We start from the raw sequence: 104,683 nt of genomic DNA, 5'->3' as shown, positions 1-104,683 counted from the left end.
ATCATGGTAATGCTAATTGTTTTGGCGAATACATGACCAAAATCAGGTTTCTGTTTGACACAACCACCTTGAATATTTTATTTTGGACAACTCAGCTCTATCTTGGCAATCCTACCACTTGTATATTTGAAAATAAGCTGACTATGAGGGCACGTCCTATTAAATTTCAATCAACAAAAAGAGAACTCTGTACGTTGGATATTCCTGAATTCTTTCTTCTGTAGATTAGATAGTTTGGTTTTGGTCTGGATTTCTTTATATTCCTGAAGTCTCCTTGTGGACTTTTTCAATTTAGGCCAGTGTCTGGACCAAAGTAACAATGGACCTTACCTTTTCAAGGCACCAAAGCCATAAATAATAAAAAGAGTGCCCTTGTAGAACTCTCAAAGCAGTTAATTTCTACTTCTTTAGACAGTCATGTATATCCACACAAATGAGATAGCATTTATCTTTTGGTGTAAAAAGAGGTTTAGTAAAATACTTTGTGTAGAGCATTTAGCACAGTACTATTATATGTAGGAGACAGAATAACCAATACCCAGAATATGACCTTATACAAGCAGCACTTAGAAGGATATGCATCCAGATATTAGCAGTGATTTGCTCTGCTTGGTCATATTTTGGGTGCTATTTCTTTTTCCTATCTGACTTCTCTGTTTATAGAAAGCATGTACAGCTTTGTAACAAGATTCATAGGTGATGTTTAGTTTTTAAGATAATATTTTAAATTCAGCGCAAGTGTTTATTTATTCATCTCTTTTTACAGCTGAAATTCCCCTGTTAATCGCATAGTCCAAACTACCCATTTGCACAATGGGCCGTATTTCCCCATTAAGAATTTCATGTGTTTAGGGGTACCTGGGTAGCTCAGTTGCTTAAGCATCTGACTTTGGCTCAGGTTGTGATCTCACGGTTCGTGAGTTCGAGCTCTGTGTTGGGCTCTGTGCTGACAGATCAGAACTTGTAGCCTGCTTCAAATTCTGTGTCTCCCTCTCTCTCTGTCCCTCCCTCCCCTACTCTCTCTCTCAAAAATAAGTAAACGTTTAAAAAATTAAAAAAAAAGAGTTTCATATGTTCAAATTTTTGTTAGTAACATAAATTATAAGGCATAAATGAAAGGAAATTTTTCTTGCCTAAAAAAGTGGTCACCCTCTTTGGCTTCAACATGCTAAATTTGGAGGAAAATATTAATGGCAGATAACATGATAATCATAACAGCATTTTCCATGAAGATCACTGCCTGGAAGTTTGAGGAACCAGATGTGCTCCCATTCCCCTCCTGTGCCGACTCTGAAGCCAAACTCAGCTTTTTGCCACATCTCCCAAATAAATCCAACACTACAATGCATTCATAAGTAATAGCCAATTTTACTGATGCTTTCTCGGGGGACGTGAGGAAAAGAAATCACATCACATATCACCCAGAAAAACTTAATGAAAGTTGATCTTCACTGTTTGTCCCCACATTCCCGTCTCTCATCAAAAAACAAAAAACAAACAAACAAGCAAGCAAACAAAATCTTTCTATTATATTTACATTCAAATCCAGGCTTTGACTTGAGTTCCTCAGTTATCAAAAAGAAACCCAGGCAGGTGACCGGCAATGCCGTCCACAGACAGCCATCATCACTACCACAGTGAAAAAACCAGATCAGTTGATATTTAGTGTTAGTTAAGTCTGGCCCATGGGTGTTTCATGCTTCATCTCAAGCAGTTTATCAAAGTATTCACCCACCAAAGCAGGTATATGCGTTGGTGGCGGGAGTGAAATTCTGCAGCTAAGAGAGTATTATTTTCGCCAGATAGACAAATATGCAATATTGTCATATATCTGTATATGTATAGATAAATATACACGTATTTATACACGTATAGATAAATATACAACAGGAAAATGACAAGGACTCTTTGACTTTAAGTCCCCTGTATGTGGGAGCCATCTATATGCCCTCTCAGAAAGCACAGAGCAGTGGCTTCTGAGGACACATGGAACCTCCCAGTACAAGTAGTTTTTCAATAATTTTTTTTCAAATGTTTATTTTGGGAGACAGACTGACAGAGTGGGGGAAGGGCAGAGAAAAAGGGAGACACAGAATCCGACGCAGGCTCTAGGCTCCTAGCCTGTCAGCACAGAGCCTGGCACAGGGCTCAAACCCATGAAGCACAGGATCATGACCTGGGCTGAAGTCGGTCGCTCAACCGACTGAGCCACCCACATGCCCCCTCCCCCACCCAGTGCAAGCAGTTTTTAAGAAAACTTAAAAAAAAATTTTTTCTCTATACTTTTATATAACACACTTGACTGATCAAGATGAGTTTTAATTGGAAATACCAAGCAAACCTCTACTTTGCTTCAATAGTCAAGGGTCTTGTTGGTATATAAAGTTATCTATAACATAAGAATAAGAAATCTTACCTTGATAGCTGTCACGAATCCACATTCAAGCGTTTTTCCAACTATTGACGCCATCACTCAGCAACCAGTTAGTAATTGCCTAGTTACTGTTTCCAAGTATGTAGGCTCTGGCTTGTAAAGTCGGAGTGGGAAAAAAGGAAAACCCAGCCTACAAAGTTTCCATCAAATAAGTCTGAACTCCAGACATGTCTTGAGTCACTCTGAGTCTACTTGGTTATTGAAATTCTATGGAAACTTTTTCTACTCATTGGCACCGCTAAAACCTCCAGACAACTGGTTTCCAGCCTTATGGAGTGCTGTGCTGTCTTTCCCTAATTGCCTCTTGAAACGTAAGAGAGTCTAACTCTTCCATTCTCTTCTTTGCTGTTTTGAGGTTTCAAAATTTATGTTTGTGTGTTATCCAGGTCATTCTTATTTTGAAATAAAGATAATTGCCACTTTAGATTTTAATATTGCACTTCTTCATTTGGTATTGCTCCTCAAAACCAAAGTCATCCGCTTGTCTAAAGTGGCTACATTCCATGGTTGTCCCAGACGTACCTGATGAATACGGAATACGGCTTTCCGGCAGCAAGCGTGAAGGAGGATTTATTTGCCCTGGGTTGCCCCAAGCTCTCCTTTTGTGGATCCTTTCTCATTATCAGCATCTATCCTCCAAGTTTCACCCAGAGCTCTCAGGCAACTATCATCTCTAGATATCTTTAATAATAATAATAATAATAATAAAATAATAATAAAGAATTGAGTGAGTTAATCTCTTAGGGATACATACAACTCAAAATAAGGCACACATCATATTTAGGATGAATTTAGCAAATCTCTGGTGGGAATAGTTAAAACTACAAAGGAAAACATGTCAGGACATACTTTTGGGGGGGGGGGGCATCACACTGGGATAGGAACAGTACTCTAAATTTTCTGACCCTCATTTGCTGCATCTCTAACCTACTCTCAGGATTGTGTAGAAAATGAGATTGTGTAAAAAGAAATAAACAATATTGTGTAAAACATGTAAAGAGTGGTGAGGTCTGAATAAGGCCAATAGTCTAGTTAACAGTATTATACAATGGCATTTCCCGGTTTTGATATTTCACCGTAGGCACGTAAGATGTTACCACCGGGGGAGGCTGGGGGAAGGGTATACTGACTTTGTACTGTTTTTTCAACTTCCTGTGAGTCTATATTATTTCAAAAATACTTTTTAAAAAGATGAGAAAGGATTTTAGAGTCTTCCTAGAAAGGTAGACTGAAGAAATAATATTAAAATCTTATGTCTCATTTCCAATTATCTTCTGTGTCCTGAAGAGCAACGTTATCCCCTCAGTATAACTCATAAACAAGAAGCATCTTCAGTTCTCAAAAAAAAATTGTTTTTGAAAAGCATTATTGTAATTTTTCTCTTGTGCCTATTTTGAGCACAGTGATTCATCCTGACTTGCCCAAAGGTGGATAAGGGTGAAGTAGGGAAAATTAATATGTTTTTCATTCTTTAGCAAATATCAAATAAAAAACACTGGTGTTCTGATAGTCAAAATAGGACTTTGCCCAGAGACATTAACCTTTCACCATAGATTATTATTTGGGGAAATGATTACGTGAATTCCTTGGTCTCCTCTTCAATATATTCAGAAACGGACTTGACTGCCAAAACACAGAGCTTTCAGTGCAGCAGATCCAGAAGGAGAAGAGGCTGCTCCTTTTTGGCCTCGTTGGACTGTGGAAAGAAGGAGAAAAAAGAAAATGGCAGCAATTAGTTGTCCCTGTCAGTTTTTACATCCCTGGGCTGCAGACCAAATGTGGTAGGTTTGTGAGGAAATAACTTATGAGGATACAGGGGAGGTGGCCCTGCATTGTGGACTTTGGGAGCAAGCTGCCTGGAACCAACGCAGGGAGACGGGGCACGGTCATGGAGGCATGGAGCAGATGAGGCCCCTGAAGCTCATTTTCTAAAGTTACTGTTTCCCTGTGGCATGGATCCTGGTTTGGAGCCAGCTTGTGTGAGAAGAAATCCCACATTTGGGGATAGGATTGGAGTTCGAGGCCAGCTGGATAGAAAAGATGATGCTGAGGGGCCTTAGCCAAATAGATGGACCTTGAGTTCAGACTGGTAGATTTCAATGCTGGAGACCAATAGGGCACTTCCATGGCAAGGCAGAGGGGAATTTACCTCTAAGCACAGAAGACTTGAACCCAAGTCTAGTCCTGTTTAAAGCCTACTGTGGCCTTATAATGTAAAGAATTGTTTTGGGTAGTATTCAGACACTCTAGGATGAGAGATTCTTTTAGTCTGCTGTGTATGTGTGTTATAAGTTACGGGCACTCTACAGTGTATCTGGGAAGCTAAAGAAAAGAAAAAAGATTAAAATTGAGCAGAGTTTATACTCACTTAGATTTGAATATACGTCAGGACAAATCATGTTACTGCATCGTCACGAGTAAAGTCTCTCTGAGCATAGTTTAGTATAGCTGAAGCTCTTAGCACTTTTCTAATGCAAGTTTAAATGGGCGCAGATAGATTTACTTATATTTTCTGAACTGCTTCCCGATCAGACACCCTGGTGGTTGCTGGGACAAAGATGAATGAGATAAGATTTCTACTCACAAAGTGCTCACAAGCATATAAATAAATAATTATGATATAATGAATATATGCACTAAAATTACTTTCAAGAGTAATGGTATCAGCAGAAGTTCTGAAGTTATGGAGGAAACAAAGATCCATCAGCCAGCTTTTCGCTAAGACTCTATCCAGCAATGTCATTGAATCAATAATGTGTCTAGTAATAGTACCATCTATAGTGGTTCAAAGGATCATATTTTAAAATTTGTAGATTGTTTTATATTTTCCAAAAAAATGCATTATTTTCCTGCAATCCAACTTTTTTTTATAAATTTTTTTTTCAACGTTTATTTATTTTTTTGGGACAGAGAGAGACAGAGCATGAACGGGGGAGGGGCAGAGAGAGAAGGAGACACAGAATCGGAAACAGGCTCCAGGCTCTGAGCCATCAGCCCAGAGCCTGACGCGGGGCTCGAACTCACGGACCGCAAGATCGTGACCTGGCTGAAGTCAGATGCTTAACCGACTGCGCCACCCAGGTGCCCCGCAATCCAACTTTTAAGACTAAATTCTTCCACATTGGAATCTATAATCCCAAGGTTAATTCTCAGGGCAAGTAGATTATAATAACAGCAATTTTCACTTTTCAGAGCATGTGTCCTGTGTTAACTCACTTAATCTTTACAACAGGTACTGAACTGTCCACATAGAGTTCATGCAGTATGATACAAGAGCCCCACCTTTTAACCATTGTGCTGTACTTACGGTTCCCTGTGCTTTCCCTAAAGCACTTGGCAGGCCCTTCCATGTAGTACTAGGCTTACAAATTGGCTCCACTGCTCCATATTTACAAGTATATTCCTCAGAACACTAGCACTATATGCACAGCTTACCGGTCCCTTTTGTTTTTAGTTACAAAGCTTTTTTCTTTTTTAACTGAAAAAAGTCCTTGGAGCCTTTGATATATGAATGTGCACTGTATATACTTCTGAAGGACACAACAGAGTTTAATGCTTCCCAACATATAGACTACTGGGTAATTGAGCATTCCAGGTTTGTTAGGTTTCTCTAAAGAAACAGAACTAATTAGATATGCACACATACACACACACACACACACACACACATACATATATATACACATACATCTATATAAATAATAAGATTTATTTTAATAATAAATCGACTTACACAGTAATGGAGGCCAGAGAATTCAAAATCTACAGGGTGCTCCAGAATGCTGGAAACCTGGGGAGGAGCCAATTTGCAGTTCAACTCCAAAGAGATAATGCTGCAGATGAAGTCTGAAGATAGTCTTCTGGAGAATCCCCTCTTGTTTGAAGTCAAACTTTCAGATAATTGGATGAGGCCACCCACATTATGGAGGGCAGTGCACTTTTCTCAAAGTCCACCTATGTAATTCAAATTTTATCCAAAAACATTTTCTCAGAAACATCCAGAATATATCCATCCAAGTTAACACACACAATGAGACATTATACCTGAAGATCAGGATTCCAAAGATATCATCTTAGAAAACACTGCCTTGGTTGAATTGTTAGCTCCTTGAAGGCAAGACCTGAGGTTTGAGATTCTTGTATCCTTCAATATTATCATTGATTGATAGTAATAGACTGTAATTGTGGTAAAATGGAATGAGCACTGAACTTGGAGTTAAAAAAACCTGGAGACCAATCCTGGCTTAACGTTCCAGGAACTTTGAGGTCTTGAGTAAGTAATTCAAACTCCATTCTTATCAGGTTTGTTATATGTGAAATGGGAACAATAATAACTGTGTCAAAAGATTGTGGAATTAAATGTGGAGATATGTGAAAGTGTGTGGTGCATTTTATGAATTGAAATGTTTCATAAAGCAAACAATGATAACTCCATGACAAAAGACTATGTCAAAATATGGCAATGTCAAAGTACATCTCTGAAAATCAAAATGCTTCATTTTATTTCAATGTCACCAAAACATGGTATCGGTTAAACAATAGGAAATTGTCAATGTTTAGCATATTTGTAGTTTCATACAACTTTTTTTGATACTATAACATGAATAGAGCATAAAATGCAGAGTTATAATACTTGAGGTTATTGCTAACAGACTTGTTATTGCAAACTAGAACTTGATATACCCTATTCATTATTGTCTTTGCCCACAAAGAGATTTTAGTCTGGAACAGGGTGACTCAGAGTACCTATTAAACACAACAAAAAGGAAAAAAAAAACGATCACTTTCCTGAGTTGGTTGCAACTTTGAAAATAATCTCCCTTATCTATTTTGTACGGTGGATCCCAGGAAATGGTTATAAGTCTGAGAAGACAAGAAATTTTTTCTAACAGCCATTCTGGCTTTCTACAGCTCCCTGAACATACAGTCATGTGCCTTTATAGCTTCCCCCACGAATCTGCCTGGTTAATACCTCATCTTCTAGTCTGCTCATATCTCGCCTTCTCAAGGAAGGCTACCCTGACCACTCTATTTTATATGTTCAGCAAACTGCCCTCACAACCCATTTTCCTGATGCTTTCTACCATTTCTTTCTTTCTTTCTCTTTCGATAGCACCTATCACTTTCTCACACATATAATTTAATTTTCTTATCTGTTGTATTTATTATTTATTGCTTGTCTGCCTTGCTAGACTATAAGCTTCTCAAGGGCAAGGATCTTTGTCAAGTTTGTTCATTGATTAGCCTAAGCTCCTGGAACAGTGCCTGGGATATAGGAACTCAATAAACATTGGTTGAATAAATAGATTTAATGAAAAGATCTTGAATAGGCAAGATATGTTGCTGAATGGCTAGGAAAAGGTAGTTGGTTCCAGATTCAAAGGGAGAGCAAGAGAAGAAGGTATTTAGTATCAAAATAATTTTTAAAAAGATCATTGGATTAATTAAGATTATTATTAAGATTTGATTCTAAATTTCTTATTTTCATTTAAAAAAATTGCTTAAATGCTTTAAGAGGCCAAAGTTGGAATCTGAAGTGATACTTGGTGAAATCTCTGCAGAATAAGCTTATTTTCTGAGATGAGATCCACACAAATCTGGAAGAAACTCATGAAACTACTGCCAAGGCCAGTTGATCTGAGCCACTGTGGTCAATCCATTTCCGTTTTTTTTTTTCTTCTTTCTTTCCAATATCCCAGAGTAACAGGATTAACCATGCTATAATTCCTTTTCCCCCTCCCCCCGCACCCTTAAATTGCTTATGTGGCCATAACTTATAAAATATTCTTGGACCTAACTAATGGATAAGGATTGTAATAGAGTCAGGCCAAATTTAAAGATCGGGGCAACCACAAACCATGATGGAGGATGCTATTAATGTGACTAACTCGTCCTGGCAGGAAATATAGGAGTCAAACCTACAAATCACAGGACAAAGATCAACTTGACACAATCCACAAATCTGAGTCACTAAGACTGTGCCTAAACCCAAGTGAAGCAGTAGCAATTGCCTGGTTAGCTCAAAATGAGTGCTTTCTATATTCCTTAGGAGACTATCATAAACAAATCTCATAAGTATCACATTAAATAGACAAGATACTATTGTAATCATTAAGAAAATTTCTTAATTTCAAGAAATAGGAGAACATTTTTAGATCTTTGTTCATCTCTTAGAGATATAGAACATTATTCCTTAATTGATTAGCCTTAAGAGAGAGACTAGATGGCCTCTCCAGATTTCTTCTAGACCTATGAGTCTTTAACTTACACATTAACAAACATAGTATCATAGGAGAATGGAAATAGTATAGTTCTAAGTGCCAATCCTGCTTTACTAGTCATCAATCAACCATCTCGATACTGTGGATTTGGGAGTCAAAACTGCATGAATTCTCTGTCACTGGAAGACTGAGGTTTGTTCCTGTCTGGAAGTTTGTTCAAGCGTGAGTCCACTGATTGAGGGAGTGATTGTGGTCTGCCAAGGGTGCTGTGTAAAAAGGAAGTTGTTTCTCCCAACAGCCTTGTTTGTGTTTTCAAAAACTGTTTCAGTTTATGTTCTGTTTCCATTCCCATGCCCAGCCCTCCCAAAGTAAACAGATGACAAGTAGTGGTGGTGGGATAGCGGTGATGCAGGGGTGGGGATGGAGGTGGAGGAAGGAAAGAGATGTCCCCAGGGCAAGAGGATTTTCAAAGAACCCAAATGTAATTTGGAAATGAACTCAAGTGCCAAACCAGATGGGATTTATACCAACAAGATCAGCCCAATCTATAAGCATAAAAACAGACTCCTAGAAGTTCCATTTACTTATTTGAAAATGACCAAACACTGATGGGCACTCTTATACTAAACTCCAGCTAAATTAGTGGCTAAAGATGAATCTTTGGCACATCAGAAGGTATACCCCTTTCTTCCATTCAACCCACTTCCAGAAAACTCATTTATTTCTCAGAATTTCTAGAAGAATGGACCCTGAATTCTCTTAATTCCAACTATGGCACTAAAAACTCTGAAAGGTTAAAAAAAGAAAAAAAGTAGAAAAGAGAAGGAAAAAGAAACAAATGCACTGAGAAAATAAACTTCCAGAATTTTAACTAAATCTGGAAAATAAGTCAACATTTAGAATTTTCCTTCTTTCCAAGTCTACTCCCAAGACCTTAGGTGACCTCAGTTGGATTAGAAAGTTCTCTTTCTACAAACAAAATTAACTATAATCCTTGATTCAGTAATATCGGAACTCATAAAATCTTCCTTTTATATGCCTGTCTACCAAAATACATATAACTTAAAATAGTAGTGCTATGTGGTTCTTCTATTTAAAGGCAAGTAATTCTATTGTATTAAATTATAATTTATATAAAAAGCACTTGTCAAAATTTAGTTGATCACATATTCCTATGTTAGCAGAATAAAAGAAAAGATAATCACATCACCTGAGATGACACAGTTCTCTTGTTCAAAAGTAAAAAATAGCTACATCTATCTATCTATCTATCTATCTATCTATAAAATAACAACATATATATATACATATATATATATACATATATACATATATATATATATATATATATAGTTTGTGTAGTGTTACAGTGAGTATGTGTTACTTTTATGATTCAGAAAGCATAAATTATTTCCATTTTTGGTGGGGAAGAACTTTATTTCATTAAATTCAGATTTTGAATACACCAATTTAAAAATTAAAGTTGTATCAATATAGTACTTATAGTTTTAGAAAATAAAACCACCATATATATGTTTGCCCACTTCTAGGAATATTGACAAGAGATATTCTTCCAACAAAACTGCATATGCATATGGTTATACACTGGTGTATATTTGTAACTATAAAATATTGGAAAATCTAACTGCCCTTACATAGAAAATTGACTTAATAAACTACGGTAGCCCACAGGTTTGATAACCTCGATGAAACAGACCAAGTCTTTGAAAGACATAATCTATCACAAGAAGGAATAGATTATTTGAATAGACCTATATCTTTTTAAAAATTGACTCAATCATTAATGAACTTCTAAAACATAAAAAAACCAGGCCTAGAGAGTTCACTGGTAAATTCTACTTAAAGAAGAAATTATACCAATTCTCTACAATCTTTTTCAGATGATAGGAGTGGATGGCATACTTCCTACCTCATTTCATGAGGTTAACATCACCTTAATACCAAAACCAGAGAAAGACATTATAAGAAAAGAAAGCTAAAGACCAATATCTCACGTGGACATAAATTCAAAAATCCTCAACAAAATATTAGCAAATTGAATTCAATAATGTATGAAACTAATTGTACTACATGACCAAGTGGGATTTATCTAGGTATGCAAGGCTAGTTAAACATTTGAAAAGCAATTAATATAATCCATCACACCAAAAGGCTAAAAAAGGAAATGTTAATAGTCTTATCAATAGAGAGATATAAATAGAAAAAAGACTAGAATAGAATAGACAAGAACATTTAACAAAATCCAGGTCCAATTCATGATAAATAAGTCTCAGTAAACTAGGAATAGAGAACTTCCTAAACTTGATAAAGAATATCTACCAAAAAACTACCACTAACATCATACATAATGATAAGAGACTCAAAACTTTCCCACTAAGGTCAAGCACAAGGCAAGGATGTTCCCTCTTACCTCTCCTTTTCAACATCATGCTGGAGGTTCTAGCTGATGTAATTAGACAGGAAAAAGATACAAAAGGTATACACATTGGGAAGGAAGAAATAAAACTGTCTTGTTTCTCAGATGATATGATTGTCTATGTAGAACATCCAAAAAAATCAACAATAAAAACAACAAAAACTCTTGGAACTAATAAGTGACTTTAGTAAAGTTTTAAGATACAAGAAAAATTTATAAAAAGTCAATCATTTTGCTTTATGCTTGCAATGAACAAGTGAAATTTGAAATTAAAAACACAATACCATTTATATTAGCAGCTCCCCAAATGACATACTTAGGCATAAATCTAACAAAATACGTATAAGATCTAAATGAAGAAAACTATAAAAGTGGTAAACAAAACAAATAACTAAATAAATGGAGATATATCCCATGTTCATGGATAGGAGGATTCACTATTGTCAGGATGTTAGTTCTTTACTTGATCTATAGATTCAATGCAATTTCAATCCACATTCCAGTAAATTATTTTATGGATCTCAACAAACTTGTTCCAAGTTTATAAAGAGGTAAAAGGCCCAGAAGAGCTATCATGATATTGAAAGAGAAGAACAGAGTTGGAGGACTGATGCTAGTTGACTTCAAGACTTACTATGAAGCTAGACTAATCAAGAGAGTAGTATTGGTGAAAAAACAGACAAAAAGATCAATGGAATAAAATAGAGAGCACAGAAATAGACCCAAATAAATATAGTCAAGTGATCTTTGACAAAGGAGCAAAGGCAATACAATGGAGCAAAGATAGTCTTTTCAATAAACAGTCCTGAAGCAAGTGGAGAAAATCCACATGCAGAAAAATGAAACTAGACACAGATCTTACACCCTTAAAAAAGTAACTCAAAATGGACATATATGTAAAATGCAAAACTATAAAACTCTTAGAAGATAACTTAGAAAATCTAGATGTTCTTAAATTTGGTGATGACTTTTTAGATATAACACCAAATGCATAATCCATAGAAGAAATAATAAGCTGCATTTCATTAAAATTATGAACTTTTTCTCTGCAAAAAGACAATATTAGAAAACAAGCCACAGACTAGGAGAAAATATTTGCAAAATATACACTTGATAAAGGACTGTTATTCAAAGTATACAAAGAACTCTTAAAACTCAACAATAAGAAAACAATCTGATTAAAAAATGGGCTGTAGACCTTAACAGACACGAAACCAAAGAACATAACAAATAAACATATGAAGCTTCTCCATATCATATATCATCAGAAAAATGGAAATTAAGACAATAATGAGAGGTGCCTGGGTGGCTTAGTTGGTTAAGCATCTGACTCTTGATTTTGACTCAGGTCATGATCTCTCACAATCGTGAGATGGAGCTTCCTGTCAGGCTCCAAGCTGGGTGTGGAGCTTGCTTAGTATTCTCTCTCTCCTTCTCCCTCTCTCCCTCTGCACTCCCCCACTGGCACACACATGTGCTTTCTCTAATATAGATATAGATATAGATATAGATATAGATATATAGATATACTTATGCACACATATATATACACAATGTATATGCATATATACATATATACATATATACAATACAGTGTGTGTGTGCGTGTATATATATATATATATATACATATATATATATAATGAGATACAACTACACACCACTTGGAATGGCCCAAATCCAGAACACTGACAACACCAAATGCTAGCAAGGATGCGAAGCAAAAGGAACTTTGATTTATTTTTGGTGGGAATGCAAAATGGTAGAGCTGTTTTGAAAGACAACTTGGCAATTTTGCACAAAACAAAATACACCCTTACCATATGCTCCAACAATTTTTCTCCTTGGTATTTACCCAAAGGAACTGAAAACTCATGCCCATACAAAAACCTATACATGAACATTTATAGTACCTTTATTCATGATTGCCAAAACTTAGAAGCAACCAAGATGTTTTTCAGTAGGTGAATGAATAAATAAATGAGTATATCCAGACAATGGACTCATGGTTTTTTGTACACATAGTTATAAATATGAGTAGAGGTACAAATGAAAAGATCCTAGACAAAAAGATGTAGACATCAATTGTACTTTTGTTGATTCAAGTGGAACAGTTTCAATGATACTCCAGAAGTAATGAGGGCACCAGTGCCCACTAAATAGAACCAGGGCTCCTTGGAGAAATAGCTGATTCCAGAGTTAATATAGGGAAAGTATAAGATGAACCTAAACATTTTTTATACCACAAAGTAAGGAGGTGCTCTAAAAATGATAAGGATATGTCAAAGGACACAGAGTCCACTTAAAGGAGCTCCCACAGGCCAAATCTGGAGCGATTTGAGTACCAGAACAAATAATAATAGTGTATTTTATTTCATTAGGATAAAAGAATCCGTGAGTCTATATAAATCATAAACAAATGAACACATAAGAAAGGAAAACTTTTCCTTACAGTGGAATGCTAATAAATGTAGAAGGACTAATGGAATTTTAAAAAATCACCCTTTTGCTAACTATCATAGTAAAAATTTAATCAGGGAAGAATTATTAATGGATACTAAAGACAGTGGATGATTTAATGAAAAACAGGAAGTTTATAGGGTCTCAGGTATACCCCCAAAATATCTTATAAGTTATGAAGGGGGAAATACTACCTTTACAGAAAGGAAGGCAGGTAAATACGGACTTCACCAACTGATCAAATTTGGCATCAGTAATAATGGCACAATTGAACATTTTGTGCTTCCTGATATGAAGTGCTGAGAACACACTATCACTGATGTAGTATTGTTCTTATAAAAATGCAAAACATGGATCCAATTATGAGGAAATGCCAGAAAACACAGTTTGAGGAACAGTCTACAAAATAAATGATCTGGACTCATCAAAAATGTCAACATTATTTGGTAAAGGCTGAGGAACAGTTGTACATTATAAGAGAACAAAGTGGAAAGAAAACTTGATGCAATGAGTGATTCCCTTCTGGATCCCAGAAAAGAAAAATTATAAAGGACATTACTGAAAATATGAGAAAATTTGAATTAGGCCTATAAATTAAATAATAGTATTGTACCAACATTAAACCTCCCACTGCGGTTGTATGAGTTAATGTCCTTGATCCTAGGAAATACACATTGAAGTTTTGGGCATAAATGGGTGTGATGACTACCATGTACTCTCAGAAAGTTCAGGGAAGAAAATAAAGATGTATATAAATTATATCATGAGAATATTAACAATTGGTAAAGTTGGATGAAGGTTATAGAAAATTATAACCTTATTTATTTATTTTTTAAATGTTTATTTATTCTTGAGAGAGTGCAAGTGGGAGAGGGGCAGAGAGAGAGGGATACACAAAATCCAAAGCACTTGTCAAGCTCTGAGCTGTCAGCACGGAGCGCGATGCTGGGCTTGAACTCAAAAACTGTGAGATCATGACCTGAGCCAAAGTTGGACGCTTAACCAACTGAGCAACCCAGGTGCCCCAACCTTATGTATTTTTGAGAGAGAAAGCACAAGTGGGGAAGGGACAGAGAAAGAGGGGGGAACAGAGGGATCGGAAGCGGGCTCTGAGCTGACAGCAGCAAGCCCCATGCAGGGCTCAAACCCATGAACTTTGAGATCCTGACTTGAGCCGAAGTTGGACCCTTAACCAAACTGAACCACCCAAGCACCCCTAAATTCAGGTGATCTTATCTAATTTCCACACTGTGGTGGGCAGAGGAACATGAATTGGAGGAATTCTGACTATATTAATTTTTGCCATGTAGCTGGGAATAGTTTTCAATTTGTGCCTTACATTTTTCACTGCACAATTTTTTAAACTAAATCCTACAAGTGGAGAAAATATGTTTTAGAAAATCCAATGGCATTTAAACTACCATTTCAATTAGTTGTAGTTAATGATCATAGTTCAATTGACCTCCTAATAGAAATAGTTTATTTATTTTTTTGAAGCTCATGTCACAGGATTTTTCATCACTAGCAAAGCCTTTGTCCCCTGAATGAACTGGTCTTTATATCAGAAAATAATCTGGAACATTGCTAGTCTAATAATCCAAAGATCTGACTAATGGCATTGCTCTTCAAATAAGTATGGGATCTCTTTGATTAATAACTATATTTTGAAAAATTAAAGATAAACATATACAAAGTAATTTTTTTAAATTTTAGATAATCCCAAAGGTCACAAAATAAAAATTTTATTTCCCTATTTCTCTTTACTATTAATTCCTACCTCTCCCCACCCCAGCTTTATTATGCAAATCAGGGGTTGACAGAGTATAGCCCATCCAAGGGTTGGGGTTTTTTTTGTTTTGTTTTGTTTTTGTTCTGGCTTTTGTTTTGTTTTGTTTTGTTTTGTTTTTTGCAAATAAAGTTTTCTTGAAGCCAAATCTAGCCCTCCATGGTGTCTTTTGTTTTTGTTTGGTTGTTTGTCTGTTTTTGTAAATAAAGTTTTCTTGGAACACAGCAACTCTCCCCCTTTTTAAAAATATTATCTATGACTACTTCCTTGATGTAATGGCAGAGTTGAGTAGTTGCAAAAGAGACTATATGGCCTAAAAATTTTTATCATCTGGCCCTTTAAAGAAAAAGTTTGCTGACCCCTAAAAAATGATAGAATGCTATTCTACCTTGTTCTTTATTTAACAACAGACATACATTCAATATATAGATCTACTTCTTTCTTCATAGTATTGGAATAGCATTGCACTCATATTGTTTGTATAAACAAATTCCAGAATTTGTTCAACCAGTCTTTTAGGTTGTTTCCTAGTCTTTCCTACAGTAAAACATATACTGGCATGGGTTTTTTTTTATTATTTTTTTTAAATGTTTATTTATTTTCGAGAGAGAGAGAGAGAGAGAGAGAGAGAGAGAGAGAGACAGAGTGCGAATGGAGGAGGGGTAGAGAGAGAGGGAGACACAGAATCTGAAGCAGGCTCCAGGCTCTGAGCTGTCAGCACAGAGCCAATGTGGGGCTCGAACTCAGGAACCGTGAAATCATGACCTGAACCGAAGTTGGACCCTTAACCAACTGAGCCACCCAGGCACCCCTGTTGGCAGGTTTTACAAGTGAAATTACTGAATGAGGTAATGTGCTTCTTTTAATAAATATTGTCTAATTGTCAAATGCAACATTTCTTGTATAACCTTCACCAAAGTGACACTTAACCTGGTCTCCTTTCTCTTTAGATAATGCTGGGCAGAAAATATGGCCAAAGATTATAAATAAGATAATAAATATAATATGGTAGGTATACCACAGCACAATCTCTGTGCAAAAAGAAAAAAAAGAGGAACTTTAAAATAACACACGTTTGTAGAGATGAAAAAGAGAAGGGAATAATGAAAATTCTGTGACATGGCTTTTTAGAAGGGTTAAGGAAAAACAGAACACTTTATTTTGTGATTATTTAACAGAAAAATCATTTACATTCTGCCCCAATTCATTTATATAGTAAGTTAAATAACGGTTTCAAATGTGGGTAAATATGTCTTAAGTTGCAAAATTTCAGAGACAGGCTGTACTTTTTCCTGGTAAAAGTCCAGCCCAGTAAGAAGTTCCACATCGCGGACCCGGGCAATGTGGGCTTTCCATCTCTCTTCAATCCAAACAGCTTCTGGTTTATTTTCCTGTAAAAGCAAAACAAAAGCCTGTTTTTCATAGGGCATTATTTTTCATTAACAGAGGGATCTTCTATTATTTAGAGGTTTTCCTTTTCCCTTAAATCTTAACTTGATACAGCTAAATTTTGTTGTTTACTAAAATAAAAGGAAAACAGAAGTACAAAAAGTATGTTATAACAAATACAGACCACCACAAAGTCATAAAGCTTAGCTATTTTAGTATTTACTTCAGATATAAAAGAAATAAGATATTACAGATGAAGTTAAATCCCCAATGTCCTTCTACTCAGAACTAATAATTAGCACGAGTCCATGTTTTAAAATTTTTACAGCATATCACTCTACAATATATATCATGAGTTATGAGTGTTCCAATTTATATAAGCGGTATTATAAGTGGTATTCTATAATTACTTTCTCAATCAGTATTACATGTGCAGGGGTACCTGGGCGGCTCAGTCAGTTGAGCCTCTGACTTCAGCTTAGGTCATGATCTCACATTTCATGGGTTTGAGCCCCATGTTGGGCTCTATGCTAACAACTCAGAGCTTGGAGCCTGCTTCAGATCCTCTGTCTCCCTGTCTCTTTGCCCCTCCTCTGCTCATGCTCTGTCTCTCTCTCTCTCAAAATAAATGAACATTAAAAAAATTAAAAAAAAAAGAATTATGTGTGCAATCTATCCATAGAGATATATCCAGAGCCAGTTAAATCAGTTGTTTTTAGCTGTGGTTTGTGGTAGCATAGTTTATTTTCTTTTTATTGCCATATTGATAGTATTTTTGGCATTGTAAATAATCCTGTAATGAATAACTTGGCACATGCCTCCCGTATCCAAGAATATGAGTTTCTAGGATACATAAATGGAATTGCTGGATCATAGAGTACATGCAACTTAATTCTCCCAGATATTAAACCTCACGCTCCTCAGGTTATTTATACCAATTTACACTTGCATTGATAGTGGAAGAGAATACCTACTTCCCCACATCCTTGCCAAATCACAGTGTGAAATAGTGTTTTATCTGTTTGATTTTATTACCCTGAGTATCATCAGAGTTGAGTATCTTTTCACATATTTCTTGGCCATCTGACTTTTAATGGGTTTTTTACTATATAAAAATTAGTTCGATCCTTTAGAGCTATGGATTTCTATAAAATTTCTTATTTTTTATATATTAATTTTCTGATATTCATATGCTACTGCTAATTTCCATTTAGATTTTTTTAAAAGTAAGAAAATTTAAAGGTTTGTTTAGATGAATGTGTTTTAATAACTCTCATTTGACTTCAGCATAGTAGTTTACTTGTTTGTTTTTTTTAAATTTTTTGTTTATTCATTTTTTTGAGAGAGACAGAGACAGCATGAATGAGGGAGAGGCGGGGGGGGGGGGGAAGAGAGAGAGAGAGAGAGAGAGAGAGAGAGAGAGAGAGAGAGAATCCCAAACAGGCTCTGCACTGTCAATGCAGAGCCGACATGGGGCTCGAACTCACGAAACCATGAAATCATGACCTGAGCCCAAACCAAGAGTGGGATGCTTAACCGACTGAGCCACCCAGGTGCCCCTGGTTTACTTCTTTTTTTTTTAAATATGCAAGCTTAAAATAGGCAGCTATTATTTGAGCCAGAGGAAGTGTAAGAGGAAACTACTTCTTGTTTCTAACCACTAAAGCATTTCTCTGTGAGATTCACGATGTGCATTAATTTTTTAAGTAAATACGCAGTGTACTAACTTGAGCCTATTTCCAACGAGAATCTAATTGATTCTTTTTTTTTCTGCCCTTATTTCCCATTTCAGCAGCATTCACTATTTTTTATCACTTTTTTCACAAAGTTTTGTCCCACTTGATTTATATTACTCTGCTCCCTCATGGCTTATTTGGTACCCATCCAACTAAATGTTCACTCGACACCTGACTAGGTCTACCCTCTTTTAAAACTGCAATGAAATAAACCTAAAACAGGCCACCTAACTCTATCTAGTCAGGGGTAACACTCAAGTTCTTTAATACCAGGTAGTTCACCTGCACCAAGCAATCTGAACAGAAGCCAGCAATAGACAACTCTTACTGTACTAATGCATCCAACAGAAGAGCAGCCTTGCAAACATAGAGTTATTATGAGCTATATTTAAAAACAACTGACCCTTGAACAACATCGGCTTGAACTGTGAGGATCCACATATATGCAGATTTGTTTCAATAAATACAATACAGAACTGTCATTGTATTTTCTTTTCCTTGTGCTTTTCTTAATAACCTTTTCTTTTCCCTAGCTTACCTTATTGTAAGAATATAGTATACAATACATGTAATAAAATATGTGTTAAATGGGCTACTAATGCTATTGTAAGGCTTCCAGCCAACAGTAGGCTATTAATAGCTAGATTTGGGAGTTAAAAGCTATATGTGGGTTTTCAACTGTGTGGCGGTTGGCACCCTTAACCCCCCATATTGTTCAAGAGTCAACTGTGTATGTGTTCAAATTGTTACACAAACAGAAGTATTACATACCCCTAAAATACAATGCCCTTTGTTGGGTTTTTCAGGCAATATCAGTTTCAGTATTTTTCTACCCTACTTCTTTATCTTCTCCCCTTAACCACATACAGTTTGGTTATTGCTGCTACCACACTAATGAAATTGCTTTGGCAAGGATAACCCAGCTGAGTGGATTTTTGTTTTTTGAACTTTCACTTAGTTGATCACTACAGGCTTCTAAAATTTCCTTTTTTCTTTCATAGCTCTAACTGATGACTTGTTCAGTGAACACTATCTCTTCAACTGATGCTAGTGATTTCCATCCTAGCAGATAGACATTTCCCTCAATTTGAACTTTGGATCTCTTCTTTCCACTTCCTTTCCTTCGGCAACTTTACTTCACTCCCATGATTTAACATCAGATCTATTTCTATAGTTCTGGTTTCTCTTCCAAGTTCCATGCCTGCATTTTCCAATATCTGCTGAGCAAGCTACAATAATGACAGTCACTTGGACTCATGACAACATTCTCTTTTAACTGACAGGGATTTAAGAATACAAAGCTGAGGGGAAAAAAAATAAAAAGGGGAAAAAAAGGCAGAAAATATGGAAAGGACAAGAGACGGAAGAAAATAAATGAGGCAGCATGAATCTAATTCCCTAGACAAAGTGTGGGATGGAATCATGAATCTATCGTTTCTACAAAATGGTGTTAGTTGCCTCAAACCTCTTCCAGTGGTGGAGTGATTGTTTAAAAGTGCAGTTTCCTTACAACATACCCCTGAAAGCAAGACAACTATTTCATTGGGAGCTTAAAGCACTCGTACCTTTTCTAATGCTAGTGGAAATATTGGTTGATTTAGCCATATTAGGATATAGTTTGTATATGTACTGGTACTTATTGGGTGATTTGATATGTAGAAGATTTTGCTTGTATGCAATTTCACTTTATGTTGACTGTAGCTCCAACATAAGATGTGATTTCTTTAAAACTTATCTAATGCTCACAGCAATTTTATTAGGGAAGGTGATTTTTTATACAGTTGAGGAGATGAACATTCAATTATTTACCCAAAGAAGCCATATCAATAACTGAACACAAGATGTCCAACTCCCAAATCCGTGCATTTAAGATCTATCCTATGCTGTTTCTCATGTATCCTCCTAGATAATCAACTAGCCTCTCAATCTGAAGACTAAAAAGAGCGAATTCATCCTTCCCAAAACAACTGATTGTCTTATATGTGTCCTAGTCAGTTATGCCTAAGTTTTCAGTTACATTTGACCCTTTCCATACTGCCTCTCACCTCCCTCATGTCTGACAGCCACATCTTGTTCACAATCTCTCTCATAGTTTGGTTTAAATTTGCTTTACACTCATCATATTATGTCTCATAATTACCTTTATAAATGCCATACCCTTATTAGTATACTTCAAATTCCTTAAAATCTTAGATAATGTTCATTAGTGTTGATGTCTTATTCCATGGAGATGACTCCCTATTAATTCCGAGATCATCTTTACTTGGGATGTCAGAGGCTTTGTAGCATTTGTTCTTTACCTTGAAGCATAGGTAGAATTTTTAGCAGATGGAAAACAAGGGCACTATAGGAGAGAAAAGTAGGAGCAGTGACGCTGAGGTAGGGAAACCCAAGATATGTCAAGTAGTTTCAAGGACTTCAGTTAGCCCACAACTTGGGTTTGCAGGTCTAACCAAAGATAAATTGTGAAGAGTCTTAAGTGCAGGCTAGGAGTTTTTTGTTTGCTTGTTTTCATTTTTTATTCTGGGTAGATAACGTTTTGGGATGAAAAAGTATGTCATAATGAAAACCTAAGGTTTAAGGTAAACTGGTATACTACAGAGGTGAAGGGGAGGAGGACAAGAGACAATGAAGCTACTTAAGATTCATTTTCAAAAGTCCTGATAAAAGGTAATAAGGACCTAGATCAGGGATATCCAATAGTTTCTTCTACCTAGAACCCATTGCAAAGAATTATTTAATTCTGATTCAATGGTAGCCAGCACCATACTGTATTAGTCACCACTGTCTGCCACTGGAAGAGTAAGTGAAGAATGATGGCTTCCCTGTTTTTGGAAACCTTTCCCCACTCTAGGCCTATGAGGGACCCACTGTTTAGCCTCTAACCTATGCCCTCCATCTTTAGTCACTGAAAAACCATTCAAACATTCAAGTTCACATCCTATCTTCAAGACCCAGTTAGAATGTCGCCTTCCCTACCAGGAAATATTTCTCCTTTGAAGTCCTATAACAATTTTATCTGTCCTTCTTTGTGCCACTTTTCTCTTCTTTCTTTTATTTTACTAGGTATCTATGGGCTAGCCTATGAGCACTTTTGATAGAATTCATGTCTATTTCATCTGTGTATCTCCCACAATACACAGTATGATGAAGGCAGTTATGTGTTGAACATCTAAAAGAATAAAGATGAATCCCAGTCTGGCCTAGAACCTATGCTTTTTCCAGTCTCTACTAGCCTATGGGATTTTCCATGTGAACACCTATTTCTACAATGGACATGCCTAAACTTAACTATCTTATCTACCTGCCAAAATAGTTCTCATTCCTAACTTCCCTCTATGTTTTTTTTTTTTTTCTAATTACCTACATTTAAAATCTCTGATTCATCTTCCAGTCTCCTTTTTCCTTTGGCTCTTGCATCCAACCCACTACCAAATCTTTTCTCCACTGAAGGTTCTTCTTAATCCTCTCAATGTGTACAAATTCTGCCCATTCTCAGGGCCCAGCCCTACTCCCTTCTCATTTTACGTAACCTTCCTTTATTGATTATTCCTGCCAAATGTGTTTCAGATTTGAAACACTAAATCCTTATAGCAGTATTTAGCAATTAATAACAACTTTGTGACATCTCTTACTTTTATATTTTTAAAATAATTTTTATATTATCAACTGATAATATTATATTATCTACATGTCCATATTTAATTTATCCTTATTTATATTTCATTTTTATGTCTCATTTACATATCAAAGTTATAGATGTACTCCGTGAGGTCAGAGACTATGTGTTTCTCCTTGGTGCATGCTAAAAAGTTTCTTTCACAGTACTGTACACTGTGAAAATATATTTGTTGAATGACTAGTAAAACCAAATTACAAGAATACATATTTTTTTCTAAAAAAATTCAGGCAAATTTAAGTAACTAGTTACATACAATTTTCCTTGATCCATAAAGATGCTGAAGTAGACTAACACATGATGTTTAAAAAAAGAGTTACTTTAACTCATTGTATGTATGTATATGTAATTAATTTCAGACCTCACGTTTCAAGTTGATGGAGTTTTTTTTACGTATTCCTTCAGGAAACATTAATTTAGTGCCAACTTTGGCACAGCACCTTAAATTTCTATATTAAGAATCAAAATATTAATAAGGTACCAACCCTTCCCTTCTGAGTGTGAATAAAATGTGTATGAATAAAATACGTAAGATACGCATATCTAAAACATGTTCATGTAGGCATATCCATATTTAAATTGATATCTATTACATAAAGATCAATAGTCTAAGGAAAAGCTTAAAAATGTGGTAATTTTTAGTACAACCCTGCCCATGTTGTAGCCAAAGCCACTTTTATAAAAGCCTGGAGGAGATCTGACTAATTATTTTCTCAGGTCCTGAGGACTCTCCAGGAGCATACTCACAGGGCAGCTCTCCACGTTGGTAGGTCGGTGAGGGATAATAAAGGGCAGGACATCCAACCACCCAGGACAGGCGTTGGGGGTGTGGCTCTTATTTTTGCAACTGCTCAGCACCACAAAGTAATGAGTTGGGATGGGAACACTAGTGTTCTTTATATATCTAAAAACACAATGGAAAAGATTGGATGTTGTTATACTTTTGCTTCTAAAATTTATAAATGTCATTATATAAATATTTTAAATGCCAAGGTAAAAATATAGTCCAAGAAAAAAGTACGTGAATAGAAAGTACAAAATCTTATCACATATTTTTAGACTTCCGTGAGCCAGAACAGAAATTTATAGAAGTCCAAACTTGGTCATTGTAGCATACATGAAGAATATTAGAATCCAAAGAAAAGCAGACCATGACATTTTGCCTCCTGTGTTTCCCAGCTTTGTTGACTTTATACTTCACAGAGACCTTTTCCAGGGGAGCAGGGGCTGGGACAAAGAAGCCCCAATTCCAAGCCGAGCCGTGCATTTCCACTAGATATTTGGGCGGGTGCTGATCCTCTAACTTTCTATGACTTAGTAAGTTTCCTCAACTTTAACATGGAGGTGATCCTGTGCTACCTACTTCACAGTGCGGATATGGAAATAAATCCATACAACAGATGACAGTCTTTTAGATAATGAACATTAAAGTATTTAAAAAAAAATTTAAGAGCACGATAAAGGAAAGCTATTATTATGAGCCTGGTTAAAAAAAAATATGAGCTGCTACAAGGAGCGATATTACTGGGATTTTAGGATTTTTACATGAACCAGAGCTAGACTTCTGGGTTTGTATCTGGCTTTGCCACTTAGCAGCTGTGTAACATAGACAAGATACTCAACCTCTCTGTGCCTCAGTTTCCTCCTCTCTAAATGGGGGCTAGAAGAATCTAACCTAAGAATGTTTTGTGGACTAAATGAAGTATATGTGTACAGAAAAATACTTGGCATATAGTAAAGTGCTATCAAAGTGTTTGTTAGAATTATTAACTGGTGAAATATAGGATTAATAAACACTAAAATAAGAACAAGGCAAATGAAAATAGAAAAAGGCCACACACTGAGTCATCAAAAATGTTAATCAGAAGGTATAGGTAGAAATTGTTGTGTTACACAACGTAGGCTTAGACAGCACAATGATTTAGTTTGCCTTTCATACATTTTGATAATAAAGATAAAACTTCTAAAACTCTGTATGTCTGTATACTGCACTCAAAGGTAGTTCTTAGCAACATATTATGACCAGGTTTAGTACAAAACTGTACAGATTACTAGGACTGGTTTTCTAGGGGAAGCCTATACCCTCTCCTGGAAGGTATTTTATGGATCACTCACTATTGGACAACATTGTGAATCGTCACTACTTGACATTTTATTTATTTATTTATTTATTTTTTGCTGGAATGCTTCTATGTTTACTGATATACAGTGAGTCTTCCTTATCTCTTTAACTTTTACAAAATCACATTTTCCCTGTGCCCATTTGTTTAGAAATTTTCCAAATAAAAATTTTGCTGAACTCTTCCTGGACATTTTTTCCTTGCCTATTAGTTTAAATGTTTGCCGTATAAAAGTTTTGCTATATATTTAGACGGTTGAAAATAGTCAATGATAACATCTCTATATAAATATATTGTGTAATATTTCAAATACCAAGCTTTTATTTAGAGTACTGAGGTTTCCCCTCATGATATCCCACTGCTAAATCAAAAAGTCCATTTGTTTTCAAATTACTTACTCTGTAATTTCATTTGGAGCATCAAAATGACCATCATAATTATAATCAAATACTGGCCCACTAACCACATTTACTCCATTTCTTTCCATGGCATGTTTTACAAGAAGAACACTGTGGAAGTAATCCCACATTTCTAAAAATAATAGAATAAGATGTTAAAAATATCAACCCTTATTGCATATGGAAATATTTTCTATTACAGACAGGTACATTTAAATAGCATCAGAGACTGCTTCGGTAATTGTCCATGGTGATTAGGTAATTCTGCAAAACAGTCCATACAACACAATTAAATAAATAGCCACATTGATGATATTTCTTATTGCCAATGTAGTTGCCGTTGTGAAATTACAGTAAAATTTGTTTCCAAATTCCTCCCTAGTGCTGAGTTGCTTTGGGGACAGTGATACTAAATAATGGTCAGAACCTACAGACTGCTGTATTGATTATGATTCTAGGGACAAACCACCTAACATTTACTTACGGTAAGTGTCAGTAAAATTTTGTTTTGTGAACAGCCATTTACAGCTAAATTAGGATTAAAAATAAATTATTGAAGCGCTAGTCACAAGGCACCCAAAGTTGAAGTAAAAAAAAAAAAAAATTATGCCAGAGGTCCTTCCTATTCCTAAATTTAAAGCAGTAGAACATAATAACCCAATATCATGGAGAAATTGCCATAAAAGATGTGTTTAGTTTGTAAATTCACAAAGTCACTTAGGTACTTAAATTAATAATCTAAATGTATACTTACTTTTAAATGCTTTATACATAGGGACCAAGTTACTTGTGATTAAAGCATCATATTGACTATCAGAAGTTCTATTGTTTGCTGCAAAACAAATGAATTTGATTAAATCAAACTAGAAGAGAAAATATATCATACTCCATACTAAGCAAAATACAATTACATACTAATGAAAATTCATTAGCAGTCAAAACATAGGGATACTAAGTACTCTCCCGCAGACATTATCAATAATGCCAGCAGTTTTATGCATTTGATGCCTGTAGGTTGAATGGTGACCCTCAAAAAGATATGTCCAAGTCCTAACCCTGCTGTACCTGTGAATGTGATATACAGGAAAATTGGGTCTTCACAGATAGAACTGAGTTACGGGTCTCAAGATGAGATTATCCTGGATTTAGAGAGGGCTGGTGTTTTTTATAAAAAGAGAGTGCATTGAGAACAGGAGAGAGTCAGGCGAGAAGGCACTGGGAAGATGGAGGCAAAGATTAGGAGTGATGAGCCATGTATCAAATGATGCCCGGAGCCCCCAGAAGCAGGAAGAGGTAAAAAAAGGATTCTCCCCCAGATTCTCTCCTTCAAAGAAGGCCTGGCCCTGCCAACACCTTGATTTAGATTTCTGGTGCCTAGATCTGTGAGAGATACGTTTCTCTTGTTTTAAGCTAGTGGGTTTGTGGTAATCTGTTACAACAGCCCTAGAAAACAAACACTATACCAACGTGAATGCATAGTTATTGAATGTGCACAAAATAATAATGCTATTATAAATAACCATTCTAAAGTCAAATTTTCTTCAGAGAGCTAGTTTTAACTCAATGAAGACTGCTAATGACACCACACAGGATTGGTTCTGAGGACTCATGGATGTGCTGTCTAGCACAGTGAGTGCTGGGCATAGTATGTTCTAGAACCAAGACTACCTCGGTTGGAACCCCAGCTCCATCACCTACCAGCTGAACCACTAGAGCAAAATGCCATGTCCCTCTGCATTTCATTTGTCTCATGGCATCTATGTCATATAAATATCCTGAGGATTAAAAAAGCTGCAAGCCTGTAAATGTTTATTATAATTATAATGCTCTTTGTGTTTAAACATACATTTGGGTGTGTTAACTAATATTTAAATGAAAGGCTAATGAGGGGGCACCAAAAGGCAAGGAAAAACAAGTTGTTGGGTTTTTTCTTTAAAATTTCACGTTATTCACAGTCCTCAGAACCCCTAGAAGCCTTTTCTACTTTTTAAACTAAGCCCTGAAAGTTGGGATAGCCATCAATATAGCATTACCTCCTTTTCAGAGAAAAATAAGATTAACTTACAATGGACTTTTTAACAAACAGAGTAGTGGAGAGTTAGCAGAGTTTCATTTCATCCTTAATATTTTTTGAGACAAGTTGTTTACTTATTAACTTCATCTCTTTGTCAAGGCAAACATTTATATATCAACAAATGCCTTATGGCTCAACAGATACAATATTATATGCCAATTTAAAAATTTTATTAATAAAATGTTGCAACTATGTAAGGTTTATCCTATGGTTTGCATAAGTTTGGGAGCTTTGTCTGAAGATATGTTAATAAGATATATCAGCTTATTTGTCCTAATTCAGCGTTAGGAATTTAAACTGACATGCTACTTGGTTTCATTAAGCCTTTCTTTCCTTACTGTAAGAATCCCTAAATTATAAATCTCTAAACTGACCTCGTAGGTCATGGCTTCCAGAAAAATGAAGCCAAACAGCAGAAGCAAACCCATTCCCAGAAGCTGAAATTGTTGAAAATCTCATGAGTGAGTTAACAAAAATGACATTTCCTGCTGAATAGGGAAAAGATTTGAGTTTAGAAAAATGACATGGGTGGGGCACCTGGGTGGCTCAGTCAGTTGAGCATCTGACTTCAACTCTGGTCATGATCTCACAGTTCATGAGTTCGGCCGCGTCGGGCTCTCTGCTATGGGCTTGGAGCCCTCTTGGGATGCTCTGTTCTACCCCCCCCCCCCGCCCCTCCCCTACTTGTGCTCTCTCTTTCTCTCTCTCAGAAATAAAAAATAAACATTAAAAAAAAAAAGGGAAAATGACACTGGCTTCTGTATGTTCCCAAGAGAAGAGACGTTTTCTAAAACAAACAAATGAAAAACATAAAGTTCATTCAGCTATTTAATCCACGGTGTGAAATTGTCGGACATGAGCTTGCCCCATGTGTGACAGGCCAGAATTCCAGCCTGATTTCTCGCCAAAGACACAGCTGCACTCTCAGTGCAGGCCTTAGCTGGGGTGGCAGCCAGAAAAAATATTTTTTTAGACGCTTTGCATCCATCTCCAAAGAATCTTCCGTTTTAAAATTAAACTTAAACCTGACGAACTCTCTGAACATCTGGGCCAGATTAGAGCTGATGTGTGGTTCCCACTGCAAAATTTATTAGTCTTTATTATAGCTGTTACACTGTATCAGGTCAGCCCACAACCACTGGAAGCCTCTGGGCAGCTAGTTTAGCCCAAGCAGGTAGTTTAGGTGGGGAGCATATGTTTAAGGCACATGCCCACATCCAGCTGATGAGGGCTTTCTAAGTTGTTGCCCTAAAAAAGAGTTATACTAACCAGGAGGATAGAGGAAGCCGTGGGTGATATTCTCGTCTGCTAAATAAAAGGAACAGTTTTGGCTTTCAGAAGGAGCAACCCTAACATCAGCCCGCAGACAGTCTGGGACAGTGGGAGGAAGAGGCGATGTGTCTCCCTGTTGAAAGAGAGAAAAAGAAAAAAAAAAAGTTACACCCACAGTTGTGGCTAACCCATCACCTTATATGGTTTGTAACTTCCCTAGAATGTTTTTCATTTAACCTTTTCCTATTTTCTTAGTGAATCAGGTCTACGCAAGCAATGGAAATGGATGTCTTCAGCAATGTTTTCTTCTGTGGTTCCCTTCTGGTTAGGGACACTGCGAGGGCAAATCAAATACATCTTGGAAAGGAATATTTACAGAATAAAATCCTGAACTGGGAGTAAAAAAGGAATAATGGGAGCTACTGCTAAAAACCAAAATTCTTTTTAGGATCTAACTTTTAGGTGGTGAAATACATTGTACCTGCAAGTAAATTTTGAAAATAAATAACAAACAATTTATTTCAAAAATACACATATGAACTAAGGATGTTGCTATTCTTCAACTGGGCAATCTGAGATTAATTCAAAGAAGCTATGGTTGTCTGATCTTACTTATTTGGGGATTTAAAAAAAATTGTAGCCATGTTTAATTTATCATGAAATATAGGAACAAGTTTTTTATAATTTTCTTTGTAACTCTATTTAAAGACTAATACAATAATTTATCCACTAGCAAGCATCCTATAAATATGCTGCCTAACCCAAGTACTTAAGGTAATACAGTATTAAATCATCATCATATTTCAATTAGGTTGTAACCATGAGTGAGTAAACATTTTGTTATTCATTTTTTTTTTCAGATTTTGATTCATATGCCCACTACTGCCCACAATGTATATATTTCTTAACAAAATTTTTTAAATAATTTATAAAAAATGGTTAAATTAATTTAAGATATCCTTTATTCACTGCATGTGCTAAGAGCAAAAATAAGCTATGATGTCTAAAATGTATATGGCAATCATTTTACAATATACAAATCATGTTGTATACTTTAAACTTATACAGTGTTATGTGTCAATTATATCTCAATGAAGTGGGAGAAAAATAATATGCATAAGCTCAATTCACAAAGAAAAAGGCAAAAAACACTGTGCACTACATTCATAGGCAAGAGAGTACGATGAAGAATAGGTAGGAGAATAGACATTGAATAGACATGGAATAGGTAGGAGATAAAGATGAGGGAAGTCTGGGGAAAGTCACCCAGAGAATGTACCCTCTAACATACTACAACACTTCGGTTGTAAAACACTTATACAGAAATTGAATAGACTTGTCAACTTGATTGAACACATTTATCTCTATTCCCTTCTGAAATCCCTTGAAAAGAACATTAATGACGAAGACACATAATGGATAAGAAATTTTCAGAAGCTGGAAATCCTATTTGTTTACTATTGTAACATGACTTGATAGAGCAGTAAACACTGACAACCAAAAGCCTGTGATTGGGGAAAGCACAAAGAAGCTGATTCCTACTGCCAAACCCCAAGGGTAGAACTTGGGAGTTTCCTAAAGACAGATAATGTACATAGGGCCAGAAAGAAGAGTATAGGTTGAAAGTCTGTAAAAGAGGCTAGATAAAACATCTACTCACTAGAGAGGTTGAACCAGAGGGACGTCCAGACTAAAGGACACCTGCCCAGAGAGCAGGTGCACCATATTGAAAGTAATGGGATTAAATAAAAATCTATATACTGAATGATAAGACTCCTGTCAGTCTCATTGCTACCATGAAGGCTACCAATTATATATGCTGGATCAGATTAAAAGTGTCCCTTTTCAGGGAAACAAAAGCCAGCCTGAAAGGAAACCTAGATGCTTACCATTGGGAATCCCCAACAAAATGGCTGGTTCTCATCCTGATCAACCTATAGCAAAGTCTATCATCTTGCAAGCCCCAGCCACATAGCTTAGTTCCTCTCCCTTAACATATAAAATTACAGCCAAGGATCATCAGGTGTTTTGTCAGGGTGGGGGAGGAACCAAGACAAAAAAGAGACAATCCGGAGAGAGAAGAAAACTCACTCCTTAGAGAGATGAGAGTATGTATGGCATCCATACAGAAAGAAGAGAACACAATAGAAAAGCAGAAAGAGGGGCGCCTGGGTGGCTCAGTTGGTTAAGCATCTGACTTCAGCTCAGGTCATGATCTTGCAGTCTGTGAGCTCCAGCCCCACGTTGGGCTCTGTGCTGACAGTTCAGAGCCTGGAGCCTGCTTCAGAGTCTGTGTCTCCTTCTCTCTGCCCCTCTCTGAGTCATGCTTTGTCTCTGTCTCTCAAAATAAATAAATGCTAAAAAAAAAAAAGGCAGAAAGAGCGCTTGGATATAAAAAGTTATGACAGCAGAAACAAAATATTCAATAAGAGTTATAAGATAAAGTTGCAAATATCTCTCAAAAAGTAGAATTTAACAAAAGATGGAAAAAAAATTAGAGAACATACAAAAACATTAGAGAGTCAGTCCAGGAAGTCTTATTAATTTGAAGAAAAATCACCTCTAAAATCTAAACGTAACCCATCAAGTAAGTGTGTAGATAGAATAAGAATTTGTTAAGATGCACAAAGTCGTTGGGGCGCCTGGGTGGCTTGGTCAGTTAAGCGTCCGACTTCGGCTCAGGTCATGATCTCATGGTCCATGAGCTCGAGCCCCGCGTCAGGCTCTGTGCTGACAGCTCAGAGCCTGAAGCCTGTTTCAGATTCTGTGTCTCCCTCTCTCTCTGCCCCTCCCCTGTTCATGCTCTGTCTCTCTCTGTCTCAAGAATAAATAAACGTTAAAAAAATAAAAAGATGCACAAAGTCTCAAAAATGTACCTTTCTGTCTTCCTTTCTCAGGAAGTTCCTGAGTGATATAATCTACCAAACCAAAAAGTAAACCAAGAAACATGAAGATTTTTGTGTTAGAGGCAATGGATTAGCTCTCACCATTTATTTCACTCTCCTGGTGCAGACACTGGAAAGCTAAAAACATCTGTTTATATTCTTTCCAAAACACACCCTAGCAAACAGTTCTCAATGACCAGGTTTCTCCACTTGACATAAAGGGGCACGTGAAGATGTTGCAAAATGGGAGAACCAACAATATTGACTGTCAGCTGCGTAGACAACCAGACTATTGTGAGTTGATGGTTCCTACCACACATCCCTATCGCTTTTCTCTAAATCTTCACATGCTTTGTAAGCTTTACTTGAAGTGTGCATTACATGAATGTAGCCACGGTCACATTTTCCGTAATGTAAGCAAGGTGAAATGCCTGCATTCAACAGGTAAATAATAAAAATGTTAAGGAGGGAAGTGTATTGTAATTTTTAATGAGACTGAAGCTGTAGAAGTTGTACTCAAATAACGGGCAAAAATATTTGCTATTTTCTCTAAGTAGCATAGACTTTGGGGCACATGGATCAAAATGGGTTTAGTCAGAAAGTACTAAAAAAAAGTTACACTTCTTTTGCGTACTGAAAATCCTGTTTCTTACATACCAAACTTGAACCCCAAATATAAGTGCATCAAGACTAGGAAAGACAGGATGTGGCCTCCTGTATGAACATGAGGTTATGCATTAGGCAGCCCTTTAAGAGGATAGAGGGGAGGTGTGGTCACGTCATTTCTGAGTCCTGGGTTCCTGAGAGAAGATACAGTGAACCATCGCCCCCGACCCCCCCCCCTACCCCGCACCTCCACACACAGAAACAGGTTCAGCCCTGCTAGCTTTTCAGAGTTCCTTAGAGTTTTTTAAGCCAGGGGATAAAAGTCAGGAAAAGAATAAATAGAACTCAGACACTCAGATAAAATCTGAACTCCCTAGCTCTCAAAATTCTTCAAGAGAAGTAGGTGATGAGCACAGACAGGAAAGCAAGATACTTTCATTTCTAGTCTGGCATGGGGTTAAAATAAAACTTGAACAGGAGATAAAAGTATTTTTATTGAAGCTACAGACTCTCTTTACCTGTAGGCTGATCATAAAAGCTAGTTATTTATTTGAAGATTGGATTGTTACCATCTGAACTTATGGTAAGAATACTAACTGTATACTTTTTAAATTATTCTTCTGGGCATGGGCTTTTTTCTATAGGGAAAAATATTTCTTATAGTTAAAAAAATGTTTGCAATACATAATAACGTTCCTAGTTTTTTAAAGAGTCACAAAACATGATTAAGTCATAATTTATAATATTAGCGCTAGGAAACTTTGGAAACAAAACAAGGCTATTTAAAAATCCAGCGAAGGAATGTCTGGGTGGCTTAGTCGGTTGAGTGTCCACTCTTGATTTTGGCTCAGGTCACGATCTCACGGTAGTGAGATTGAGCCCCTCCTCCCCGTCCCCTCCCCACCCCCCCCACCCCCACCCCCCCCCCCCCGCCGGCCAAAATCCAGTGATAAGCGAGGTATGTACGAATATAGATCAAGAGAGAGAGAAGTGCTTTGCAAGTGTGCTAGATTTTCTTCTCTGAAAAAGTTCCTTGATTTATTTTAAATTTATAAGGCATACATTCTAAAACATAATCATAGTTCTTGCTCTTAATTTCAATTTTTCACCTAGCAACAGAAAAAGCCATTCATCTGGCCCTACTGAGCAGGCCCAGAAGCAAAATGCATATACAGTCTAATCAACTCTAATGGTTTTGAAGCAGTTGTTGTTAGGACCATGATTTCAAATCACAGCTACTTCTCCAGAACTCTTCTGAGATAATAACAACAACAAAAATTAGAAAATCCACCAAAACCACAGAAAAACAAAAGCTCCATAAAACTTAAAGGCACAAGCCAATTGGGCCCATGCTCCAAAAAGTGCTTATTTAAAGTCTGATTTTTTTTTTTTTCAAACACAGGGCTGATTTACAACATTTTTATGTGAATCTCAAAACATCCTTGTATGTAATTTTCTTGAACCACAACATACTAACAGAGTAATTTCTGAATTAGAAAGCAGAAAATTGCTAGAATTCCATCCTGTCACATGGAGGGAGAAATATACAAGTAGGTCTGTGGGATCAGTGGAAGGGCAGGAACTTTTGGTAACAATGAAGCCAGTTTTAAAACAATAACAAAAAAGAATTGTACTAAACGCCTGGTCTGAGCCCACTTAAAATCTCTCTGCCTCTGATTTCCGCTAAAGCTCATATAAATTCAGGAATGCAAGACAGCAGGGGAAAGTATTAAAAACATCAACATTCCCCTTAACTCCAAAGAGTCCCTGATAACCTGGACTTTTCAAAATAGAGAACTGAATAATAAGACTGGCCTTAAATATACTGCCCTTCTCAAAAACAAAAACAAATAGAAATTATTTCAAGGAATAAACAACTTCATATTGTTGTTCCACAGTATGTTGAAGAAAATCACAAACACCATGTTGTGTATTAGGAAAGTGATGTTGCCATTAACCATACACATGAACTCAGGTAACTGTTGGTAAAATATTTGCCCACATTGGGAAATATCAGGGCTCTCCTACCACTGACCACAATTAAACCATTGTCAGCAGCAGAGCTGGTGTTCAGAACACACAAAGCTTCAATTAATAGTGGGAAAATATGCTTATTTTTCTCCAGAAATCTTAAATTGGAACAGAAGAAAAGTAAATAAACCAATCACTTCCTTGCCATTAAAAGGGGTGGAATATCTGTACCCTTAGGAAGAACAGTATAGGTTGACGTTTGTCATCAGAATCTTTGGATCTAAGATATCAAGATTTTCTTTACAAAACAGCTTCCTGATTATTTATTTACCCTGCTGGTTGAAAGTACTGCATTGTCCTAAAGCCTTTAAAAATAATGGTTGGGATTAATCTAGCCAACACAGTCATTCAGGAAGCATTGACAGGGCAGCTCTATTGTGCGGATATGTTAAACAGGACCATCCATGCCCTGAAGGGGGGTTTTGACTGGTTTCTGGCAGACTGATTTTTGCTTTCATTTACATTTCCCTGATTGCTAATGAAGTTCAATTGCATGGCTCATAGTCTTTGTCCATTTATTAACTAAGAAGTTTATCATTCTCTTGTTCTCTTGTTTATTGGAAGAAATTTATTACCTATTCTAGATCCTAATTACCATTCTGGATACTACTCATCTCTTGTTTCTTATATGCAATGCAAATATATTGTCTCATCCATAACTTTGTCTTTTTGTCACACATTAATGTTAATCTGGTCAAATTAATAATTTTTTTTTATTCTTGGGTCCTAAGAAATCCTTTTCTATCCCAAGGTCATAAGGATATACACAAAGGAAAACAGATTTGCTGTTCACGTTTAAGTCTATAAATCTACCAGCAATTCAATTTTGTATACGGTGTGAGTTAGAGATCTGACATTTTCTTTATTTTGCTAGCCACATGTCCCAGGGTCACTTACCCAAAAGGTGTTTTCCAGACAGTGAGAAAGGAAGAGAATATAAACAATTGGATTCTCAACTTCAGTCTGGAGAGCTCTATGACAAGGCACATCTATACATGTAAGTCTAGCCTGACTTATTAGAATACTGTATCCTTCAGGGAAGGATTACTTTTTATTCACATCGTGTTCCTTGTGCCTGTCAGAATACACACAGCAGATAGTAAGGTATTTGTTAAATAATCAAATAAATATAAAGCCCTTTATAATCTAGTTACCATCACCTTCCAGGTGCACCCACTGTGTATGTAGGATATACAAAATAAACGGTGTGCCTCTGTATTCCTGTTGCTTCTTTTTGAAATCTTTCCTACCTGCCTTACCAATTGGCCTGTAAGCACCTTCTCATTTCTCCAGGCAAAACTCAGTGTGTTCCTCTTTTGCACCCATACAGCACCTATAAATACCTTTAAACAATATCTGGGCTATTGTCTTACAAGACAAACTCACTTTGGGATCTCTACTGAAAATCAAAATTCAATTCTTAGAATATTAGAGAGCTACAAATGTTTTTTTCCCAGTCTTTGGGGATCAATGGACACAGAAACTTACTGGCTTGAGTACTGTATATGAGCTCCACATGGGCATCCTGATAGCTTTTCCAAATCCACTGACATATTCCCTGTGATAGAGAAGACAGTGCTCCTTGTTCTTCTGCATGACCCTGGGCCTCCCAAATGGCACATTCAGTTTCTCTGTGGCTGTTACTAAAATGACAATAACATAAAAATGGTTGTAAAATTAGCAAATGCTTCTATGCGTAACGCTATCATTCTCAGGGTGCCTGGGTGGCTTAGTTGCTTAAGTGCCTGACTCTTGGTTTCAGCTCCGTTCATGATCTCCGTTCATGTGGGTTCCAGCCCTGCATGGGCGCTCTATGCTGACAGCACAGAGCCTGGTGGGAATTCTCGCTCTCTCCCTCTCTCTCTGCCCCTCCCCCACTTGCTCTCTCTCACTCTCTCAAATAAATAAAAACTTTTAAAAAACCATCATTCTCTGGTGGTTTATTATACGCCAGTTACTCTCATAAATATTTTACATACTTAACCTCTTAATTCTTACAACTCTGATGTGTTATTATCCCACTCTATATATTACAAAACTAGGGCTTAGATAAGTTATTTAGCCAAGCAGCTAACAGCTCATAGGACATATTTGAAGAGGGAAAAACCTCAAAACCGAAAGGACATACTTTGTAACAAAGATGACCTACATTAATAATTATCATAGGAACAATGTTGCAATTTTATAAAGAAAAGTACGTCCTAATGTATTTATTTTTATTTGCCCATTAGTATATTCTAAAACTCCATCAATTATTGATACTTTAAAAACCTGCAAGGTATTCATGCCATGAAATAACACTCAATAGATTATAAAAAGATTATCAACCAACCAAGACATTGACTGAACTTTTACTGTGCGTCAGGCACTATTTTAAGTGCGCACATAGATTAACTCATTTAATCTTCATAAAAACTCTATAAAGACGGTATCCCCATTTTATAAATGATGAAACAAGCCCAATGAGTTTAACACAAGAATACTATAAAGATAACGGATATTAATAATGTCGCTACAGGCCAGGCGCTGTTCTAAATTCTTTCCATGGATTAATTCTTTCAGTCTTTACAACCACATGAGGTGGGTACCATTATTATAGATGAGTAGACAGAGGCACAGAGACGTTAAGTGATTTGGCTCAGGTTACACAGCCAAGAAGCAGTAGAGGTAGGACTCCAACCCAGGCAGTGAACCCTGTTCACATCTAAGAAAGGGAACAGGGGACCGTAGAGAAGGCACAACCATTTCAAGGAATTTGCTGTGTTCCTGGAACCACTATAACTACCCAGGCTTGCAACTGATCTTACCAGATCTAGTTCTGTTTTTTCCCCCTCCTATACATTGGCAATACAATCTTTATGTTCAAAAGCCTCTGTGAGTTTATTTTAAAGAACCCCCCAAAAGGCAATATTGTGTTTTGTTGGGCCTAAACATCAAAGACTTGACATGTTTTCTACTGACTTACTTTCATTTTGGGAGAGATTTAGCATTAGATTCACATGTTCTAAAGCAGCATTCTGTAAAACAATGTGGGGAAGGGAGAAAGTAAGTCAAAGTGATAACACATGTTGTAAAAGGTGATCAGGATTATTTCCTGATCAGGATTGCAGTAATCACATGAATATTTTACTACTCAACAAAGAAGCCAGACTAACTTGAGTTTAAATTCCAATTCTGCCACTTACTCAGAAATACAGAGACACTATTACTCATTAAAAGACTTTGTGTGGGAGTTTGCAAAGATACAATTGATGTTGGGGCAAAGCATTTTGACCACAGCTAGAATCAACTGCTAAACTGAAATAACAACATCCCTGGGCTTCTAGGGCTTTAATAGGAGTGCAACTCACTTGAGGGTCTTGTTAAAATGCAGATTCTGATTAGTAAACCTGAGCTCAGTGGGGCCTGAGATTCTAGATCTCTGAGCAGCTTGCAAGTGAGGCAGATGTTGATCCTGTGACCACACTGAATAGCAAAGGGCATTCTTTACAGAGAAGAATTTGGAAGCTGGCAGTCAGGAGGTAGACCAAACACCCATGACCTGAGACAATTTACCTGACTTCTCTGACCCTTCTTCGTTCCTAAAATGTAGACTAAAACACCCACATTGTGATGTTTATTATTATTACCATTATTTTAAATGGCACTTCCATCAAAGTTGTCTGTAGGTAAGAAACCCGCATCCATACTTTGATCTTGACTGTGGATTTGATTTTTATTGGGAAGCTTGACTGGACTTTTACCCTTTAAAGCCTCTTTTGGTTGGCATCTATCTATATACTTTTTGATCTGTGTGGTGTAATGGTATTTGGAGGATTATAGAAGTCTTTGCTGACTCCTTGTTATAAGGAATAATTCTTGGCGGAGGCAGCAGGTGCTTATTGAACTCTACAACCACATTTTGAACTTGGTGTCAAATGCACGTTGACATTGGTTTTAACTTGATGGATTCCTGATAACTGGGCTCTGATTCCATTCTGAAACCCCAAGCCCCATCCATGTGCTCTAGTTCTCACAAGGAGAACTTGCATTTTGAGCTCCTGTTCTGACTCCTTGCCTTTTTGGGGTGGGGGTGGGGGTTCCTAGCACTGGAATCTCACCTTACTGACAGTCTCCTGGGATCTGAAGTCAAGCTCCTGAACTCAGCCAAGTGCCTGATGCACTAAAAAGACCTGTAAGAGGTCTTGTAGCTGTAAGAGGGATGGTTTACCAAGGAAATAAAAAAGAGCTCCAAGATTCTACTATTTTGAATGGTTAAGGACACTTAGCTCACAAGGGAATTAATAATTTCCAAATAGTGCTTTCCAATTTACAAAGCATAGTCACGTATTTAATTTACAATGCATCTCTCATCCCCAGACAAGGTTCAGAGAAACCACATACATTTACTTAGTAAAGATCCTAACTAGAACACAAACCTGGTTGTCAGCTACCCTGACTATAACCCTGGTTATGGAAATTAGTTTGCCCCTTTATATTCTTACGAATATATGAAGTTATTACTTACGCTTTGTAGCACAGGACATGAACAATGGAGAGTATCTATGGGCAGTGGGACAGTAAAGCCACAAACAGAAAACTTCGACACTTCCTCTGCATGGGATGGCTCATAAAAAGGGACCTTCAGAAGATGGTTTAAACTACCATGGGTGCCATTATTTGGTGCTGGTTGAATGTGTAGAAGGTCTGTTTTTAAAAATAAGTTCAAAGTAGTTTTAAATTAAAAGGCAACAATATCTGTCTAGGAGATGGAAGAAAACAAAATTTCCATTAATAAATTCCGCGGTAAGGGGCACCTGGGTGGCTCAGTCGATTGAGCATCTGATTTCGGCTCAGGTCATGATCTCGTGATTCATGAGTTTGAGCCCCACATCGGGCTCTGTGCTGTCAGGCTGACAGCCCGCTTCAGATCCTCTGTCCCCCTCTGTCTGCCCCTTCCCAGCTTGTGCTCTCCCAAAAAATAATTAATTAATTAATTAATTAATTAATAGATAAATAAATAAATTCTGCCGTAAAACAGTCTTGGACTGCATGTGCCATTGGGTTTACTGACTCTTGCCCCATGGTTTCACCACCTCCTCTTTCTAGAGAATGGGGACCGTTGCTGTAAGAGCTATAGGAATTTTCAGGAACTGTGTCTGCTCCTCTAGAGAAAAGTATTATTGCTTAAAGGATCACTTTGTTCTTTAAGCATATCATGGTCTTTCTAGCATAAAAAGCTATAGTTTTATCAAAAAACAATTTTGAAGAAGTTAAATAATTTACAATCTTATTGGTAGTATATTTACTTAGTTATATGAAACTTCTCTAAGGACAGATATCTGTCTCTAAGGACAGATAAACAGTTTAAAAAGTTAAACTCATAGATTTTGCTTAATATTTAGATAACCTTTTCTATTTTGTTCTATAACAATACAATATACAAATATATTATGAACATAGCCTTTTAAGTGGCCCCTGCTGAATACCGCCTAATAGATCTCTTCCAGAACTTAAATCCTATCTGGTTCCTTCTAAGCTTCCCCACAAAGGGCCAGCATCTCTGACCACACATCCAGCTGGGGAACCAAGAATCGAAGTTGTTAAGACTACAACACAGTATTTTCAAATGGATACTCTTTGGTTTCTAAGTCATATTCAATCACCACACGCCTTTGGCAAGATTAAGAGTGACAATGGTGAGGATATTTATGTCAGAATTCTAAAGCTCAAGGTGAAATTGCAACTTACCCATTACCTTGCCTAAACGATTTGTTAATACAATGGTCTGAAGTAAGCATGTAGGCATAAAGGTAGGGGAAATCCCCTAAAACTCTAATTATTTAAGGGTTTTTTTAACACTGAGTATAATAATAAGCACCTATACAAATAGGATTTCTATCATCCTTTTATGCCAGAAGCTTTTTCTCTGTAATTACAAGAAAATACTTGTGTTTTAGAGGTTCTTTTCCTACTCTGAAAAGTTGGAAATGTGATTTTACTCACCTAAGTTTTATTAAGTTTTCAAGTAGTAACTAACTGATAGAAAGGCTCATCTCCTGAGATCTAATCTTTGTCATTACCAGCAATCAGAAACAATAATTTCATAAACTACTATGGCTGAATAATTCAGAATGGTGATTCGTTCTTATCTCTTCTACTTTCTGTCTTCTTAGTGCAGAGCAGCCCCCTCTGGGATTCAATTTATTACCAATTTCAAAATATGTATTTTAAAAACTACATCCACATTTTGATGTTAAATTTATATAGATATACTCACCACATATTAGGTTATAGACTTCGATATTTTCGAATGGTTCAATTTCAGTCTTCTCTTTAAAACTGGGTCCATGTGCCAAAAAGATAGCCTAGGTGATGACAGTCCTACTGTTACTAGATGCCATCTAAACTCAAAAACAAATGGTGGAAGAGACACAATTGCCTTCTGTCACAGCCCTCCTAGCTGTGTCTCCTGCTATTATAAGGATTTCTTTTCAGATTTGAAAATGACTTGTATGTCACTTCCACCCGTGACTGGGATTCCACAAATCCCAATCAAATATAATGCATATTGTATTTATTTTTTTCTAAATGTACCTGATTCCACAGCACCTTGCGTGTCAACAGACGAGGAGAAAACAAGCAACAATGGACAATCAATGTCAGCACAATTCTATAATATCTGGACAGTATAAATTACAAATTCATAATATAACATCAGGAATTCTTTTGGTTGTCTTTTCATATCATTGTTCAAATATGTTAATACATGACCAAAACATGCTGAAGTTTCTAAACACTAAAGTTTTTTCACAGCTTAGACTAACCCACCGATTTCTCAAATATCTCCCCTTTACCTTTTGGATGTACCTCCCCTCAAACATCTCCCCTTTACCTTTCGGATGAAGAATTCTAAATACTTTTTATTTATATTTAAATAATTAATGTTAAGTTAATTATGTTATTCATAACAATCTAATTCTTTCAGATTGCAAATAACTAGAATAAAAGTGTCAAACATAATTACTTTTTGGTAATAGGACTATATAATATGTATATATCCTTTTTTTCCAAGATAGCAAATAAATGGAGACATAGGTTTTCTTTCTAGCAATTAACTTAATAATCAAATAGTACTCTATTTGATAGAGAGGCACTCTGTCTCTAGAGACTTTTCAAATGTTTACAAGGGGATATAATGCATCACAGCAATATTAAAAGGCAGTATATTCATAATGAGCTCAACACATTTTCTTTATTTGAGAAGGGATGTGTGTGTGTGTTTGTGTGTGTGTTATTAATAGAAATAGGAAAGACAATGAGGTTGCCTGTTAGAATGGCTAAAATTAACAATTCAGGAAATAACAGATGTTGGCGAAGATGTGGAGAAAGGGGAACACTTGCACCGCTAATGGGAATACAAGCTGGTGCAGGCACGCTGAAGAACAGTATTGAGGTTCCTCAAAAAATTAAAAATAGAGCTACCCTACAACCCAGCAATTGTACTAGTAGCTGTTTATCCAAAGGATACAAAAATGCCGATTTGAAGGGGCACACGCACCCCAATGTTTATAGCAGCACTATCAACGATAGCCAAAGTATGGAAAGAATCCAAATGTCCACTGACTGACAAATGGATAAAGAAGATGTGGAATAAGACTCCTTGGCGATGAAAAAGAATGAAATCTTGCCATTTGCAACAGTGTGGATGGAACTAGAGGGAATTATGCTAAGTGAAATAAGTCAGTCAGACAAAGACAAATAACATGACTTCACTCACCTGAATTTAAGAAGCATACTAAGATGAACATAGGGGAAGAGAAGGAAAACATAAGATAAAAACAGAGAGAGGGGCAAACATAAGAGACTATTAAATACAGAGAACAAACCGAGGGTTGCTGGAGGAGAGGTGGGTAGAGGGATGGGCTAAATGGGTGATGGGTATTAAGGAGGCACTTGCTGGGATGAGCACTGGCTGTTGTATGTAAGAGATGGATCGCTGGGTTCTACTCCTGAAGCCAAGACTCCACTGTGTGTTAGCTAACTTGAATTTAAAGAAATAAATTTTTTAAAAAGATAATGAGGTTGCAAAAAATCATGAAGTTTACCTATGTGGGCCTATCAGCTACACTTCTCTCATGGACTCTTCCAAATAGTCTCTTCCCTGGGGTTCCAGGACATACTCCGCTCCAGGTTTTCTTCTTTGCTCACTGGCTATACTTCTAGGTGTCTTTGCTAGTGACTCTTTTTCTTTCAACCTCTTCAAGTAGAAGTGCTTAGAGCTCAGGACTTGGTCTTCCTCTCTACCTATACTCACTTTCTAAGGATCTTGTCTAGCTGCATATCTTTTAAATAATCGATATACCTAAAAATCAAATTTTTTAGATTCCCTTTAGGTGCCTATAAAGCATCTCTACTCACATGTCTGATAAATATTTTCAACTTAACATGCCCAAATGAACCTTCACTCCTTCTTCTCCCATCAGCCACGCAGTCTTACATCCTTCCAATAACCGATGAAGGCTCTCCTGCCCCCAACGCATCAGGCACAATCCTACCTTTGGGCCTTTGTACTTGGCTGTTTCCTCTGTTGGGTACACCTATCCCCTGAACATTTGAAAGGCTGATTCTTTCACCTTCTTCAAGTCTCTGTTCAAATGTCATCTCAATGAATCTTACCCTCTCCACTTTATGTAAAGTTGCATACTGCCCCCATGGTACCCTGGGACATGCCCAATTTCCACCTACTCTGTGTTACCTTTATTTCCCATGGCATTTATCCCCTAACATACCAAATAATATATTTTCTTATTATGCCAATTGTCTATATCCCTCTGTTAGAATGAAAGCTTCATGAGGGCAGGGATCCTTATCTGTGTTGTTCACAGGTGTATTCAAGGGCCCTAAAGACTGCCTATGACAAAGTAGGCGCTCAATAAATATTTGTTAAAAAAAATAAAATAAAGCAGTAAGTTACCTCCATGCTCTTAAACTCATTGTTATAACCGTGGTTGCCTCCTCCACAGGACGAATATGCTTTACTCCTTTAAAGAAATGATATTACATTGCAATTAATACATTAATATGAGACCTTATTGTAAACTGACCTTTAACGGATTTTTATGCAGCTTATGCTTTTATATAAGTAAATTTTATGTCAACAACAGCATAAATATAGTTATTTTCATGCTCAAGTTCATAACCACAGAGGAACAAACAGAATGGTAGCAGAATGGTAGCAGGAAGGAGAATTCCAGAACCCGAAGTAGAATTCAAAAGACTTTGACTCTTAGACATTGACAAGATAATAACAAAGGCATAGGTTAAAAAAAAATTTGAATATAACTTCATGTCAGCTATATGTCAATAAAAATCTATTTATTAATTTAAAAATGTAAAAAATTGTCTTCAAGCTTATCTGTATCTTTACACATTAATGTCTGTGTGGTTAAGAATAGTTTAATTAGGGGCGCCTGGGTGGCTCGGTCGGGTTAAGCGTCTGACTTCGGCTCAGGTCATGATCTCACGGTATGTGAGTTCGAGCCCCGTGTCGGGCTCTGTGCTGACAGCTTAGAGCCTGGAGCCTGTTTCAGATTCTGTGTCTCCCTCTCTCTGACCCTCCCCCGTTCATGCTCTGTCTCTCTCTGTCTCAAAAATAAATAAACGTTAAAAAAATTTTTTTTAAAAGTTTAAAAAAAAGAATAGTTTAATTAATATACTACTTTAAGCATTTCAGTGCTTTAGAAAGAAGTCTTTGAAACTGGGAAAAATATTGATTCCTATTTTACAGTAGAGATATGTAGGGAAATAACATAAAAGTATAAAGAATACTGAAGGAAAGTTCATTATAACACTCGGTAAGAAGAAGCTAGTATATTCTTGTAAATTCAGAACTTATTTTTAACTTTTGGGCTTTTCTTCTATAGGCTGTTGTGTTCTGTTACTTGAATGACTTTTCAAATTTAATTTGCCTTTTACCCACCTTCTCCTATTTTAGTATTTGAATTGAGCAATTTTAGCAGTCCAAACTGGCAATAAATAAACCTAGATTTTTTTTTTTTAAACAACAATGCCATACTGGTTCAAATTAGGTCTCTAATGGAAAAAGAGACTCTTATTCCCTAAGAGATTTGTCTCATTTGCTTTCCCACCCCCTACCTCCCACTCCTCGGGGAAAACACACACACACAATGTTTTTGTTTTTATGTTGTAGGCAGGACTTTAGTGTCCTAAAAGATCAGCTTCTAAAACATTCATAACTGAGTCTCAGCTTAAATAAAAACAAATCACAAAATAAAAAATAAATCATCACACTGAGCAGGCTACACTCAGCTACACTCAACACGACTCAATAGAGGGAAGAAAGGAGAGGCTAAGTACTGACTTACTAGCTGGAATGGGGAAAGAAAGGGAGTCCTATTTATAAGGCATTTAAATTCAATTACCCTAAGATGCCAGCTCATTACCTTAGTTAATTCCAATAAAATGTGGGGCTTAAGGTAAGAGTTGTTTTAAAAATATTTTTATCCTTCTTGCATACATATTTGCTTCCTTCAAGATTACTGGAACTAGGGTGCCTGAGTGGCTCAGTCAGCTGGGTGTCCAACTTCGGCTCAGGTCATGATCTGCCCGTTCGTGGGTTCAAGCCCCATGTTAGGCTCTGAGCTGTCAGAACCTGCTTCAGATTCTGTGTCTTCCTCTCTCTCTTCCCCTCCCCTGATTGTGTACTCTCTCTCTGTCTCTCTCTCTCTCTCTCTCTCTCTCAAAAATAAATAAATAAACATTAAAAAAAGATTACCGTAACCATTTGGGGATAATTCAGTTTTAAATTCTGTGTGGGAGGCTAGAGTATTCATTAATGAAAGAACAAAAAGGTCTTTAGAACCAAGTCATTGGTAAAATTCTCTGAAATTTGGTCTGTTATATATCTCTCTATTTTCAGAAATATCTCTTTTTATAATATTTTCAACTCCTAACCCAACTCAATCAGAAAACTTTAGTCAATATTGCAAAGCTTTATTCAGAAGTAAAGATAAAAATTAGTGTTTGAAAAAGCTCTATTTTCTCTTCTCAAGTGAAAATGTTACAAATTTGCTCTTCTAACTGCTCATGTTCATGCTCTCCAGCCATTAATTTGGCTCTGGAAATCCATATGGAAAAATGGAAGCTGCCATTTGGAAAAGATGAGCTGATTTTATCTGTCATGATTTAGCTCAACTTCCAAGTACCATATGAAATCTTCTGGAACAAACTCTCTTTTATCTTCTCCATGTCTAATTCATAAAGTCAAAATCAAGGCCAGTGTCTCTGCCACAGTCGGGTAATGACACAGATGGGAGCCGAGTAAGACTTCTTTCCTGACCGCCCCCCCCCCCCCCCCCGGCCCTCCGGGCAGTTGCCAACTATCTGCCTGTGTAGTACCTTTCACATCTTCCCTTGCTTTCCTACTCTGCCACCATTCTAAGCTAGACCCTTATTACTTCTGACCTGCATGAAGTTCCTAATTGGTTATCCTGACTCTGAACTTTAGAATCTTCCCACATAAAACACACACACACACACACACACACATGCACACACGCACACACGCACATGCACACACACACCTAATCACATTGAACACTGTGAGCTCTCAGAAATGCAAATCCACACAACCACATATTCACCTGCAGCCACCTTGTATCTACCAATGGTCTATTTTCTTCCCAGGCAAAGTCACACTTTTCAGTCATGACAGGTAAGGTCTGTCAGGCGGAGAGTGGCTTCATTTACCTGGTGCTCTGGCAACACAGAACCAGTGCAATCGAGGGCATCTAGCCCGTCTGCCTGCAGACCCTCCCTTGCCCCCAGAGCAGCTGCTGGCTTTAAAAAGGTGCCCCATTGCTCTGGACAGAATATTTAGAGAAAGAAGCACCCCTGAGAAGACACAGGCTGGCAGTACTCAAGGCTTGGCAAGAATATGGATGCCTTCCAGCAAAAGAAAAGTGGTCCATGGCCTCCTGCAGATAGGCCCCCCATCAGGGCTCAGTGAGCTGAGCAAGGGTTACTTTTCCACTGCCTCTCATCTTCTTGGCTGAGTGCCTCTGTACAACGCACAGACTGCCCAACAGCCTGGGGCAGACCTGTTGTATGTGATGGCATTTAGCCGATCTCATCCTTAATTTTCAAAGCCCAGAGCAGGAATCACACCTACCAGGAAGCATCCTCTGGATGTTCTGTGACATCCACATCTAGTCTGTGTGATCACTCTTATTGTTTCCTTGTACCTTGCACTTGATCCTAGTGTGGCCATTGTTATACCTGATTATAATTGTTGTCTTCCTCCCTGCCTGGGCAAAGATCCTTAGGGTGAGGACTGGGTCTATCCCCATTTCGTAGAAACGTGCCTGGAAAGTATTTGTCACTTTCCGATCATAAAATAAAAAGCTATTATTCATGTTCTCTAAGGGGGCAATACTTCAGCTGTAGTTTCAAATAATTGGGTTTCCCCAAATTAGTGAAATCCAACACGTTTTAGGCAAAATGAGGATAGTGATGATGATGATGATAGGTTGTACTAAATGACCAAGTTTGCTATAACTCTGGGAAGGGAATACAATCTAGTTATCAAACATTTCACACTATAACTAAAGACAACATACTTTGCCATAGAAACTAGGTAGCCTGACGCTCATGTGTTAAGAATTGGAGGTAGAGTGACTTAACCAGATGAGAACTTGGTTCCTCTGGTTAGGGCTATAATCAACATTTCTTTTGAGGTAAGTCAGTTTCCTTTAACATCAAGAGAATAACAAAACCACGCTAATCGTGTGTTACAGATGATGAAAACGAAGCCCCAAGACATTAATTTGTTTACATTTCCCCCACGCTAGGCGTGAAGGTGGGTCTGGAACTCAGCCTGCTGCTCTTTTTACATCTCACTGCTAGCTATTAAATATAAAAAACTTATAATTTGAGACTGGGTGTTATGTAATACCCAGAGGTACCCTGGCGGCTGGACTCTCCTTCTATAACCCGCAGGGCATGTTATAGGATGGATGGGCACTTTCTTGCTTTGTACCAGTGGCCTCCTAACTTCTTCGATCTCATACTCTCAACAGTAAGTATTTGGAGAATTTACCCACATTTGGGACTATATTTGCTTACGTATTACCCACATACATTATTTAAAACCCGATATACTTAACATAAGTAAAGCTTAGTCTTTTAAAATCTCCTGGAGAATGCTATGTTGAGCCACACAGCATATAGCCAAGGACCTTGACAAAGGGTTATGAAACTTCTTATCCCAAGAAGAGAGGCCAGTGCCATCTAGTGGCCAGATGTGAACATGCACACTCTCTGGCCTCGCGGTGTATTGCTTGGGTTTCCTGGTTACCTCACAGAACAGGCTCTCCCAACTCCCTCATCTTTTTTGTCTACTCTTTATTAAATATATCTTCCAGTATCTGTAATCCCATTGTCCTCTGTATCCCCCGACATGACGTAGCATGCAAATAAGGCCAGAAAACAATGTGATCCTGATTCCATTTAAAACCACTTACGCACAGGGAAAAAAAAAAACAAAACAAAACACTGGAATAAAATACACACACACACAAAAAGGAAATATTAGCTAAACTATCAGAAAGTGTATATTTTTTGGTTTTCTGGCTTATTATCAGTCTTCTTCATTTGACAAGGAAGGCAGGAATCCTGTCTGTATCCCAAATGCCTGGAACAAAGCCTGGCATACACAATAACAAGCATCAATAAAATTTTGTGAAACCAACGAATTCATTGGTTATCTTGGGATGAAGCGATCCAAAATGGTTTTTATCTTCCCTAAATGCCATTGTAACTTGCAGATGCTCAACAATCAACATGAATTAGAACTAGAAAAAAAAAATGTTCACCTAATTGGTTAGCTTAGCCACAAATGTGCTCTTTCCTAAAAACCACAAAGATGACAAAGATTTCAATGACCTATCTAATCAATTACTTACTGCCAACCTGGAAGACAACTGATGTCATCTTTACATCCTGTCAACTACCTGAAAAAAGATCTAACTGGGGGTTAAGAATGTGTTGGTACTTGTGGTTTCTGGAACGGCCAATAAACAGTGCTAACCCTCTTCCTTCTGTGCATCTATATTGTGAGGATTACGATGCTAAGATTGGCTCCTAATATTTCAAATGCACAAATGCTAGGTAGCATATAGAAAGTCAAGGATTGAGGCACCTGGATGTCTCAGTTGGTTGAGCATCTGAGTCTTGATTTCAGCTGAGGGCATGGTCTCGCTGTTCTTGAGATCAAGCAAGCCCCAGGTTGGGCTCTGCGCTGGCAGTGTGGAGCCTGCTTGGGATTCTCTCTCTCCCTTTCTCTCTGCCCCTCCCCTGCTCAAGTGCACCGAACGCTCACTCTCTCTCTCAAGAGAAATAAACTTAAAAAAATACATATTGAAAAAAGTCAAGGACATACCAATGCTCAGGAAAAGTTGCATGATCATAATAGACCGGTAAAATGAAGGCAATTTATAATGAAAGACGGTGGTTAAAAGTATTATGAAACAAGTAAATAGATGCACAAACCTCACAGCCAGCCACTGTCGGTCCACCAAAAGATGAACTTTGTCAATTCTGACATTTTTGGCAAAGTGTAGTCGTTTTGGCAAATCAGGAGTCAAATAGGGTTTGAAATGCTGATCAGGTTTTCGGCACTAAATAATAGGTAGATTATTTGTTTGTGTAAGTTATAAAATATGCAGGCTAATTTAACAATTTCATTTGCTAAGACAATTAAGCGCTCTTTAAAAAGTAAGAAGATTTAAACATGGCTAATAAAATAAGGCTATTAACCCTATTCTCAGTGTGGCCAAATTCCCCAATTAGGTTGCTTTTATTGTTGCAACAATACTTAAATTGCAATTAAAGTATATGATTTAAATTATGATTTGGTGTCTGATGTTCTAGATTTTTATATCTTTAGCCACCATAACCCTCCCCTCCTTTTTTGACAGACAATAGATATGTCTGGATTTCAAGTGGCAATTACAATTTTTGAATTTAAATTATGTATGTATATTATATAACACATTAGTAGATATCAGTAAAAATTTTAAAAACCAATTTAATTGCACCAAAATCCTTTTACAGTCGATTCAATTTCCCCTTGAAATAACCTACATTTGCTTAATTCTCAAGCCAAGTCAAAACCTAGAACAGGCTCCTTATTTGTGAACAATTCATGGATTTCTCACAAACTGGAGTGAAATTTTGTGTCTTTCATAATTACTGCTGTAACTAGACGGCATATTTTAAAACTGTGTAAAGATGCAACTCAGTCATCTAAAAAAAGAAGTGAGGAAATGAGAAACAGAACTACAAAGGAATGTTTTCTCCCTCGTGAACTTTTTTTGAGAAACAAGAGGAAAAAAATACAGGTAAGCATATGGGAAAATAATTTTTTTCTACTTTCTCATTTTCTTATTTATTTTAAGCCTTGATAATCACACAAATATTTTAAGTCTGTGTCACTGCTGTTTGGGGCTCAATTTATATAAGAAGAAAGATACTATGAAATTGAAAAAAAATTTAAAAGGAAGTATGGACAACAGAGCAAGGAGAGTAACAGAATGAAAAGGGGAAGAGAAATTATTTATTGCACAGATATTTCGGCCAGTTTTTCTTTGCTTATTTTGGTATCTCTACCAGGCTTCTTTTTCTTTTTAATTTATCATTACTTCCTGTTGAAGTCAATATTTTTGTAACATCCAGGCAAGTACATGATGGCAGCAGTTGGTTATGAAGCTTCGTCAAAGATACAAAGAACTAGAATGTGCCCTTGAGGACCACAGATCATCTGACAAATCACACTTTCCTAGCTGGTGTGTAGCTAGAGTAAATCCAGAGGAAAGTGGAGTCACACTGCCAATTTCCGAAGCAGGACGGGGTTATACTTTGCATTTGAGAATTTAGGATGAAGACCTTAGAGTTGGGAAGACTGTGCTCATTTTATCTAAGAACAAGGATGCCATTGTCTGTCATGCAACCAGAATGTTGTTGAGCTTAAAGAGTCATCCGTTCATGTTTGATTACGTTTGTCCAATATAAGCTCAAAACAGGCCTATGGGGAATACTGTACCCCCATATGGAAAATTTCCTGGGAATAATGGACTATTCAGGAAATGATGGTCCATTTCTTCGGGGTTCTATAGCTCTAGGCCCAGTCTTTATTTGCGATACCATTAATGGTTTCCAAAGCCCGTGGTATCCAATCCTCCTCCACTACAGGATTATTAGAGATCTTCCCTTCCTCAGCAACAGGGCTTCTGCTATATGGCTCGTGAGGTGATGGGGAAAAGGACAACAATATGTGGTTTTAGAGAGTCCATCTGTTGAAAATTCTGAAGTACCCATCCAATCAGCATGAACACACTGCCTGTATGCCCTTCGCCAGCAGAGGGAGACATTGTCCACCATGTTTACTCAAGACCAAAATATCAAAGTATAAGAGAAAAAAGAAGTGATTAACACTCTAAAGAATTGCTGCTCTAATGGTCATTTCTGCATCAGACTTGCAGTGGGTCCTAGGTGACGGTAACATTCTTCATGCGGTGTTTTCTTACCTTCAATCATTCCCAGTTCATCCTAACAGTTTATAATTGCACACGACCTATATACTTAAATAAACCTAGCTCCACCCCAAGCAATGATAAACTCATGAATTCCATATAATAGATAATGTGCTTGTGAATATACCTTAAATACAGAAGTATTAAAACTACATGAAAGAACATTTCAGGTCTCTCTAGGAGTAGGGAATTCTACTTTGAAAAGCCCAGTTTGCTTTAAGATCTGTATCTCGAATTTGCCCCACTAAGTTTACTCACAACCTGGAATGTGGGAACCAGTCAAAAGAAGTTGGAATTAGACTTAGAGGGTAAAGAGATGATTTTTCTGACCTCTATGAAAAGATGTGTAAGAGTTCATGATTCACTATTTTCTTATGTTAAGTCACACAACACATGTGACTGGCATGGCCCTTTTGAATGGGACAGCAACCCACTCAGTAAAAGCCAGGAGTCAGGGCCACTGTTGTCACAAACTAATCTCTAGTGGTAGCGACTGTAAATGAAAACACCTAAGACAAAAGCAGCTGATCTGCAGGTAAAATACTATCAACGGAGGGTTTAAGAAATAAATTTCAAGTGGATTGGACTCAGAAATATGGAACATAAATTTCCTCAAATCCAGATTTTAAGGACATTATATTAACTTAGATATATGTATTAGGACACTGTATACTTACACTGAGGTTCCTAACAATTTCTTCAGAATTAACTGTTTCAAAAGAAAAAAATAAATAAATAAACCACATTACAAATGTGAACATATCAGATGAATTTCACACATACATTTATTAATGACAATGACCTGGTAAAATTAATAAGAAATTCTTTTAAAATTTATTGATTTGTTTTGAGAGAGAGAGAGAGAGAGAGAGAGAGAGAGAGAGAGAAAGGGAGCATGAGCCAGGGAGAGGCAGAGAGAGGAGAGAGAAAAGTCCCAAGCTCCAGGCTCCATCTCACAAACTGAGATCATGACCTGAGCCAAGATCAAGAGTCAGACACATAACAGACTGAGCCACCCAGGTGTCCCTAAATAGGAAATTATTTTCAGGAAAGAATTATTTTAGAATTTAACGTATAAGTAGAATATGTTTTAACCTAACGATTAAGTAGAATATATTAATATTTTTGTAATATTAATGTTTAATTGATGTTTTAATTATAACCTAATAATTACATGGAAATATCAATATTTTATTAATAGTAACATTTGATTGTATTAATATTTTATTGGTATTAATATAGTTAAGTAGAGTATACTTTTACCTAATGATATTTGATATTACCATAGACTTTATAGGCTGATGATATTTAAATAAGGACAGGGATTTCTTATTTGCTTCTGTGTGGTCTTCCCAAGAAGACAGAAGAGGGGGTCTGGCAATCCCTATATCCTCAGAATCAGGAAGTTATGGTTACACACTTTCAATTTTACCCCGTTTTTCACATGGGTGTCTTCATACTTACAAGTGTAAAAGTCCTGAGGTATATTACGAGACCTGATACGAGGGGCAGGCCCTTCATACATGTAGAAGTTTATTCGATGAAAATAATTAGTCATATATTCCATCTTGTCACAGTAAGTCTTATCCATTCCTGAATTAAAAAAAAAAATCCACTGAATGCATATAGATGGTAACAATTAGTTGTCTTTCATGATGTCAAATCAGAGATATTTTATGTGGCAGATCTCAAACTAAGTTTCACTGAGAATCTATATTAATTTAACCTATTATTTCACCCTAAATGGCAGATCTTAAAAATCCTGGCAGTGGAGGAGAAGGGTCGCATTGATCAGAGAAGAATAAGCAAGAATTATAAACAGATCATTTGCTCAACATAAATCAATTAATTTCAAAGAAGAAAATCCTCTGTAGAAAGCTCATTAGATCTTAGATGTATTATTTAACTTTATATAAGTAGCATGTGCTTAAAAAAAAGATTTGGTAGTTAAAACCTCTTCTATTTGTAGATTCTTCAGACTGCCCTTAAATTTTTATTTTCATATTTATTTATAAATTTATTTCATGTTTTATAATATCTTTTATCAAAATGCACATTAAAATGGTTCCCTTTAATTTTAAAACAATAGGTCAATGTGTTAAGAAAACATTTCAGAAATTTTTAAATAAATTACTCTGTTTCTCATTATCTTGATGTCCTAAAATAAAAACAAGAGTTCTGTAGACATGGTCCTTTTCCTCCTCTCTTCCTTGACTGGTTCCTTTAAAGCCTTTGGAGCTTAGCTTGACTAATGTAGAAAGTATCACCCCATCTAGAAAAGGCCTATGTCTGCTTTACATACCTCCAACCACACCGTATCTAGGAAAGTACTTGACATTGAGTAGGCACTCAAAAAATATTTGGTTGACTAACAACCCAACCATATCTCTGTTAAGTACTATGACCTCCATTTTCACAAAAAAGTAAGTATAAGGATGGATTTTCATAATGAATGTTAAAATAATTAAAGTAGAAATTTTAGTTTTAGTATCGTATTCATCACAGCCTACCACAAAACGCATTCTTTGCTTGTTCGAGAACCTTTAGGTCTAGAAGTATAGACTTTAAAATATCACTATGCTTTTTGCATGCTCCTTGAAGTGAGAAGATATCATCAATGATAAAATATAATTTTTAAAAAAAGCGTACCATGGTCGGCCAAAAGGATTATATTGACACAATTGTCTAAGTTCCGCTGTTTTAGGCCTTCCATCAACATTCCAAAAGTCTTATCTACCAACTGTAAGGCTTGAATTACCTAAGGGAAAAAAAATGGAGTTAAGACTGTCTTCATAAATTAAAATTTAATTGATGAAATCATTATCCAAGGGAGTGAGTAAAAACTGAACACATTTCCTTCTCTGATATTTCTGGATTTTGAAATAGGACATCAGAGCCCAGCACTGTGCTACCACATTTACCAAATACCAATTCCCTGAATTTCTATAAGCAAATAAAAAAAAGTAAACCATGTTTTCCACAAAGGAATATAGACTACTGTCCAATTAGTATCTGAGAAAAATGTTCTGCCTCAACAAATATTCAGCTGCAAAGGCTTTCATCATAATACCCAATGCTGGAGAGGGGAGTCCACAGACACTTCTATAGAAGTCCACATGGTTATTTGGGTGCTGAGGGATTATGTGACAATGCCTAACCAGAGCGTTAAAAAAAGGACCTACCCTATAACCTAACAATTCTATTTCTGGAAATTTGTCCTCATAAACACTTATAGTACAAATGGCTATTTACACCTAGGACTAATTCATCACTTTATTTATTTATTTATTTATTTATTTACTGATTATTCATTCATTCATTCATTCATTCATTCATTTCTAATTTCAATTTAAAATATAAAATTTCAATAAATTTCAATTTCAATATAAAAATAAATATGCCACACACACACGCTTACAAACATTTCAAAATGTATTTTAAAAAACCATGACATGGGGAACTGCTCATAAATACAATGCTAAACATAAAATATTAAAACTAAACTGTATGTACCCATAGATATTTCATAATCCTTTCATGTTTAAATATATTTAGCACTCCTTAGTAAACACACATGCACAGAAAACGAAAAAGAAATATATCAAGGGACTATTAACAATGGTTGTCTCTGTATAGTGAATTGGAGTTCATTTTTATTTTATTGCTTATATTCTTTTGTGTTTTAAAATTTTTCTACACCTTATCAGCATAGTACATTAAACTATTTTAAGTGTGTAACTTTTTTTTTAAGTTTATTTACTTTGAGAGAGAGAGGGAGAGAGAATGAGCAGGGAAGGGGCAGAGAGAGGGGGAGAGAAAGAATCCCAAGCAGGGAGCCTGATATGGGGCTCAATCCCACAAACTGTGAGATCATGACCTGAACCGAGATCAAGAGTCAGATGCTTAACTGACTGAGCCACCCAGGTGTCCCTTAAATGAATAACTTTTAATTGACTAACTGTTCATTATTTGTTTCAGTGAAGAGGAAACTGTAATAGCAAATGGATTGGGGGAAAATGTGTAATCTCTTATAGTACTATTATAAAAATTATTGCTTTTTTTATTTTTTGAGAAGGAATTTTACAAGCTAATTATTGTTAAGAGCTTTAGTACATTATCTCATGAAATTGTCATGGCAAACATGCATGGTTGGTGCTACTTCCACCATCTGGAATTTCCAGTTGGAAATACCAGGAAACTTGAGGCTTAAAAATTTTAAATAACATGTTTATGGTCCTACAGTTAGCAAGGGATAGAACAGAATTGACTTCAAACCAGCTCTATCTACTGCTAAAATCCATCAACTCGGAGATAACTTTCCTGACTCTCATTCTTACGGTGACCATGCACTCTGGTTTACGAGCATGAGTTATGGTTCCCGCCCAATGTCATGGCATAATTATGTCCCTTTTCACAGTCACCTTACTCACTCCTCCCAAATGCAGTAATAGCCCCTTCTCTGTCCTCTCCCAGCACGCTGGCATCTGTTACCATTGGACTCTCCACAGATTTGAAATCATCTGTGCATATGTCTGCCTCCCAAGAAGAGTGTGAGCTCCTGCAGGGAAGGAACCGGGCAACCTAACTCACCACACGCTTTCCAAGCATAGGGTTTTTCACACAATATCCACTCCACAGATGGCACATATTGCTGACTGTAAAATGACTAGATGCCAGCCCCTTACTCTAACCCAGACAAAGGAAAGAAGAGAAATCCCTGTGACAGACCACAAGTGAGCATTTTGGGGGGTGGTAAGATAATAAATAGGAATAGAAATGTCTGCAGCTTTGGGGTAAACCAAGTCTGGGTAGAAAACCTTGCTTGTTTCACATGGAATCATGATCCTTCACTTTCACAGTGGATATTGTGGAAACAGTAAAATCAATCCTGATAAAATGAGTTCAATGCTAAGACCCTCAATAAACAGTTGCTTTTTGGATCCAAACATTCCCTTTTGTAAAATGAAATTCAAGACTGCAGAGGATCCTGCTAGTAGGAAGCTCTATGCAGCATTAACATAGTGGGCTTTTCAATAGGTACAACATCCTTCCTGTGTATTCTACCTCCACATGCTTTCTTGTGGGGGATAAGCTTAGGGATCCCCCGGGTTTACACCAATGGGTTGACAAGGCATAAAGAAATACGAAGTCATGAAATGCTCACACCCGAGTTTGGGTAAACCAGATTGGCACCCCAAGAATAGGGGGTTCAAAGGCACCCCAAAGTAGAGAGGGGGTGCAGAGCCCCCAAAATAGAGAGGGAGAGGCAAAGGCCTGAAATAGAAATGGCACAAAGGTGCCCAATACATAGGTGTATGAAATAAACAAGATTAGATATTCAGGGTCGAAGTACTATGCAGAAAAGCTGCTTTCACAGGAGGATAGGGCCAGGTTAGGTAAATTGGCGAACTGGACTTTGGACCCCTGTGCTGCAGGCAAAGCAGCCCAGAGCGGAGATGGTTAACAAAAGAAAAGATGCCTTATTAACCCTGAGGTTATTTCCCCTATCTGTCTCATCCCCTAGGCTGGCAAAGATAAACAGAGGTGCTGCCTCATGTCCCCTGTAACCAACCTTACTCCCGACTGCCCAGCGCCCAGATTTTGTTTTATATTGACCCAAACCCCAAACACCATAAATCTTCAAAAATCCCCTTTTCCCTCACGCCCCAAGTTAATGTTACCAGTTTCTTTGTCTCTTTGTATACATCCATCACTTTTGTAAGCCTTATGAGCCGAATAAATACAGGGCAAGGACCCTTATTCTGGGCTCTTGTCTTTTCCTGGACATTAGCCATCTCTCGCTTTCAATCCTGCATCCCGCTCTTTTACTAGACAAGAGAGAACTTTAGACCCAGAGTCTATGACACTTTCTCAAAAGTGGAGGTCCTCAGTGCTGTAGAATCATTCTACCATGTACATGAGCATTATCAAGAATTAAGTCGATCTGTTCTTAATTTCAGTTTTCTTTCCAAATTGAATTTTTCTTCCTAACTTTTCTTTCCATCTAACATGTAATAACTTGTTTTTCAATCAGGAGTCAACAGGTGAAACTTGTTAAAGTATTAGAACATTACTTAAGGTTATTCAAGACCCATCAGGACATTCTGTGCCTAATTCAACTTCAATACTAGAGAATTACTGAAACAAATTTGGTATCAAGAAGTTTCTGGGGTGCCTCAGTTGGTTAAGCGCCCAACTTTGGCTCAGGTCAAGATCTTGAGCTCAGGTGAGTTAGTGAGTTCGAGCCCCTCGCCAGGCTCTGTGCTGACAGCTCAGAGTCTGGATCCTGCTTCGGATTCTGTGTCTCCCTCTCTCTCTGCCCCTCCCCTGCTCACACTCTGTCTCTCTCTCTCTCTCTGTCTCCCTCTCTCTCTCTCTCTCTCAAAAATAAATAAACATTTAAAAAAAAGAAGAAGTTCCTGGTTTCACAAGACTTTAAATCTCTCCACCACCTTCTACATCCCTAATTCATAAAACCTTCTCCAGCTATACCAGGTCACAATACTCTTCCCATTTTAACACTGTTGTTTTTAACTCAGGAAACAACAGATGTTGGCAAGGATGCAGAGAAAGGGGGAACACTTTTTCATTGTTGGTGGGAATGCAAACTGGTGCAGCCACTCTGGGGAACAGTCTGGAGGTTCCTCAAAAAATTAAAAATAGAGCTACCCTATAACCCAGCAATTGCACTATTAGGTATTTATCCAAAGGGTACAAAAATGCTGACTTGAAGGGGCACATGCACCCCAATGTTTAAAAAGCATTATCAACAATAGTCAAGTTATGGAAAGAGCCCAAATGTCTACTAACAAATGGGTAAAGAAGATGTGGTATGTATACACGATGGAATACTACTCGGCAATCAAAAAGAATGAAATCTTGCCATTTGCAACAACATGGATAGAACTAGAGTGTACTATGCTAAGCAAAATAAGCCACTCAGAGAAAGACAAATCTCATACGATTTCACTCATGTAGAATTTAAGAAACACAACAAATGAACATAGGGGAAGGGAAGGAAAAATAACATAAAAACAGAGAGGGAGGCAAACCATAAGAAACTATTAAATACAGAGAACAAACTGAGGATTGCTGGAGGGGTGTTGGGTGAGGGGATGGGCTAAGTGGGTGATGGGCATTAAGGAGGGCACTTGTTGGGATGAGCACTGGGTGTTGCATCTAACTGATGAATCACTGTGTTCTATTCCTGAAACCAAGACTACACTGTATGCTAACCAACTTGGATTTGCATTTTTAATTTTTTTTTAATGTTTGTTTATTTTTGAGAGAGAGAGACAGAGACAGAAACAGAGACAGACAGAGACACAGACAGACAGAGACAGAGTGTGAACAGGGGAGGGGCAGAGAGAGGGAGAGACACAGAACTGGAAGTGGGCTCCAGGCTCCTTGCTGTCAGCACAGAGCCCCATGCGAGGCTCCAACTCATAAACTGTGAGATCATGACCTGAGCCAAAGTCGGAGGCTTAATGGACTGAGCCACTCAGGAGCCCCTAAATTTAAAAAAAAATGTAGGTGTGAGAAAAAAATAAACACTTGTTATTTTAATTCATTTTTTGAGAGAGAAAGCGCACGTGCACGGGACTGCTAGCATGCAAGTTGGAGAGGGGTGGAGGGCGAGGGATAGAGAGAATCTTAACCAGGCTCCACACCCAGCACAGATCCCAACACAAAGCCTGACCTCGTGACCATGAGATCATTACCTGAGCTTAAGTCAAGAGTCAGATTCTCAACCGATTGAGCCAGGCACCCATAAACACTGTTTCAGCTACCAAAATTTTAAAGGTTTCTTAAAACAAAACCTTGCTATACATTAAGTCATTACTTATTTGCCCTTTCAACATAGTTTCTGGGTAATGGCTTCATTTTCTTCAACCCCTAAGAATGCCTAACACAACATCACGCCCACCAGAAACTATTAAAAGTAGACCTTAAAAGGATAGCAGAGCAAGAGCAAGAGAGTATCAATGACTGAAAAATGTAGAAGTTAATAAGCTTGAAAAAGAGTGAGCGAACAAACTAAAGTAGCCTTTTGCTTTCAAATTATGTCACATTCACTCCAAACTAAAGTATATGACTAACAATAATAACAGCAATAAAGCCATAAAGCTTTCCAGGTTCTCCATCCATTTTGCCTCTTCTAAAGTTTTAAATGAGGCATGGTCTTAATCCTTCTATTTTCACTTTTCACTCTCTCCTTAGGACATCTTCACTTCCATGCACCCTCTACATGCTGCCAAGCTGCCTGATTTCATCCCCTTGGAGCTTTCAATCCATATTCAATTGCCTTCTGGGCATCTTCATTTGGACACCACAAGCCCCTTAACCACGACAAGATCTTCTCTTTCAAAATTGACCCCCTTCAGTCGCCTCATTGATGTAAATGGAAACACCTGCCAGCTAATGATAGCAATCTGACAACTGTCCTTGATCCTCCACTCCACCACCCAAATCCTACCAAGCCGTGCCAGGTCTATCTCCCAAATGAATCTCAAATGCAACTCCTTCCTCCCATGATGGTTGCCACTACCCTAGTTCAAGGTGCAATTATCTCTTTTCAGGAATGTTGCAAAGCTAACCCATCTCTCCCCACCTTCCTCTGTTCCCTCTAACCCACTCCTCTTGCATAGTAAAACTGATCTTTAGATACAACCCGATCTGGTCATGTTGCTTTCTTGATTAAAATGCCTCAGTGCTTCCCTTGCACATTACATGGCCAACAAGGATCTGCATGATTTGGTGCCTGCCTCCTTCTCTAGGCTTCTTTCTAGCCATTGCCCCCTGGGTCACAGTGCTCCAGACATGGGAGGGAGATAATCCTCATAGCGTTCCAAACAATACTTGGCACAGAGGAGCACACAAGAAGAGTTAACTGCCATTACCATTCTTACCATTATCACCATGTCTATTTGTCCCTTTGCCTGTCTGTCCCTTTGTTCATTCTGTGCATTCCTCTACCATGCTCACCTCCTCCCTCAACCAGGCTGTTTGTGAACTTTTTTCCTTTTTCTTATTCAGAGAACTTTCTAACCAGTCACAGTCCCTGCCTCTCCTCAGACTAGTTAGGAGCTCCTCAATCACCCCTCAGGGCACCTTGATCTTTTCCTTTGCGGCACTTTTCAACACTACACTTAAAATTTATTTGGGAGCTAAACTAGAGAATTGACTAGAAAAAAAGATACGGTGCCTAATATTAACTCAGCTGTATGGGTCAGACAAATACAGATTATAGTGTCCCCTCTCAAAACAATTAACCATATCAAGTGTGGATAAGAATTAAAACAGAAAAGAAGTGGTGAATGTACTTCAGATAGTTACTATGCCACTCACCCTTAAAATAGCCTGATTAAATGTTAAATTCTGGGATATCACCGAAGTGGTGTTGGAATATGGAGGACTAATGGGTTAAAAATGGTAGGACTTGAGCAAGGCCTTGTATCAGGAATCATTTTGGTTTAATGGGAAAAAAGAAGGGCATTTCTGATAAACCACAAAGTCAGGGTACCAGAAGAAATATGCTTTGTTTTCCAATGGAGGATAACTGTTAAATAAGTTTCCATGAAGCAGGAAAATGCCTCCATACTCATGGAGGCCTTCATAGCTTTCCATTATGTCCAGGACAATACAGGCTTCAGTGTAACAATAATAACAGCAATAAAGGAGATGACTTTTTTTTTTAAGTAATATTTAAGGTCTTTATTTCTGTAGTAAAAATGTAACATAATGGTTTAGATAATGGCAAAACTAATATTTAAAAGTCTACTTCAATTTTAATGGAGGCCCAGGAGAGGAAGGACTCTGCTGGGGGCACCAGAATATAAAGTCCAATTATAAGGATCTTATGAATGGAACATAGTGTGTGAATAGACAGCTGGATAGTTCACAACATACTTGCAAGTGACTTAATTTGGAATGAGCTACATTAACATGTTGAATTGGCATGCAGTATCTAGCCTTGATGGTTCCACTGTATGAAATAATAGTGCTACATCTAAGTTTTCAATGAATGTTTATCAAATGAATCAAGATGTAGTCATAAACCAGGTATATCTTTTAGACTTTTAATTTTTTTTGGAATTTTTAAAATTTTTAATAAGGTAGAGATACTTTTAGACTGTTCGCTATTTTAATGTCTTCATGTTCATATCAGATACATTTGTATTCAGTGAGAATTAAAGAATATTTTACTTTGTGGGTTAGGGCTAGATGACTTTATATTTGTTCAATAAAACCAACTTACTCCGGCACTGACTGGCCCATTTTTATGTCCTGCAGAATCAGGCTCTTCCACATAGATGGTATAAAAAGCAGGTCTAGGGGTAAAATTGAAGCAGAGAAAGACATTATCAACTTGGAATAAACCTACGGGTTGGATTTGGCAAGTGCATAGGTTTAGAACTTGGTGGCAGTTTCCTTCCTTTTCTCTGGCCTCCTTGTCTTCATCCAGGCCCCGTCGTTCCACTTGGCCCAGAGGGGAGGTACTCCTAACAGGAAGTAAGACCTTCCTGGGCATGAGCGTTGGTCTGACTCACTTATGACAATCTCCCTTATTCTTTCTGCTAAGACCTCTCTTGGTGTGCCTCAGCCTTCTATAGTTCCCAGTCTCTGACTTTCCACCCACTCTTTGTTCTGCCATTTGAATTCTTTCTTTAGATGGCTGGTTTCTGAGGCACTGTTGACATGTTGCTCTCTTTCAGGATGCTCTGACTCAGGACTGTTTACAGGGCCTTGCTCTGGCACCTCTAGCTCCATGAATCAATCCTCATAATGAAGTCTCAGACCCTTTCGCCATTCTGCCTCCCGTCTACATCAGGTTCTGTGTTACTTGCCTCTACTCCTGGTACTGGCTCTATCTCTATTGCCCCATAGTGCCAGTCACATTCTCAAGAGCAAAAACTCAACTCAACTGCTCTCAGGAATAATTCTTGAAAATTTCTTAAAAAAGAAAATGCCAAGTTTCTTTCAGAAGTGGTCATTTAAAGTAAAGAAATAATTGCATTTTATACTCTCAGATATCCCAGCGTGCCAGCACTTCTCTGATTCTAAATAATACCTTTCAGCTTTGGGCAGGTCCAGCCATTTCAACAATGTAAAGATCCTCTCTTCATATGGGATACTTCTGAAAAGGAGAGAAAAAAATAATTTTCAAAAATGACTCAAATAAAAAAAATAACTCCACTATATTCCTACTCAGAAAGACAGTTAATATTTTCAGATGTCCATTTTATGTTCATACATGATCAGAATACTGAAGGGGATTCAGTATTACTCAGTGGGATTCCTGTTTTCAATACTTATATAGAGATACGTTTGTCTCAGTGTAAATTAAATATATATTGTTTTCTTTCTTTCTCATCCTTCCATCTTCCGATTTTCCCCCAACTGAAATAAAGACCATTAATTACTATCCATTCGGTTTATTTTTATTTCATTTATTTATACATTTGTGTATATTGGGCACCTATTTGTTAATTTTAAACAAAATTTATCAGTGGGAAAACCAAAGATGCTTTCCTTCCTAGAGATGACATTCTAGTGAAGACAAACATAAACAATAGATCTGATACATAAATAAATTCTATTGTGTATCACAAGGTGACAAATGCTAAGGATAAAAGAAACACCAGAGCACAGTAAGGTGAGAATTCAGAGTGGGGGATGGTTTGGAATTTGAAATCTTAGTTTAATCAGGCTAAGACAATATTGAGAAAGTAATTTTCGAGCAACAGCCTGAAGAGGGTGACAGAGCAGGCTATGGAGATACATGGAGTGAGTTATCTCAGGCAGAGGGAACAGCCCACACAAAGGCACAGTTCTGATGTGTTAAGGCCTACTCAGGAGGTCAGCACCAGGTGGAATAATGGGAGACAAGGTCTGAGACACAGTGGGGTGGTTGGGGTCATACCAATAGGACCCTGAAGGCTTTTACTGTGAGTGAAACAGGGAGCCATTCAAGTTTTTAGTGCAAAAGAACGTCGTAATTGGACTTGTTTTTTAAAGTTAACATTCTGGTTGGTAGATAGAGAATAGATGGTAGGAGACAAGAATAGAAGCAGGGAGATGGGGAAAGTGCAATAATATAGGCAAAATAATATAGGCAAAAGATGATGGTTGCTCCAACCACAGCAGTAATGCTGGAAATAACAAAAGTTCATAGATGGCATACATTTTGAATTAGAGTCACAAGCATTTACTGACAGATCAGGTGAGGGATGTAAGAGAGAGGAATCAATGATAACTTCAAGATTTTTGACCCAGGGGCGCCCGGGTGTCTCAGTCGGTTGGGCCGCTGACTACTGCTCAGGTCATGATCTCGCGGTCTGTGAGTTTAAGCCCCCCGTCAGGCTCTGTTCTGAATGCTCAGAGCCTGGAGCCTGCTTCAGATTCTGTGTCTCGCTCTCTCTCTCTGCCCCTTCCCTGCTTGCTCTCTGTCTCTGTCTCTCGCTCAAAAATAATAAACAATAAAAAAAATTAAAAAAAAAGATTTTTGACCCAAACAACTGGAAAAATAGAATTACTACCAAGGTTAGTAATCATGCCTGCGTAGGAGCAATCATATCTTCATGACTACCTGTTATAACTCATGTATATAGAAGGAAAAGAGCCATTGATAGCGACGTCTGATCCAGGCCAAAAGAAGCTACCAGCTTTTAAACCTTGATACGTTGCTGTCAGCCAGATCTATAAGAAGAGAAAACTTAAGGTAAGTGGAAGTCAAAAGAATAATCTGTTTGGGTAGAACTTGTAGAAATGGTGCCATTTTTTAGCAACTAAACAATATTAATTAACATTCACAAAATTTAATTACATAGGGATCCACCCCAAAAGTCAAGTACATATTAAGGTAGTAAGAAAGATCACTCTTTTTCAAATTGGTAAAACTGTATAGTTCCTCTTTTGCTTTTAAAGAAGTATAAAACAGAAAGGGGGGGAGGAAATTAACAGAAAACCCTTCTGAGAAACCTCTAGATTGTTATGTTTAGAATACTACATCCAAGTTTCAACAGAAGGCAAGTTAAGTGAACAATCATGAATATTTACATGATTTAAATTATAATTATAAATGGTGAAACACCTTCCCATTACTCCCCACACTTAGAAATTAGAAAGATCATGTAAAAGTGCAGAAAGGAAAGTGATCCACTATCACACTGAAAAATGGAGATTATTTCGATGCCACACGTAGATGCTACATACTGGTTGCCCTTGCCACCAAGCTGGATTGTTTTTCTCCTTTGATGAAAGTGAAAAATTCTTGTTGAGGTTTACATCATACATATTATTATCAATGATGCCATGGGATTCTGGATATAATCCCTAAAATGATAATTTCAAAAAAGATTTAAAAGAATATATCAATCACTTTTAAATTAAAATATCATAAGATCTATAACTCATGTCTTAGAAAGACGTCATACAGTTTTCAATACAAAACCCCTGGGTCTGAACCTATACCAAATATATATACATGTATATGTATATATGCAGGTATAGGTGCAAGTGTAGGTATTGGTATGTATAAGTGCAGATATAGGTACAGGTATGTATGTAGATAGGTATAGGTATAGGTATAGGTATAGGTAGGTGTAAGTGTAGGTATAGGTGTAAGTGTAAGTATAGGCATGGTTCCACCATGGTCTAGAGCAGGAAATGAATGATATTAGGCAGATGGCTTGTGCTAATGACATTAATCTAACTCTTATGTGATTAATAACTGTTAATTAAAGTTTCTTACATTATAATAATGATCAGCCACTGGTTATACTGGCAATAATAGCAAGAAATGTACTACTTAGAAGCTTTTAAGTATCAAATATCTTGGCTAAAGGGGTTAAAGTATGTTACCAGCACTTTAGAAGGGAGCCTGCCAAATTTCTCTCCATCTTCCCTTCCACTTATCCATCAATCCAATTATTTTTTTTTCAATCCATTAACACATATTTATTCAATTATTCCACACATTTTATTGAATGCCTATGATATCCCATGCATTTCTAACTATTTCTAGATAGATTTTAGGGTCCTTATTTCAGAACATCACTATATGGATCCACTTATGTATAACACCTTATTCATATATCCATACATATGTGTTATATATAATGTGTGTATATTTATGTATATATGCACACATATAGTCAATTCTCTTTTTATTGAAGTATAGTTGACATACAGTGTTTCAGCAGTTCCAGGTGTACAACACAGTGATTTGACACTTCTACACATTACACTATGCTCACCATGGTAAGTGTAGTTACCATCTGTCACCTTACAACATTATGACATAATTATTGACTATATTCCTTATGCTGTACTCTTCATCCCTGGGACTTATTTATTTTATAACTGGAAGTTTATACCTCTTAATACCTTTCATATATTTTGCGGATTCTCCCCAACTCCCTACCCTCTGGCAACTACCAGTTTGTTCTCTGTACTTATGATTTGTTTCTGTTATTTTGTTTTGTGCTTGTTTGTTCATTCGTTTTGGCTTTCAGATTCCACATATAAGTGAAATCATAGGGCATTTGTCTTTCTCCGTCTGACTTATTTCACTTAGCATAATACCCTCTAGGTCCCTCCATGTTGTCACATTGCAAGATATCATTCATTTTTACAGATGGTAATATGCCATATATAACTCATCTTCTTTATACATTCATCTATCAGTGGACACTTAGGTTGCTTCTATATCTTGGCTATTGCAAATAATGCTCGTTTTTATATGTCTTTTCATTTTCTTTGGGTAAATACCCAATAGTGGAATTACTGTATCTTATAGAATTTTATTTTTAATTGTTTGAGGAACCTCCACATTGCTTTCCACAGTGGTTGTACCAATTCACATTCCCGCCAACAGTGTGTGAAGGCTCCAATTCACATTCCTGCCAACAGTGCGTGAAGGTTCCTTTTTCTCCACATCCTTGCCCATACTTGTTATTTGTTGTCTTTTTCATACTATCCATCCTTATAGGTGTAAGGTGATATCTTATTGTGGTTTTATTTGCATTTCCCTAATGATTAGTAGTCAATTCTTGTTATCTGTGGTAATTATGTTCTATAAAGTTGCTACAAACACTGAATTAGTGAATACTGAACCATTGCTCCTAGGGAAAATAAGGTGCAAGCCTCTAGTCACAACACTTTTATCTGCTGATCAATACATAATCTTGTTTTGTCTATTTCTGTTTAAAAATTATCATTTAATATATATTGTTGGTTCACTATAACTCATGCCTGAGTAAAGCTTATCTAATACACATATAGTCAGTACACTGTGAAAACGTTTGTTTACTATATGAGAGTTAAAACAAGAAAGGCAGAGTGTCACCTTTTAGACCTCAACTGGGAATATGTGAGCTGGGAAACTCAAATATTTAGGTAAAATCTGCAAATATATATATATGCATATATATATGCATATATATATATTTGCATATATATATGCATATATATATGCATATATATATGCAAATATATATATATCATATATATATCATATATATATATAACATGTTATATATATTATACATATATTACACACATAATATATATATATACATTGCATACATTAGACATTGTTACTTTAGGGTTAAAATTTAAATAAGTTATAGTTACTGTCCTATAGTAATAAAAGAGTAAATGCAAAGTGGTAAAGACATAATATCCTTTGGTAATAAAGTCTGAGGTAGAGGACTCCTTAAGATGTGTTGTAAATCTATAAATGTTAAAAAATTTAATTTGCCCTTGAGTTCATTTTGATCATTTCACTTACATCTTATTACACATTAAGGAGAATTCACTTGGTTTATTTCCTTTATCTAAAGACTTATAGCCAGCATGCATTTATTTACGAAACAGAAGTCTTTGTCAAATTAAATACAATGAAAAGATTAGGGAAAAAAGACATTTCCTACATCAAAGTGGCTGTCTTCACACATAACCTACAATTCCCAGCAGACTCAGAAAAGTGGAGGCAAATCAAAAGATCAGAGGAGAATGGTATTTCTCACATCCAAGAAGCTATCCTGGCCTGTCACACAGGTGAATTAGCCTATTGCTGGGACGTTCATTCATACGTAAGATCTCAGAGCACTGGATGGCCTCACAATGAGATGCTACCTCCTAGCCTGAATGAAGCCACATGTGCTTCTGAAATGTGTGTGTGACATGGGGCTCAGCCACTTCCTGTGTAAGCATGTCTGTCGTGGTCAGTTGCCTGTCTATGGCCTGTCAGTCTTGCCACTGGGCCAAACACTTACCGTGACAATAGTGTAATGATTTGGGAAGGTTTTGGTTGGATAGACAGCTCTCATGTATTTTGAATGAATTCCACATGTTTCTGCAACAAAACATAGTGAGAAATTAAGAAGTTGTTTTTTCCTGGTAAGTTTTTTTAAGTAAAAATCTAAACATAAAGTTTTTACAGAGAAATAAAAAGCTAACTAAAGAGTGGATTGAAGATGGAAAGAGGTTGAAATTCTTTTTTTTATTTAATTTTTTATTTTTAAAAATTTACATCCAAATTAGTTAGCATATAGTGCAACAATGATTTCAGGAGTAGATTCCTTAGTGCCCCTTTAGTGCCCATTTAGCCCGTCTCCCCTCCCACAACCCCTCCAGCAACCCTCAGTTTGTTCTCCATATTTATGAGTCTCTTATGTTTTGTCCCCCTCCCTGGTTTTATATTATTTTTGTTTCCCTTCCCTTATGTTCATCTGTTTTGTCTCTTAAAGTCCTCATATGAGTGAAGTCATATGATTTTTGTCTTTCTCTGACTGACTAATTTCACTTAGCATAATACCCTCCAGTTCCATCCACGTAATTCCAAATGGCAAGATTTCATTCTTTTTGATTGCCGAGTAATATTTCAGTGTGTGTGTGTGTGTGTGTGTGTGTGTGTGTGTGTATATATACACACACACCACATCTTCTTTATCCATTCATCCATCGATGGACATTTGGGCTCTTTCCATACTTTGGCTATTGTTGATAGTGCTGCTATAAACATGGGGGTGCATGTGTCCCTTCGAAACAGCACACCTGTATCACTTGGATAAGTGCCTAGTAGTGCAATTGCTGGGTCGTAGGGTAGTTCTATTTTTAGTTTTTTGAGGAACCTCCATACTGTTTTCCAGAGTGGCTGCACCAGCTTGCATTCCCACCAACAATGCAAAAGAGATCCTCTTTCTCCGCATCCTCACCAACATCCGTTGTTGCCTGAGTTGTTAATGTCAGCCATTCTGACAGGTGTAAGGTGGTATCTCATTGTACTTTGATTTGTATTTCCCTGATGATGAGTGATGTGGGGCATTTTTTCATGTGTCGGTTGGCCATCTGGATGTCTTCTTTGGAGAAGTGTCTATTCATGTTTTTTGCCCACTTCTTCACTGGATTATTTGGGTTTTTTGGGGTGTTTTTTGGGTGTTTGGTAAGTTCTTTATAGATTTTGGATACTAACCCTTTATCTGATATGTCATTTGCAAATATCTTCTCCCATTCTGTTGGTTGCCTTTTACTTTTGCTGATTGTATCCTTCACTGTGCAGAAGCATTTTATTTTGATGAGGTCCCAGTAGTTCATTTTTGCTTTTGTTTCCCTTGCCTCCAGAGACGTGTTGAGTAAGAAGTTGCTGAGGCCAAGATCAAAGAGGTTTTTGCCTGCTTTCTCCTTAAGGATTTTGATGACTCCCGGTCATACATTTAGGTCTTTCATCTGTTTTGAGTTTATTTTTGTGTATGGTGTAAGAAAGTGGCCCAGGTTCTTCTGCATGTCGCTGTCCAGTTTTCCCAGCACCACTTGCTGAAGAGACTGTCTTTATACCATTGGATATTCTTTCCTGCTTTGTCAAAGAATAGTTGGCCATACGTTTGTGGGTCCATTTCTGGGTTCTCTATTCTGTTCCATTGATTTGAGTGTCTGCTCTTGTGCCAGTACCATACTGTCTTGATGATTACAGCTTTGTAGTATAGCTTGAAGTCTGGGATTGTGATGCCTCCTGCTTTGGTTTTCTTTTTCAAGATTGCATTGGCTATTCGGGGTCTTTTCAGGTTCCATACAAATTTTAGGATTATTTGTTCTAGCTCTGTGAAGAATGCTGTTGTTACTTTGATAGGGATTGCATTGAATATGTAGACTGCTTTGGGTAGTATCGATATTTTAACAATATTTGTTCTTCCTATCCAGGAGTATGGAATTTTTTCCATTTTTTTGTGTCTTCTTCAATTTCTTTCATAAGCTTTCTACAGTTTTCAGTGTATAGATTTTTCACCTCTTTGGTTAGATTTATTCCTAGGTATTTTATGTTTTTTTGTGCAACTGTAAATGGGATCGATTCCTTGATTTCAAAAAGGTTGAAATTCTGATGCCTACAATTCCTACATTCTAAGTAATGTCAGTTTTTAATAGAGAAGTGAAAGACTCTACAACATTTCTCTATAAAGGCCAGGTCATAAATGTTAGGCTTTGTAAGTCCATATGTTCCTTGTTATAGCAGCTGAATTCAGCTATTGAGGCCAAAAGCATCCATAGATGCTACACCAACAAATAAGCATGGCTGTCCTCCAATAAATCTTTATTTATGGACATTGAAATTTGAATTCCATGTAATTTGTACATATCACTAAATATTCTCTTTTTTATTTCTCAACCAGTTAATAATGTAAAACAATTCTTAGCATTTACTAGGCCACACAAAAATAGAGTGGGCCACATTTTGTCCATGAGCCACATCTTGGGGATCATTCAGCTTAGCATACCCCAAATTACACACTGCCACAAGCTTTGTATGTTTGTGTTGCTCCTCTCTTTCTGACTCAGGTCATTATGATGAGAATTTCTATATAACATTTTCATCCCAGCTAATAGTTCTTATGTGACAGCGTCCAATATAACAAAAGTCAACACAACTATCTAGGTAACTGAAAAGGAATTTGCCCTATATACGAGCATAAGCCTATGTCACGTAGTAACATTTATAAAATAAGTAGTAAATAACTTTACTACTAATTATTTTCAGTACAGTTTCCATTTGATCAGTGAAGTTTCCTGTGATCTGTTTTCCACAAAGTGCGGCATCAATTTTGCTTTCAAATGTTCTGCTGTTTTCGATCTGTGCAATAACGCCACTCAAGGTCAGAACCACTCCAGCATTGCTATTTCCTCTCCAACAGTGAAGGATAAGAAATTTTCCATTTCAAAATACTGTCAACTCAAATTCTAAAAGAAAGCTTCATCATTATTGATTTTATTTAGGTTAAAACAAAAAGCAAAAATGATTGTTGTCCAGAAAGTTACAAAGTTTATAGTTGGAAACAATGAAAGTTTTCTCAAATAGGCTTGGAGTTGGTCCAATATGCAGTGTTTCCAATATGACCTAGGGATTATCTCCTTCAGAACCTTCTTGGGCTCCATATCAAGTTTACTAAATAGGACTCTGGTAGGAATGGAGGGGTAAGTAGAATATGAAGAAAAGAGATCTGGAAAAAAAATCAACATTTGTGGCAAGCCACCCAAAGTGGTTCTGATGTACCTAAGTTTGAGGCCTGCCCTAGGATTTGATTTCTAAGTATAATTAAAGATTAAAATAACCTTTTTTTTTTTCAGTCAATACTACCACAAGTCTCATACTTAACCAGAGAAAGACAACATTTATTATTTTTAAGAAGTCATACAATAAGAAAATAAAATGAGATCCAATTTGCTTATATAATTAAAAGAATTTAAGTAGGGGGGGAAAACATACAATAAACAGAAATATTAAAGTCAGTTTTTCTTTTCATTTCCTTCAAACATGGGTGATGTAATCAAATTCTTAAATGCCTAAACCCATGGAGTATAAAATAAAATACAAACTAAGCTAGCAGTAATGTAAAAACATGACATTAGTTGGGATGTCCCAAATAGGACACACCTGCGGACTATCCATGATTCATGCTACAATTTTGGATCACCTGCCTTTGAACAAGAGCTGTTGTAGAACAGCTCACAGAAAGCAAAATATTCTATAATTGTTTCTTCTAGAACTTAATAATCTAAATCATAAAAGAAGGAAGGATACACAAGAAACCAACAAGAATAGATGCTTCTGCAGAGATAAAGCTAGAAAGATCTGGAAAGAGTTTTTTTGTTTGTTAGTTGGTTGTTGTTAATCTACTATATACATTTTAATATAATTTTTAAAAGTTTATCATTTGTGTATTTTACTCTTTAAAGAACTTTTTCAAAAAGGAAGTACCAACCCCCCAAAAATCTGGAAACATAAATAGAATAAACACATATCCTTAGAAACTATAAACTTGGGCACCTGGGTGGCTCAGTCGGTTGAGTGTCCGACTTTGGCTCAGGTTATGATCTCACAGCTCAGTGAGTTCCAGCCCCGCGTCGGGCTCTGGTGCTGACAGCTCAGAGCCTGGAGCCTGCTTTGGATTCTATGTCTCCCTCTCTCTCCGCCCCTAACCCACTCTCATTCTGTCTCTGTCCCTCTCAAAAATAAATAAACATTAAAAAAATTAAAAAAAAAGAAACTATAAACTTTAAGAAACTATAAACTTTAACAAAACTAAATGCGTAGTAGGTGAAACAGCTGACAGATACAGCAAAAACAGTACGAGGATGGAAGTGTATAGCAACAAACAGCTACATTAAAAAAGAAATTTTACATAAACAACCTAACTTTACAACTCAAAGAAGAAAAGGAACAAACTACATCCAAAGTTAGCTGAAGGAAGGAAACAATAAAGATTATAGCAGACATAAAGGAAACAACGAGTAGAAAAACACTTGTAAAAGTCAAGAAAATTAAAGTTGGTTTTTTGAAAAGATAAAATTAACAAACCTTTAGCTAGAAAACACCTTCTCCAGAGAAAAGTCTAGGACTAGAAGACTTTACTGATGAATTTTCTCAAGTATTTAAAGACAAATTAATGCACGGGGCGCCTAGGTAGCTGTCAGTTAAGGGTCCAATTTCAGCTCAGGTCATGATCTCATGGTTCGTGAGTTTGAGTCCTTCATCAGGCTCTCTGCTATCAGCATAGAGCCCACTTCAGATCCTGTCTCCCTCTCTCTCTGCTTTTCCCCCTCACATGCTCTGTCTCTGTCTCTGTCTCTCTCAAAAATAAACATTCATATGAAACAAAGAAGAATCAATGGCGATCATTCTTAAACTCTTCCAAAAAACTGAAGAGAAGAAAACTGTCCCAAACTCATTTTATGAAGACAGCACTTACCCTGATACCAAAACCAGACAAAGACACCACAAGAAAAGGAAACTACAGGACAATATCCCTGATGAACATAGATAAAAAAATCTTCAACAAAATACCAGGAAACTGGATTCAACAGTACATTAAAGGAATCACACACCATGACCAACTGGGATTTATCCCTGTGATAAAAGATGGCTCAACATATGAAAATCAATTAATGTGATATACCACATTAATAAAATACAGGATAAAAATCACATGATCATCTAAATAGATGCAGAAAAGGCATCTGATAAAGTTCAATACTCTTTCATGATAAAGACTCTCAACATACTAGAAATGGAGGGAAATTACCTCGACATAGTAAAGGTCATGTATGGAAAGCCCACAACTAAGATTATACTCAACAATGAAAAACTGAGAGCTTTCCCTGTAAAATTAGGAACTAGGCAAGGACCCTTTCATATACCATAAACAATATCTAACTCAAAATGAACTAAAGACTCAAGAATCTTACAAGAAAAGAGGAGGAGAGATTTGTGATATTGGTTTTAGTAATGATTTCATGAATATGACACCAAAAACACAAGCAACAAAAGCAAAAATAAACTAATGGGACTGCATCAAACTAACAAGCTTCTGCATAGCAAAGGAAACCATCGACAGAAACAACATATGGAATGGAAGAAAATACTTACAAACCATATATGTGGTAAGGAGTTGACTTCTAAAATAGATAATAAATTCTTACAATTCAATAGAAAAAAACCTAATAACCCAATTAAAAAATAGGCTAAGGATTTGAATAGATACTTCTCTGAAGAAGACCTACAAATGACCAATACATACAAGATGATCAATGTCATTAAACATCAGGAAAATGCAAGTCAAAACCACAATGAGATATCACTGCACACCTGTTAGGATGGCTATTATCAGAAACACAAAAGACATGTGTTAGTGAGGGTGTGGAGAAAGTGCAACCCTTGTGCACTGACAGTGAGAATAAAAAACAGTTATACAACTATCATATGATCCAGCAATCCTACTTCTGGATATTTATCCAAAATAATTGAGATCAAGTTCTTGAAGAAATATTAACACTCCCATGTTCAATGCAATACTATTCACAATAACCAAGATGTGGAAACAACCTAAATGTCCATCAATAGATAAATGGATTTTTAAGTGGTGTATATATGCAGTGGAACTTGATTTGGCCTTAAAAAAATGAAACCATATAAATGAATCTTGAGGACATTAAATGAAATAAGCCTGTTACAGAAAGACAAATACAAATAATTCCACTTATATGAGATCTAAAAGAGTCAAGGTCTTAAAACAAAGAATAGAATGGTGATTTCCAGGGTCTGTGGGGAGGAAAAAAATGGAGAGTTGCTAATCAATGGGTATAAAATTTCATTTACGCAAGATGAATAAATTCTAGAGATCTGCTATACAACATTGGGCCTATAGATAACAATATTTCATTATACACTTAAAAGGCTGTTAAGTGGTTATATCTCCTAAGTATTTTTACCACAATAAAATTAAAAAGAAGAAAGAAAGAGGAAGAGGGGGAGGAGGAAGAGGCAGCAGACAGCAAACGGCATCTGCTGTGGAGAAGTTAAGAATTCTATTGTTTGTGAAAGTAAACTCTGCTAACTAACTCTGATCTTCAAAAATCTACAAATGTTGCCTGTCAGATACACCTGTTACCACTAGTCTTAATCAATCCCCAATTTCCTACCTAACTTTCCAGGAAGCCTGACTTGTGGTGCAAGTCGAATTACTTCCATCTCACCTGACAGTCTGCTGTTCTTGGGCCTGACCCTTTTTTTTTCTGTCCCCACCCACACTAAGACAAGATAATGACCTTGTCCTCTCACTAGAGTTGAGTCTGAGTCCTTTTAAGTCACCAATATGACTCACTGTGCTGTGGTATTAGTTCATGCTCACCTTCCCAGACCGCTGTCACCCAACTCAGGCAGCTTCTTGGGATACTGGAGATGGCGTTCTAAACTTCCTTAAAGTGATGTCTGTTGTCACACACCTCACCTCAAGCCTACTTTTCCCAGGAAGTCCTAATCCTAAGTCTCATTCACATCTATTCTTAATCAGGCCTCCTGGAAACTAACAGCCCATTTTGCCTTGGTAGACCTAGTTAGTGATGTCTACACATTAAATAATCAAATGTTGTCTCCATGACTTAAAAAATACATATTAAACTTTAAAAAGGGAACATTCTCAATGGCCCAATGTTTCATTGGTGTCATTTCCAACCCTGAGTGGGATGAGCAAATCAAATAATTCCCCTTCAGAAGGGGTTCGGTTCAGCCTGGCTAGCTAAATTCCCTTTTGGATACAGAATTGGATATCCCGATTGTCAAGGAAAATTCAGATGAGGAAATACAAACTGGGAAGTGTTAATCAACTTTCCAGGCCAAAGTAACTCAGCAGTTAAATGACAAATCCTGAATTTGAAGCTAATTCGGTCAGAGCCCCAAACTCTCAATGTCTTTGCTGTAGTTCTGCCTCAGGGGATAAGAAAAAAGCTGAAGAGACAAAGTACCTTGTGTTGTAGGGGGAAGCAGTTCATCTCTCTAGAGTCATGGAATTTTAGAGCTGGAATTAACAGTAGAATTCCATAAAGTTAATCCTCTCATTTTACAAATGAAGAAACGAAGACCCAGATGAGGTAATTGACTTACTCAGGCTCAAACAGCTCTTTTTTAATAATTTGGAGAAAAATAAAAACAGGATTCCAGTAAAATTGCGATAAACTTTGAGAACCTTAGAGGCAAAAGAAGGCCTAGTGGAAGGAGGAAGAAAGAAAGGAATTGTCAGGCAGTGAAGAATACAGACTCTGGAACCAACCCTCTGGTTCCAACCATGCTCTGATATACTTCTTGGCTCTGTATCCATAGGTACCAAATTTCTCCTTATTAATAACTTTATAAAACTGTATGAAGGCCAAGTGTCCTAAAAAGAAGTGTCACATCCTGATAAAGATGATAACAGAAACAATAATTACAATCACAGCTTAAAACCATTCAGTGTGTACCACATATACATTCTCACAGTATTTGCATCAGGTAGGAAGTGACCATTTTACAACTGGAGAGAAAGAGCGCCAATAGGTGAGATAAGTTTGCCCAAGGTCTCACAGCTAATAAGCGGTGAAGCCAGGTTCCAGTCAGTTTCATTCCAGAACCAGAGAGAGATACTAGACTTTTTGCCTTCTGGAGCGTATGATGTGCTGACTCTGCTCTGCCATTCAGACTCCTTCAGGATCATGTCCTTGCTGGTCATATTCTTGTTGCTAAGACCCAGAACCCAAGTCTGACAAACACGACTTTTGAGACATTATATGTGAACAGATTTCCATAGGATGAAGTTATATTCAAATACAAAACGAATCACAAACAAACAAACAAACAAACAAAAAGATGAGCATGCTTCAAAAAAGACGAGGAGCCAAAAGTATGAAACTAGGTATCCTGAGTGGTGAAGTCCTCAGGATCTCCAGAGGTCCTGGGAGAAGACAAACTACTAATATGGAAGGTCAGGAAGAAAGGTGCACATCTACAGGATAGCTAACTAGGTGTCCTCGTCGTTTGTGTGCCTGTGGTTGTGGAGGACTTACTCAGTTTATGAATATTAGGTAGGAGAGTATCCCAGGTCTGCAAATATTCAGCTCTAAATCCATCCATGGAAAACAAAATAACTGGTGGCAATTCAAATCTGAAAGTGGAAAACAGAATTAGTACATGTTTTTATTGTAAAAGAAAAACAAAAACAAAGACGTCTGTACTACTTACAATTCTCCAAATTAGAAAATCCTTAGAAAGCACATTAAGACAATTATCATGTTTTTCTTCTTTCCCTTTTTAAAGATTTATTTTTTGATGTTATTTATTTTGAGAAAGAAAGAGAGAGAGCATGAGTGGAGGAGGGATGGAAAGAGAGGGAGAGAGAGAAAATCCTAAGCAGGATCCGCACTGATGATGATGTTGACTTAATTCTCACATGAAATCTTCTGAACTTGGCATTATTATTGTTATTACTACTACTACTACTACTACTACTACTTTAAATTTTTTAATGTTTATTTTTTGAAAGAGACAGAGAGAGAGAGACAGAGGCAGAGACAGAGATGGAACGCGAGTGAGGGAGGGAGACAGAGAATCCCAAGCAGGCTCCAGGCTCTGAGCTGTCAGCACACAGCCTGATGCAGGGCTCAAACCCACAAACTGTGAGATCATGACCTGAGCCAAAGTTGGACGCTTAACTGACTGAGTCACTCAGGCGCCCCTCTACTACAATTTTATAGATGAAGTTCAGAGAAGTGACTAGTGCAGAGTCTCAGGGGCAAGACCAGGAGTCAAACTCAAGTATCCTTTTTATTCTAAATTCTTGGCTCTTCCTCCTGGATGCTGCTGAACTGGGCAACTGGATCTGAGGACTGGGGTAAACCAAAGTGGCATGGTACAAAAACAGACATTATCCACACACTTTTTTTTATATATAAAATAATGCTATCTAAAAATGACTGCACTAACTCTTCCTATAGCCAGGTATTCCTTTTTTCTTCTACCTCATCATCTTCCTCCCACTGCTTGGGCCAGAATGAAGTAGGGGACGGGCATAAGGGGCCACTGGAGAAGAAATCCATCCTGACTGGGACATGATGTGGGCATGTTTCCAGGATTGGGAAAAGTCCAGTAGCAGCCACCACAAATGTGTGGAGGAGATGCATAGGAGGGGTCAGCGAGGGGTTCTACCTCACATGTTCATCACGCATGTACACATAACGAGTCCTCCTCATCCTTCAAGGTCTACCTTTCCTTGTGAGGCCTTCCATGGGCAAACTTCTTCCCCTTCCCTCAGTAAGTATAAATTCGAGGTACCGGGATGTGAATAGAGAAGAGTTCTGGCTGGAGTAATTCAGATCTAAATTCCAGTCCTGATCATAGGACCTTGGGAATGTCAGTGTGTAATAGTTCAACAAATCTTTTTTTTTTAATTAATTAATTAATTTATTTATTTAAAAAAATTTTTTAACGTTTATTTATTTTTGAGACAGAGAGAGAGACAGAGCATGAACGGGGGAGGGGCAGAGAGAGAGGGAGACACAGAATCTGAAGCAGGTTCCAGGCTCTGAGCCATCAGCCCAGAGCCCGACACGGGGCTTGAACTCACGGACCACGAGATGGTGACCTGAGCTGAAGTCGGCTGCTTAACCGACTGAGCCACCCAGGCACCCCTAAACAAATCTTTTTAAGTCATTGTTGTAAGACATGAATCTAAAAAAATTAATTTAAAAATGCTTTGTAGACAAAACTCTGAGTTTGAAGTCAGAAGAATCCTCATCGTTTCTTAACTTTATTGTTTTGAAATATAAATATAGTGGAGGAAATTCCACCCTGTGTCTCAACTACATTCCATGTGCCATCTGTTAAAGGAGAATAAAAACTGCCCTTATTCTCACCCTTCTGGACACTGAGACGGCTGGGCTGTGCCACACTCTTCTTTCACCCATGGGGTTTCTCCTAAAAAAATGTAAGATCAAAATCTTTAGACAACTACACCATAAAAAAAAGAACAAATGTTCAATGACCTTGATCTTTCCAAACTACTTAGTTCATGTTATTCCAATGACTTAATTCTACCGGAACATGTTAAGTGTTATTCCACATGGTGAAAAGGTCAGTGCGTCCAGATATTTGCACAGATCGAATATCAAGAAGCTCATCTTTACCAAGAAAAACAAAGGAGATTCATTTAACTGGAAAGGGACAATTAGAAAAAATGAGTTTAACAAATACAGATATACCATCTAAAGAAAGGAGGAAAGAAATCATGGTGGGGGGTGGGGGTGGGCAGAAGCAGCCAATGAGAGTAATTGATATCAACTGGGAAAACCTGAACAAAGATCTTAACTAAAAAAATTTGACTTCATAAATGTTTCTGTTTATAGAACATTCCAGCTGATTAATGAAGTAGAAATGATAGTGCATAAATGTCATCACTTGCACCCCTTGATGGATATACGCAAGATCATCAATGGCTAACATCCCAGAAAAGGTGACAAGCAGTCAAGATGTGCCTCTTGATGGAAGTAATACCACCATCTACGGAGTATACTTGAAAAATAAATAAATAAATAAGTAGCACTTGAATCTGAACAGTCGTCTGATTCTGATTGCAACTACCAATTTTCAGGAAATGAGATGACAAACTGCTTAAGTTACAGGGGATGCAGTCTACAAAGCTCAGACTGGAAAACTGTAGAACAAATGGCCCTTTTACTCCAACATGTAAATTGCAAGGGGAAAAAAAGAAAGAGAACCTACTTTTAAAGGACTTGAAATACATCAGCCACTTGTAATGTATGGAATCTATTTGGATCCTACTTCAGACAATCTTTTTAAAAAATGTTACGAAACAAGCAGAAAAATCAGAACAGTGGATATTTGATGACAACAAACAACAATTGATATTTTTAGATCTATTAATGGTATTATAATTTTGTTGAATACTTACATTTTTTAGATATGTCCTGAAAATATTTACAGATGAATATTAACTCTAGGATTTACTTAGAAATAATCTAACATTTAGGGAGAAAAGCTGGGGTGAATAAAATTACATTTTTTTTAAGAAAAACAAAATCCAAAACTTGAAGATAAGCAAAAGGAGGAGTGATCACCAAACTTCATTTTAATGTCATTCTGGGAATTATCTAAAATGGACGTTATCTAATCAAATGGATTATCTAATTACCTAGGAATGTATACCTTTATTTAGCTTATTCTTTACCATTTATTTTACTTCACAGTAACAATAGCAGTTAATTGGTAGAAAAGTGATAGCAACACAACTGATTCTCGTCTGATAGCAAAGAAATTTTCCTGTAGAAATGCAAATCATTTCTATCCCACTAAAAGTTACAGCACTTTTTACCTCATCCTAACATTCTTTCCATACTATATATACTTAGTCTCTTTCATTCTCTTTAAGCCAACTGAACATTCCAGTTGGTTATCTCATGAGTGAGCTAATTACTCTTTGACATGTTCACGTTACATTTATATGAGAGTTGTGTTTTTATCTTTTGAAAATTATACTTTGTCAAGATGAGACAAGACTGGCCATTAGTTGGTAATTGCTGGGGCTAGGTGCTGGACCATACTATTCTCTTCTGTACATGTGTTAGAAGTTTATCATAAAATCTTTAAAATTCTAAATTTAAAATGTAAGAGTAACTGGCTGGTTTCTTCCAAAATTATTCAAATGCCTTCAAGCTACTGCTTAAAGATTTAATTTTGGCAAAAGTCATGTAACCTCTTTAAACAAAATGTTGAATCCTTACAGTAAGAACACATTTACATTTATTTTGAAAAATAAGCTGAAATGATGAAATTAACTCCATCAAAGTGCCCAGTTAGTGGTGGTAGTAAACTTCTACACTGCTAAACAATTATTTTTGTATCTATTAAGTTTGAACAATATTGTGCAAGGAATTCAGCAGGAAATTTTACCATATGACCTGAGGATCAGTCTTGAGATAAAAAGTTAAAAGTTATATATTTGGGGTAAAAGCTGGGAAAATATAGAGGTCAGAGGCAGTGTGGTCAGTGAACTTCTAGAAAGAAGCAAGCAAGAAATTATGCTTGCCTTCGTGAATGTAGCCGAATTTTTAATGATACAATGCTAAATGTCAAGCAATAATTATTTGAAAAAGAAGTTACCATTTTAGGCTTTTATTTTTCTTTTTTGATAGCTCTTTTTAGTTGGTTTTCAATTACATTTTGTAATAAAAACTGATTCATCCATTAGTGCAAAACCTATTTTCTACTAAGAGATGACAGTTAATGTTTCTTCTATAACATCTTCCTCCTATTCCTCTTATTGGGTGTGGCATTATGAAAAAAAGGTTGATAGCTTGAAGCAATTTTGTTGCTGTGTGTTTATGCTCATTTTTCATAAATTTCATTAGGTGTTCAGAGGGATTGGTAATTGAAAAAAAAATCTACAGTATCTCACTTAGAGCTGGAATCAGGAGTTGAACCTGTATCCTAATCAGGCTCTGCATTAACTCTCTCACGGTCCTTAATCAGTAATTTAACCAGTCAGGACACAGCTGTTTCAACAGTAACATTGGTTTAACAGACTGATACACAAGCCAGATATTCTCTTTCCTCATGTTTTAACTTTAGGATCTGCCATCTGGTGTCTCAAACCACAAGTATTTCTATCATAGTCATTGGACTAGAGAAACCTTGCCTTACCAAGAAATACAGAACTTTCATCTTTCTCTTCTTTTCTGTAGTCCCTATGTTATGAGCTCCCTCTCTCTACAGCACACAAGCCGCATTTCTTCCCACGGTAAACACACTGGCCATTTCTTCTACGTGGAGTAGCTCAAGATTCTCTGACTCGTTTTCGTTTATGCAGCCTAGACCAGTCAGCTCTGGGGTCACCGAACCCGCAGAGGCAAATGGTTCAATCTCCTCTGCTTACCTTGACAGACACTGTTATAGTCAGCACAGCAGTCTTTCCTCTGCAGACAATCATCTGAACAAGAGCAGAGGCTGGAATCTAGTCTGGTCTCCCCACAACGAAATCTATTGCATGTCCATATTCGAGCTGTAAAATCACACAGTTCGGTTGCCCGCATTTAACTTCTTGTAAGTATCCAACATCAAACATGAATTCCATGCGTTTATCCCTGTATTACTGGGCAGTCAAAGTCTTGGCTTATCGCACTAATAAATGAGAATATGTAAGACAAAGAAGGGGCTATCCACCGCTTTTCTCCATTTGGCACGGGTGCAGTCTTTCAAGCAGCAGCTCTGATCCACCTAGCAGGTACACCTCTGAGTTTGGAGAAACTCTGAACACTGGCTCTGTCCCCACCCAAAAGTAGGAGTTCCCAACAGCGATGAACCGTTATGCCTGATTGTTGCCACCCAAGAGCAGTTTTGTCTAAGGACAGGCAGCAAGGAAGAGGCAGTGACAACAGAAGTAGCAGGAACATGGTCAGGTGGGTAAGGATGTAGGGAGGTCAGGGCACCTCGCAGCTGAGGGTGACAGAACTGGTGGATGAGCCTCCGCCATGCCCTTGCTGTTCTCCCAGGCTGTGTGCTCAGTTATGACATCAGTGTAAATAAACATCTGTGCTAAAAACAGCAAGAGGCTGCACCGCCGTTGTTTCCTAGTGCCACCTGCCAGTGTCTAAAATCAACATCAGCCCTGTGCGGAGACAAATGCATTGAACAGGTAACTGCCGTGTGCTTCCATTGTGCACAAAGTTCTTCATTGCCCTTCACTTACTATTTACTTAGAACATACTGGGAAAGGTTTAGTAAAGGGAATACACATCTTATCTACAGTACGTTGTCCCTTCCCTCTTGTCCTTTTCAGAAAGCGTAATCTGAGGAGTTCTGTTATTCTAGTCTTACTCTCCTTGCATCACTAGCCACCCCCGTACACACATGCCATCACTGGTTTCTTAAAAAATTAAACATTGTGAATGGTCTCTTCTCCCCAGAGAATAGTGTTTTTCAAGTTGCGTTCTGTGGAGCACTGGCATCAGAATCACCAAGAATCACCAGCTTTCCAAGTGAATCTTATGCATCCTAAAATCTGAGAGCCACTGCCAATGAAACTAAATAAGATGATTAACTTGAGTCATAGTGAAACTCCATTGTGACATCTGTACTCCATGCAACATACACAGCATCTTGTCTGCTAGAGACTAGTACTCCTCAACCTCAATCAAATCAAGTGTGAACTCTATGTTTAGTACTGTAAAGGGGGGAATGGTAATCATAGATCCCATACACAAGCTGTTATGAGTTAAATAATGTCCCCACAAAATGTTGGAGTCCTAGCCCCCAATGTCATGAATGTGACCTTGCTTAGAAAAAGATCTCTGTAGACACTCAAGTTAAAATGAGGTCCTTAGTGTGGGCCCTATCCAGTGCGACTGGTATTTTTATAAAAAGGGGAAAGTTGGACATGAACTCACACACACAAGGAAGACTGCAAAGACACAAGAGAACTCTCCGTGAAGACGGAGGCAGAGTTTGGGGTTACGCTATCACAAACCAACAACTGCCAGTGACTGCCAGCAACCCACCAGCTAGGAGAGGGGCAAGGGACAGATTCTCCCTCATAGCCCTTAGAAAGAACCAACCTTCAAAACAGCTATATCCTGGCTTTCTAGCCTCTGGGACTGTGAGAAAATGAATTTCTGTGGGTTAAGTCTCCCCCTCCCCAGTTTCTGTGTGATGGCGGCCCTAGAAAACTAATACACATCGGACGTGCATTCGTGAAAGCACAACCAACATGTTACAATGAACTTATCCTCAGAGTCCATACTTGATTTCACACAGGTGTCTTCAAAATCCCAGCAACAGTCACCCCGCTGTTTACATTCCATATCACACCGGCAGCTCTCCAGTCCTCTGAATGAAGAATCAAAGCATTTCTTCCTGCAACTTCCTGCAGAGTGGAGGAAATGAGAAAACCAGTGCTTAGGAGTTATCTGGTATCTCAGAGCTGGATGAAGCACACAGAAGAGGTACCTAGTGCAGACCTGTGACCTCTGTAGGTCAAACAGGTATTTTGTTATTGCGCTGTATGATTCATCAGTGCAAAGTGATAAATAATAAGTGATTTTCCCCTAGGACTCCAGAGAGGTCCCAGACTCAGAAATACCATGCACCATTAGGTGAAGGTAGGGGGGACAGGCAGAGGCTAAATGTAGTGGAATTGGGTGAAAGTCTGGAGCCGGAACAGCAACTATCCATCCCACTCTGTCTTCACATTGAAGGCTCATAATCTGGAGAAATTTAGGAAAAGTAGCTTTCCTCACAGAGGCAGACACAGAGGATAGCTACGAGGAGAAAAGAGGAACATGCCATATTCACAAACGTGAACAGATGGTTACCAGACATTTGAGGATGGCAAGATAATATCCAACATAAAAACATAGACCAAAACAAATAAGAAGAGAAAGAAAGAAAGAAAGAAAGAAAGAAAGAAAGAAAGAAAGAAAAGGAAAAAGAAAAGCTTGATTGAAAAGGAAACAATGCAAGGAACGGAAGAGTTAAACACAAATATACACACGCACAGCTAATGGTGAGATCCTGTGAAGAGACAACATTGTATCCATGAAATAAAAAAGAAAGCTATAATTTAAAAAAGAGAAATAACATCCTGGGAATAAAAACATGAGAGATAAAAACATAAGAGCGGTAATGAAAAATTCAGTAGAGGGGTTGTGGTAGGCAGAATCATGGTTCCCAACATGACTTGTTCCCCTAATCCCCAAGACTGAATATGCTATGCTGTTTTACATAGCAAAGAGACATTGCAGATGTAATTAAGGCTATTACTTAGTTGACCTTAAAACAGGAATGTGGTACCTAAAAGTGAAAACAAAGAAAGTGGAGATGATATTATTAAAGAATTCACATTATAAAATTCACCAGAACTGAAAAGCTTAAATTATCACATCAACATTTTGCAGGGCAAAACTCACACCAAGAGGTCAACAGGAATAAAGTGATCTTGAAAGCTCACGGAGAAAAATCATAAGCAATCTGTAAAAGATCACAAGTCAGAATGGTATCAAATTTCTTAAAAGCAATACTGGAACCTAGAAGATAGGAAAGCAATGTCTTCATTTTTTTTTTAAAGGAAAATTATGTTCATCTCAGAATTCAGTATCTAGCCAAACCATTAAGTGTTAAGTTAGGATGATGAAGATATCTTTATATAGGTAAGAACTCAAGTTAAATCTCATATGCATCCTATTTTAGGAAACTACTAAAGATGTTCTTTAGCAAAATGAGGAAGTAACACAAAGAGATCCAAAAACTATGAGATCCAACACAGTGGAGAGTCTAGGAAAATAACAACCATAGGTATATGAGAGCAAACAAAGAGAGCAAACTAAGAGAGCAAACAACACAGATCAGAGCAGCAGGACAGAGGAACAAAAATTAAAATAAAAGATATCACTCTATACCTAACTTTACACTGCCAAAAATGAGAGAGCCAGAGAATGCCAAGAGTTGGTGGGGATACATGGTAAAGACAGAGTAGGTTGTAGCAGCCATTCTAGGAAGCAATCTGGGGCTACTCAACTGAGTTAAAATACAAACCCTAATTATGAGGGAGCTTGGGGCAAGCTGAAGGCAAAATATAGGTTGGTACACACACACACACCCCCAGGTGGAATATGTGTGATATTCCTCGGACACTCCTGGCTACCCAAGAACAAAGGAAAGGGGTTTAAGTGCTTGCCATGGTAATACGGGAAATTAAAGCAAATGAAAAATTAAATTCCCTTACTGCCTACAACCCATTGACAAGTCCTTGAGACAGGCAGAGTGACCTCCCTCTAGGAGCTCAGCTGTTGGATAACGCTTTGCTAGGGGCAAAAAAGAATCTCGGCATAACGTTATCCCAACCTTGAGGATCCCGTAAGTCTGCTTCCTTTATCCCAACTGCCTCAAGATATATGCTGGCAATCATACTCCAAGCTTATGGCCCCCCGATATACATCTAAAGGGTCTCATGACTGAGGTTTTATTAAATGGTAATAAATGGCATTTCCCTAGTAACAGCTAGCCCCTCAAGGTCCTGGAAACCCTGCTGCCAAAATTCCTTAGAGACTTACTCTATCCTTGACCCTCTCCCAATCTGAGGGTATGTAATGAGTTACTGGTCAGGACCCCAGTGAAGTTCTTCCTGCCCATGGGTTCTATCCCCATGCTTTAATAAAATCACCCTTTTGCACCAAAGACATCTTCAAGAATTCTTTCTTGGCCATCAGCTCCAGACCCCACAAACCCTCCATCACCCCAAAATTTCATCACTAAGACCCAGGAATTCTATCCCTGGTAGATGATGAAGCAATCTCACACAAGTCCATAAGGAACCTGCAGGATATATGTGGTGTAAAGGAACTAAAGTCAGTCAGGCACCGGGGGGGAGGGCATAGGTTAAATAGTACATTAGATACATGCTAAAGAGTATTAAGTAGTAAGTAGATAGATGCATAAGAATAGATGCATGATAACAATGTAGATCGATCTTAAGAAACATCCAGTGAAAAAGTAACCAAAAAAGTGTTATACCATTTATATAAGAGGCCTTTACATTTTTATATTCACTCACCTGCTTTGAAACATTTTCTGCACATGGTTTCTAGGAAACAACAATCACCTGGCTTTCCTCCCACATTCCTGACAAATTCTTCCTAGGCTTCATCTGTGGGTTTTTTCCCCCACTGCACGTTCCCAATTCTGTAAGGTTAGTGTGTTCCGGTCACATTGCTTTAAGTCCCACGTATGATGCTGATAACCGCCTCACTGTATGTCCATCTAGAACTTCCCTTCAAAAGACAGCCTCATATATCCAACTGCCTTTGTGGTTTTTCCTCTTGGACATCTAGTAGATATTTCAAATATAACATGTCCAAAAACGAGCTCCCGATTATACTCCCCAAACCAGCTTCTTCTACAGTGTTTCCCATCTCAGTTAGGGAATTTCTGTATTTCCAGCTGTTCCTATCAAAAATCTTGAGGTCATTCTTCTCTCCTTCTCCGTATCCATTCTGTCAATAAAATCTATCTACCACATCAAAGATATCCAGGACCTAAACATGTCTCACCAGTTACAATCACTGCTGTAGTTCAAGACATAAAACTTGTATGGATTATGGCAATAATTTCCTAATTGGTGTCCCCACGTCTCCTCGTTTCACTCTGCCATTTATTCAAACACAGTAGCCTGAATGAGTGTACCGAAAGCAAACCACAGCATGTCATTTCTCGGCTCCAATCACTTCCCAGCACTCTCAGAATGAAAGCCTGTGGCCATATTCAATCTATCAGCCTCACTGATTTGGCTTCTCTTCAGTCCTTTGGTCCATCTCATTTTATGACCAACCTCCTTCTTGTCCTCTTAGTTCGAACTCACTGATCTTGTTACTTGTTAAATGAACTTGCCAGGCAAGCTCCTGCCTTAAGTCTTTGCACTTGTTTTTTTTCCTCTTGCCTGGAATGTCCCTCCACAAATATCCCTGTTTCTCCCTTACTTCTTCAGCTCTTTACAAAAGTTATTCCACATACACCCCCAATCCTACCCCAACTCAATATTTTATAATCCCCTTTTCAGTTTTACTTACTCCCTAGCACTTTATCATATATATATATGACTTATTTATTTTTTTATTGTCTCCCTTCCATGCTAGAATGTAAACTCTTTGAAGGTTCCCAGTAATTAGAATAGTACCTAGCACACAGTCAATGTTCAATTATTGAAGAGTAAGTAAAAAGCATGTGCACATAAAAGAACACATTTTTTAATGTTTTATTTATTTTTGATAGAGAGAGAGAGAGACAGAGAGACAGAGCATGAGTGGGGGAGGAGCAGAGAGAGAGGGAGACACAGAACCTGAAGGAGGCTCCAGGCTCTGAGCTGTCAGCACAGAGCCCGACACGGGGCTCGAACTCACGGACCGCGAGCTCATGACCTGAGCCGAAGTCGGATGCTCAACCGACTGAGCCACCTAGGCGCCCCAAAAGAACACATTTATAAGAATACATACAAACTCAAACCAGAAGAACTACTTTTAAAATTCACACTGCCTATGAAAAGCAGGTTAACTGGAATGGAGAATGGTGAAAATGGTCCAGGGTTGGGGATTAGGAATCAGTGGTAAAAGAATGAGGAGGTGAATATTTCAAGAGCGCTGGCAAAGGAGGGGCTGGAGTTAAATACCAAAGTCCTGGAGGGGGTGGTGCCACATGAGGGTTGACAGACGGAGAAAAAAGGACAAGAATAAGGAACAATGACAATGGGAAGCCAGCCAGTAAGTGCAATAAAATAAGGAAGTGAGAGAAACAGTCAAAATAATCAGAGATTTTGTTCAGAGATTAGTATGTGCCTCTTGCAATTAATTTACGTGATGCAAGGATAAGAGAACCAAGAAGTGATGTACTTCTGTGCACACTTACATCAGAATACCACTACTAAAGTGGCCCAGCAACACTTGTTAGATCTAGGCCTAGGGCTCTGTAGTTCAGAAACACAACCTGTAGCTCTGTACTATAATTCAGAAACACAACAGCCAAGTGACTCAAAAAAGATAGTAATTTTCCAGGTAAGGTCCACCTTTTCAGTTCTGCCATGTTCCCATGCTATCCTGGGAGCACTGAGTGTTTGTTAATTTTTAAGTGAAAACATAACTGAAAAATTGTTTATCAGTCTCACCAAGAGTCTCCCTAATGAAGAAGCAAAAAGACCTTCCCCAAGGGAGTCAAACTAAAAGTTAATCGGCCAAATTAAAAAGGAGAACAAATGATCTCATGTCTGACCTCCTACTTCCCCTTAATAAAAGTATCCAAACAATACGTCACAAGACTTAGACAATGCTTGTAAATGATTTATTTATTGTTCATATTGACCAGATATTGCAAAAAAAGATGTATTTTGATATGTTGCAGCATCTTTCGCCTATTTTTTCTTTGCTTCTCAGGAGGAAAAATAAAGAAACATGAAGCTTTTAGTCTGCACTACATTTCAAGAATGTGTCATTGCCTAGCCAAGAAATAGTGATATTTCAAGAAGAAAGTGATACCTTCTCCCAGGAGGTCCTGGGAGGGGAGTAACCAAGACTTTTGAGGCCAAGTTTATCAGCAGGTAGGAATGACTAGAGTAGATGCGGAGACAGAAGGAGCCTTTGATCTAGTTATCAAATACTCTATGAAGGTGAGAACAAATGAGGGGAAAATACAGGAATCATATGACTCTCAAAGGAGTAAGGGGTGGGGGTAAAAGAGTGAAGTCCAGAAATGACATTGGATAATGCTAACCACAGATGTGGGCTCCCGGTAAGTGCGGTGTGGGAGAAGAAGAAACCTTGGATGAGACTGCTCCACGCAAGACAGAGGGTCTCGAGAGAGGGGACAAGTTTCAACAGTAAAGGTGAGGAGAAAGGAGGAATCAGGAAATGTGTTGAGAAAACACTGAGGGGTTACCTTGCTCCTCTTGTCGCCTGAGTCCAAGCCCCAGGCCCAGTCCAAGTGACACAATCACCAACAAAGCAAGGAGAACCTATATTTAAAATAAGGAAAAGTGACCTTTACAATTTTTAAAAAATGTACAAAGGTACAAAGACCCCGCCCTCCGTCAGTGACTCTAAAGCCACACAGCAAGCTAGTTATTCATAACACCAGATCCAACAGTGACAGGGGAACGTACAGTTTTAAAGGCCTGAAAATAAGAAAGCTCTGGGAACAAGTTTAAAATAGTATTTACTACAGATCTTTAAATTCCAATGTATGAGTCCTGGTTAGTGTAACCCCAGATTGAGTTTAAGTATGGATGAAACTACGAGGGCCATTTACCGTTGCCCACTTCTCCTTCTTAACTAGGTACCTGTTTGGAGATGATTTATCTAAGAGCATTCCTGAGTTGTGAAATCGTTAACTACCTCATTCCTAGGGAGCAGGGGTTTCCCTCCCAGCTCTGTCCTAGGGAGGGGATGAGAATAGTTAATACGTGTGAAAATAGAGCATTCAAATAATTAACTGGCAAATGATCGCTTTGATCTCTAGCACAGACAACGATGTGGAAGCTCTGTGACCAAAGATTGTGTGTGTCACTCATTATCACTACTGCTGACAAGGCTCTTCAGTGTAGTGGACTTTATGCAATGACTAGAATTAAACTGTGATATAATTGCAGAGAATTATTCCCACTCACCTTTTTCCCCACCCAGTAAGTCCAATGATAAGCATGCTGGATGACAGAGCTTGAAAAATATATGTTGCCATAGAATATGAACACAACAGACACATGAATTACTTAGGAATGTATTTTACAACTCCAATAACCTTTGTTATAGCTTTTTAAAAAATCACTTTCATAAAAAACACAATAACAAAATTTGCTTCGATAATACTGTAAACCACTGATTTTGTTTTCACTCTGAAAATCAACTGGAAAATTAACATACCTCACTTTAGAACAGCAGTGGATTCAGGGACTGGGAAAATATGTGAAAATACTATGTAAACAATTCTTTTTTTTAATATTTTATTTTAAGTAATCTCTATACCCAACATGGGGCTCAAACTCACAACCCCGAGATCGAGAGTCACATGCTCTATGGACTGAGCCACCCAGGCATCCCCTATGAAAACAATTCTTACATAAAGTCTGAAACTTAGCCCAAGTTTCAGTGACCTTCCAGCATTCAGTGGAAAGAATGGAGAGGGAAAAAGTGAACATAAATAGTTACTAAATAGCATCACTAGCACTGAGTCCCTTATTATGATGCTAAAAAGCCACACGTGCGTGACCAGGACTAGGAATACAAAGCAGGGAAACACTGGGATATAGTCCTATGGTAAACCTCATAGATTTACAAAATCTATGTAAATCATAGATTTAAAAATTGGTATATTTTGGTTTACATCTTATCATTAGTCCTTTTACCATTCAAACTTGATGGGAAAATAAACAGCATCTAGCTGTCCCTAGGATGCTCTAGAACTTTTTCCTGTTAAATCTTAGTGTCTGTTTCCTCACGACTCGACTTGTTCTGTGTATTTTTGGCTTGCTCTCACATTATTCTGTAAATTCCCTGAGAAGAAGCTTCATTTTTTAAAAATTTTGTTTAAAGGGGCAGAGAGAGGGGGACAGAGGATCTGACAGGCTGACAGCAGTGAGCCGATGTGGAGCTCCAACTCACAAACCATGAGATCATGACCTGAGCTGAAGTTGGACACTCAACCGACTGAGCCACTGAGGTGTCCCAAAGAAGCTTCATTTTTAATCTCCTATAATCACTTCCTCTAAATGAGTAATTCTGAGTTAGCTTCTCGATATTTAGGTGCATATGCATCTTAAACTATTTATGCTAGCTACAAAATGGACAGGGGAGAACTCGGACTCCAAAAATCACCAAGAAGCCAACATTTGGCTTTAGAAAGCCGTATAAAGAGTGCTAGCAACACAGTAGATACATCTAAAGTTTCTTGAATGAAACCTATGTTAAAATTTGGAAACAGGGTATTTCTGAAACTACAATTTTAAAATACTGAGCTTCTAGGGGCCCCTGGGTGGCTCAGTCAGTTAAGTGCCCGACTTCGGGTCAGGTCATGATCTCGCGGTTTGTGAGGTCGAGCCCCGTGTTGGGCTCTATGCTGACAGCTCGAAGCCTGGATCCTGCTTCGGATTCTGTGTCTCCCTCTCTCTCTGTCCCTCCCCTGCTCATGCTCTGTCTCTCTCTGTCTCTCTCTTTCAATAATAAATAAGTTTAAAAAAATTAAAATACTGAGCTTCTATTATACATACTAGTAAACCACTGGAAGGATAGAAAGAAGGAACATAAGTGATGCACAAAATTTTGTTTTCAAGGAGTTTATAATTTCTTTAATTTATAGATGGAATAAATCTAATAAATGGCATAAGAGCTAAAAGAGCACTCTAAAGTTCCCAGAAGGATAATGACTAAATAGAGTATCTTGACAGTTTACTTTGTTATAGCTCCTGGGCTCAATGCTCACACACATTGTTTCATTTACTTCTAGAAACAATGCTTGAGTGACAGAATGGTGGTGACATTACCTAAGGCAAGGAACTTAGGAGAAAAATGCAGCAGGATAGGTGTGAGAAATTATGCAACTGTTTTTGGCTGGAGTTACTGGATGAGAGCCAGCAAGCAGGCATTTGAAGTCTTGTGCCAGAAACTCAGCAAGAAGTCAGACCTACCGGCCTACTTGAAATTCTTGGTTGAGAATATGACTTTTACAACCATGAAAAGATGAGATTGCCTAAAGGAAAGATATTTAGACAAGGTTTGGTGGAATGCTATGTGCAAGAAAGAAGAAAGTCAGCCAAGAATGCAGATAAAGAGAGAAGTCATAAAAATGGGGATATCAATGCCATCGCGGAAGCATGGGGAGAGAATAATTCAAGATGAGAACAGAACAATATCCACATATTGTTGTTATGGAGACACAGCAAGAGGACAGAGGAGAAGGAAAGATTTTCAAGGAGATGACTTCAGGAGAGTGAAAACAAGCAAGGGAACAGGGAATGAACGGGTGAGTGGTGAGAAAACCGGGGCAGTGGATGGAGTTCCCCTTCCCCAAACATTTGAGAGAGTAATCAAATCAAGGAAAGCTTTATTTTTCAGAACAGGGAAGATCTTAACATATAAAAAAAAAAAAAAGCAAAGAGAAAAAAGGTAAAAGAGACCGTCTTTAGGAGTAAAGAAAACTAGATAAAAGCAACAGTCCAACAAAGAATATGACATACAGTGATCTTTGATTTTTTACACTGTGGTCTTAAAAATATTCACGCAATAAAATGGTGATTTGGGATGGGATTATAATCGTGCTAAAATCAATGCTGCAAAGTGTTTTGCCACAAGATGCCAACTTTTTAGGGTGGATCAGATATTAACTCGTTATTCAAATTTCTTAGGCAAAATGGTATTCAAAATATTAACGTGGCATTGGAGCTGTCACAAGGGCCAAAGTGAATGCAATCACTTAAAACTTTACACTCAAAAAGCAACACCAATGTAAATGGGGAGTCATACACTTAACATTTATCACAAAGCTACAAAGACTGAAATTAAAAGCTGTACTTACAATACAAATTATTTTATACGTCCTAACAGTGCTCCTCTTGACAGGTTCTTCCATTGACAGAGTCTGCGTAGACTCCATTAGCCGTATAAACCTGTTTTACTAGAAGACAGTAGTACTCCTTCCTTTTTCTAGTCCAGCAAAGAGAAACTGAATGAGTTACACAGCTGTGAGTAACTTCAATGTTTTGGAAGGTCACAGCTCGTTAATGATTGGACAATCAAAAGGGAGGGAAAAGGCTGTAATGACAATAGTGTCATGAGATGAAAGTCCTCTTCCAGGACATTGTAGACAAATACTACATATTAATAAAAGTATATGTAACAATAATAATAATCAAATTTTAATACAATTTGATCATTTGTTTTCTTCAAAAATAACCCAAAACAAATGGTTTTGTTATAGAAATTCCAGGGAGTTTCTACATTTGTAATACACTTCATTTCACAGTTGAAAGTCAACATACTAAAAATGTGCTTTAACCATATAGGAATCCCATAACTCTGTTCAATTTATATAAAGTACTTAATCATAAAAGAATTATGTCTTCTGTTTTAAAGGGTTCACAGTTTGAAATGTTTTCAGACGTATTATCTCATATCAAACTTAACAACATCCCTTATAAACATTTTATTCCTATTTTGTAGTTGAGTCAAATAAAGGTCTGATTATTCAAAGTCAGGTCTGTGACTTACTTGTCCCAAGTCACATATTTACTAGATTCCAGAAGTAGAACTGAAACCCAAGTCTTCTACTCCCCAAATTCAAGTTAACTTTCACTGAGCAATTAAACTCGCTCTTTTCTTCTTTACATAGACCAGAGCATCCTCATACATGCACTTCATGCTGAGAAGGGGAGTACAGGTTTATGATGAAACAAATAAATTAACAGCAATGTAGCCAGAGAGTTATGGTAAATGGTGGGCATAAACGCTTCCAGCTTAAATGACCCTAAGGCAGTAATTCTCAAAATGTGATTCCCTGGAACACTAGTCCTATGAAAACCTCCTTGGTTACATAAAGCTTTAGAACTCTTTTCTAATGTAAAGATTATTTAAAAAAAAATCCTGTAGGCTCAGTATAGTCTTTGGAAAACACTAAACTATTACAATCTTAAAAGCAGTGAAAAGAAATAGGAAAAGAATCTATCCCAATATACAATGACTTATAAATATGAATATTATTTCTGAAAGTCATGTCAAAATCCCTTTTTCTACTATTGGAGCCCATGCCCTTAAGGAAAACTGCAGAATAAGAGCCATGTTTCCTTTTAAGGGTTTGTGCTGTTCTTTCTCAGCTCAGGATATCCCCCCCCCCAACTTTACCTTCATGCCTAACCAGTGGAAGTACCCGCATGAGTTGCTGACACAGAAGAAATGAGTTTTAGAAGAAGATGCCATAGAGATAACCTAAACCTAAATCAAAGTCCAAAGCCTTCTTTACATGGACAGCAAAGAAGTAAACAAAAACATGTTTGGATGCCTTTGGCAAAAGGTTCTCTGCACAGGATAGACTTAGAAATACCCCAAGTAGTTTTTTTTAATTTTAGTTTTTATTTTTTAAATCCTGAAGCCCAGTGCACTTCAACTGAATTAGAATCTTCTGGATTTGGGGCTAAAATATCCCTCCAAGCCATTTTATATGTAACCAAGTTCAGTGTAAACACTTCATTTTGAGCAGCACATGCACTTTTGAATTCTCTTTTGCAAATATTTATTACGGATTCTATTTAAACTTTAGGTTTAAGATAAGACTAGAGGACCTCTAGAGCTTGACTACTTTCCCAAGATCACCTTGGTTAGTGCTCTCAGAAGTCAGATTCTGCCTGGTGTGGAAACTGCCACTTCAGGGGGTACTGTTGTCATCATTGCTGTTGTAGCAAACATTGTAAGAAAGAAAAATCCAGTCTACACCACAATTTGTATCAAAATTAGGAGATTCCTAGGAATTATGGATTTTATCTAGTTTTCTGACATATAGCTTCAATTTTTCTATTTGCACTTATGACAATCTATCTAGTCTGCCTTGACTCTCAATAACAGTGCTCTTACTTTTACCTTCCTCTCTGTGATGGTAGTTTTGCACATCAGTTTGGCTAAGCTACGGTACCCAGTTATTTAACCAAAAGCTAATCGAGGATATTGCCATGATGGTTTTTTCTGTAAAGGTGGTAATATCTACAGTCATTTGTCTTTTAATGAAAGAAGATTACCCTTAATAATGTTGGTGGCTTTCCATCCAGTTTCAGACTAAAAGAACAAGAAATTTTGCCTCAAGATTACACCATCAGCCCAAGTTTCCAGCCTGTCTGCCTGCCCTGCCCTGTAAGTTTCAGACTTGCTAGCCCCCACAATCAAGTGAGTCAATTCCTTTCTCTCTCTCTTCTCTGTCTCTCTCTGTCTCTCTCTGTCTCTGTGTGTGTGTGTGTGTGTGTGCGTGTGTGTGTGTGTGTGTGTCTTTCTCTGTCCATCTCCCTCTCCCTCTCCCTCTCCCCCTCCCCCCCACCTCCACCTTGTTCTGTTTCTCTGGAGAATCTTGACTGATACATCCTTTGAACATCTCACATTTTTCCTTCTTTTTAAGACTTTACCTTATTTTAAACTCCCTTCCTTATTTGGCCCTCCAGGATCTATTATCTTGGTTTTTGTCTTCTTGATTTCTAACTTTTTGTCTTGGTATTTTCTATAATAATTTGTATACCTTGACTCCAGAAGTCTTACCTGGTACTGATACCCCAGTTGCACTCAAATGCTCCTTGCTGGTACTCTCCATGATGTCACTTGATTCTATACCAACTTTGTTCACCAGAATACCACCGACTCTGGCTCTGTGTTTTTGTTATTATTTAATTACCTCTCCCCACTGCCCAAACTTCCTTCCTCTCTGCTTCTACCCTCATCCTCTATCTTCTTTCAACCCTGAGAACACAAAAACACCAGATAAGAAAGTCAAGTGGCCTCTGATAAAGTCTTGCCTGTCTCACTTACTGGTTGACTCTTAACACCAAATTCTACATTTTAAGGTGATCTCAAATTATCTCAAAATTACTAAATTAATGGAAAAATATCTTAGTCTTTCAGATCCTGAGGTGAGTAAACCTCAGGGAATTTACCTGAGACACTTACACGCAGGAGTAGTAGAGACGTTAGATTGTCCAGTCTCTAGTCATATTTTCTGCTATTAGCGATTCCCCTAAATGAACCCTAACCCCAACCTTTTTTGAGTGTCTCAAGTCTTAAAACTTATTCCCAACAGGGGCACCTGGGTGGCTCAGTTGGTTAAGCATCCAACTATGGCTCAGGTCATCATCTCACTGTTCATGAATTTGAGCCCCATGTCAGGCTCTGTGCTGATAGCTCAGTGCCTGGAGCCTGCTTCGGACTCTGCGCCTCCCTCTCTCTCTCCCTGCCCCCACTCATGCTCTGTCTCTGTCTCTCTCTCTCTCTCAAAAATAAATAAACATTAAAAAGAAAAACTTATTCCTAACAGTTCACCTGAGCATTGGACTCTGGACAAATCCACACCTTCCATGCAACTTAGACTTTGGAATACAGTCACCTGGATCTGATCCTATTACTCTCTAAGTTACTTGAACCTTGTAAGCCACTGTATTCTTTACCCCTGTAAAAAATTAGAACAATCTGCACCTTCTGGGTTCTCTGAAAGCTTCCCTGTGCAGACTGTAATACTTAATGGCTTAGAACACTTATCCTCTCAAAGGCAGCGATCATTACATCTCCTACCAATCATAAATATTTCTCACACTCTACAAGGTCCTTGTGCCCACAGAATACTGAGAACTTTTCTAAAATCAAAGAAAAAAACAGCAAGTATGCTGCTGTCTTGGGAAAGCCCCGGGGGCATGCCAACATCAACTTCCTTAAGGCTCATAAACCTGTCCTTCCTGGTTCCAGCACTAGAGCTTTGGTGGTAGTTGGACAAGCCAGACTGGGAAGGCCCAGAGAAACTGGATACACTGAGGGAGGTGGTGAAGTTGAGGCAGATACTGGGCTCAGGCCCAGCAGTAGGAAGAAGTCCGTTAAAATTGAAAGACTTCAAATAACACAATAACAGAGGGGCAGGTGGCCAACTTCAAGGAGGGCCTCTTTTAAGGAAAAGGCAAAAAAAAACCTACAGAGAGGTTGACGAGCATGCCTAGCAAGCAAAAAGCTACCCTGATAGGCAGTTCCTTAGTATAGGAAAGGCAGATGCTAGTCTTTGGCCAGTGAAGATCCCGTATTGGAGCTAATTCCAGGACTGGCAGTCCAGGTGGGACTGGTGTTAGCAATGCTGAACCAGGGCTGGAAGGAAACATTTTACCTGAAGGTCAAAAGCTCAGTGTGGGCCTCAGGACCCAAGTTCTCAAAACTGAAATATAAGTAAATAAATAAAGTGTCTGGGTTACTAGACATCCAAACTATGACTATAATAAAGTAAAATCAATTCCCATAGCTTGAGATCAATATTTTGCAGTACTATGTGTGTGAAATGACATTTTCCAACATAAAACACATAATATCTCATTGCCAATAAACACAGTTGAACATTTATAATCAACTTAGAGATAGGGAACAGTAATTTTGAACCTCAGGTAAATAAAACATTTTCTCTATAATTATTGTGTTTTGAATTTTATCAATAAAAAATTGCAAAAATTTATTTAACTTAGTATATAAATATGCACACATCTCTGATTTTATATACATAACTACATAATATCTTTAGTTTTGCTTTTTGGCTCATAATGTTTAAAATATTTACTAACTGGACCTTTACAGTATTGCTAATCCCTAATCTACCCCTAAATTCTCCCAAGTTTCAAAGACTGCCACTTACTTACCCAGCCACTAATGTACTTACCCAGAGAAACATTCACCAGCCTGTCATTTGAACCACCAATTACCATCTCTTGTGATTCAGAAGTCAGGAAGCTGGTCTGATGCCTCCTAAAGCATTGCAATTATTTTCTACTGAATAATCAACATTTCTAAGGTCGTCTCTAGGTCCTGGAACACTATTTCTCTTACTTTGTCTCAAGTGCAGAAATATGGCCCAGGAATGTCAGAATTCTAAGACTCTTTCCTATTCACTTCAAAACTCAGAAATAATTTTACTTCCAAAAATTTTCCAAGCTTTAGTAGGCTCTTCGTGTTTTCAATGTTCTCAAGTGGACCTCATTTGTGACTGAAGTTCTAGAGACATCTCCAGGAAGACATCCTAAAACTAGAGGGCTATCATACTACCTGAGTTCTCCAAGGCTATCCAAGGTCTATGAACGTATAGGCTGTGGGTTTGTTCTACTTCTCTGAAGCCTGGAAGGAATTGAATTATTTCCCAAAACTCTGGAATCTCTCTGGCATGTCAGCTCCATGCAGGCAGGAACAAGTTCAGTTTTGGCTTGCCATTTGGTCCATTATCTGTCACAATGGCCAGCACCTAGAAGACATTCAATAGACACTTGTTAAGTAAATCATTAATGGTTTCAGAAACAACCTGGGAGGTCTAAGCCCACTCTCATAAATGTCTAATAAACGAAATTATAATAAATTATGATAACTTCATTAGATATAACTTCGTATGTGATCCACATCTTTTCCTACATCTATAGCATTTCAGAAATAGCTATCACTTCAGAGGTAAGACTTGCCCATGAAATAAAAGCCCTTTGGATGCTTTCGTTTAATTCAGAGTAACAAATAACAACTGAGCACCATCAAGCCCTAGATTTTATGCCAGGTGATGCAAGAATGTTTAGCATCTACTCTAAAGATCTTCTGTCTGGCAGAAGAGACATTTTTAACCATAATACAGTGTGATATGTGCTATCTTAGTTGCATTAATGAAGTGCTACAGGAATGGAGGAGGAAATAATTGAAATTTTCTCAGAGACAGGGTGCCTGCGTGACTCAGTTGATTAAGCATCAGACTTTAGCTCAGGTCATGATCTCACGGTTTGTGGGTGTGAGCCCCATGTCGGACTCTGTGCTGACAGCTCAGAGCCTGGAGTCTGCTTCAGATTCTGTGTCTCCCTCTCTCTCTCTGACCCTCCTTTTCTCACACTCTGTCTCTGTCTCTCAAAAATAAATAAAAATGTTAATTTTTTTTTAATTTCCTCAGAGAATTCAGAAGGTATCAACATTAGTTTGCTAGGACTGCCATGACAAAATACCCCAGATTGGGTGGCTTAAACTACAGAAATTTATTTTCTCACAAGTCTGGAAGCTGGAAGTCCAAGACCAAGTTGATGCAGAGCTGACTTCTCCTAAGGCCCCTCTCCTTGGCTTACAGATGACCACCTTCTCTCTATGACTTTGCATGGCTGGCTCTCTGTGCATGCAGCTGTCTGATGTCTCTGTCTGCATCCCAATCTTCTTTCCTTCAAAGGACACTAGCCATATCGGTTAGGGCCTACCCTATTGACCTCATTTTAACTCAATTACCTTTTTAAAGACTCTGTTTCCAAATACAGTCCTATTCTACAGTACTAGGACTTCAACATATGAATTTTAGGGAAACAAATAATGCCATAACTTAAGAGTTAACATTTCTAATAAACATTATCTGACTTAAAAAGTAACTCAAGCACTATTGGTGAGTAGCAGGATCATAAGTCCCATCACCCATGCCATTTATGTTTAGAGAACAGTCTTTGCCCAGGTTTTGTGCACCTGCATGTGTAGGCTTCAAGGGAAGGCCAGTGAGCCACTTGAAATTATGCACAAACTTGAATTTGTGAATATGTGTATGCATATGGATATGTGTGTATTTGCTTTCTCTATAGCTTACATCAGGCAAAGAGCTAAACCTTGTAGAAAACACTTTAAAGGAGATAACAGGACCAACATGGCATGAGAATTGAGACAAAACCAAATTGAAGGACATTCTGCAAAACTATCTACCTGGAATATTCAAAAATGTCAATTTTATGAGGTGGGGACAGGGAGGGGTTACAGAACTGTAATTTGAAAGGCGGCTACAGAAATCTAACAACTAAATGCAAGATGAGATCCCTGATTGGATCCTGGAAGAATAAAATGGAAAAAAAAAAGATCATTGGAGGACAGTATGGAGACAATGGAGGAGATGTGAGTATGGATGCATTCCAGGTAATAGTATTATATTGATGTATAATTTCCTGAGTGTGATGAGTGTATTGTGGCTAGAAAATTTGGGTCCTACATGCATGACTTTCAGAAGGCACATGGTGAAATATTTCAGGTTGAAGTTATGATGTCTGTAAATAATTCTCAAATAGTTCACAGAGAGATAATTAGATTGGTGGAGAGAGGGAGAGGGGCAGAGAAAAGTGAGAGAGAGGAAGAGACAGATAAATAGTAAATGTGGTAAAATGTTTGAAAAATGTGTTGATTGAAAAATTCTTCAAATTTTCTCCATGTTTTAAATTTTTCAAAATAAAAGTTTCGGGGAAAAGGAATAGTTTTTTGAGGAAGCTAACAGAGGATCTGCTCTCCTCCATCTTCCAAACGAGGGAGTATATTGAGGAAGAGGAAGCCATGAAGCTGAGCACACGGAAGATGTCATGTAGGAGAAGGCGAAAGAGAATCACCAGGATGCTATCTGTCCCCTCCCCCAACACACACACATACACAGTAGTCGTGTGGCAGGTATGACAACAGCCAATCCAGACAGGCAGAGGATCCAGGAGGATGTCCCTAACAGGAAGATGAAGTTTATAAATACCTTACGTGTCTAGTTCCTGAGAGGAGATTTACATCTCAGGCAGAGGTTTCTGGATGAATTAGCAATAATCACATCCAAAACTAAGCAAAGAAGAAAACCAAAAAAAAACCCCACAAGACAATTATTAACTCCAAATACAAAACAAAAAATTGTACAGAAAAGGAAAATGCAATCACAATGCACTGTGTTGCTAAGTTGTAAATAATAGCTACAGAGTCAGAACAGTATGAATGGTCTGCAATTATCTACACAACAAATTCTGATATATGAGTAGGTTGGAGAAGGAGGAAATGTGAGGCGTGTCCAAGAACACTAAATGTTTGTCTTTCACGGTAACAAGTTGAAATATAATATCTAAAACTGAAACAGCAAGAAATAGTTGTGATGAAGCATGATATTCAGAAAAAGAATTGCAAGTGACTAACTTCTGAGAAAGGGAAGTTAAAGATGAGGAGGAGCTTGGTTGAAAACTTATTTTTTTAACATAAGCTTTGGAGAATTTTTCATTTTTTAAAATATTTACAGATAGTATTTTGAAAAATAATAACAGCAAAAAGGAGTTAAGAATTATATTAATAGTATTATAAATTGATTTCATGGTGTTTAACCAGAAAATTAAAGTTTTTAATTCTGGACAACACAATGAACACTACTAGCATGAGTCAAAGTACTGTTTGAATCAAATCATCTCTATACAAATAAAATGATCCAGGAAAAATGACGTTTTTACATGGCAAAAATAAATGATAAAAATCAAAATCCTTTAGGCTGTGAAATCTGTGTGGTATGATTTAGAAAATGATACATTTGGAGTTAAAAATCCATTCTTTCAAAAGAAAGAAAAAAGAAGTCGCTGGGATTGGAGAAATTTAAACTGTGAGTCTGTAGGAAAGGAAAAGCCAAAGAAGGATCTAAAGTCAAAGAGTTACATGATGGAAGATGTGCTTTCAGAATATTTACCTGGATCTGGAGAATAGAGTAGACTGGAATGGGGAGAGATGAAAATAGAGGCACCTCGTAGGTATGGCTGTCGCATTCCTAGAGCGAAGTGACAAGCTCAGTGAAACCAATGGAAACAGGGAGGTGTTGGGTTTGAGAAATATGACAGCAGCACCTCTGAACTTAGAGACCAATTCTAAACTAGTAGAAGAGGGATGCCCTTGGCAGAGAGGGGCACCAGAAATGTCTAGTGTTCTAGAAAGATTAGGTTTTGGACCTAATAAGGTTGAATTCTTTAGGGGAAATACATGTTGAAATCTTCAGCATCGAAAATGAAGAGACTACCTTCTAGGAAAGAAGTCTCTATTTTTATAAGTATCACTTTAAAATAAATAGTCAATCTCTTCTATCTCTTTAGGTAGCCAATATTGACAGGCATTTAGATTAGTTTTCTGTGGCTGCTGTAGCAAATTGCCACAAACTTAGTGGCTTAGTACAACACAAATTTATTTTAAAGTTCTGTTTGTTACAAGTGTGATACAGGTCTCACTGGGCTAAAACCAAAGTGTCAACAGAGCTGGGTTCCCTTCTGGAGGCTCTCAGGGGAGAATCGGGTTCATTAACTTTTCTAGCTTCTGGAAGCCACTCACGGTCCTTGGCTAATGGTTCCCTTTCTGCATATTCTAAGCCAGAAATCTCACATCGCTTTGACTATTCTTTCTTAGTCACATCTTCTGATTCTCCAACTCCCTCTTCTACTTTTAAGGATCCTTTTGATTACATTGGATCTATTCAGATAATCCAGGGTAATCCCCCTTGTTTATGGTCAGGTGATTAGCAATCTTAATTCCATATGCAACTTTAATTCCCCTGTGCCATGAAATCTAACATCTTTTCAGGCTCTGGGGATTGGGACATGGAAATCCTTGGGGGGCAATTATTTTGCCCATCAGAGGCAAAAATACTTCCATACTTTCTCCTGATACATGCAAACACATGTCTATACAGATAGATAGTGGTTGATGTTTTCTTTCTTCCCTTCCTCCCTTCTTCTCTTCCTCCCTCCTTCCCTTCTTCCTTCCTCCCCTCCCAGGCTTTCTCCCTTCTCTCCTCCCTTCTTTCCTTCCCAAGAGAAGTGGAATTGTGGTGTGTGTAGTTAAAAAGAGCAGTCATCAAGATTATCCTCACTTTTGACACCCATTCCAAGTTTGGGAGTCCCTAAGACAGCACTTAGGTTTGATAATTTTCTAGAAAGACTCATGTTATACCCATGGGTATGGTTTATTATAACTAAAAGATACAGATGGAGATCAGCCAAGGGAAAAAGGCACATGGCACAGGGTCCAGGGAAGTTCCAGTTGTTCTCCTCCCATGAAGTTGTGGACAGCATTACTTTCCTGGCATCAATACATGACAACATACATGAAACATTACTGACCAGTGAAGTTTGCTTGAGCCCAGTGTCCAGCGATTATTGGGGATCCATCATGCAGGTATGGCTGACACCCATGTAGCCAAACTCAACCTCCAGTGCCTCCAGAGGTTGACCTCATGAGCCAACCTTCCTCACTCCAAATCACACTGTCAGACTGTTTGGGGTAACCCAAGGGCCCCAGGAAAACCAAAACACTTCTATCAGGCATGACATTCAAAGGGATTAAACATTATCCTTCAGAATTCAAGGACAAAGGCCAGATCTCTTTTTGGTCAAAGTTAAATTCTTTTCCTATTGAGGATCATATAATCCTCATTACTGCACAATGTCTTCTGTCCCCACTCCTGCATTACATCACAAAAACCTACACTGAGATGGTTAGATGAGGTTCCTTTGTAAGATTTCCCAGAACAGCTCTCCAGTGATATCCTTCCAGTCTTATAACAACAGGATAATTTCCTCTTTAACTATCCACGCATTAAGCAAAGATTCAATGTCTCCACCAAAGGTCTTATCCATGAGATAAGGATTTGCTCCCACCTTTCTTTTTTAAGCTTATTTATTTATTTTGAGAGAGACAGAGACAGTATGAATGGTGGAGGGTCACAGAGAGAGGGAGACAGAGAATCCCTAGCAGGGATTCTGCACTGACAGTGCAGAGCCAGATACAGGCTCCAACCCACAAAACTGTGAGATCGTGACCCGATCGAAAACCAAGAGCCGGACACTTAACCGACTGAGTTACCCAAGCACCTCTCCCATCTTTTAAATTTATATTATAGTTTTCCTACACAACTTGAACGCTGCTAATGGTCCCAGCCATCTTGGAGTGAAGGAGTTCTAAAAAGTGCATAAATTCCCAAGAGCTATTGAGGCTTGATAGCTTACCGTATGCCTGATGCTAGACTGAATCCTTTGAACACATTCACTTTTCTTACCCACAGGACTTAGGTGTTTTGCAGATAGTAAAATTGAAGCTTCAAGAAATTAAGGGGTTTGCTACTTGTTTAGTTAAGTGGGATGTGTCAGGATGTGAACCTAGGCTATCTAATGCCAGAGTCCATTTGTCTTGAGTGAGTGTGTGTGTAACTACAACTATATATGTAGACTCAGGTCACTCAGAAAGATTGACATGGGAGCTTAACAGACTCTTCCAGTCTTCGTGTCATCTCCATTCCATGTGAAAACCCCATCTCTAGCCTTTGCATTGGGGAGACTGTTCTCAGGTTAATTAACTTTACTTCTCGCTCCAGAATCTAGAAAGAACAGGCTTCCAGCATTCCTGGTCTAGCATCCTCTACCCTGCTCCTGTCATCCATGTGCAATGGTTCATTCCCCAGAAGTAGGTCAAAGTTGCCCGCCTCAAAAACCACCAAATGCTGATTCCTCACCAATGGGATTTTTATGGGTAAGCTAATGGGATTTTCATTTCATTGATGACTCCGTGAGATAATTTATCTGATTGGAACCTGGAACCCAGCCTACTCTCCACACCTTCCTTTACAATATCAATAGTCTTTCATTCATCATTTATTCATTCATTCATTTTATGACATTTACTACAATTTGGAATAGAAAACATGACTATACAGATGATGCCTTTATGTTGCTCACAGACTTATGGAGTATTCCTCCTCTCTAATTCCTTCCTCCCAAGGTCCTAAACGACTTCATCTCTACCCTCAACATGTAGGGTTTCCCACTCCCCATTACATTTGCTATCTCCATTCCTTAGGGAGGTAGGTGTACCCCCAGACCCTTAAATCTAGCCCAGTATTTCTTCTAAACCATATGCTTATTATTATTTTTTGTGTCTTTCTTATAATTTATAAACCCAAAGCAGTCATCTCATCAGCTGCTGACTCAGACTCCACACTGTGGCTTTCAGGGCCCTCCAATTCTGAAAGGTGTCTACCCTGGCCTCACTCTCCGGGCTGATCAAACTGTTTATCTTGAGTCCAGCACGAACAATGATCTGAATGTACCAGCTTTTTTTCAGAGATGTCCTGGCTGTTCTCAGTTCGTTCCAGTCTTGCTGGTCACCTCTATTTTCATTTCTGCCTTTATTTGTTTCCTGACTTAGTGACTGTTCCCAGCACCAAGCCTCCACCTTGAACCAATCTAGTTGCACTGGTTTGACCATTAGCACATTTCCCTAGGTGCAGTTTTACATTTGCACTTTCACTCAGTCTGCTTTGACCTGCTCCCAGTAATTTCCTTCCTGCTGAAGGCTTGGTCATCTTTGAGGAAAACTAAGACAGTTGGTACATTACTCATTCAAGCATACCTCCAGCCAGTCCTTTCCTTGTATGCTTTTTTTCCCCCCTTCTAGTGAACGTTTAGTGATTTGACATTTTCTGCTAAGGAAATTATATGCCATTTTATAGAAATTTCAAGCTAAGGATTTAGAGGAATATTTTAATTGAAGGGACTGACTCTTGGTTATGGCATACAGAATTAACAAAACCACTCTGTCACTGAGGACTGGTATCATTAAATACTGCTAAAAAAGTAAAAGACCTAAATAAATGGAGAGATCCACTGTGTTTGTGGACTAAAAGACTCAATATTATTTAGGTATCAATTATCCCAAAATTATTCTATAGATTCAATTTAATCCCAATAAAAATTCTAGGTTTTTTTTTTTTTTTTGGTCAAATTGAGAAGCTGATTCTAAAATTTATATGGAAATGCAAAGACATAGGGGCGCCTGAGTGGCTCAGTTGGTAAAGCAACCAACTCTTGGTTTCCGCTCAGACCATGATCCCAGGGTCCAGAGATAGAGCCCCGCTTTGGGAGTGCTGGGCACAGAGCCTATATTGAGATTTTCTCTCTCCCTCCTTCTGCCTTTCCCCCACTCACATGCATGTACTCTCTCTCTCTCAAAAATAAATAATTAAAATTTTTTTTAAAATTCAGAATGAGAAATGAATAATATATTTGGGGTTCCTGGGTGGCTCAGTCCATTGAGCATCCAACTCTTGATTTAGGTTCAGGTCATGATCCAAGGATCCTGAGTTCCAGGCTCCTCTGGCTCCTCGCTGAGCATGAAGCCTGCTTAAGATACTCTCTCTCTCTCTCTCTCTCTCTCTCTCTCTCCCCCCCCCTCTTTCTCTTCCCCCCTCTGTCTCTCAACAAAAAAATTAAAAAAGAAATGAGCAAAGGACCTAAAATAACCAAAATAAGCTTGAAAAAAATAATAAAACTGGAGAACTTAGGCTACCCTATTTTGAGACTTGCTAATAAGCTACAGCAATTGAGACAATATGATACTGGCATAACAGTTGGAACCCTCACACATTTGTAGTATTAGAATATAAAAATGGTAAAAACCATTTTGGGGAACTTTTTGGCAATTTATTATAAAATTAAACATATACTTCCCATATGACCCCAAAATTGTGTTCCTAGGCATTTACCTAAGAGAAAAGATAACATATGTCTGCTTGAAGACTTGCTCAAGAATGTTTATAGCAACTTTAATCAAATTATTCAAAAACTGAGAATAATCTAAATGCCTCCTAACAGGTGAATTGATAAATAATCTGTAGTATACTACAGATTGACATACATGGA

At 37.7% G+C, this 104,683-nt stretch overlaps 1 protein-coding gene across 1 annotated transcript; it reads right to left on the bottom strand.

Moving 5' to 3' along the window:
* Positions 1-16,474: 16,474 nt before the first annotated feature.
* ENPP3 (ectonucleotide pyrophosphatase/phosphodiesterase 3) lies at positions 16,475-91,200 on the bottom strand. Its single transcript, XM_043592385.1, has 25 exons — positions 91,036-91,200; positions 87,409-87,484; positions 81,734-81,856; positions 79,871-79,996; positions 76,836-76,896; positions 74,991-75,088; positions 66,401-66,480; positions 63,336-63,455; positions 62,710-62,819; positions 61,192-61,257; positions 60,379-60,451; positions 52,770-52,878; positions 51,585-51,713; positions 50,798-50,829; positions 48,079-48,206; positions 42,485-42,551; positions 39,788-39,875; positions 38,036-38,214; positions 36,494-36,545; positions 35,017-35,171; positions 28,004-28,139; positions 25,415-25,492; positions 24,661-24,793; positions 22,890-23,046; positions 16,475-16,729 (listed from the first exon to the last, which is right to left on the bottom strand). The coding sequence occupies exons 1-25, from the start codon at positions 91,111-91,113 to the stop codon at positions 16,559-16,561; spliced, it is 2,625 nt and encodes an 874-aa protein (XP_043448320.1). The 5' UTR covers positions 91,114-91,200; the 3' UTR covers positions 16,475-16,558.
* Positions 91,201-104,683: the final 13,483 nt, after the last annotated feature.

This window comes from Prionailurus bengalensis, chromosome B2 (genome assembly GCF_016509475.1).
Source record: "Prionailurus bengalensis isolate Pbe53 chromosome B2, Fcat_Pben_1.1_paternal_pri, whole genome shotgun sequence".
In the NCBI taxonomy this organism is placed as follows: Eukaryota; Metazoa; Chordata; class Mammalia; order Carnivora; family Felidae; genus Prionailurus; species Prionailurus bengalensis.
This window is presented reverse-complemented; position numbering and strand designations above follow the sequence as displayed.

Excerpts from the sequence above, each read along its gene's own strand:
- ENPP3 (XM_043592385.1), bottom strand. The coding sequence starts at position 91,113 with ATGGAGTCTACGCAGACTCTGTCAATGGAAGAACCTGTCAAGAGGAGC. Across the intron at positions 60,452-61,191 it reads GACCTGCCCAAAGCTGAAAG|ACCTGCTTTTTATACCATCT; the intron begins GTATTATTTAGA and ends TTTTACCCCTAG. Across the intron at positions 23,047-24,660 it reads GCTCCAAATGAAATTACAGA|ATATATAAAGAACACTAGTG; the intron begins GTAAGTAATTTG and ends TTGTGTTTTTAG.